This window comes from Opisthocomus hoazin, chromosome Z (assembly GCF_030867145.1).
Source record: "Opisthocomus hoazin isolate bOpiHoa1 chromosome Z, bOpiHoa1.hap1, whole genome shotgun sequence".
Lineage (NCBI taxonomy): Eukaryota > Metazoa > Chordata > Aves > Opisthocomiformes > Opisthocomidae > Opisthocomus > Opisthocomus hoazin.
Genome location: NC_134454.1, coordinates 48,921,299 through 49,023,892, shown reverse-complemented (window position 1 = coordinate 49,023,892; position 102,594 = coordinate 48,921,299). Strand labels below are relative to the sequence as shown.

At 41.5% G+C, this 102,594-nt stretch overlaps 3 protein-coding genes across 4 annotated transcripts; 1 reads left to right on the top strand and 2 right to left on the bottom strand.

Annotated features, from left to right (window-relative positions):
* Positions 1 to 3,481: 3,481 nt before the first annotated feature.
* NAA35 (N-alpha-acetyltransferase 35, NatC auxiliary subunit) lies at positions 3,482 to 29,563 on the top strand. The gene is made up of 23 exons (XM_075410589.1): positions 3,482 to 3,566; positions 4,699 to 4,832; positions 5,913 to 5,946; positions 7,380 to 7,494; positions 8,603 to 8,677; positions 10,406 to 10,573; positions 11,419 to 11,485; positions 12,215 to 12,258; positions 12,880 to 12,930; positions 13,763 to 13,846; positions 15,653 to 15,767; positions 16,229 to 16,407; positions 17,509 to 17,568; positions 18,728 to 18,834; positions 19,067 to 19,133; positions 20,215 to 20,313; positions 21,628 to 21,806; positions 23,585 to 23,721; positions 25,043 to 25,110; positions 25,358 to 25,498; positions 27,235 to 27,357; positions 28,445 to 28,525; positions 29,150 to 29,563. Exons 2-23 carry the CDS (start codon positions 4,709 to 4,711, stop codon positions 29,207 to 29,209), a joined length of 2,178 nt encoding a protein of 725 aa, XP_075266704.1. The 5' UTR covers positions 3,482 to 3,566; positions 4,699 to 4,708; the 3' UTR covers positions 29,210 to 29,563.
* Positions 29,564 to 31,026: 1,463 nt separating this feature from the next.
* On the bottom strand, positions 31,027 to 82,235 carry GOLM1 (golgi membrane protein 1). 2 transcript variants are annotated; one of them, XM_075410651.1, is made up of 10 exons: positions 82,163 to 82,235; positions 60,036 to 60,210; positions 57,368 to 57,547; positions 49,129 to 49,183; positions 47,928 to 48,030; positions 41,657 to 41,795; positions 37,686 to 37,815; positions 36,129 to 36,416; positions 33,975 to 34,088; positions 31,027 to 33,637 (listed from the first exon to the last, which is right to left on the bottom strand). In XM_075410651.1, the coding sequence occupies exons 2-10, from the start codon at positions 60,162 to 60,164 to the stop codon at positions 33,573 to 33,575; spliced, it is 1,203 nt and encodes a 400-aa protein (XP_075266766.1). In that variant the 5' UTR covers positions 60,165 to 60,210; positions 82,163 to 82,235; the 3' UTR covers positions 31,027 to 33,572. The 2 variants fall into 2 exon arrangements, with proteins under 2 accessions (XP_075266766.1, XP_075266765.1); XM_075410650.1 differs by lacking the exon at positions 82,163 to 82,235 and adding an exon at positions 66,713 to 66,851.
* Positions 82,236 to 92,545: 10,310 nt separating this feature from the next.
* Positions 92,546 to 98,961, bottom strand: ISCA1 (iron-sulfur cluster assembly 1). The gene is made up of 4 exons (XM_075411360.1): positions 98,812 to 98,961; positions 97,773 to 97,826; positions 95,946 to 96,051; positions 92,546 to 92,982 (listed from the first exon to the last, which is right to left on the bottom strand). Exons 1-4 carry the CDS (start codon positions 98,890 to 98,892, stop codon positions 92,834 to 92,836), a joined length of 390 nt encoding a protein of 129 aa, XP_075267475.1. The 5' UTR covers positions 98,893 to 98,961; the 3' UTR covers positions 92,546 to 92,833.
* Positions 98,962 to 102,594: the final 3,633 nt, after the last annotated feature.

Sequence of the window (102,594 nt, the reverse complement as noted above, 5' to 3'; positions counted from 1 at the left end):
ACAGTAATACTGCCTTGTGGAGCAGAATTAGTTCCACACAAAATTAAGTCTCTGAGTTTAGTATTTGTAGGGAACTCAGTCATAGTAATATACTTCTTAACAGGACAATCCAAGTACTTAGGAAAAAAGTAACAAAGATATGTCAATCTACACACAATGTGGAAAGGCAAGGGCATCAGAAGCATTCAGCATAAGCTAAAAAGGCAGCTTATACGTTTACACAAATCACACTGCATTCATTTAGTATTTCTGACAAGGCAATATAAGCAATGAATCAAGCAACAGATTGCTGACATTTATACAGAGACACAAAGTTTCAGACAAAGACAGCTCCCCACTCCCAACTGCATGTTTGTAGTCTGTTAAATCAACGTTTACTACTATGTAAGCAATACAGTATGACCTCCAGGATCAGAGCATACAGCTAAAATAATCACAAATAATTTTATAAGGTAATGGTTGTCCGCTCTGGGAGCAAAAAAAGCGAGGACAGTAAAAAAAAACTCTTCAAAATACTTCAGTGGGTAGCAATGTGTAAGCATTATTAGACACTATCCTCTTCCTTTTTGACCGTCACCTGGCTACTCATTGTTCCCTATTAGATCTTCAGCTGTACTAGTTAAATCTGCCTTGCCTGTTTCTATACTCCTATGCACTGAACGCACCCAGTCAGTTCCAGATAGTGAACACAGCTACCAGCTCTCCTTAACTCTGAAAAACAACCACTCCCTCATTTGAAAGCCAACTCTTGTCTCTACACACACACTGCAGAATTTGTTTTCAGCTCTTTATCGCTAGATATGTCATTCCTCCCTAGCCATTAGAACACGTGGTACTTTTCCAACACAGCCTCTGTTCTTTTTCACCTTTGAGAAGATCTTTTGTGTTCTGTTACGTGTGTATTTCAATGCATACAAAAGCATTTCAGTTCAACTTCACATCTCCAGTTCATTCAGCTACTCTTGCTTTTGTAATACTACAAATGAAATAATCTATCAATATTATTTGCACAGAGTAATTCAGAACATATAGATTTGTACCCTGGTGGATATTTTCATCTTAAGCGTTCTGGGGATTGAGGGTGGGAAGGAGTGGCTGTTGTCTTTCGGGGCAGAAAGGGGACAAATTTCTGAAGTGATGCACCATGTTTCAAAGGCTTATACCAAGTAAGCCACTTTTTCCCATATGCCTACTGACAATCACATTTAATTTATATACGCAGGATATTAACACAAAAAAAAAACCAAAACCAAGAGTGAACCTCATGTATTTCAGTCAAACAAGAACCTCCATACTCACAATTAAAAAAAACCCACAAAGTATTTATGCGTATTATTTCATTAGTGCACTGAAGGCAGCATGTTGCTACTACTTATCCTGACTACTGTCATAGGTATTTTTAGTTATATCAGTGCACCAGATCTTGACAGCTTATATTAGGGCAAAGCTGTCAGCCAAGTACTATGAAGCTGCAAACAGGGGCAGTTTTTCAGGTTGTTTTGTTTTGTTTTTAAACAGGCCCTTAGTGTGGAACAGCCTGTGTTCCAGGCTGTTCATTCCTTCATTAAAGAACAGTAAGAATTAAAATAAACTTTGGCCCAGCTGAAGGTCACCTTCTTTCTATTTATGAAAATATTTGCATACTTTCACATATCTCCGTTTTCCTTTTTTCTCCCTTCACCGATTAATTCCATTAACAAGGGCATCCAAAGCAAATGGTAAGTTCCTGAAAAATCAGCTATACTTTAAGCAAGGAAAAAGGTAAAGAGTAATCTTCAAAAATTACTATGAGATACCTACTTGGCAGAAAGCTAACTGAAAGTAACTTGCAGCAGGTGACCCTTCTTCCCAAGATGGACTTAAGACACTTCTTGAGGGAGAGGAGGGTTCTCTGTTTTTCAGGAAAAGACAAACACATGATGTAAGTTTGTACAGACAGGTCAATATGTAACTCTACAGACTTAAGATTCTTGATCCTTAGAGCAAACAAAGGACACTTATCTCTCAAAACATGCTAAATAAATAGAAGCAGATTTGAGAATAGCAGCCAGAGCATGATGAGAATACATTATAAACAGACAAAACTTACTGGTAAATTATGTTTTTCCATTTAATTGTCCTTTATACACACAGTATTTCGATGACTGCAGATGCCTTTTTGCTTAAGCCGATCAAAATCCCTCTTACAGAATACTTTTTTTTTCTCAAGTAGATGACGTTTGCTCATTTCTCGAGTATTCTTTAAAAATTCAAAATGCTTTAGTATGAGCTTCTACAGTGTAAAAATAGACACTCTGTGTTACAAGCTCATACAAAATACATCAGTACCTTCAAAATTGATGTAACATCATTTTGGAAAGACAAAAATAGCAGGCAGGCAGCTGACTACACCCTAAACTGGTACATGGTTAGCTGAAGTTTTCTTAAACAAAGCAGTGTACTTAAGTCAAGTATATGATGACATGGTCTTACTGTATTACAGAAACAAAGGTACTCCATAATTAACGCTGAAGCAAGTTTCTCATGATTCTTACATTTAATCTACTCCCATTTCACCAAGAAGGAAGCACACATGTTCTGGACATAAGCACCAATTATCTGGATGTTGGTTTTCTTTTCTGTTCAACACTGAGGCCTACCTTGTGGATCTTACATGTATGTGCTTGACAAAGAGGGATTAAACACCAACGCATTTTAAATAGTAGTAACTTTTGTGATCTACCCCCCCCCCCCCCCCCCCCAATAATTGTGTGTGTGACCTAAAAATAAGTAAAAAGTGGTTTTATTTCTCTGGATGTTCCCATGCGACTATCCCATGTACCAGAAGTTAGAGCAGTCGGTCACATCGCTGTGCCAATCCACTTTATTGTATCAGATCAGGTGAAAGTGCTTTGATGCTCTCGAAACAATTCAGCTCAAGCGTGCTTTCAACTCGGCAGTTCAAATTCGGCGAACTGCCAGAGGGAGCCGCACAGCTGCACCAGGCCGCCCACCCAGCCCACCGCCCCCAACACCCAGCAGCCACCGCCGCAACCTTCACCAGGCTCCGGTTCGCACCAGGGGCCAGGCAGCGGACGACGCCGGAGACCGGACTGAGCTTCGGCACCGCAAACGGCGGCGGAGCGGAGTGGGGCGCAGTGGGCCGCCGGCACCGCTCAGGGCAGACCCGGAGGCGGCGGCTCTCTGTCGGCCTCGCTAAGCGGCAGGGGCCGGCCCGCCCACAGCGCCAGGCCCTCCACGGGCCGCCAGGCCTCAGCCTCCTCCTCACGCTTCCTCCTCCCAGGCGGACGCGGGCCCCTGATCTGCGGGGAGGGTCACACCACCCCCGCCCCGCCGCTCCGCCACAACGCGCGCCCGCCCTCCTCGCGCCGCTCCCCGCCTCTCGCCCCGCCCGCCGCCGCGCACCGTTAGCAGTGGCAGGCGCCTGCGCGGAGGGGCGCGGAAGGGCCCTGTGCCTCGTAGTGCGCCTGCGCGGGGACCCCGGCGCTGGGTTAGTGGGCGGGCGGCGGCGGCCCGGGAAGGCTCGGCGGGCAGGAGGAGCGGGCCGGCGGCCCGGGGTGCGGCGGGTGAGGCCTCCTGCCCCGCGCGGGGGAGGGTGCGGGGAGAGGGGGTGTCCTGGGCGGCCGCGGCGCCGGTCCGTGCCCTGCGGCGAGGCGGAGGAGCCGCCAGGCCTCTGTCAGCGGGCGGCCGCTCGCCTTGCCCGCCGCCCGGAGGGGAGCTCGCCGTTAGCGTCCGAAACTCGAGGGCGATTTCCGTGTGTTTCGGTCAGCTTCGCTACGTATTCCCTCACGGCAGTGCCCGCGGCCTCTGGGGAGCTGGTGGCGTGCAGGCGGGGGGCGAAGTGGCTCCGGGGCTGCATTTCAGCGTCCGTTTATCCCCGCCTGCCCTGACTGTCTTCTGTCAGGGGGGCCTTTGGTTGAGCTGCCGAGGGCTCTCCGGGCTCGTAGGCGTCCGTGGGAAGATCTCCGTCTGGGCGAGGGGAGGCTGCAGCCTGGTGGAGGCCTCGGAGGCGGGCCGGCGGGCGAAAGGCGGAGTTCTCCGGGGCTGTGCCACTCGCTTTGCGAAAGCACAGAAACGGTGCGAAGCAGCTACCCGGTGAAGCTTAAAAATTGCATTCCGGTGTGAGGTTGCCTAACGTTGCCGCGGCAACCTTGGTAAGTTGCTTTCTGCTGAAGAAGTCCGAGGAAATACGCCCGTTTTCGCGAGTTCGTTTGGACACGCTTTGTACAGGTGACAGACTGGTGTGTGGTCAGTTTTACAGTTCCCTCTCCTTTCACAGAGCAGCAGGAGACGTGTGTATTTCTAATAGAGTAAAACAACAGAAATGAAAAATTGTGATACCCACAATCTGCCTGTTGTAAGGGAGGATTGCTTGACGACGTTTCCCATTCTGTTTCTGGTTTGACAGTGCGCACTTTATGATGTCTCTGTACTGCTAAAGTTGTGGTGTCCTTAGTTTTTGAAGTTTTGTAGCCTGCAAGCTAGCTGTAGAGAAATGGTGAATGAGAAAACACTTTTTTAAAAGAATTTTTGTTAATAAGTTCTTTGGGCTGATTAATAGTAGCTGTTTAAATGAAATTGGGTTAGTTGGTCGCCCTTTCTCACCTGATGCTTGCAAAGGGAAAAAAAAAAAGACTCCCATGAAGCACTTTCTCCAATTTGTGCATAATACGTAGTGTCTCTGATATGGATTTAAAGGTGCAGTATCATGGTTGTGAAAGCTTCAGTAGAAGATGATGATTCGGGATGGGAACTCGGTATGCCTGACAAGATGGAGAAGAGTAATACAAGCTGGATAGATATAACCCAGGATTTTGAAGAAGCTTGCAGAGGTGAGTTGTACTGCTTATGTTTTGAGAAGACTTGGAATCTCTCAGAGAACTAAGCGTATTTCTTTGAGGTGTTTAACGCAGTAGTTTGACTTGGGTTCAAGCTCCAGATGAATGGACTACATTTATTCTGTGTTTGCCTGTGTTTAACTGTGAGGTTGGAAATACCAGAAGAACCTCACCTTGCTTCCTCTTCCAAATTATATAAGTATCTTTTTTAAGTCCTGTTTTTTCATCTTGTACATTTTTACACCTGATTTTTTTCTTTGCAAAGATTTCTTCCTGTCTCTTCTGCCAAATGGAAACCTCATTCATCCATGCAGAATCAACAGTCCATTTTTTCCTATATGTTTTCGGATCTATAGGGTCCAATGATTTATTCAGTTAATTGGTCAGTGCCTAATTTTTCATCTTTGAAGGAAGGCTGAGCTGCTGAGGAGATGCGATGCATCCCACTCACAATGAAGCACTTCCATTTAAACAGTGCCTTTATTGTTATTAGGTATGAGTGCTAGTTTACTGTGACAACTTTATTTTTTCAACTGATTTTATTATGACATTAGGGGGGAAAAAAAAACACCACCCTGCAACTTGGCACACACAATATTACATAATGATAAACACAATTTCCTTAGACCATCAAATAATTCCTGTGTATTAGTGATATGCTGTTTGTGTATCCATCAAATACATCTAAATGCAGCATTAAAAGTAACGAGGAAAAGCAAGCCTTTCAGTAAAATCCCCTGGAAAAAATAAGACACCTGCATAAAGGAGCACAGAAAACTGCTGTCCTGTGTTCCAGGCCATTCACATGTTACTATTTGGTTATTCTGAACCCCCCTCAACTGCTGGAATAACAGAGAGGAATAAGGAAGGGCTCGGAACAATTGGGGTTGTTTAGCCTTTCGGTCTTGAAAGTGCTTTGTAAGTAAAAGCAATTGAAGGTGGAGTAGAAATGTCTAGTCTGCTTCCCACACCTTGTTCTCTCTTAGCTTGAGACAGTTTGGCGAGTGACAAGACTATCCTGGAAAAGTTGTGCTAGAAGGATGATTGTAATTATCCTGTTCTGTTCCTTTGTAGAACTGAAGTTAGGAGAACTGCTTCATGACAAGCTGTAAGTATGCCTGTAGGATAATTCTGGTTTTAGATAGGATTAGTGCAACTTTGTTATTGTTCACTAATAAGTCATGTGGCATCAACTAAACTTTTTTCAAACTTTGAGTAAAATAGCTGAAGTATTTAGAATATCATTAGTCCTTGGCAGTATGTATATCATGCGCTTGTATGAATGCTGAACACTTCTCATGGTGCCAGTATAACATTTTCAGTTAATCAAAGTAGTTTAGAAGTTTATGGAGCATGTTATGATCAGTGGTGGTGACACTTCTGAACCTACTGAACTATTTTATTTGGACATGCTTTTATAAAAAAATTCCAAAAAGACCTTAAGCTTTTAAATTTGGTTGCCTCAAATGTCACTAAGAAGTTTAGGGTAAACTATCAATGTGCTTTAATGTAACTCTTAAATGACATGCTGAAACGGAAACAGAGAGCTCTACAGATTAAGAAAAATATATTTAAAAAAAGAAGCATGTGCTAAAGTTTTGCTGTGTTCTTTAAAGGGTGATGTAAGATAAAAGTATTTTAAATATAAAAGTAAATTGTTCAGCCACACGAGTCTGTTCACTTACATAAAGAAAAAAGTGCTTATCAAGACTTGTAGCTCAGAAAACAGAAGCATGCTGTACAATGCAAACCTGCTTAAAAATGTGTACAAGGATGTCATGGAGTAGTTACTCAGTGCAGTCAAAGCACATTTTTGGGGTATAATTTTATACGTTTCAGAGCAAATGTGCTTTTCAGAATTAGAATGTGCCAGACGGAATAACCTTTTTTATATAATAAAGGCTTCTGCAGTAGTTCTGATGAATATCATACGTACCAATGGTGAGATGCTGTAGTCCTGCTTCTGTAGGCCAGTCTTCATTTGGTGTGGTTCTGATGCAAGTTTTTATGCCCTGACTACAACTGACCCATTGTCACATTTTTTTTAAGATCACTTTTCTTAATATGCCCATTTTAAACAAAGTCGGTATACATTATTGTCAGTCTGTGCCGTGTGTGTTGTCATTAGTTTGTGGGGGACATATCTTACTTGGGTTTTGGGATGTAGCATAATAAAGAACAGCTTGTTCAGTTAATATCGGTTTGTTATGTTTTGTGATCTCTAAAAAGATGTTACGTCATTATGCGGTGTATAGAAACAGACGTGTGTAGATTTAATAGTGGGATATTTGGCTCAGGACTGTTCTTCACCGTGAAAAAAAGGCTGATATTTTCTTGTAGGCATTACTTGTGAGATTCTCAAATTCCTGAAAACCCATGATCTCTGAAGATCAGTAGCAGTGTTCACATACGTTACCTTATTGTCTGTAGTCAGAATACAGTGTAGGCGGTTTATCATCGTACGTTCTTTTACATTGGTTTGTGAAGACTATTTTGTATAAAATAATTACATTCAGAACATTTTTTTATTGGTGTTCTTAGTTTTGGTCTTTTCGAAGCCATGTCTGCCATTGAAATGATGGATCCCAAGATGGATGCTGGTATGATTGGAAACCAAGTTAATAGAAAGGTTCTTAACTTTGAGCAAGCTATTAAGGTTTGTGTGACTTAACTGTTTTTGCCTGTGCTGCCTCTAAAAGTATGATACAGTTTTATTAAATTGCAGTTAAGCACAATTCAACATAATTAATGTTTTCAATCTTTACTTAAAATTGATTTTTTGTTTTTTGTTTTGGATAGTTAAGAAATAGCTTGTGATTTTTACCTTTTTTGTTACCTACACTATCACAATTATGCTAACCCTTCCAGTGAAAAGTACTGTGAAATGATTGGTTATTGATAGCTCAAATAAGTAAATTTCAGAAACGGTTTTGCGAGTCGCCCTGTGCTTCTCCGACACATGTCTTTTATACGAAGATGTGTTGGTTAGTCCCTCTTTAAGGTGAATGGAAACCAACTCCCTTACAAAAGCTGTAAATGATCACTTTATGAGACTGCCAGTTCGTTAGCATTGAACAGAAGCTGGCTAATTTGACAGTAATGATTAACTTTTGATGCATGGTCGAGATAAATTAAGGGAGGGTGGTTGAAAGTCTTTCTGTTATTTTGGAAAAAATGATGCGTTCACAGAGGAAAAAAATATTTTTTTCCATGGATCTTGTTTTGAATGGAGTCAGAGAACTCTGTGTAAAATATTGTCCATCTAAATTATGTAGAATGTATGCAGAATTGCATACGTTGGACACATGAAATGAGGAAAGTAGGGTTGCTGTCTTCTTGGTCTGGACCTTGGAGGCACAAAAACTCGGGAAGTATTTGCAGTGTACAAAGCAGTCTTCAAAGACTGTGTCTTGCATATTGTTCCTTGTTTTATCTTTATTATGATTATACATATTGTTTTGTTGTTTAGGTGTTGACACTTAACTAGTTTTAAACTTTTATTGGCTACTCATAAATCAGAAATTTTACTTTAGCTTTCTCTTTGAATAGCTGTATGTTTGGTCAGTGTTCAACACAATGATGGGAAAGCAAAGCTTTTCAGAATTTGAGACACATTATGAAGATGATCAGTAAAGCTAGTGGTATGCAAATATTCTGATATCGTAACCAAATTGTAATCTCCTTTTTGGCTGTACAGATAAGAAGTTGTATTTTGTCTATAGGCTTCCATAGTCTTTATTTTTTTTCTTTCTTTGTTTTCTAAGGATGGCACCATTAAAATAAAGGATCTCACTTCACCGGAGCTCATAGGAATAATGGATACATGTTTTTGTTGTTTGGTAAGCATTTCTCTGCTCTTAATGTTAGATGGTTTTTCTTTCAAAATATAATCCTTTAATCCAGTTTAAACAAAAGAAACATCAGTAGGACTCAACAAAAAAGATTCACGAAGCAGAAAATACATACTTAGTGTTTTAATTTTCATTTAGATATTTGCATTGGCTATTGTGAGAGTGTCGTGGATTTGCCCCCAGCTGGCAACTAGGACCACGTAGCTGCTTGCTCACTTTCTTCCCCCTCAGTGGAATGGGTAGAAGAATCAGAAAATAAGGAAACTCATGGGTTGAGATAAGGACAGTTTAATAGAACACCGACAGAAGAGAAGATAGTAATAATGATAATGATAGAATGTACCGAATGAGTGATGCACAATGCCATTGCTCACCACCCGGTGATGAATGTCCAGCCTGTCCCCAAGCAGCGGTCGCTGCCCCCTGGCCAGCTCCCCCAGCTCATGTACTGAGCACGACGTCACGGTATGGAATATCCCTTTGGCCAGTCCGGGTCCACTGTCACTGCTGTGCCCAGTCCCAGCCTCGCATGTACCTCCCCACTGGCAAAACATGGGAAGCTGAAATGGCCTTGACTGTAATCATTGCTTAGCAACAACCAACAACAGCAGTGTGTTATCAACATTATTCTCATACGAAATCCAAAACAGCACTATAGCTGCTAACAGGAGGAAGATTAACTCTATCCCAGCCAAAACCAGGACAAAAAGGCATAATGTTGATTTTTGGAGGGAAGAGAAGTGGTAGCATTTTGAATAATGTAAAAAGGTTTTATAATTTGGTTTTAAATACATGGTATCTGACTGCCTGCTGTATGTTGATGTTTGACTGTGTTGGAAAGTGAGCGTGCAGTAACCTACAGCACTCTGTTGCTCATTTCTGTGCAGCTAGTATTGACTGAGTTTATGGGAGTGTTTTGAAGAAAATACCTAAATCCATTTAGAAAGGAAAAATAAGTGAATTATCAGTTATTTGTTAGTTGTGATTTTTTTCTGTGTATATGTCTTAGTTTCCCCAGTAAACGGTACAAATTATTTTTGGTTACTCTTTAAAATTACATCAGTAGCATTGCTTTGGTGTTTCCAAAAAGATGTGTAAAGGTCACTGTATATTTGATGTGGTGTAGCATAAGTAATCTCCCCCGCCCACAACCTGGCTTTGTTTTTTGAAAAGGGATAGGGGTCATACTAAAAATCGCATCCTACAGTCTTTTATGCTATTTCAAGATATAAATCTTTATTTAAATTACTGTAGCTTTCCCAGTAGCTTAAAGCAGCATGAAAGTAGTAGAGAGAAGGAATCGTGAAAAGAAGCTGTAAGCTGTAGAAGAGAGCATACAGAATATTGCTGGGTTGTTTCATAGCCACGTGTATTTTTCATTCAGTATTTGTGTAGAGAAAGCTCATAGATCTGATGGTTTCTTAACTTGATGTCATGTTTAAGCCACAGAGATCAGAGCTGGACTTTCTGGAAGAGGTTTATCCAGCACCAGAATCTGGTAATGTTACAGGGTTTAGTAACTTAGTGCCTGTCACCGTCAGCAGACGGACAAAGGGTGAAGGCTGAGAGACCTTCTCTTGCCCTTTTTTGCTAGGTGGAAGGTTGCCATGATAGGGACTTCTTTAATGACTCACTGAAGCACAGTAAGATGGAAAAAGAGCAGGAATGTAAAAATGAGGTCTCGGCTGTCCTGAGTAAACATTTAATTTTCCCTAGATAACATGGTTAGAGGGACATTCCTTGGCACAGACGGTATTCACTTGCCTGTATATTCATAATCCAGACTTCATAGAAGATCCTGCTATGAAGGCTTTTGCTCTAGGGATCCTAAAAATCTGTGATATTGCCAGAGAAAAGGTGAACAAAGCAGCTGTTTTTGAGGAGGTAAGTGGTTTGGTGTCTCCTGTGGTTAGATATGTAACATTATATGCAAGTTTCTTAATGCAAATGAAATAGTATATTAGATAACTTTATTACTGTTTGACTGAAGGATGCTGTAGGAGCAGCAGCTCATCCTTCTAAAAGTATTAGACTTGATGTCTTTAAAATGTCGTTTTCTTCAATGAAGGTGTTGCATGCTGTTTTCTGTATTTTGCCTGAGTATTGGAGTCACATAAATATTTTACTCAAGAAGCAGTGCAAGTCTTGTGGCTTACCATTTTAAATAAGATACACTTGTGGTTTTCCTCCTGTTTAATTTTTTATTTTTCCACATTAGATAACCATGATTGTCTTTTGTCTGAAATGTACATCTAGCAATGGGATCAGAGTCTGGTTTTCTGTGCTCAGAGCAATTTTTGTTTACCCTGAGCTTAGACAAGTCACTTCTTACTGACTATGCCTAAAATTGATTAAATAGTATTTTACATCCATAGTTCTTGTAACATTCTGATAGGGTGGCACTTGGTGAAAATATGGAGTGGTTTTAAGGATTTATGCAGAAAATAATTACCCCAAGCTGGATTTGGGCTGGAAAGTCACCTAAACCATCAGTGTATTCAGTTGTGCAGAATAAAACCGGACTTTTATACTTGGTGTATTTAAACAAAAACACCCCAAAACAAAACAAAATATTCAACAAAATAAATGTAAAAATCCCAACGAAACACAACAGGAGAACAACCCCCAAACCAAAAAAAAACCCTGACAACCCCAAACCCTGAGTTGAAAATGTAACTGCTACTGTTTATATTTCACTACATATTGCTTGTTTGGTTTTTATTTTTTAGGAAGATTTTCAGTCAATGACTTACGGATTTAAAATGGCCAATAGTGTGACAGATCTTAGAGTTACAGGTACAGTTTGTGCTTTCTGTGTATCTGTTCATCAGCCACTTTCTTTTTTTTTTTTGAGCATGTTGGTTACTTTCAACCAAACCTAACGAATTGGTAGGCATTTCAGATGTTAAGGTTTTCTTGTAAGTCATGTGAAAATTTGTGGCTTGGTAAATAGAGAGATCAAATTATTTTTCTTTGAAGAAAAGCTTCAGCTGTTTATTTGTTAAATTCCTGAGAAACAGAAGTGGTGGTTTTAGATATGCCAGCCAAGTGGCTGTGCATGAGCTCATCCAGGACTGAGATAGATAGAAACCATTGGAAAGTGCCCTGCTTGATCTGTGCATCTCTGCCTCACAATTTGTTGTGATGTAAGCAGATTGCTTATGAGGAAAAAGAGCAATCTAATGTTCTAAAGCTATGAATACTTATGTTATTAGGTATTATGTATAATATGTATGTTAGCCTTTTGGTACACTATTTTTGACACATACTTGAGCTTTGCAGGGATGTATTTTTAGAAAATTTGCGAACACTTTAACTTTGGATCAGTCAGTCTGTACTCTGGTGTATCTGTTGTTGCAAGACATCCCCACCATCCCTCACAAGAATATTTTTTGTCTAGTCTTTGGCTAATGGATACGTAAAGCACTTCAGAACTTGATTTCCACTCAAAACTTTTTTCCCCTGAGTGGTGTGGGTGTACTTAGGAATGTTTCTTGGCCCTTAATTGTACTGTGACTTTTCCAGGTATGCTGAAAGATGTAGAAGATGACATGCAAAGACGAGTGAAGGTATTGTTCTCGTGTTTGTCGTGTCAATTATGTTTGCTTTGGCAATTATACTTCAAGTGTACTTAACATAGGTTTAGGGGAGGGAGTTAGATTGTGAAATATGCGGCAGCTTTGTGTCATTAAATGATGGAATTTTTTTTATGAACTGCCTTAGTGGTTTGTGTAACATGCTGGTAGTTTGCCTTGTAGCTAAAGATGTTGAAGTCTTCAGACTTTTCTAAACTCTTTAATAGTTGCTTCACTAGTAATAGGTGGAATCATGATGTGGAAGACAACATTGGGCTGGGACACTGGAAGTATGTATTTAACTTCAGGCTTTTATGCATGTATACTATGTGATGTTAAAAGAAGTCGCTTAATCTTCATTTACCACAGTTTACAATATGAAATGTCCATACAATTTCCTTGCGGGTTTGCAGAGTGGACAGAGATAGATCTCATTACTGTAGGAAAATCTTGGATCATTCGGGTACCTAGGTTATATATTAAGAGGTTTTGAACTTGAGAACTGATATTCAGGGTCATTTATTAGAGGGATGTTCTGGAGAGGGTAAAGGGATTTTATCAGTGTCTTCTCTTTGCAATTTTTAATAAATTATTTGAAATTTCTGTACCTTGTAGAGCACTCGAAGTCGACAAGGAGAAGAGAGAGATCCAGAAGTTGAACTTGAAGTAATGAATTGCTTCCTCTTTTTTTCTGGATTTCATTGATTTACTTCATTACTTTACATCATTACTTTAATTAGTAGTTAATAGCTTATGAGAAATGAGTGTCACCAGTGTTGCTACTACTGTCATATCTGAGCTGCTCTAAACATGTCCCTGAGCAAATTCCATGCTAGCAAGAAGGCTTTTATGCTTTGAAAGGGTAGAGTTCTGGATCAGTCTCAACAGCAGAATAGTGATGCTGCTGCAATTCTGCCATTTAGCCACCTACCTCTCAAGAAAAAGCCATTATCAAAGTAGGTGGTGTTATCTATCCTGTATTTTTTTTCCTTCAGTTCCTTCCCAGCAGCTGTTACTGCTGCTGGCACCCTCACTGTCAAGGGAGAAAATAGGAAGAGAAGGTGAAAGCAGTGTAGCTCCTTCTGGAGAAGGTGGTAATTGATGCAGTTGGTTTAGAAAGGTGTGGGTTTCCTTTTCTGGTAACGTTATTTTCTTCAGAAGTTTTAGCATAGATTTTCAGGAAAAAGGAGAGAAAATTGTTTGAATATTTCGTGGTTGTTCACTTAAGCTAAGATCTGAATGGTATTTGCATAGGAAATAGTTATACAGCCAGTGGTTGTACTTTACCCAAAGTATCTTCATCTTTTTTGTGTTAGTGCTTTCCTGACAGCAGTACAGATTTCTTCTATAAATTCTGTGACTTTTCTTCAAAATCATACTAGATACCATATTTTTAAAACTAGAAAGCATACTTCAATAAATCTATAGAAGTTTTTCTTAGTAAGTTTCAGGATTTAATGTGTATTGCTTAGTAATTTGCAGTATATTTTTATTACAGCATCAACAGTGTTTAGCTGTGTTCAGCAGAGTCAAGTTTACCCGAGTACTGCTGACTGTTCTAATAGCATTTACCAAAAAAGAGGTACGTTCATTTGGTGTTTCTGTGTTCGCATTGTGATCCTGTGACATGCTCATTTTTCATTCTGTAAGGTCAAGCAATTAGTCTGTAGATTCTGTAGATTTGAATTGATGTTGCCACAGGTAGAGCGTTGGATAAGGCCTTACAGTGGCAACTATTAGGTTTTTGTTAATTGTTAAAGGAAACGCAGGGAAGGCTAGTGGCTGACATTATTATGGCCTTGCAGAGAGACAGAATATTCATTCTAGAACACTGAAAGAAAATATTTATGGGTTTTGGATTACTCTTTTCACACACGAGCAAACCTTTTTTTTCTTGAGTTCAGTGCCCTTCTGTGGAGTTACTAGACATTGGACAGTGTTTTGTCCATCTCTAGAGAATTGTTAGCTTTTCCTTCCATGTGATACTGAATTTGTATCTGGACTTCTTTGGTCTGAGAAGAGGAATATGACAGCTTTCCATGTGGTTTGCCTGCTTTTTTGAATATTCAAAAATATTCCTAATTCTTGAGGGGCGGAAGGAACTGCATGTTTTAGGGCAAAGGGATAGAATCACATGTCACATAAGACAAAGCTTTTTGTTTTAATAGCTTTTTCTTTTACAAGGATAAATACCTGTCTGTTGCTTATTGTTATTTCTATTTTGATAAATAAAAAAGTTTCTTGGTGAAGTGGCATGGAGTCTTTCCCACATACTTTGCTGTTGGAGCAGCTGGATATTGTACAGTTTAAAAGACCTTGATTATATTGAAGGTCGGGTGCAAGTATCATTCATAGACATCAGTGAGGAGGAAAAAGTGATTGAGTGGTTGAGAACAATTGCATTCTGAGTATAACCATTACTTATATCAGAAATCAAGCTGTGACATAGAAGTGATCTATACTGATGTACAACCAAATTCTGTCTGTGTTAACTGTTGTGAGTTAATGTTCTGTGTAAAATCAGATTATTATTATGTCGCTAAAGTCTGATTACTTAAAAGGTAAGTATTTTACATAATGGACTACTTTGAATTAGGTCTGCGTAGCAGTTTGTTCTTTTAGTAGATTTCTGGATGCCGTAATACGTGGGCGTGTATTACACAGAGCTACAGATCTCGTGCAGCTTCTATTAGATGTGGGGATTTTAGATACTTTTTTTCTGAAAGAATTCAGGTTTCAATTTGACTTGACATTCCAAATATTTGAAGTTCCATCAGGGACTGTTAGTCTGGTATTTTTAAAACAAGATTTTAGATTTTACAGAGAGCTATTTTAAATGGTACCCGATGTGCTAACTGATTTGGATTCGTAGGATATCAGAAAATTCAGCATGTCAGCAGATCACGAATCAAGATTTCTAATGGACATCTGCTGTCTTGTTCTATAGTGATTTCATTTCAGTTGGTATGTTGTGTTTTGTCCATATTCTCAAGAATTCTGCGTTTCCTGATGACAGGAGATTTTTCTTCCTCTTTGCAGTTTGGAGTTCTGCGTCATTTGGCAGAAGAGTTTTGTGGGGGTTTTTGCCCTCCCTCCCACCAGTCCTCCAAAATCAAACACAGAGAACTTGCGTGTAGTGTATACTAGATGTGCAGTTGTAATTATTATTAAAGCTTATCTAATACAGAAAAAAATACAGTATTAGATGATGTATGGATATGTAAAATATAAAGAACACTTTATTGCACAAAAATCTGTTGGGTATTTTTTTTCAGAACTAGTTGTGCACAAACATTAGAATTCTAACATTCTTTTTTCTGAGACTAGCATTAATTCTGTAGTAAAAATACATTGGTTCATAATGTGAATAACTGTTCCTATCTTTCAGACGAGTGCAGTTGCAGAAGCTCAGAAACTGATGACTCAGGCAGCTGACTTGCTTTCTGCCATCCACAATTCATTGCATCATGGTATCCAGGCACAGAATGATACTACTAAAGGAGGCATGTATCAAATTTTACCATTTTTTCCTTTCTTAAATACGCTGTCTTGATAAACTTTAATATCTATGTGCACATTATACAAGCTGTTACAGATTTGCCTTGCTTGATCTTAATTTTATTTCACGAAATGTTTTTCCTGTCACTTCAAAGCCAGAGATAATGTGAACTTTTGATGAAGTGCATTGCACTTTGAATCAGTGTATATGCCATTTTAAAATAGGGAACACCACCTCACTGTCTGTACAGGTATATGCTGAGGTGTTGGGGGTTGGGTTTTTTTAAGAGTAATCATTGTCTCAGTTGGGTAGTTAGTGTCTCTGGAAGTTAACTGTCAGTTAAAAAGTTCATTTTGGCTAATTGTATAATTTGTATTATACCTTCAAGTTTGAAGTGAGTTCTGAGAACACAGCTTATGTGCAGCTTTTCTCTCTCTCTTTCTCTCTCCCCTCCTCCTTCGTTAGATCATCCTATTATGATGGGCTTTGAGCCCCTTGTTAATCAGAGATTGCTGCCACCAACTTTCCCACGATACGCAAAAATAATTAAAAGGGAAGAAATGGTCAATTATTTTACCAAACTAATAGACCGAATAAAAACTGTATGTGAAGTGGTCAACTTAACTAATTTGCACTGTATACTGGTAAGCATGAATATTTCTTACTTATAGCCAAAAATAAGATCCTGAAATGTAACTTGCAAAAAATCATTTCATACATGCTGTTGCTCACTGGAGAAAAAACTGAGCCATATGTATAAATCTTTTGGTGTTTCTCATTGTTGTGTACAGTTTCAGAATTTGCTGGTTTTCCTGATAATTAATATTTTTCTTGTTTTGACAAAGACCTTTTCTCCTCTCAATCCTCTCGATTTTTCCCATAATCTGTTAAATAATTATGCTTGCTAGTGGTGAAGCCCAAGCATGTTGATTTCCTTGTAACTCTTTCTTTGGTTGAAGAGCTGCATCTGCAGTAGCAGAACATCATTCCTTGCTATATTCCTGATTTTTTCAGATTCAGTAAGCAGTATTCTGCACATGTGCCTATAACACAAGAGGGCACTTAACAAATGTTTGTTTAAGCGTGCAATTCCCTGAGTAGTTATAAAGTTAAGCACCTGGTTATGTTGTTTTCTGAATAAGTGATGTTATTCTCAGTTATGGCCTATATTTATTAGAAGACACTTTAAATACTTGAAATACTTTTCACCATACACGAGTTCACTGACTGAGAAAAGAGCCATAGTTACATCAGTTCAAAGAGCAAGCAAAAGTCTTTTGTCTTTCTATTTCCGCTTAAAGCAATTAAAGCAGTGTTTGCATGAAGGATCTGGTACCAGTTAAACATTGCAGTTGTGTTATGTACCAGTTATGTTGTAATCTTAACAGTTTCACAGTATCTTTTTTTCTACACTGTCATCCTTCTGATTGTTGCATCTGAAAAAGAAAATTCAGAAGCCTTTTGTTCTGTTGAATAACAAGTTATTGCAAAAAAAAATAGATTTTAGCTTCATAATATGTTCTGTTTCGTTCACATTATTCATGCTTACTTTCTTACAAGTTGTGTAAGCTATGCTGTGTGTATGTATGTGTGTTTCTGTATACAAAATGTAGGTGCATTTACACAGTTGTGTATATATATGTATATAAAAATGCAAATGCTTGTGTGCATATAAAAAGTGTGTGTATAAAAAAATAGGCATATTAACCTGAATTGTCTTTTTTTTTTTTCTAAATGTAAATTAGGATTTTTTCTGTGAGTTTAGTGAGCAATCGCCATGTGTTCTTTCAAGATCCCTGTTACAGGCAAGTCCTAATCTATGTCTTTGAATAAAATATGCATTCATTATAAATATGCATTCATCTTCTTGTTTCAAGTATTGAAATTATTTGAATATCACTTAATATATAAGCGATAAAAAATTTCTGGAGATATTTAAGTATTAGGTATATGGAGGCTTATGTTCTGATGTATTTTTTTTAAACATTTTTAAATACTGTTGTTTAGATCATGTTAGTACATGGTAATTAAAATGAAAGCATTAACATTTTTTCTCTGCCATAAAGCTGGGCCTGTACACACATTTTTATGCTGTTCTCCGTATGCTGTCTCAGTTTGGGGCTGGCGTTTGGTGTTATCCTCCCTATTTGGACTGAATTTTTGTCTATATACTGCCTCTACTGCTAAACTGATGGTTAAGCAGAGCAGGCTACTACTTTTCTTTTCACTGCTTCACTTTCCTTGAGAGTGTGTTATATATTCCTTAACTCAGAGTAAAATATACCTACTTACAGGAAGTTTTGATCTGAGTAGGGTGTCCCTGCATATCAGAACTTCTTTACTGATCCCAGTTAAAACATGTATAAAGCCAATGGAATAGAACTATTGACAAGTAAAATGTTTTCATAGCATCTGTGTTCTGACTTTCTGCTACATGTGTTTGTGCAATCCCTGTGGATACCTGACAGCAGAGCTTTTTCTCCAGCTGCTGAAGAACCATGTAAGAAATGGACACAGCACTTGTGGAGGAAAGTGGAATGAGCATCAGACATGACCAATGAAAGCAGTAGTATGTATAGGGGTAGAAGAAAGTCTGCATTAGTCTGAAGGTTTACGTTTATCTGCCTCTGGGGAGACCGCATAACCTATTTTATGTTAATGATCAGAAACATCTGTCCGATTAATCGTCTGTAAAATCCAAGAAATAAAATAATTTTGAATGCATTGTCTCATGCAAGTAATAGAGCTGTAATTTGTGTCAGGGAATACCACAGAGGTGACAGATCTCAGAATGCCTCTATTTCTGAGTTGGTAACCTTGTGCCTAGCTGAACCATTTTAATTCTTAAAGCAATCTTACGAGTTTCTGATACAATACAGCTAGTGTAAGAGCTTTCAATAAGTACTTTCTAAAGCATTACTTTTAACTTAAAACGTCTTTCTGAAAACACATTTTCACTTTCAGACTACTTTTCTGGTAGATAACAAGAAAGTGTTTGGCACTCATCTCATGCAAGACATGGTAAAAGATGCTTTAAGGTCTTTTGTCAGTCCTCCAGTGCTTTCTCCAAAGTAAGTGAATCTTGAGTTTACTTGCGTGTGTTTAGATGTGTGATAAAAAAATATTTCTGCTTACAAAAGCAAGGACAGACATATAAAGAACTTACACATTTTGTACTTGTTAGTGCTTATGTATGAAGGAGTCAGTTGCTGTTGCTGCATTTGTGTTTCTTTTTTAATTTCGTGCTACATAGACTGGTGACATTTATAAACATATGTATGTATGTGGGTATTTCCCTTTTAGGTGTTGTCTTTATAACAATCACCAGGCGAAGGACTACATTGATTCCTTTGTGACACACTGCGTTCGGGTAAGCATTCATTCCAATTATAGCATGTTTGTGCATGTATGAGCACTTCCAAGATTTGCTTACGTTTGAAAATGAGACCAGTTTTTTTCTAGACACCTGACATGATGGCCAACTTCTGCAATTTTGCCTTCTTAAAATGGTAACACTTTTTAACAAGCCAGTATAATTATTGCTGTTTGTTTCCTGTGTTATGCTTCTAGATTTTTGACTGACATTTCACTTCATTAGCAATCTACACCTACTGCCTATTTACAGGGTAGTTTCATGTCACAAAACAAATGCATAGCACTAGTTAAAAAAAATATTTTTCCGTTCTCTCCAGTTTAAAAATTTAAAAAATCCTTGTAAAAGATTCAGTTATTGAATGAAGTGCAGTGAAAATCTAAGAAAATCATAGAATCATTTAGGTTGGAAAAGACCTTTAAGATCATCGAGTTCGACCACAAACTTCACACTGCCAAGTCCACCACTAAACCATGTCCCTAAGCGCTACATCTACATATCTTTTAAATACGTCCAGCGATGGTGACTCCGGGGAACCTGTTCCAGTGCTTGACAACTCTTTCAGTGAAGAGATATTTCCTGATACCCAGTCTAAACCTCCCCTGGTGCAACTTGAGGCCATTGCCTCTTGTCCTATCACTTGTTACGTGGGAGAAGAGACCAACACCACCTTGCTACGACTGCCTTTCAGGTGGCTGTAGAGAGCAATAAGGTCTCCCCTCAGCCTTCTTTTCTCCAGAATAATCAGCGCCAGTTCCCTCAGCCGCTCCTCATAGGACTTGTTCTCTAGGCCCCTCACCAGCCTCATTGCCCTTCTCTGGACGTGCTCCAGCACCTCAATGTCCTTCTTGTAGTGAGGGGCCCAAAACTGAACACAGTACTCCAGGTGCTGTACTTGTGTACAGAGAAGTGGGCTCTTGCATCACTGCAGAGAGCTTGCCTGCCTGCTAGCTTGTGCTGTGTAGGGAGCCTTAAGGAACCCAGTTCCTAAGACAGATGCCTAAATAGGCATCATGGTACCCCTCCTGTGGTTTCAATGTTGTGTTGAAAATTTAAAACTATACTTTGTTTTTTTCAGCCGTTCTGTAGTCTGATTCAAATCCATGGACACAACAGAGCTCGTCAGAGAGATAAATTGGGTCACATTCTTGAGGAATTTGCCACCCTCCAGGATGAGGTAATGTCCTAGGCAGCAGACCAGCAAACCTTTCTTTCCAGGTAGATTTCTACCGGACTGGAGCATGTGGTATTATATTGTAGATGAATGAAGCAACTCCTCTGTTTGTCCTAAGATTTTTAGGACAAGGATTCCTAAAATGCAGCCCAGGAAGTCTGTAGGATGTATCCAAAGACTTTGTTACATCTGTGGAACAAAGAGTTACTACGTTGTTTAAGATTGACTTTGTCCAAGAAGTAGATTTTAGGGAAACCTGCTGTGATGTCTAATTTAATGGTAATTCCACTGCTTGTAGTCTCTATCCTGCTTGTAACTGTCAGTCTGCAAGATGTAACCAGGAAGAGAGGGATAATCCGTGTTTACAAGACACGTTTGAAAATTCAGTCTTATAGCTATGTAAGATGCAAAATTTTATAACAGTTTGTAAAATATATGTAAATTAAATAATAACTCTTAAAAACATGTGCTTCTACTGATTTTGAATATTTCTTGAGAATGGGGAGTGAAAGATGAGGGGAAAGATGTATTTTTACTTGCTGGAAATGTATTTCTTCATCAGTGAGGCATGGAATAATAAAATACTTTCCAAGATGTGCATGCTAAGGAGAACAGTCAAGTAACTCGGAGTTGAGGGGGAGATTTTGTGCGCTGGAGCTTCTCTCAAGGTGGTTTGATTGAGTTTGTTGCAGTACTGCAGCTGAGACACAGTTTTTTCACTTTGTAATAGATTATATGGATTGATTTGTTTAGAACTACTGATAATGCTCCATCTGAAGGAGACTTCCTCTATTCCATACAATTCCTTTTTAACACTGAATTGGTCTTAGCAATATATTAGTTTCTCTGGTGGGCCACAGTGTGTTTTTTCTATGTGAAGCTTGTAAATTTACTTTCTCAATGAAACTATTTTTAAAAAAAAAAGAAAGTAATTATTGACAGTATAGCAAAATTAGTAACAGCTTGTAATGGGTTCTGAGTTTCAGCACTCACATGACTGCAAGCAATCTATATATAAATACATTTTAAAATTTTAAGTTTAAAAAAACCTGATGTTATTGCTGTATTAGTGTACAGAATATTTTTTTTCCCTGTGGAGCAGAATTCACTTGTGTGAGTAACTTTGCGGTTTTGTGACAGTTCTAGGCTACAGAGGTGGCAATATCTGTAGAACATGTTTCTGTCTCAATCTGCAGCATGGCTTTACTGACACAATTTGTGTTCAGGTTTTGTTAAGATTTTATTTCTGGCAGAACTTGAATGCTGTTTCACTCGAATGTTCTTCCCTGTCTGTTACTTTGCTCTCTTTTTCAACAGGCAGAGAAAGTAGATGCAGCACTTCATAGTATGTTACTGAAGCAGGAACCGCAGAGGCAACATTTGGCTTGCTTGGGCACCTGGGTCCTATATCACAACCTTCGTATTATGATACAGTATCTTCTGAGTGGCTTTGAGTTGGAACTTTACAGTATGCATGAATATTACTACATATATTGGTAAGAGGATGCTTTATTGATAGCTGTTGGAGGAGGGATGCTCCCACAGAGCTACAATTGCCAATATTTAAAGCAGAGACCGCAACTGTGATTTTTTTAATCTCAAGCTTGCTCAACACAGGATTTAGTACCTATTCATAAAATTACATGTGGAAAAGAAAAATCTGTTGGTCTCTCTTCTAGACTTACTAATACCAGTGTATTTTTTTTTCCTGAAATAGTAATTTGCTCTCTCTTTAGCTTTTTAAAACAGTGTCTTCTAAGACAGTTAATGCAAAATATGCCTGTTTTGGCATACGAGAATGCAGGAGGAAAGAAATTTCCTGTATTCTTTCTGTCGTTGTAGTACCAAGTTCAATAGTCTTGTTGATTAGTAGTATTTTTAGAGATACCCAGAGTTTTAAGTTGTGACTGTAACCTGAAAGTTGACTGGGTAAAAATAATGTCTTATTCTGTGAGCCTATTTGAAGACACATCAGCCTTTAGTGAAAATTATTGGACTATATGGAGTCGAAAATACTTTTTATTTTTCCACTTCCATTCACATTAATTATTTTTAGTAGTTGATGGCTTACTCCAAAAGGGAAATGATTTTAGATGGTTTATTTTTGATTCAGCATTAAAAGTTTGGTGTTGAACCTTCCTATGTTGAAGTGTTTCTGTACTTCGATGTTTTGTTGTTTTGTTTTGTTTTTTTCCGTGAAATTACCAATAAACTCTTGCTAGGTAAGCTGTAAGCCTGCTTTCTGAGATTAGACGGTTCTGATGACTTGAACTTCAGTGTGTCTCATTATGTTTCCATGCTGTTTCATTAGTGGATTAAGCATTAAGTGAGAAAAATAATACCCCATATAGTTGTCAGAAGATGGAAATATTCTTTAAGTAGTACCTCAATAAGTAATACCAAGTTTTCTGTAAGACGGTATTTTTTTACCTGCATGTATTTCCCCCCACCATTTTAATAAAATCACTCTTCATTGGAACAGTCACGTCAACTGCTTTATCACCTTACTGTAAGTAAAGAACATAAAAGAGAGGAAATATCTAAGGGGAGATGTGCAAATGAAGCTTAAAAGGGTTTCTCAGTAATTTTTATTCTGAAGTATGACTTCTTATGAAGCACTTTTTCTTCTTCATATGCTCCAGTTCTGTAATTTCTATTGTCTTTTTTTTTTATCCCTATTCCTTTTGATTTGAAGTCAGTCTAGAGATTTATTGGTCCTGCTTCTGCTTACTAAGAAAGTGTTCTTAAAGAATTCTTAAAGATTTTTCTTAAATCTTAAAGAATTGCATGCAGATCTCATGTTCCTGGGGGCTTGGCCCTTTTATTTAATAATTCTGGCTTTTTAATGCTTGTTTCTCAGAACCGTAATTCCTAACAAAAATAGAAAAGGTATTAACATAATATCTTTTTAAAAAATGCTTCATTTGCTGGGTGAAGGAAGAGTTGTAGAAAAGTTTGTTCTTGTATGGATTTTGAAATAACAAGAACCTTAGACTTCATTTAGTAAACATGTAAGAAACTTGCATACCTTCAGCTGTCTGTGGTTGAATCTGTACAGAATCTTGTTTAAAAAAAAAAACAAACAAAAAATCACAAAGCAGAACAAAGACTAATCTGTTGATTTCAGCCATGTGAAACAGAGTTTTAACTGCCCTAAAAGTTGTCTTTACTATTAGTTCCTTGAGTAAATGACTTGGTATTCAGTGAGGACGTGTACATTATGAATATATTTTGCACTGTAGTATGTAACAGCTGCATACTGTTTTTACTGTAGGTACTTATCAGAATTCCTCTACGCCTGGTTGATGTCAACACTGAGCCGCGCTGACAGCTCTCAAATGGCAGAGGAGAGAATAATGGAGGAACAACAAAAAGGCCGTAGCAGTAAGAAAACAAAGAAGAAGAAAAAAGGTATCTCGGTATAGAGTATAACTCAGACTTTTTTTCCCCCTGTATGCAGCCATGTAGAATTAAAATTCAGAATTTATGGAGTCAGCACTGATGTGGGTAGGAAAACATTCTGGAGTTCATGAAGGCTGAATGTAAAACTTTAACTAAAAAAAGTCAGTCACTGTGTAAGGACTTCCAATTTATTTATTTACTTACTTTTAAATAGGCCTTTCAGAAAAACCCAAACTCACAGTTTCACAACTTGTGTTATGTTTTGGATCCTGTGAGAGGTAATTAACAGATCCAGAGCCCATTACCTTGAAAAATACTACGTTTCTACAGTCTGTAATTCCTGAAGAATTATGTTTTTTGTGTCTGTATCTAGATTCAAAGACTAAACTTTCTCTTTGTGTTCAGAAGGTGTTCAAGCATGTTTCTTTTTACAATGGTGTTGTTTCAATCGAGTGGTAGTACTGTTGTGCAAAAGCCCCATTAGAAACTCATGCTTTTTCTGGTGTATATGCGTGAGAGAAAATGAGAAATTTGCCTTCCTGTATCATAGTGGTCTGGCTCTGTGGTCAGAGCTGTAAGCCTGCTATTAAAAAAGCATCCAAAACCAGGGTCTAAATAGCATTTAACACAGATTTGCCATGCTTAAGTAGCTACTAAGATTGTGGTATGTTGGAGTTTAACATTGCAAGTAACACCATGCAGAAGCTCTCTTTTGTTCTTCACTGTTCCTTCTTTTCTGTGCACTTATCCTTGTCGTCTTTTCAAGGGAACAATTAGATATGAACAGCTCAAGCTCATATCAACTAAATTCCCTTGTCTGTAGACATTCAGAAAATTACTATTATGTTGTATAGTTTTTAAGAAGGTGCCAAGTGTGGGGCAGTTTGGCACTAGCTAAACTGAAAGGTACGGGGGAGCTTAAAGGAATATTATCAAGATAAAAATCTTTCTTATTAGGATAAAAATGCTTTAACCTTCCCATGAACTAAGCCAACAGGCCTCTCAGCTACTAGCTTTAAAATCTAGACTGTTGTGTAGTGTTGTGTAGTGACATGCTGATTCTGTTGACTGACTGGACCAGTTTATTTCATTGAAGGCAGAATGGTGTTCATGTGATTGTGAAGTATATCTTGGGATATTTTGTGTAAACAGGAGCCAGATGAGCAGAAATGCATGTCTGTGATTTTTATGCTTTAGTTTTCTTTGACTATTTTAAAATATAATTGAGAATTATGTCACTCTCTGAAAATCTGAAAGAACTGTTTTGATCTGAAATTAAACTCTGTACTTACATTGAATAAAAAACCCTATATTTTTGTGAAATTTGCAGTTCGCCCTCTCAGTAGAGAGATCACCATGAGTCAAGCATACCAAAATATGTGTGCTGGGATGTACAAGGTAATTTACTTGTGCTTGCTGAACGGTGGCTTCAGTTTTTTTGTGGTAGGAATCAATCATACATGGGGTGGCCTTCTTTGCTTTTAGTGGGACTGGAAATTAAGTTCAAGTTTATAATGTGATGTGGTAAATTCTCTACTATTTTTGTATCCTTCCAGTTACAGCTAAGTTGTAACTTTCATCTTGCTTACAGCAGAACATAACATAAAGCTAACACTTTTCACTATATTTATTGTTTCCTTTTTAGACAATGATCGCATTTGACATGGATGGCAAAGTAAGGAAACCTAAGTTTGAACTGGACAGTGAGCAAGTTCGATACGAGCACAGGTTTGCTCCATTCAACAGTGTTATCACACCACCCCCAGTGCACTACTTGCAGTTTAAAGTGAGTAATCTTTAAACATGGTGCCACTCATGCTTATATAAAAGTCATTTGCTCAGCTGCTTTAGACATTGTCGTTGCAAAAAGAGCCTTTAAGATCTCAAAGTTCGTGCTGAAGCGTAAGTCAAAATGGCAAGGAGTTCTAGCTTTAGTTGTGTGCACGGAAAATATGTTGCTCTGAATCCTTACTAAAGTTAGACGTTTAAAAATTCATCTGATGTAGTGGTTTGAGATGCTTGTGTTGGTTTGCGTGCAGACAAAGTCTCTTGAAAGTCTATTGACAGACTTTTTGGCTGTGGTTTATATAGCAGCATGTTTTTATTACTTCAGCAAGCAAACAGGAAAATAAAAGTAATTTTGAGTGTTAAATCACGGAAGTATTGGTTGGAAGGAACCAGTGGAGGCTTGTCTTGTCCAGTCTCCTCCTTGAAGTAGCATTATAGATCACATCGGCACTGTCTTTGTCTAGCCAAGTCTGAAAAAAATCACAAGATGAAGATTTTCCAACCTCTTTGGTTAAGGTGATCCAGTTACTTTTCTGGTCCATTTCGTCTTTGGGTAACCTGAGGGCTACACTATTGACCTTTTTTCCTAATGTCTGGTCTGAATTACCCAAGCCAGAATTTGTGGCCTCTCCCCCCTCATTGTATTGTTTGCCATTAAGAAGGAGCATTTGTCTTCTGATGACTTTATAACTGTCTTTCAGATAGTTGTAGGCTGCTATTAAGATTAGCAATTAGCATTTTTCTAGTCTTAACTGAAAAAGTCCAGGTCCATTGACCTCTCCTTGTGGGTCACCTGCTCTAGGCCCCCAGCCAGCTCCACATCTCGGCATCTTTCTTGAACTGTGTCCAACACTGGATGCAGTATTTCAGATGTTACAGTGCAAGTACTGAGTATAGGTTGACAGCCTTCCCTGATTTGCTTGCCCTACTCCTGATTGTACAGACCTATGTAAGGCTTGTCCAGTTTGTCATAAGAGCGCCTTGTTGGCTTGTGTTCAACTTGATGCTCACCATAACGCTGCTACTCACCCAGCTGGTTATTAGCTGATTTGTGGGGTTCTTCTGCCTCGGGTGCAGAAATTTGTATATTTCTTGTTGAATAGATTTCTGATGGCCAGACTTTTAAGTTTCTAAAGGTCTGCCTGGACTGAAACTGTACTATTTTGTATGCCAGTCACTCTCCCTAATTTAGTGTTATGAACGGCTGTAGTGGAAATTAAGATTATCACGGCTTCCTCCTTGTCACTGAAGTTTTTTCATCCCTAATTAAAAAAAAAACCAAAAAAACCCCACACAACTTTGGAAGTATTAAAGTTACATAAAAGAAAGTTTTGAACAATTTCAGTATCTCACTTGCTGTGAACTTGATTTGAGTAAACAATGGAATACAATTTTTTTTTTTCTATTTTTTCCCTGTAACTTCACACCTTGCTGCATGGCACTGTTAAAGCAAATGAATGACAAGTTATTCAGAAGAGGGATTGTTTTATAAAGAGTATGACAAGTTCATTGCATTTTGTGGCACTATGAAGTAATCATTAGGCACCACACTGCTGCTTGGTATTTGCCATTTTAAACAAATGTTTTCAACTTCACTATTTATTCTTAAAATATGATTTAGTTGACAGCTTTTTTTTCTTGAATATAGTAATTTGTTTTCATTTAAGGTGATAAAAATACAATTTGTTGGCAACTGATTTTAATATATATTTATATATTTCTGTAACACGCTAGGAAATGTCTGATTTAAACAAGTACAGCCCACCTCCTCAGTCATCAGATCTCTACATGGCAGCTAGCAAACACTTCCAGCAAGCTAAAATGATTCTTGAGAATATTCCTAATCCAGACTATGAGGTAAGACTGAATTACTGGAAAAAGGAGTATTTGCTCACAATAGAAAAAGTTGGATCTGCATGAGATCCAAAGCACCCTTTGTCAGAACGCTGAGCAAAGCTGAGTGCTTTGATGAAGGAACAGACAGAGGAGGGTGGTGGCGTCTTACACAGTGGTCTGTTTCAGTACATTAGATAGCGTAATCAGGGTTGTGCTCGCTGTTCCAAAACCCCTCCCTGCCGAGTATCTTCAGTGCTGGACAGCAACTTGGTTTGTTCTTGCATGTTGCCTTCTGGCCCTGTTCTAAAAGCCTATCAGTTTTAACAAGAAGGTGACACATGCCTGCCTCACTGTACCTGGAGCCTGGTAATTCACATGTACCCGTAAGAGCTGGGAAAAATAGGTTTGAATGTCGTGAGGCTGAAAAGAGGATTGAATCTTGCACTTGTTTCCTGGAGCAGTTTTCTAGGCACCAGGCTGTAAACACGGGTAGCAATTTCTGCCTCTTTGTCTATAGCCTGAAAACTGAAGTGTCTGTGATGGTATTTTGGAGCAAGGGGGATGCTTACTCTGTCACATCTGAGCAGGTTAAGAACAGTTACGGGACTGGGTTCTCTTGAGAATTTAGGAATCCCTGCCTGTTCTCTGGATCCTGGTGGTACTCACACATAAGCTGTCTGATTGAGGCCAACAGGGTAGTCAGAGGTATTTTGGATGTGCCCAGAGCACTTCCATGCAAAAAGCCACCAGTTTGACACTCGAGTTTCCTCTTCTCATGGCATTCGGATCGTGGTGTTGGCAGCTGATGCCTAGAGTCTGTCTAAACCTTTATTTGCGTGAGTGCCTCAGGACTTGCCATAGTTTAACAATTTTTGAACATAAGCATGGAGGGCAGTGGTTTCTGTGATCTGTTGAATAAAATAAATGCCACCTTTATTAAATTTCATTAATCCAGCTGTTATACTTCAAAGCAAATCCCAAACACCCAGATTTCTGTTAAACTGAGGACTGCTGTATTGTTAGAGTATGGAACATTTGAGTATTATCTTTGAAATAATTTTGAGGTCATGTGGTCTCACGTGAAAACTTCTTGCTGTTTTGTTTTTAGGTCAATTGGATTCTAAAAGTTGCTAAACCAAATATTGTGGTCATGAAGCTGCTGGCAGGAGGCCACAAAAAAGACTCTAAGGTAAGAAAACGCCAGTTGAATTGAATGTGAAATGTACTACCACAGATCTCTTCAAGCTGAATGAGCAGATTCAGGCCATAGTTACTCTACGGTTAAAAGAACTGGGAAAGTAACTGAATCCATTTTTACCCTTAGAAATAATGTGTTGTAGTTATTTAAGTATGGAAAACCCTCATTTCTAAATGGTTTGGAAGAAGAACTGGGACGTGCCTGTGGGAAGACATGTACAGATACGGGTATTCATCAAGAGCAGAAAGAAGCCATTGGCAGCAGCATCTCAGCAGCTTGTGTGAACAGTCGGGAGAGTGCTGGCTGCCAGGATGAGCGGGTGCCGTGGGGGCTGGAGGGGAGGAGAGGGCCTTCAGACATCTGCCCATAGCTGGGCATGAAGGAGTGAAGGAGCACACTGCAGAGGCACACCAGCACTCCACAGCTTTGTGCCCATCACTGCTGGAGAAGGACTGGCATATCCAGGACTGGGTTGGAGTATTTAAAGAGCTAGGATTTTTTTTTTTTCAGTCTCTTGATGTTTAGAAGTTTTTCTTTTATCTGCAGGGTGTCCCTCATTTTGAGTATTAAATTTAGTAGTACTGTTGTGTAATATTTTAAATATTTCCTTTCCAGATTCCTCCAGAATTTGACTTCTCCCCTCATAAGTATTTTCCAGTTGTGAAGCTTGTTTGAAAGACAAGAGATCATTGTTAGGGTACCTGAAGCATCATCTGTGGATCAGATACCAGCTGTAGGATGTAATATCTAGTGCTGCACCCAGACTGGGTGGGATCTCCAATATAAAAGTACTGTTACGTGGAATATCTATAGTCTGCCTTCTTTATGTGATCTGAATGACAACTGCTGTTTTAAGGTGGTTTGTATAAAGTTTCATGGGTGAAGCTGATTTTAATGAACTGTATTGTTGACCTTAACTGATTTTATTACAAATTTGATCGTCAGTCATTTTTATGAATGAGCTCTGACAGAAAATGGGGGTTTAGGGATTTAATAACAATTGGGACTGAATAAAAATCATGCAGTAGAGCCTCATGTCTGATAGGCACAGCTGAGCTACTCAATTTCTGCTTTGAACAAAGCCACTTGGAGAGATTGTGAGTTTCCATTTTTTTTGCCTATATTGCATCAAATTTGCTCACTCTGAAAGTAGAAACACTGGGTTCTTCTCTTGCCATGTTCTGCAAGCTAAAACAGTCTTTATAGCAATTTAGAGTAGATGATAATTAGTCATTTAGCTCCTACAGCACTGAATTCAGCCATTTTTGTTTTAGTGCAGTTGTCTGTCTCGAATGTAGAAGTCCTTGAACACAGTAAGAAATGGAGTTATTTCTAGTTGCAGTTTGTTCGTTTGTCTTTACTCTTCATGGTACTGGAGAAGCTGCATAGCTAATACTATAATAGTCACTAGCAACACAGGACGACAATACACCAGCAGTGTATTTTCAATACTCTGCAACTTCATTTCCTGTTGCAAAGGACAGACTACTGATTTGTTCCACTGCTCAGTCAGCTCTTGCATGACCGTCATGCTCTTGTTTTGACTGCAGTCTGCTGCTGGATCCTACTGCCTTCTGTAATGGTTGATACAGGTAGAAATACCAAACAGGAGGTGCCCCAAACCTACCTTTTCTTTCCCGAAACAGTTCTTCCTCGTGTGCTTTCACGTGTGAAATAATAGAGATAAGCTGTTTTGTTGAGCAACCTTCTGCTCCGGGGTGGGGGGGGGGGGGGGGGGGAAGTTTTAAAAGCTGACTTGCTCTTTGATAAACATCGCCAAATCTTAGCTGGGCCGTAAAAGCAGATCCTCTGGGTTTGACTTTGTTGAACAGGACAATTTTTCATTTAGGTGCAAATGGCTTCCTCCACAGTGGTGAGCTTGTAACTGTCTTGACCATGCAAGACACTTGTTTTGTGTTTCTTCTAACATACAGTTGTACTGTGCACTAACACCACTTCAGCTCCATCAGCTAAGCAGCAGCACTGCTGAGCTAGAGCTGGGAAACAACGAAGAAACTCTGAAGAGGAACACCCACTTGTCTGCCAGCAATTTGCAGCTTCTTGAAATACAGGGGAGTAGTGCCCTGACGACATGCTTTTCCTGATTTCTCTGCCAAGGAGGCTGCATACAATTTTACATGTTTGCTTATCGTTGTGATTAATATACTTGAATGCTTCTGTAGTGTTGCCAAAAGAATGAAATCCTGGAAAATCTACTTGTACAGATGGCAGACTTGTTCTAGTGCAGGGCACTTAAGAATTCATCTGGCTTTTGTTGCCTTCTTGTAAACAGTAACAAAAATCTTGCCTGTCTTAAAAATCTCAAACTGTGACGGCAGCCCAAGGACAACATTTGCTATTACTCCAAGGGAAGCAGAAAGTAAAAGAGAAACCAAGTTCCACTTCATTTATAGAACTAAGAAAATAAGAATGATCATCTTTCCCATTTTCATTAACATTTGAAGTGGATGAACTGTACAGAATAAGGTGAATACACAGTAGAGATTATTTTTATTTTAAAATGCTTATCTAAAATGGATCAAGCTTTGTGTTTTTAAAAAAAAGACAAATGTTAATTTAACCCCAAGATGATTACAGCAAAGAAGCTTTCCCTGCTTCATGCAACTAAAAATTTTAGTGATAGACAACACTGTAAACCACAGTTCCAAATCAATCTCGTTTTGTTCAATTAAATGTCCTTTAATTTTAAAATTCTATATAGTAGACATACAAGCCCCTTATCTACTAGAGATCTACCACCCAGTTACATTCCTGTAGCACTTGAACCCATCAAGACTGTACTCTTTTGCTTCTGAATATTGCTCTTATGCAGGTTTTCAGACCCCCTGCTGCTGTCAGAGGTATAAGAAGTGTATGTTGTACAAAGGTGGTATTGTTTATGGAGAGGACAACGTCTAGCTGGCTAGCAAGAAGCATAGCCAGGTTTGGGTACTGTACAGAAATACAGCCAAAACCATGCTCTGGCAATATATTAATTACCTTAAGGGTTTTGTTTGTTTGGGATTTTACCAGTTTCAAGTTAAAGTGATTCATTCAACTTGAGTTCGAGTGTTTCACTTTAGACTTTATACTGTTACAATGTATGTTCTTTAACAATCACTATTAAATTCCTGATTAACGTCATCTCAGCTGTATAACTGTTTACAGATTAAGTACTAAGAATATGCCCCTTTCACTCCAAATGTGTAAACGTTTTGATGTTAAAACATGCCATTATTTGCAAAAATAACTTGATAGCCCAAGTTTCCCAACACCTGTCAGTTAGAAGAGATGCTCATACCTCCATTTCTCTCCTTACAAGCATTTGTTTTCTCTGCTGTGTTGACTGTAGTAGCCCAGACCAGTTAAGAAAAAAACAGAGTAACCAGGAGCTCAGTAAGGGAAGTGAATGCTTTTCTCCGAAGAATTCAAGTTACACCTGCAAGCCTGTCAGTGAACTGTTCATGTATCTAGGCTTAACAGGCACCATTTGACGTGAGCTCTGCCTTTTCCTCAATGACAACTACTACTCTCTCCATACACAGAAGAACCAACCTTCTGCTTGCACACTTAGACACCTCAAGACACAGGAGTTGCAAACTAGTACACTGAGGAATGACACACCACAAAAGTAGTTACAAAAATGAAGTGCATTAAGAGAAAGCCAAGACAAACTTGTATTTCCTTAAATGGTATTGCTGGTTGGGAAGTTAAGTCATATCTGTCTCCTCCCATGCTGTCTCAAGGAAGGTTGGTTCATACTCAGAGATTGCTCTGAACAGAGGTGTCATTCCTGAGAACAGACACAAATGCGATCTCTCAAATAGCTGTCGACACACAGTGCAGGTTCGACTGCAGTTATGGGAGCATTAGTGGTAGCAGAAGGTACTTCTAGGTTATTGCAAGTAAACTAGTTTCTAGTTTCCATTCAACAAGTTACAGAAGAGACAAAGACTACAGAACATTACCAACGTGATACATTGTTCGTAACAGGGCTTCACCACAACTACAGCTTCACCTGTGGGAGATGTTGCCGTGTCTGGTAAATGCATAGTCTGGTGTACCTCTTCGGAAGTCCAGTAGAGAAGATCAGTCACTCCGAACCACCGAGATGATTGCTGTTCTGCAAGGCAGGCATTCACCTTTCTATTTGTTCGCAGAAGACAGTGGCCGGGTAGAGTACAGGGCAGCTGCAGCACCATCTCAGATGGCTTCTGTCATACAAAGTTGAGGAGTCCATTTGAATTTTTACACTCTGAACTTGTGTTAGTGGCAACTGAACCATACCGTAGTACTGATCTTCTGAACAGGAGTCCAGCAAAGCGTTCAGAAAAATCTTCCTGCTAATCTCTTAATGAGAAGACACTCTTCTCAGATCCTTTTTTTTTCACCTAAAAGCTAAGAACACAACCAGGACAGTGTTTCAGCCTGGTTACGCACAGTGTAAGCTAGCGATTTCATTTAGGAGGCCCAGGAAAATATACTATATTGCATAATACCTCAGGACTACGATCATGCTTTCTGCGTCATACCTACATTGCAGTAAAAAGGTGCCAGAACAGGCAGAAGGGTAGACTGCAGCATGGGCCAGGCCGTTTTTCATCCTGCCCGTGCTTTGTCAAGGTAAGTTAGCTCCTCTTGAGCTCCTCTTAAAACTAGGCTGGGGATTTCTCTACTGCATTGCTCAGGGGAGAGAGCCGTCCTGGGCAGAGGACTCTCATCCACCACTAGTCCACACAATCCATTACTGTAGGATGACTGTACTAGTTGGCCGACTTCGAAGTTACTATGCTTATTGCTAGCTGGTTTCAATTTTATAATCAGTAGGAAGGAAAAAGTCATTGTAGAGGTCAAGCTGCTTTAAAACCAGCCCCCAGAGATTTAATATTTCTTTTCTCACTCACAAGAAAATACTACTTCATTTGGGCCCCTACTGAAGCCTTGAGAAGATAATCAAAACATTCTCAGGCCATTTTGCTCTCATCATTGCTGCACTTATATGAAGAGGTGACTAAGTTGCATCATGAACCTCCTTTGTTCACAACCTCTGTTGTTCTTCACCTTGCTCAGGTAAGTGGTTCTTCATATCTTCGGGGTTTTGAACTAATTAGGAAAAAAGAGGTACAGAAATCTCTTTAAGAGGCAGAAGTGATAGTGCTTCATCTAGTAATCAATCTAGAACACAGCAGGAGAAATTCTGAAAGGACTGTTAATGACTATGAAGTATGGTAAAGCTACAGATACTGCCCCTCCCCACCACAGGTTAAACAGTAGCTTCAGTGCTGATACACAGAAAATAGGTCACACCATCAACATGAAGGAAAGCTCAAAGAACAAACAAATCAGCTGGCTGTATCTGCTACAGGATACCATTCAAAATAACGTCTTAAAATTTTCAGCATGTGGTACTCAGGTTAAAACTTTTCTTTCTCTTTTTTACCATTGTCAATGCCTGCAAGTGCTGCTTGCTTGTCGGTTTCTGATTCAGCTTCATTCTCCTCTAAATTGTAATCAACATCCTTATCCTGGTTCAGTGCTTCATGTTCCTGTTTGTCTGGAAAAACATTAAAAAATTTTTTTTTTTTCCTATACCATAAGGTCATCTGCACAAGAAACATGTACTGGTAAGAGTCTTCCACCGAATCCGACCTTCGTTTTCTGATGAACGAATTGCTGTTTAGAGTAGGTTTTCATATTATTTTTCCTCTTGAACTGTTAAAACTTCAGAGCAGCTTTTGCTGTAAATCTTGTCTAAAGAATTAGATAAAAGAATCCTTTCAGATTTGGAAAGCGTAGTAAAATTCAGTCAGCAGTCAGATGGACAGAAAGGAAAAATGTTAATTTCAGAATACATTAAAGGACAGCCTAAGGAAGAGTAAAACCTGAAGCCCACGCTGAAAACATGGCTGTGGCATTGCTTTTAAATGTATTGCTACCACTGCTAAAATGTATCTCAGCTTCTCCCATTCTTGGTTTAGTTTGTCCACCAAGCAGAAAGCTGTGAATATAGCATAAGAAATGCCTGGTATTTTATGATGTGCTAACTTGACACAAAAACAGTTTTCTAGAAGGGATTTTCTTCACCCAGTCATTAATTCATCTCAAGCAACTTTTACTGACGATCTTAAGATTTCTTTATAGGGAGAGCTCAGAGGTAAATGGAAACATTATTTCTGATTGCCAAGCTACTACCCTTATTTTTCAGTAAACCAGCCAGAAAAATAAAAACCGTAACAACATAGAGGTATAAGCATACCCTAGTTAAGAGATATTGGAGTCTGGCTCAGAATGTTCTCAAGCCAAGCCCTTTAATTAGTAACTGGCTTAGAAACAGTCTCGAAAATTTTTAGGCTTATGTTGTCCATGTTCAGACCACCACATCAAATAGATTTTTACAGCTACAGACCTAAAGGTCTCAAACTTTCAAAAGAAGCTTTTATTGAAAGAGAGAGGATGCTCAGAGAATGTAGAAGGAATCTTCTACCTTATGTTCCTTTGGCTACAAGAAGCCTACGCAGTAAGGCACGGTGTTTTTGTTGAACAGTCAAGCCTGAAGAACATCCTGCTGGTCTTTCTAGTTCACAGAAACTGTGACCTTTCAAATGCTCCATGGCAGGGTTTTTCCTTGCGCTAATTGTTAGATGATTTTTTTACCTAATCTCTCTGCTATTTATTTCCATTAAAATGGACGCAGTTTAGGTAACTTACGTGTTCACATCTCTCTGGGGGACAGCCTGCTCTGGCCAGCATCTTATTGGAGCAGTGGGTAAAATCCTACCTTTGCAGTGCAACTGAGATTATTTATCCCTGCCATGCTACCAACAGTGTTAACATCATTACTCACGATTCTATGAATGCCTTTACTAGAAAAGCATGAACAGCATTTTTTGTGGACATCAATTCCTGCTCTGACTGCCTTAAGGCTTCCTCTTGATTACTCTGTCTGGGTGACTGGGTCCACCCAAGATGAAGTTGCTCAGGACAGAGAGAGGGAAGTCTAGATTCTGGTCAGGTTTACGCACGACATCAATACTCTGCTGTGGAGACACGTGGTTCAGGGTCACGTGCGGTAGATGCCAGAAACTGGCACCATTGCAACATAACAATAACAAACAATAACAGTAACTCACAATAACAAACTTTCGATACCTGAAGTCTCAGGTTGAGTTTCATTCATGCTAGCTTGTTATCTGTAAAACATAAACACGTAGTATCTCTCTACTCACGAGTGCTTTGGATGGTTAACGTCTCATCCTTTTCAAACACATCACATTCTTATAAAGCCTCAATACCATAAAGTTTTGGGGCTAGTTTCCCCAAAATCCTTGTACGGCCAACGGAGAGAGAGACAGGAAGGCTGCTATGGTGATGCAGAAGAACCCAGCCTGGTAGCTCCACAATGCACAAGCAGAAGCCTCCATCTTTACGCATGGACTGTAGAAGACTGCTGGGGACTGACTAACCTTTTATACCTCACACTAACCTTTATGGAACCTTATGCTAAGTCCAGCCACCTGCCACCACTGTTGCAGAAATCATGCCCTACTCCACGCTTTCATGTCTTTACTGTTCTTACACACGACATGTTACCAACCAGCCTTTCTAGGGGGCAAGTCATCCTGCTTAGCGTCGTAATTTAGGAGCTGCTCCCTCTCAATTTCCTCACTGGCAGCCTGCTCTGCTGCCGGCTGTAACGCATCTTGCCCAGCTATATGTTTTTCATCTTCAGGTGCATTCGGCTCCTTCTCTGACTCTGGCAGCACTTCCTCATGACCCACAGCAGCCTCGAGTGAATCCTGTGGGTTTTTCAGTTGAGTAGAAAGCTGCTCCTCTTCTGCCTTCGGATCCTGTTTACTCATGTCAGCTAGGCCGTTTATTCTTTCTGTAAACAATAACAATTATTCTGAGTAAAAAACCTAGTGCCTTTCAGTCACGGCACAAGTTAAAATCCTTTAATAAATGCTGTTTTATGTTTCTCATTCAATTCTTAGTTTTCCTCTAAAATAATATTTTCCAACCACATCAGCTCCTAAGAGAAACACAAGGAAGACAACCCATATTTCTCCTGTTGGGAACAGCTAAAAGATGACATTATTCACTGTCAACAGATTCACGCTTCTACCTACTTAAAATTTTGGTATGTGCAGTGAATAAATTGGGCAGGTGAAACAGAGCAGTTTAAATAAATATTGCAGTGTGCTATATAAGCATCAGGTTTTGTGTGTTACGTTTCATTACTAACAATAGAACTGACTCGGTTTTCAAGAGTAGCTCAAGACAAAAGAGTCGCGTGAGCAGAACTGCAAGTACATCCAGGCTGTTCTTATTTTTAAATATGAAGAGGAAGTGCAGGAGGGCTATTACTTTTAGCCAACACTACCATGTTTTTTTTCCTGTGTATCTGTATTTTTCACTAAAAAAATTGTGATAAAATTTGCCTGAATAAACTATATTGTCTACTATGTTGTCTTCAATTGCTAGCTCTCTAAAATGAGAGCTGCATACTCCCAAGATTGTAATTTAAGATAGCATGTAAGAAGAATTCAATAGGAAATTGAATTTCTATCACACGCAGTATTACGTGAGACTGACGCACAAGGATACAACCATTCGAATGAATAGTTTCTGAGAGTTTAGTGTCAAAACCAACCATTAGTTTAACTAATCGGATCCCCTGCATGTCACTTCCCTTACCTGCATTTTGCTCAGTGACAACACCTGGGAAACATGGATGTGAGTTCATTTAAAGCCTAACTTGCAGCTGTTCCATATGGGGAGGGGTGAGGTAGCAGGCTAGATGTATCAAACTTACTAAAAAAGCAAATTTTAAATATACTTGTAAATCATTGCTTCCAAAAGCAGGGTATTTTCTCCACATTAAATGAGGAAATGACTCCAAAATTGTAAATATTTGTATTTTCCTTCATGTGCAGTATGTCAATTACAACAAAACTGAACCAGTAGAAGTGTTACTAATAAAAATGCTTGAACGGATATTATACCTCTCCACTTCTGGAAAATTGATTAAAGTTCAGTCTACCAGTGTAATTTTTTTCATCTTGATCTTGTGCACAAAAATGTTTTCTAAATGTTCAGTTAAATTACACACGTTCTTAACCAGCTCCTAGTAAGACACTGATTTCCATCTCACCTTCAGCCTGCAGTGGGTCTACCTTTTTTACTGTAGGTACTGCTTTAGGTATATCTTCATTGGGTTTCTGCTGTTCCAAGTCAGCCTGCTTGACCTCAGTTTGCTTCAAGGCTGGCAGTTGACTATTGATCTATAAAGTGAATGTATACAGTTAAGCACTGGTCTATACGATGACTGGATTTGGAAAGGGAAGTGAAGTTAGGTAAGAATTCAGCAGGGGGGAAAAAATTCTAACATACTCAGAAATATTTGGATTGAAATTTTTATTGGTGATTGAAGTGCCACACAATCTTGAATGTGCAGTGATGTTTCTACCTAACAGCACAACACACTGGGAGAATTTCACACACCTTCATTAATCTAATTGCAGCTAACCGTGAGGTTACTGTTCTTGTTTAGAAGAACAACTTGCTATTCTCTGAGGGTCACAGAAGTGTAACACCACACATTCTCCACTGCTACCCTGCTACTGTGTTCAAGGTCAGCAGAGTGAAAAAAACAGATAGCATTAGCTACTGTTAGTAATCTACAGGGACCAGTAAACTGAGTTTGGGCATAATAAGTCTTCAACTGAGCGAGCCTGTACTAAACTGGTCTAAAACTATATTGAATGCAGGATTAGGAGAAGAAAACATAAATCAACCAACTAGACAACAGTATCCCTTTAACGTGATGAAGCTTCCTTAAGAATGTATTAAATACTGGTACCAGACTGCTTGCAGCATCTGACCTGCTTAAAGATTAATGGCTAAGGTGTACACCACCTTGAAGATCTTCCTATTCAGCAATTAAAATTCTGTGTACGACTTTCACTCATATTAGCATTTAACTGGCTGAGAGCTATGTCAATTCAGTTCACACAAACACTGGACATGAAATGTGCCCGAAGACCGTGCTACGCTATACCAGCTTCGGCACAAAAACCCCAGACTTATGAAACTCTTTGTTCTATGGGGATTTTTTGTTGGGTTTTTGTTTTGTTCAGAAAAATTAGAAGATGCAGAGAAAGAACAAGCATACAGGCATTTAGAGACATAAGCCTTTTTACACCTGCTACTATACAAATGAATAAGAAACGTTATGGTACGGAAAGTCATACAGTCAACAGGAAGTTTTCTGTTACAATTGTTAATAAGACTGTCTAAGCAGGTCAGTAAAACACTACGTTGTCAAGTTTTCACTCAGTCATCTGGAAAAGTGTCTGCAGAAAGAAGTGGTCAGATAACCACAAAGCCAAATTCATAGAGGATTTGTAGGATATGATTATTTTGCTGTTTCGAAAATGTTGAAGCTCAAATCCAGGCAGAACAAAGACCTTGCTGGGTCAACACCATGAAGCCAAACATCAACAACAAATAATCTAGCATTAACTCTCCTGAAGGCTTGAAAAGCAAGTACTACTACAGAATATTTGATTATTGCAGTAAGGGTATTGAGAAGAACTCTATCTTTCTCCAGTCGTCCAAACAAAAATGCTGTATTTAAAGATGCTTCTGTTTTATATAAAATAATTCAGCCTCTTGAGGTTATTCTCTACAGTAGACATCATCAGAAATTGAACACAAGACCATTTTTTACTTTATGATGGGCATGAATTCTTCTGTAAAAATACTGAGTCTGCATGTAATAGAAAGAAATTACCTCTTAACTAAACATTCAAAAGCCCTTAAAGTTCTAGCTCAGTAATTTTTAATGATGGTGTCAAATAAATTAAAAGGGTACATGCTGAAATTTTTTTACATGGAAGTGGTTGGATAAAAAGGTAATAATTGGAACCTGTTGTAGATTCCTCAGCTGAGAAGTATACATTGTTCCATAAAATACAGAGCTGTAAGAAAAGCTGTATATTTATTAACTAACCAATGCCCCATTTTGTTTCTCTGTTTTATTTTAACTTTGACCTTTCCATTACCTAAGCATGTACATCTTACAAACAGGAATTACTCCAGCTAAAAACACTGGCTAAAAAGGTACACAGACTTCCTCTGGATCACCTTGCACTAATGATAAATAACTCAGCTTTTGTACAAGCAAAAACTTGCAATCCTTGGGCAAACAAACAACTGAGAAGGTGGCAGCTTGACATAAGAAACACATCCACCAGGGGAACACAAGCAGACAAATATTTAGGCTGTAGCCATACTCGTGGTTATCTCATCTGGCATCATCCCATCTATAAATTAAAAAGAGAACAGATAACCTGCCCTGTCTAACCTACTGCCTACTTTAAGTAAAGGCTGCCTCCAGCTATGCGCCTTGTTCCGGGAGACTGAAACTGTCCTGCAGAGGGTCTTCAGCAAACTCCTCAGGTTCCTTCTGGGATGATTTCCCTTCCAAACTGGAAATGGAACCCCCCCCCCCAGACAAACAAACAAACAAAAAGCATCTGGTACAAGTAACGTAAATGAAAATCTGCTGCAAAGCAACACTAGAAATTAAGTTGACCGACTCTCTGGTATGATCTTCCCCACATCAACTTTCTAAATAGTATTTTACATCTTGACATTAAACAAGGTACATTAGTTTGACAAACACGTCACCTCCAAATGACAGGCTTTTTATTTAGTTATTACTATATATTTACTATTCCTATTACTCCTTTTCATTTACATATTTGACACTGTTGATAAAAAATACTGACAAACGAGCTTTCACCTTTTTTTAAAAAAAGGGATAACTGGCTAGCATCTCCTTCCTCTAACGCTTCATTCATCTTGCAGCTCTTACACAATCCAGGCTCCCAGGGTAACAGGTCACACACAAACTTAAGCAGTTCTCTCTTCCACCATTTTGCATACAGGACTGGACACAGACTGGAACCATTACCTCAGCACCTAGGGGTCTCTGGGCAGATGTTTCAGCCATTTTCTCCCACCCATTTCCACCTATTTGCAAAACCCAGCTTCAATCATCATTGCTTTACCCCTTCCACTTCTAAAGCCATCAAATTGCTTCTCCTCATAGCCTTTTCCTAGCAAAAGAGGAAAGGGTGCATACCACCAAACCCCCACTGCCTCTACAATGCAAGCTGGCTGCCCAGCTGTGTGGCAAAGGCCCCCTTGCAATCACATGCGTAAAACATAACTTCTGTAACTGGTGCTCCTAGTCCGGAAGAAAGGACTGCTTCGGTACACAGAAATACATTAGTTGCCTTCTGGCCCAGGAGTTTCACTGTACCTTTCCAGGGTCATCTGTATCAAGCTTAACCAAGCAAGTCCTATCCCTGACCAAACCCTGCTTTGCTGAAGAAGCACCAATAATTCACATGCCAAGACAACAGGATGATCTGAAATTTCATCTTCTCAGGATTTCTTCCCGCCCTCTGTACTCCAGGAAGACAGTCAGCTGGCACGCAGCCAGCCCACACAGCAAGCCTGCCCTATCCTAATGAGCCTTCTCATGTCACGTACAGCAATGCCATTTACGGTTCTTTGACTCGGAATATCCAAAACCAAACAGCTCAGACATTTATCTTCCCTTCATTCCCACTGTAAAAGACTGAAATTAGGATTTCTGTGAGAATTCATAGCTGGTGGACCTCTAAGACCCTTGGACTACAATATCATATTCAAGGCTTGCCGCTACCCTGAAGTGATTCACAGTTTATCCTCAACACACATCTTCAACACACAAAGCAACTAAGTCCTTTAAGAAAGTAAAAAGGAGTTGTGAACCCAAGCTCAGCAGTGTAAATATTCTTCAACAGGCTCCACACCACTGCCAGCACCACCTCTCACATTCTGCCTGTCTCCATGATTGCCTGACACAGTGATTTGGAGCCTCCTGCAGGACCTCAGCCTCTTCTGTCCTTGGAATCATTCAATTTCCCACAGATCAAAAACATTCAACAACTGTGAAGGAACGCAGTGCAAAATGCAATGACATTGGCTAATGTAAGTTGGAGACAGCAGAAAGGTGGAAAACCCCGCAAGAATTACAAAAAGATTTTTAGGAAATTACACAAACCATACCTCACTATTTTTTTTTGAATCTTCTGAGAAGTCTTTGTTTTCTTTAATTTGTGGTACAGCACTACCCCTTTTCGTAAGCTCACCTATCCTTTCTTCACATTGTTCTTTTAATTCTTTCATCTGGTTGATGCACTGTGACCTGGAGAAAACATGAACAAGGAAGCAGCTGTTAATTTCCATCCACACTCTTCTAAAATGTTCTTTTGTAAAATTATTTATTCCTTGCTTTATTTTTTTATTTTAATATTTTCTTAGTTCTATTCCCTGTGCTTACACGTGAGAAGTCAGCAGGAAAAAGTGGGGTGTTAACCTAAATCCTAAGGACAAACTCATGGTGCAGGCAGTCCAAGTTCTACTGGAAGAAATTACTTTAAACTGCTTTTGTTAGACCAGCTCAACAAGCTACATTAATTTTCTTGTCTTCTGCTAAGCAGTTAATTTCAGTTAAGTCAAAATAAATTTTGATCCCTGAAGCATTTCTAGTATGGTAACAGAAATGCGCACTTCGATTTTAGCTAGGGAGAGGAAACGGCAAGGTACTCGTTGACATAAAAACCAGGTGCAAGCTACTGCCAGCAAACTGAACACCCTTTCTCAGTATTTCACCAAACTGCAGTGCTGCAAGATGTAACAAAACATATGTTACAGGAATGGAGTCCATCAGCTATTGGAAGTTCCAGAAGGAGTATTTCCTAAAGATGCAAGTGTTGTACATCTTTTGTAGACTTTTAATAGTTACACAGTGCCATTAGTGCCTTTACTTTCATGACACCAGGAGTCTTCCATTTGCAGTTCTGTAGCCTGCCTTTCCCACACAGCTCCATAACCTCTAGGTAAGAGAGGTTCTTCCTGAAGCTGCCAGGGCAGTGTTTTCCCCTTTCGTGGCTTTGCTGAGGATGCTGTGCAAATCGCAGGAGTGCTGTCAGGCTGGGTTTCTCATGGAAAGTGACTGCTGCCACCAGGGCAAGAACACCCTTTCTACCCCACTCACTTCATAACCTGCTTTGTAACTTTGGGTTGTCATCAGAGGAAAAACAAGACCTAGCGAATAGCAAGGCAGATAAGCATTACCCTGTAACACACATGCAGAAGGCTTAGAAACCAGTCACCACACAAACCCCATTATGCTTTGGTCCCACCGTGAACAGGAACAAGCAGTAGTGGGTGTGAGTGGATCCTGATCAGAAGCATGCCACGCTAGGGGAAAAAGTGGTGAAAAGTCATCGCTGTTGTCAGGACCCACTGCACTGGAGAGCAGGCCCCTGAAAGAGGCTTGGCTGGGGACTGCACTGCTTCTCTGCCCTGCTGGCCCCAGCAGCAATGGAGTTTCTTGGGGTTTTTTAACCCCTTTTTCCTTTCTCTCTCTCCTTTGTTTTTTCCACTCTAAGGTAACTTTGAATTCAACGTATGCCATCAGCTACAGACCCTACAAACACATCTTTCTGCATGCAAAACCTCTCCCAGCATCCTTTGTACCACACCACAGCCAACACACTGCACGTTTTACTTCCGCCTCACTGAGGCAGAAGGGGGATGAATTTCTGAGCCTGGCTCTGGCAGAGTGCTAACACCCCCAGTGTAACAGCAGCTGGTTCAGACAGGCATGTTCCAGATTCTCAAGCTACAAATAAGCTATGACCTAATCCGGAGGAATTCTCCGGGCACATGCCCTCTATGACAACAAGCCACTTGTTTTTATTGCACTTTCACTCTTCTCCATCCCCACTTTTTAAAAGCAAAAAGTCTGATCTGTAGCTCACATCCAGAAAGAAAAAGGAGCGGTACAGGGATATGCTATGAACTGGCAAATTAATTACTTTTATGAAATGACAAATTAAGTCCCTTTATTACCGTTTCTGCTTGACTAGGCATCAGTCTAAGGTCTGATTTTGCTAATGTATGGAAAAGTCATCAAAATAAGCAGTGAACATCAGAGACAATAAAACAACATAGATTTGAGTTATGCACACATTCACTAATTTTCAGGAAATAAAAGGAAATCAGAATTGCCTGCACCTCAGTTTGCAAGCTTGAGAAAGATGCAGTATAGAGACAGAGAAACCTTTCACAAATGCTCTTTCATCTCACACTGCATATGAAAATAAAGTTCATTTCACATCTGTGACAAAGCCTCACCATTTTTACTTTATCAACCATGAAGGAATTCCCTTCTTGTACAGGGGATTTCTGGAGATTTGAGTACCCATGTGTACAACAACTGCTGAAGCACAACAGCAGCCCTGGTTTCTCCACTCCATCTCATCAACATGACATACTTCAAAAGCGCAAAACCGGTGCTCTTAAATTCAGTCTCTGTGGAGTGTTTTCTCTCTCATGAAGTTAAACAAGAGTTAGTTTCTGTGATAAAAAGCCTGCCTGGATACACAAAGAGGAGCCCAAGTAATATCCTCCCCAGCTGCTCCCAGGCCCATCACAGCAGCCATCAGCCCACCCACGGCCACCTCCGTGAGTCCAAAGCCGCACAAGGGCAGCGGTGAGACTAAATTACGGTCTCAGAAGAAGGGACACCCTGTCCAGACCACCCCACAGCCCCATGGCTGTCTCAGGTCAGCTTCAACCGCCATGTCCAGGCGTGGAACCCATGAAGATTAGTGAACAGGACCAAAGAGTTCCCTTCCCAGGGTGGGGAATACATTATGGGATGCATGGGTAGAACACACCAGGATTGCATAAGACTCATGACGGGACCCAAGGCAGGGAAAGGGATGGATCTCTGTTAGAATAAGCATGAGAAAAGAGAGAGATGAGAGGATAACCAGTCAGTCATGAAAACACGTTGCTGGTCAGCGCGCTCGTCCAGCCTTGTCCTGCACCTGATCAGCACAGTCTGTCCCATTTCTTATTAAATCCCTTTTTAACTTTTTCCCGGGGGAGGGACTCTCTGCTCAGCGTGTGCATGTGTGTGTGCAGGGGTGAGAGCAGCAGCTGGGGTCAGGCCGGGGCAGGAGGCGCAGGGACGGGTGCCAACCAGTATGTACGTGCACAAGCACGTTCTGCACTAGCAGACCTTCCCCCTCGGGGCGCGGGACGAGGCTACCGGAAGTGTTTGTGCGAGTGCTTCACGTGTCCGTGCTAACCCGCATACCTGGCCCCCACAGGCACAGTCTGCATGCCCGGGAGCGTGCACGCACAGCCTCTCCCCTCCCGGGCTGACGGATTTGCTGCTCCCACCGCGAGAAACACAGCACTCCTATCCCCCAGGAGCAGGTACCATCAGCGCCTTTCATCCCTGCCAGGAAAGATCACTTGGGCACTCACACTCTTGCACGTGTCACTCATGAACTAATTACCAGACTTTTTACGGGTAGCTGCTTCTTTGGAAATTCTACCATGTAACAAACAAAGCTCCTAGGAATCAAAACGCATGAATACAAAAATTTCTTCAAAAGATCGTTCCAGAGGCTTCCGTTTCTCTCTGATTGCTGCAGGAGAGAAGGGTCAGTGCTGCCGGCCAGTCTTTGATGAAGAAGCACCACCGCAAGCAGACGGCGCTGGGCACAGTGTGCACCAAGGTAAGTCAGCTGTGGAGGAGCGTGTACTCCTCCTGCACGCAGTACCAGTGAGCTCACGCAACTGCTGCTGACTCCTGTATGGAAAACACCAAGCTTGCTCAAAAGACAAAAAAAAAAAGCTAAGATAAAATTTCAAGACCTGGGCATGAGAAAAAACAATTACTTTTGTGCCTTCTAAGTTAACAAACTTTTGTTCTTATGCATTGCACATGCACAACTGATTTGATCACTGTCTTCTACAGTGTAACATCCAACTGTTTAAAAAGAGTGATTTACAATGTGTGCAGTTAAAAGAAGGCATTTGACTTCTGTCATCTTTTTACAACATTTTCCTTTACACAATAATACTCTCTCTTCATTGTTCCACTGGGCAAATCATACTTGATTCATAACATGCGAAACCTTCATCCATACAACCCCAAGTCAAAGCAAGAAACACCGGTGTAGCACAGAAGCAGGTCTAACGCCCCCTCCTGCCAAGGGTTAATAAATGCAGAGAGGCAACATGTTGGTTTACTCCTAATGCTGAGGGGAGGAAGGAAGACAGATTAAAAGTAACACTTTGAATCTATCTAATAATACTTGTTTTTCTAGGCCCATAATCACGTTGGGAAAAGGTTATTTGTAAGCATTTAAAATGACACTATTAAGCAAGCATTTAGTAACACCACAGGGGACTGTATGTAACCAAGTACAGTCAGATGTACACTTCTACAACTACCAGAATCCAAGGCCAAGTTAGTAATTAACTTACTACAACAGTGAAATATTAAAGTTACAACACCCCCCTTAAAGGTACATAACAAGCAATATTTTAAAAATGTGTTTACGTATGTTCCTGCTAGAATTGTGTGAACACTACAGTTGGCCCAAGCTATTCATCGTTCCATGAAAATTTGAGTGGAAAGTTTGTTTTCCTCACTTGCATAGCTACCAAAAAAAAAAAAAAAAAAAAAATCCAGAAATAGAAAATGGACACTGAAGCATCACCCAGCAAAGCTAGTGAAGGAAGCATAGCTCCTTGACAGAGATGACTGCTTTTATGGAATCTGATGGAGAGACTGCAGGAAATAGCATACCTGCCCCAGGACCAGCCAGAGGCAGATGACCTAGCCGAGTCCCTGTTCGGCTGGCATGTGGATGAATTACTATGTCTGTCTCTACAGCTACCCTCACACAAGAAAACCCATCTCCACCACTGTAACTTGTTTAGCTCTTCACCTTGACCCAGTGTTGACCCTGGAGCTGTACCCTCCGGATTCAACCTTCTCTTAAACGGAGGGATTCTTTACAGTACACTCCCATGAGCAGGCATGCTGTGTCTATGATTTCCTCAATGGAGCTATACTGGAAAACATTTCATCAGGCATGGGCAATAAACGCGAGTTTTCAGAAACAAGACTCGCTACATTTGCCTTGTATCACTTCCCTGCACACATGCATCAAACCAATGCTCCAACAATGTACTTCTCGGGTGGAGTATGACAACACCTCATGTAGAGCAGGACAACCTTACAAGGAAGACGCTGGCAAACTGACACTCTAACTAGCAAAGCAGTATCAACAGAGGTCCAGGAGTCCCAGCTCTGTCATTTAACTAACAGTAAAGAGCAGGTGCTTTACAACTGTGGTAACCAACAAACTTAGAGGTAAAAAGTACCTTAACAGAGACGTTAAGCATAACATGGCTCAATAAAAGGCTGAAACAAACTTAGGTCTCCAGCTTCCTTCTACTTTCCTGCTAGAAGTCCTAAATTACTAGAACTCCACTAATACAATCCATCTGGGTCATCATTATTAAATGAGTAATAATGTCTTAAAAAAAAAAAAAAAGAGTACACAACCAACTGATAATCACCAAGTATGCCAACAGCACTAATACTAATCCTTAATTCTTAAGCAGAGGAAAAGAAAAGAACAAAGGTATTTCAAGTCTGGCCTGTAGAATTCAAGTTCTTTGATTGCCATGTTGAGCTTTTAATCATAATTCCTACAAAATCTGGCTACACAGTGACTGCCAGAAAAATACCTATCACTAGACCAATTATATTCTTGATGGAAAATCATTACAAGAACAGACAAACAGCAAATTCTGTTGGTTTTCTGTGTCTACGCATCAGACCAAAGATACAGTAAGAGGTGAAGATAGGTAGAGGGAACGCCACTGAACAGAAAGAACCCAGGAGAAATTCCCAGAAACACCAGAAACGTGTATTTAGTGTAAAGATACTGATAAGCACTTGTGTTCAGTTATCCATGCCTTGTAATTCAGTGGGAAATCTCAACAAAAACCACGACTAGGTATGAACTGTAACGCAAAACAGATGGCTCTGACCAGAACAGTACCAGAAACTTTCTGAGACCTCTGGCAGCTCAATGAGGTATAGCTCTTCATCGGGCATTCCTGTATTTCAGTTCTTAACTTCAGAGTTTCACCTCTTTATGTTTCAGTTTTCCTCCCAACTCTTAAATGAGAATACTGCTACCTTTGTCCTCCTGCAATGGAAGGAACAACAAGAACTGTGGAGAAGTCTGTGTATACTAAGGTGCCGAGCAGTGCAAGGTCTATGCTCTTCTCCAAGATCAACTGTGAGCAATTTCAGAAGATGTGTTAGGTGTTACTTTCTCTTTAGAACTGTACATTTACTAATGGCACTACAGCTATCACAATAATAGTCTGGGTTATAACCAAGTCACCTACAGGTCTGGAAGCCATAGTTCAGAAAGAGCATACTTACAGGTCATATGAGAACTTCCTCTGAAGGTTAGTCTGGTTCTTCTGAAACCAGTAAACATCCATCTGTAGCTTTCCATATTCTGTCTGCAACTCTTTCAAGTGTTCTGACCAAAACAGGATGACAATATATCTTAAAATACACACACACATATATATTTAGATATATTACAAGAGAAGTATCAAACAACAGACTGATAGTAAGCACGCTATTTCCATCCAGCTGTCATGCTCACTACGTTTTGTATACAAATGCATAGATAATTGTTGAATTTATTCATCAAAGATGCACAGGATTGGGAAAGAACAGCCTTTCAGCCTAACATACGAACAAAACCATGTAACATAGATTTTTGACCTCCTTTTCTTCGTAAAGAATACTCTAACTTGTTTGCAAACCCTTGCTCTGCTAGATTTCAGCCCAAGAAATCTTTAGGTCTATGAAATACCAATCCGAACTTTGTATGAAATGGCATTCATGTTTATTAGCCATCTAAAGACAAGCTTACAATGCTTCCCTGAATAATATGCAATTTAAAGTTATGTTTCTCAAAAACACAAGGCATCTAGGATTTAGAGTTGTTTTCTTTTTTTAACGTTAGAAGTGTCATTATCATGCTTTAACACTACGAATAGTTCCTAACAGAAAGCTCTGTGTGAGGGCACCAGAATAAGGCACCACAATATATTTACCTGTTCATAGAACTTCTGATCCATTCCCCAGACTTCCCGAGGAATAAATTGCTAACAATTTTGAAGTACAAACATGAATAGAAATTAATTAGACCAAGTTTTCTTATTTAATATAGGCATTTGCGAATTCCCCTGGTGCTAAAATGCATGACCCAAATACCTCAGGGTCCTCCCATGCAAGAATACGCTGCAGAAGGTAGAATGAAGAATAGATACATTAACAATACACAGAGAAGCTAGTTTTACTCTATATTATTTTGTACCTTAAGGGTCAGGACCCCTGTACATCAAGCACTACCCAGACAAATCCTTCTACCATTGAGGCAGATCAGTCTGACACTTCACTGAACTGCAACTATGCAGACACAGGATCTAAGTCACCACAGCTCCTGCACCATCCCCATGACTTGAGAAAGGCAGCATTCTCAGAACACATCAGAAAAATGCAAGTCTTAAAAACACGCGGCTTAAAAGTCAATATGAGAGAGATGCAGAGGGGTATTACAACATACCTCGTAGACTGTGGATCTGTCGTTCATTTCCTGTGATGTTATTCATCAGCACTGCCTGGAAGGAGAAAAACAGAAAACCATGTTTTAATTAGAAAGGGCCTGTGTTACCATTAATACTATAAACAACACCAACCAAAGCACTTATAACAACACTTTTTCTTTGCAAAGTCCTGGGTTACAGCCAAACACAAAAACTTTTAGCTGCTTTAGAGATATACTATTACAAACAAAAAATACTTGTTTTAACACAGATCTCCCAGTAAACGCCAGAGAGCGGGGAGATATCCCCTGCACTTACATAAAAAGAGGAGGAATTGAAAGAGTTCACAACTAAAATTGCTTTCTGGTTTATTCTGGTTTAATCTCACGACTGTAGTCACAGTCAGATTTACTGCATTTACCCCTTGAAGGAGGAATATAGCATAGCACAGCTCATTATCAACTACCCTGTCACCAGGGAATCAATACACCTGGCATTCAGGCATGCCATGATGAGCTATGAAAGCATTTGTCACAGAGCATAAAAGAACTTGGTGAAAGCAACATGATGCCCTTGAACTGTATCACTTTTCTAACTATCCCCTCCCTCACTTTGATATGAAATTGCTGGAGTGACTATCTTCCATTCCCTCACTTTGCGTGCTCTCTCATTCTGAAGAGGCAGTCAACACAGGAACATGTTTTGTCTGTTATTTCATCAGTCCCCCTCTACCAACACATATATACACACTCCACAAAACACTTGAATATTGACAGAACTAAGACAAGTCTAAATGAAATTAACTCCTCCAAGCCAGATGTCAGGATAACTCACATTCGTAATTAACATTTAGAAAGTCTGGTGCAGAAGAGTCTTCCTAAGACTACAGAAACACAAGATTTGCTGACCCTTGAGAAATGATCCAGTCCAGTCTTAGAAGCATATTTCTTATGTTTCAACTGCCAATTTATCCTTCTTCCAGGAAACCCCAGTGTTCTGCAGGGGTCTCAGATCAGGATACGTGAAGTCCCCAGTTTCCTGAAGTTTCTGCTCAAGTACTGATGTGTTATGTATATCCACACCACTTCAATGCAAAGAAATACCTGCATCCATTCTGCCTGCCCGAGTCACCCTGAAACACTGACAACGCTGCCAGTGCGTTTTTGTGAAGACCGCAGTAAAGAGTTCCAGCTGATTAGGAGAAGCGAGGCATTCAATCAATCTGAGTGGGATAGCACATAGCAGAGGGGTGGATTTGTCTTTTGTTGACCCTTTAAACAGTTCCAGTTCAAAGAGGCAGTCATTCATGCGTTGACGAAGAGGCAGCAGTCTTCAACCCAATAAAAGAAGTATTCCTACACCTCTCTGTACATACAGTCAGTCTATGAACACCACTGTGAAACCTCAACAGCAAACACCTTCCTCCTTTGTTAAAAAGGAAAAAAAAACAACAACAAAATGAGTAACAACATATACTCAGGATCGTTCAGTACCTCTCCATCTCCTTTCTCATTGAACTGGTGGAAAAAAAAGGCTCTGGATTTGTCTTCACTTGTTTATTCGGGAAAGGAAGTTAATGTTTTGATGGAAATGCCAAGTTTTGCTAATGCATGAGCAATGTAATCAGGCTGTTCCATGATTATCACCTTCAGAGTTTCCAACACTGGCCACTACCAGAAACTGTCAATGGACTAGAAAAATCGGTATGACATGGCAACTTTATGTTCCCATTTTGCTGTGGTTTTTTTTTCTTAAAACGAAACTCCCAAATACCAGGACCACTTACTGGACAGTAAACAGACAAGTGTTAAATGTTTTGTACACAAGGACAATAATAACTGTGATCAGCTGAAGTGGATAAAATGATCTGCCATGTGAAAAAGGTTCCTTCAATCACTACAGCGGAAAAAAATAAACAAACCAACAATGAGTGCCTTGGTCTTTCTGGATTGCATATAAAACTTCCTTTTGGCAATGCCACACCAGCCTCTCTGGATTTGTGGGTAAGAGTCCAGGGAAACAAACAAAAAAGAAAAAAATCAAGAAAATCTAGTTAGCTGGTTAACTTGAGCAGGAAACGCCGCTTAATAATTTACAGGGCATTGCCCTAACTGCCAGTTTCCTATCTGACTGCTTCAGTAACCTCAGGCTTTCCATTCCTCCTTCTGTCATCCAAGTATTAACTAATCATCACCTCACAGCTGTGAATTAGGCAGACATTAATTTTCTTTGGGGGTTTTATGCAGGTCAAGAAAGCAAACTGTTGGGAAGCACTGAGCAAATACATGCCAAAACTCAGTACTAGGAACAAATTCACATTTTAAATCCCATTCAGACCACAAAACAATACCTAGGATCCCTAGGAGAGAGAATCCAGCTTTTGGAAACTCACTATACCACCATATCAAAATCTGATCTCCTGTGACAGATTAACTCTGTAACACAGAACCAGCTTGTTCTACCTGCAAACACATCTTGCACAGAAGTCGTTCTGACTATCAGAGGAAACGTCAAGTCTCCCGACTGGGGTCAATGCTGTGGATAGCAGGTCTTCAGAAACCAAAAATCAAAAGCCACACTGCCACCACCAGTGATGGAAAAATCTGGCTGCAGCTGGACAGCAATCTTTTTAATGACAGCTGCAAGAGATATATTTATTTTTTCTGTTCACCACAGAACATGTTTATGTTAAGTCATATTCTACTTAAGAAATACAAAAGTTAAAGTTAATAGTTTAAAAAACCCAAAACATAATTCAGAAATACCCATGAGGAAGCTTTGAGATACATTATTTCAAAGCATGTGTTTTGGGCACATACTATGAACTATGTATATGCATTTGATCCAATTAATGCCTTACACAGTAGTCTCCATAAACATATTCCTTGGAGGCATTACTATATTAACTTCTTTAGCATTTGCTATTGTCATAAATCAAGCCAACCCAAGCACACTGAACTGACAAATGTGCTTTCTAACAGTGACTGTATGTGGTGCACATAAAAGCATAACGAGATATTGCAACAGGAAAAAAAGAATAAAATGGCAAAGATGTTGCTGAGGGTAAACATTGGCTTCAGAACTAAAACGTAAGAAAAAAGGGGCTTTGCGTTCACAAATACAGCTCTCACAAGCAGAACAAGATGAGCCACAGCACCAGTAAATCAGCTGCTAAGAAAAAAAAAACAACTGGGAACAAAGCAAGCTGGGAGGGTAAGATTTATACATGGAGAAACCAGCAGAAACAAGTATTTATAATTAACCAGGGAGAAGGGCACCTATTTCATGATTAACTCAAACTGATCTAAGCCCTCATCACAAAGAAAAGGAGCAGTTCTGCCTTGCATGCTCCTACTGCTTGCCACCACCACGCTGGTGGACCTTTTGATTATCCGCTGTTCATTTCTTCATTGTATCTGCGAATTCCCACCCTCCTCCTCTATTTTTGCAAACCAACCTCCCCATACACACACTCTCCTGGTAACATGCATCATCAATTGTTTTCTCTCTCTGTACTCTTCTTCACCACTTTGAAATAATCTTCAGGAGTAAAGAAACCATTTCTGCTAGCCACAAAAAGGCTTTTTATTCTAGCACATGAGATCAATGGCTAACCACATATCAATAAGGGGAGAAAAAAATTCATAACTAAGATCCTAAGAAAATATTTCTCTTTTAGGTTGGTCTGTGTGCTGCACACTCATGTGTGCTTCAGTGAAGGACCACCAGTTGAAGCAAGTGTAGAACAAACTTCAAGCCCAAAATGGAGAAGACATTGTTCGTTTAAACCTACTTCTCACTGAACTGAAATCCACTCCGAAACTACAGACTTTTGCCCATCCTCCATAAAGGGAAAAAAGCCCCAACCAATCCGGGAGGGAACCAAACCAAACCCAAACCCAAAATAACAGCACTACTCCCAAGAGTGATCCTGGTAAAGATCAGGGACTCCATCTCGTTTCACATCCTCTGCTGAAAGCTACCTAGACTCTCCTTTTTTTGTGATGAAGAACTCATGCACCAGGACATGGTGCAGTTCAACCCTCAAAACCACAGAAAACACCAAAAATTGTAAAGTTAACAATTTCTTACACTCTCAGCAGAAGAGAGAGGATGTTGACACACATGAATAACAAATTACTTTTACAGGTGCAGAGCAACAGCAAGTGGATTGGAGAAAATAAGGCCTGCGTAGCTACATGACTTTCATGACACTGTTGTAGTTAATTAAAACCCAAACAGTAGGCAGTGTAAACAACCAGAATCCTGTGATGTGAGAATCTCAATATAAAACCTGTGCAGGTACATATAATGTACTGTTTTCTTTTTTGTCCATTCATTTTACTACAAAGAGGTAGAAAAGTTCCAGTAGTTAAGCTACACATATTCTAAATATCCACTCTTAGGGCACCTACAGTTCAGCTAGCCCCAGACCACTTTTTTTCCTCCACCATTTAAAAATATATTTTAAACGGAGGTAGTCTTCTAGACCTCTACCAGTTATGAGTAAGCAGACCGATTTCTCTTGCTAATACTACAGCAAGTAGAACAGAGTATGAAGCAGTGCTTGCTTTTCCTTAAAACCTTTTTAAAACTAGAAGATTAAACACTGTTTGGCTTAAAAAACAAAACCGAAAGACACGTGGGCATCTTTTCCTTTTCACAGCAGGCTTTCTTCTCTCTCCCCGCCACGCCCACTGCCATTCCACGCCCACTGCCATTCCTTTTGAGCAGAGCCAACTCTCCGCATACTGATAGGTATTTTGTCTCAGAAGACTGTGCTGGGAATTGAAATTTTCCTAGAGGGAGGGTATCCAAGAGCAGCTGCAGGCAGTGATAAAATACACTGAGCAACAGGATGGTGACGTGCTTCATATATAAGGTACAAAGCTCGGCCCCTCTCCTCAGTAAAACAAGATGCGGGCTGCAGAAGAATTGCACAAATCCAAAGAAAACGACAAACCGCAAAAGCATGTTCTAGCAGTTGAAAATAAGAGAGATTACACGCAGTGTTCCCCTGTCATACTCTTCAAAAAGACTATCGTAGCTGTGTACATCCCAGAAGCTACAAGGCCTGAATAACAACCACACAGAATACTGTTCTTCAGCAAACTGCTTACGGATTAGAAACAGCCCTTTTTTCACTTCTGATTCCTTATCTGTTGTTACTAAGAGTTTGTGTAAGCTCTCAATTTCTTCAGTCTGCTTCTGTGTATATTTCCAGAAGCCATTTGCTAAAGCTACATTAATCCTTAAAAATTCAAGCAGATTTTTTAAAAGCAGACTGGTGATCAAACTGTTTTACACACACTCAGACCTAAGAGAATAATTGCAACAGCAATTTCCCATGATTCCACTGCCTCAGTGAATGGCGAGCCCACAGTGTATTTCAGGCTCTACCTCCTACCTTCTCCACCCTGGTCCTTTAAGCTGCACAGAGACAGTTCCACTAGAAACGAAGGCAGACTTAACTCCAAGCGGTTACCACAATGCCACTGACAATGACCTTGACAAGTATCTTCCTGGTGTACTCGTCTGGTATGAAACTAAACCAGTGTCATAATTCTTCTGTATTTTATCAGCAGAGTAGTAAGACATAGTGAGCAGATACGAACAGCAATTAAGATGGGTCTCAAATGCTACTTGAGAGTTGCTTTTGATAAGGAGACCATATCATGAAGGTTTGCTCCTGTACAGATTTCTTCTACAGAAGAACCATTATTTCTCCCAGAAAAAGAAGGGGTTTTGAGACAGACCATCTACTCCCACACATCAGATAAAAGCATTTTCACTCTTCTTTAAGAACAGCAATAAGAACAAAACAAAATCCTGTTTATCACTCAAAGATCTGTCTAGTTAGATAGCTTGTATTACTTGTGAAGCAAGTCGAGAGACTCGAGGTTTGGATTTGCAGTCACCCTTCCTAGACTAGGTAAATACTTGATGCTAATCCCCAGGGGGTAACTAAAGTTCAGTTCAAGGACGAAGTTTCCTACAACCAGAAAGGGTGAATTCATTACTTGCTTCCCAGGAATCCCGGATTCCACTGGAACCCAAGGAGCTGAAGAACAAGGGTAAGTCTATGCCTCTATGTGTATACAAATATGTGTGTATGCACATGTGAATATACAACATACACTTATACATGGATATACATTTACATGCACAAAAAGCACACAGACACAGTCTTTTCTTGCATTCCGCATCCCATTGTTAAATAACTTCTGATCCTGGACATCTTCTTCAGACCAAGGTCCTCAGTGAGGAGAACTAAGCTTTCCCTCTCTTCCCTGTCACCCTACCAGGGGCATTCCTAAATTAGAAAGGATGAATCCATGCTAACTTGGCTGACAGCATCTTTGAACAAATACACAGGTTCCCAGTAAAACAACTCTCTCTGCTCTTCAATCACAGAGCTGGAAGATAAACAACACATGTGCAGCATATTTGCTCATGTGCCGCAACAAGAGCAAATTTGCATTTGCCACGAAGTGGTGGACAGGCACACACATGCTCGTCCTACCACTTCAGGCTCCTGAGACATGCTCTTCCGCAATCACAAAAAGCAGAAGACAGGAAACAAGTCCATTGCACCACTTTTATTGCTTCCTACAGAATCAGATCTAATAAGCTGGGCTTATTTAGCCTGAAGAAGAGAAGGCTGCGAGGGGACCTTATAAATGCTTATAAATAGCTTAAGGGTGGGTGTCAGGAGGATGGGGCCAAACTCTTTTCAGTGGTGCCCAGCGACAGGACAAGGGGCAATGGGCACAAACTGAAGCACAGGAAGTTCCTTCTGAACATGAGGAAGAACTTCTTCCCTCTGAGGGTTACGGAGCACTGGAACAGGCTGCCCAGGGAGGTTGTGGAGTCTCATTCTCTGGAGATATTCAAGACCCACCTGGACAAGGTCCTGTGCAGCCTGCTGTAGGTGACCCTGCTTCGGCAGGGGGTTGGACTAGATGACCCACAGAGGTCCCTTCCAACCCCTACCATTCTGTGATTCTGTGACTGCTTATTCACTCTCATGCTGTCTGACGATCTTGGGTTTTAATAAACACATACATTCAAAAAAAAATAGGCAAACTATACCTCACCTTTTTTCAAGCATACGCAAAGGCTGAATTCAAAGAGAAGAGAAAAATTATCAAAGATACATGTTTGAATCAAAAGAGGTAAATAGAATTGGTTTTTTATTTCTTTGAAGACTTCGGATAAAAATGATTTGAAAATAAATTAAAAATACATGCCACTGATATGCATATTAATGAAACAATTCCACCTTCCATTTTCATTAAATTTTTCTTCCTCTAAGTGCTTCAAAGATTATTCTGGTGATATTTCGTTCATGCACCGCAGGCTTTGAGGGGTGAAATGTCACCTAATGGTGAACCTTCCACCTGAAGAGTACCTTTTACCATCATCAGTCACATCTGTTCAGTCTGCTGAAAATACTAGTCCTGGAAAGCTGATCTCTAAACTCCAGTCAAGAGACGCTACAGGAGAAGCAATAAACACAGAAAGAATACTCTCAGCTAAATACTTCTGGCAACAGTCAGAAGGGTGGTATTCATGGCTAACAGCCATATCCAAGGCGGTGTCAGCAACATGAGGAAAATACACAATAAAACAGCCCACGAGATACTACACACCAGTAATCGTACACACTGCTATTTAAGTAGGTATGTTCACATTCTTCACAAAGAACTTCCATCCCTCTGGCAATGCCGCACTGTCGGGTGCACTGCCAGAAAAGGCTAGTCTAACCTTCTAATGTCTCCCAGTGCTGCTGGGTTTTGGAGGCAGAAGGGCAAGGTGCCACGAAGTCTGTAACGCATTTAGAAACAAACGTCAACCATTTATGCCTACAAATATATACATTTGGGAACACAAATGTATCTGTTGGTGCAGCTTCTTCTTTTTCCAAAAGTTTTAAAATACTAGTATACTATATTCATATATTATATAGGAAAGAAAGCCAGAGGGCAACCCAAGGCTGGTAACAATGACTTGTAGAGGTAGCAGAGGTTTTATTCAGAAGTGTAGTTACACGCAGCTTCTAATATTTCACATATTATACAACAAATTCTATAATGTGCATTCTAAATATTATACAATGCTACATAAACTAAATGGTTTGCCACACCAACACTGACTGTAAGCACACCAGCTGGAACATCTGAGCAACCTCATTCTTTCGCAGGGAGTGCCTTGGTAAACCACAGTCTCTCCGCAAACTGTGGCTAGAAAAGGTCCTACCTTCTCTTCCTGATGTACTCTGTTGGCACTTTGCATCTGAAAGCTGTGCAAGGACTGGATTTTGTCGATCTGCTGTCGCTGCTTCTCTAGCTCCCCTTGGAATTCATTCTTTTTGAGCTCCACGGCGCCCCTCTCCGCAGCCGCCCTGCGGACTTTGCCTTCCAGATCCATGACCCGACTCTGAGGAACAGCAAATTAGCGAAAGGAAATATAAATGGTTCCCCCTTGCTGGACTCTTCTCCAATACACTCACAGAATACCAAATTTCGCAGAACTAATAATGCTAATGTCATCAAGTGTTTTGTCGGCTGGGGATACCTACCACACACACAGACACACACACACACACCAGTTTTACACAAATTAAGAGCACAGCATATTCTGTAGAGACTATCAAATTTTCAGTAAAAGCTAAGAGAAATGCAAAGCTGTCTCAGTACTTGAGCCAAAACACACACACAAAAACCCATTAAAAAAAAAGAGCAGTCTACAATCTTTCTGAAGTACAAGGTCAAATAATTTTTTTAATTTAATCCAGACAATTCTGACATCACTGCACTTCCCAGTGTTGATCCTGAACTAACTCAGGGAAAACTCATTTCTCAAACCAACACATTTTCCTGCAAGACCTGGAAAAGAGTAGACAGAGGACAACATCGCAAAACTTTCGCATAAAAAACTGATATATGGTTGTTACACAAAGACACATATGAGAAAAACTCATTTATAAGCAGAAAATCATCGCTCTTCTTGACTCCCAGAACAGTGACAATCAGAGGAAAATTCAACACCACCACATACAAACACAGAGACATGAGGTAAGAAATCAAGCCTGACAGCTATCACAGCTTCCCGCTCTCCCCTCTATTTTTTTTACAGTTCCAGTTTAGTTTTGCAAGACATTGTTTCTAAAAATTTTAGGTTAAAAATCACTCCTCGGCAACATGGAAGAGTACAAAGACACGTGGAGGGGGCAGTAGGGAAATATCAACAGAATTTAACCAGGTGGAAAGATCTGGGGATTCCAGGTGGATTAAAAAATAGATTTAATAAAACCCTTGCATCTTCCAAGACTCCAAGAAAATGGACCAAATCTTCTTACACCACAGTACGCTGCATACTGCTACCCACCTACTCTGAGGAGACAAAGGGGGGTGAAGGGGGAAAGGCTGGAAGAGCAAAGAAAGCACTTCTTCCATTTCAGTCGTAACTGCTGCAAAGTATTGCCAACAAACAAATGGGTTGACAGCGCTTTAGAAGTTATGCTTTTATTTCATTCAGAGGGCACGACTACGCAGAAGCGAAACGACTTTCAAGCCAACTTGGGGAGAAACGTACAAGATGCTACAGTAAATCAGTAACAGTAAAGAGGACCTTATGTCTCTAGGTTATTGAGATCAAGAATAAGCTAGTATGGAAGCTTACTTTCCTCGCTATCAGCTGCGTCACAGCTGTGCAGCAAAGCTTCAGGAGAACAGACACAGTTACCACCTGCAGGTAGCCACCATCCTGAGGCCACTGACTAAAGGGAAAACAAGGAATGACCAGAGTCCCAGAAGACAGGGCATCATACCCTCCACCAAGGGAAAGCTAAGACATGCCCTTGACCGCATGGCCAGAAACACATGTCCTGTTTTAACAGTGCCCGCTCTGAGGTGAAACAGCAGTTCAGTTCCTACAGCTGTCAACTCAGTACTAAAACTTGGCTCAATTACAAAGAAGATACAAATTCAATGGAAAAAATTTGGGAGGAGCTCTCATCTGCCATGTTTAATCACCAGGCTGTCAGTTTTTAGGTTTGCTTGCTAAAAACAAAAAAAAACAAAAAAAACAAAACAAAACAAACAAAAAAAAAAAACAACAAAAAAAAACAAAAAAAGGAAAAAAAAAGAAAAAAAGAAAAAAAGAAAAAAAAGAAAAAAAAAGAAAAAAAAAGAAAAAAACAAAGAAAAAAAAGAAAAAAAAAAGAAAAAAAAAAGAAAAAAAAAGAAAAGCATCCAGCACACATTGTCACAAACCAGAAGCTTTATTCACATACTCCTCAATTTTAGAATGCACACTCCAAGAATGGATTAATGGATTAAAACCCAAGCTCAACAGTGACAGAAAATACCATCAGAAAAATAGCAGACAAGGTTAATTATGCCACGTGAGCTGACTGCCGTCTTTAGGAAAGGTTTCCAAGAAACACAAATTTGGATTTTTAGACACTGTTTCTGAAGAAGCTGGAGTTCCTTGTACTTGCTGGGAAAGCACGCATACATCCTTATGGGTCGTGTATGATAAAAAAATCCAGCAAGATGAGCAAACTGCAGAAGCCCATTCAGCGTAAAAATGGAGTGCTAGTCTCAATGTACACTTAGGAAGAAAAACAAAGAGGATGGCATTTGCCACATCTGTAAACTGAAAAAGCACAAGCTAGCTGAACACTCTGTGTGAGCAGAAGTAACAAGTACCATACAAGTAGGTCTGCAAGTTTTGGGTCCCCTCACCTACAAACAGGCATTCCTCTCATTCCCCCCATCTCCCACTACTGATAAGCAACAACTGTGTTATTTGTGAAAATTCTTACAACAAGCTGAAGCTCCTGGCCCACCACATTGAGGGGAAGCATCCTTCTTGTTGTGGACATTTATTAAACACATACACAGGGCAGAAGGAAAGTTACCTGCAGATCCACGCTGCGAGAACTTGCAATCCAGTAATTGAAACCCAAAACAATGATGCATGCCATGAGCGCAGCCACGAGGAGAGGTGGAGACTTCATCCCTCGACAGTTGTTTCCTAGCCCTACCATTTCAAGGAAAAAAAACAAATCCAAAGAACCACAACAGCATGGAAACCTGCAAATTAAAACAGACATGTTATATTGCACACTCCACTACAGCTATCTTACATACACAATGAAAATTTTATTGCAATAACACAACAGCTCTCAGCTGAAGGGACTACACCCAGCAAGGAAGGTGTATTGTCTAGGTATTTCCATCTGAAGGATGAAGCAAAGTAATCTTGTACTATTAGCTTGTACATAAAGCTTCACATGGACTTGAGGTGGACGTCTTCAATACTGGAAACACTGGAACGGGTTGCCCAGAGAGGTAGTGGAGGCCCCATCCCTGGAAACATTCAAGACCAGGTTGGACAGTGCTCTGAGCAACCTGATCTAGTTAGCGGTGTCCCTGCTCGCTGCAGGGGGGTTGGACTAGATGACCTCTAGGGTCATTTCTGACCGAAAACTTTCTATGATTCTATGAATATTCCTAACAACATAATGAAAATCTGCAATAAACAGAACAACCAGCCATCCTTTTATCATATACTGCACCCAAAAAGCTAATTAGACAACACTGGTCTACAGATAGAGAACAGAGAGTTAATTAACATTAACTAAATGTTAATTCATTTAGTCAGAAAATAAACTTAGTCTAGCTGTTTCAGGAGCAATTTGCACTTTGCTTCCCAAACTTGGGTATTTTCAACTTATTCCCTCTCATAATACTATTTTCACTTCTTGGTACCCAGCTTGCAAATAAATAAATTGATCATATTGAATCAAATTAAGGATAAACTAAAAAATAAATATAAATTAGCAGACACTCTGTTGATTTCAATAGTAAGTTCTATTAAGTGATGTTTTGTTTGAGCCTCAGCTGCTTTTTCTCCTCCTAACGGAAAATAAATAACCTTGCTTTAATGAATAAGCAGTACCAAGGGTACTACTGGTTGCTATTTACACTTGGGTTGTTTCTGTGGAACAGCCCACCTTAACAGTAAAGCAGGAGCAAAGGGCAGTCGCAATTCTGTTTGAACTAGGCCATATTTATCCTATGGGGTGATAAAATCTGGTCTTAATGAGTGCAATAGCACCCAAACCAATGAACGCCCAAATGGCACTGGGAATCTTGGACACAGCTTGTAACAGATGGGTCTCGTGTAAATTGAGATCAACTTTTGTTCTTTTTGCACTCCCGCAGACAAAAGCCAGCAAAAATGAGCACAGAAGATCAAACAGACAGCAAACACGGACGCACTGCAAGACACTAACTAAATCTGAAATTAGTACATTTACTATTAACATATTGTATAGTCTTTCAAGGTGCATGCTCTTAAATAAACCAACTTCTTCCCTACGGATGCAATTCACAGGTTGTGATGTATTTAATAAATAGTAAATGGTAGAAACTCTCAAAGGGTTTACATGTGGACATACACTGTAATCACAGCAGAAGGTGGTGATGCCAGCAGTTAGCAGGTACCAGAAATGCTGATTCTATTGTACGTCTGGTCCTTAAGTCCTTCAACAACTCACCTATACCTAAGCGTGCACACATACTCTCTCCAAAATCCCCTCTTTGCATTCAATTGAAGATATAACCCATCATCCTCTTTTCTCAACAGGGAGTGCACAATCCTGCCAGACTGGTGAAGGTTTCAAATCTATCTGTTCATCTGAAAAATTTGTGAATTTGTTTACATTTGGGGACAGGGTACGTACGGCACCTAAGAACAAAACATGGCTTCCTGAAAATGCTGCCTCATCACGTACACATAAAACAAACCCAAACTCAAAACAAAGCCAAAAATAGTGCACAGCTGCACAGGTCTAACACCCAAGGCCTGCATTTCTTGCCTTAAGGAAACCTCAGCTACGGAGCAAACCAACATATGCACCACAGCTCCCGTGGACACCCACAGGGCCACTTACAGCTGAGGCAAGGCCAACAGCAAAAGCAAATGCATGGCGAGAAACCATGCATTTTTGCTGTAAAGCAAAAAAAAAATCAAGATGCAGTAGACCAAAACACACACATACAGACATGCACAAATTTCCAATACATAGCTAAGGCTTAAGGCTTGCAGAAACACGTACGTCTCACACAGACCATTCTCCTGTTGTGCCACACCAACAGCAGTGCCTGAGAAGTACAGAACCACCCCGCCTTACACAGATTCCTTGAAAACCAAGAAACACAGACTTCCAGAGTGGCAAAAATGAGAGGTGGAAAATGAGGATGATCAGCACCACCACATCAGCTAAGAACAAGACAATTCATTTATTTTTCCTTACTGGAATAAAACACCTCATTTCAAAACATGTACAAGGGAATCTGTCATGTCATTAATAACCTGTTCTTCACTGTATTAGTCGATATACCTGAAAACATGGAAAAAATTACTGAACATAGCACTGCAAGATGTAGTACATCATTCCAGGTGTTACTTGAACAAAATAACTAGTATTTTCCTCTTAGCAGTCAGAAATAAGAGAAAGTAGTCCATGTTATCAGCAGTAACAATTGCACAGGAATTTAACTACTGGATAATATATGGGACTAGCTGTTTAGCTCGAAATTTTCAGAGGTAAAGCAACTATCTTGTTCAAAGGAAGAATGACAGTTCACCGTGCAGCTTAAAGCACAGGTGCAAAACCACGTTAGAATGCCAATACACCCACTGAATACTCAAATCCAGCAGCCTCAGTGACTCTTCTGCTGTTTTCAGTAACTAAAAACAAGCAGGCAAGAAAGCATTGATTTCACCAAAGCATGTTGACTTCAATACACTCTTCTCTCTAGAAAATCCAATGCTCTTTGCCCTTGACTAATTTATGCTAATTGGGAATATATTTTTGTACTCAACAGAATGAAAGGCAGAAGGAAGAGGAAAGAGATGAAAAGCACAGAAGGATCTTCCATCCCAATAATACAGTACCAAAATATTACCTGATATTGGTATTGCAATATTCATATTCCCTCTCTCCTCAGTTTAAAAATAAAACCAGCTTATATCATGGATACAGACACATATGCATTTTGGGAGAGAGATAAGAAAATCAGCTGAGAAAGTACATTTACATGCAAATGTATTCGTAGATGCTGTTTTCCAGGAAACATCTGGTTTGGCACAGTTACTTGAGCTGAAAATAAAATAAGTTTCTGATTTTATGGTTAAGAAAGTGATTTTACTGAACATGAAGGAATCCATCTTTCATTAATGTTTACTACAGATGTGAAAATGAGATGCTTTACCATGTGCACAACGCTCTGCATTCGGTAAGAGTGTAAGTTTCCTGACTCCTGGACAGCACATTTCATACTTCTGCTTTGCCAACCTAGCAGCGTTTTATCGAGAGGCAGATGTTTCAGACTGCGAGATATTCAAGCAAATTAACATACAGAATGTTTATATTTCACGTATTAACATACGACCAGTCTGAGCAATTCCTCCTTTTACTGTACTCAGCTGAAGTAGGATAGGTGGTATCTAGCTACCTTCCACGACAGACAACGAACAAACAACTGCGCCGGCTCAATCTCAAGACCAACACATTAGAGGCAAAGATGGAGCAGAACAATTTGTGCATCTCAGAGCCCCAGAAGGAAAGCCAAGTCTTCTCTGCTCCCAAGGTCCAGCTCTGTGTATTTGCATGAGACCTGCCGAGCGAGGACAAGCAGAACAGATGAAGAATTCAATAAAAGCAGCGTGGGGAAAGCAAAAGGGGTCCCTTACTTCCCGGTGGGCTGCCTACCGACCGTCTTCTCCACCACCCAGCCACACCATGGTACAAGGCTAGCGAAAGCCAAAGCAGCACGTGAAGACCACATGCAGCTGCAGCAGCTACTGCGAAGTGAAGGCACATCGTACTTGGAGGTCTGTGCCTCCACGTAAGGACAGAGCCCTAGGAAAACCCCTTTCTTTGGAAAGGTAGGGCCATAACCAGAGACAAAAAAGGAGGAAAAAAAATGACAAGGACCTGAGGGCTACACGGAGACCCATTCCGGCCATACCAGCCAACAGGCGACCGCTCTGCCCAGGCCAAAGAAACCTCCTCCCACTAAGGGACTCCTGCAGATAGACAATGGTGCTACCCCACCTTTTGCAGCTTCCTCCCCAGTTTCTCAGTGAGATTCTGAAATATATTATCTGTTTTTTCAGTTAATTGCCATGAAATTCCTATGTCTGACTGCTTGAGTAAAAATACACTGGCTTAACCAAGCAAGCCAATCAAAACCACTTCCACTGACAACAGTTAGTTATACCCAGACATGACTAAATCAGACTAAAAGGTATGAGAAACTGGGTTTTATTAAAAGAAAAAAAAAAAAGTAAAACTTTAAAAAAAGTAATTCTTAAAAACTTGAATCAGGTAGCAAACAATTCTGCATCCACTCTTCCAAAAAAAGATGATGGTTTGGGAGCAGGTGGAAATGGAGAGGTGACAAAAATTAGTCAAACCCTTTCATTTTCAGGCTTACATATGGTTAATGTACAGTAGTGATCATCCTTAAAAGATAAATCCAATTGTTGCTTCTCACTCATGGCTGGATGTTAATCACAGGTACCGCAATTCTCAGTTGCATGGCGAGAACCAGTCACAGCCAGGAGCAACCTTTATGCTGTATGAAGTATAACACACTGTCACAAAAGATGGCACACAGATTTCTTATCATCTTCTGCAGCAACACTGTTTGGAGGTGGTTTTTTTCAAGTTAGCAAGTCAAAAGAGGCCAAATAAACATTTTTCCAGTGGAGATTTAAAGTTTATACAATGAACTCAAGCCTGCTGACCACAAACTTCCTAAATACCTTTCACAGAAACCCACAAACTGCAAGCTGAAAGAAAAACAAAACAAAACAAAACAAAACAACCCTCCTGAAACATTCACCAACAGCCACTTTTCAAACTTCTGTATTTCAGATTAACAGCTCAGTTTAAAGCAGCAACCACCCCCCCACCCCACCCCCCCAAAAAGAAAAATCAAACACAGATGCTGCAAGATGTCACTATTTGCCCATATTATCAAGTTACACTTTTCACAGTAACAGGAGGGGGAGAAGCATTTACGGCACAACACTTTCAGCAACTGCACTCTCACTCTTCTCAGGAAGAACCATCATTTTATATTCAGTTCAGATCTCAGCTCTTCCTTTTCTAATGCATTTTAACCTACAAGTAACAGATCAGAAGAGTATGAAAATACTGAAAAAGCATTATCTGTTCGGGGGTAGGGTGACTGCTACTATTCCGCCACTCATCTTCAAATCAGGACATATCTCTTCTTTCAAATGACTACAAGAAGCTAACAACCACTTACCCACAATGTCCTCTCCTTAACCTGATTAAAGAGAAGTCCCAAATAGGCATGTAGCTAAAAAGATGCCAGAAGTTTAAGGCAGGTACGCAGTCTGATGAGGAAAGTTAGGTAACCAAAGGCAACTTGACAAAATCTTCCAAAACACTCCCACAAAGTTTCCAGACATGCTGTCTAGGTGTGCTTGTAGACAACACTGCTACCGCCTGAAAACACTGCGTGTGAAAACAAAATTAAACAAGGGCTTGGAACCAGATGATCTTTAAGGTCCCTTCCAACCCTCACCATTCTATGATTCTATGAACTTATACACCAGAATGATCCCAACAGTTAGTCAGGCTGTTCATTTCTTCTTAGGAAAATATTTTGCCCTCGGTATCTTTCCCATACAACATGAACCATCTTCTCAGCATCACTATTAATAGGACACACACTCGATCTTAAAAATAAAGCACTAGGAAACCGAGTACAGTAAGTACTGTAGGTATGTGCATGTACTTTAGGTATGTGGTGAGAAAACCACAGAACTGCTACCATCCCCCCACCCCTGTAACACTACACGTATGGGTTCCCTGTGAAACACGCAAACCTCTCCCTAGAAAGGAAAAAAAAAACCCGACAACGCAAACAATTCTTTAAGAGTAAAGTGCTGTTAAGATTTAAGCTGAAAGGCCATTTAAAAAGCTGTGACCTAAGGTTAATTAAAAACCTGCCCAGCTACTCCCAGCTTCAAGCTGGCACTGGGAATCCAACACAGCGACGCAAGCCAAACCCCCGGGGTGCGGGAAACCAACCCTGCGCTCCTGGCGTCCCCAACAGCTCCTGAGGAGCTGCGGGAACCCCTTTGCCAAGGAGAAGCGCGAAGGCCTCCGCAGGCACGAGCCGGCGCACAGCCACGGCCGCCCGGCGGGGCCAGCAGACAGCAGACCCCCGGAGCTCTGCCCGCGGGGAGCGAGAGCTGGGAGCCGGCTGCAGCGGGGCTGGTGCGGGAGGAGGAGCAGGATGGACCGGGGTGCGAACCGTTCCAGGCTGCAGCCCCGGCTGGAAGGGAGCTGGAAGCAGCGGCCGCCCTCCCCTCCCCCGCACCCGGCGCCCGACGCGCCGCTCGCCGCCCCCTGGAGCCAGCCAGGCGGCGGCAGGCCGCGGCCCGGGCTCCCTCACGCCGCGCCGCCCGGCCCGGCCCGCCTTAGCCGCCCCGGCAGGCCCGGCCGCATCAGCCCCCAGCCCGGCGGGCAGCCGCGCCGCTCACCTCGCCTCGCCTCTCCGCCTGGCCTCGCCTCTCCTCTCCTCCGCTCGCCCTGCCCTGCCCTGGCCTGCCGCGCCGTGTCGCTGGCGGCGCCCGCGCCCAGCAGGAAGGCGAGGCCGGTGCCGCCGTGCCCGCAGCCCCAGCGCGGCGGCGGCAGGAGGAGGCGCAGGCGGCAGGGGAGGGAGCGAGGGCAGGGCCGGGCAGGAAGCGCAGGGCGCGGAGGAAGGGCGCCAGGCGTCCCCGCCTCAGGCAGCCCGGGGCCGGGGTACCCCCGCAGCCCGAGAGGGGAGCTCCCGTCCCACCCGCGACCCACACGCCGGCCCGCGGTACCCTCCGGCCGGCCTCTCCCGCCGCAGCGGCTGAGGCCGAGCCCCTGACCGGCGCCGTGAGCTGAGGGGCAGGTTTCCAGTCCTCACCGCCGGCACTCCAGGTTCTGGAGAGCGACGCGTGGGAAGGATGAAACCTGGGGTGTCCGAGGTCGGGGACGGGTGGAACAAACCTCGGGACGGCTGTCTGAACGTGCCGCAGCCAGGAGGGTGAAGCGGCTGTTTTCTTTGTTTGGAAATGTCGAAAAAAGAAGCCGGGCGTCGAGTTTCTTCCACGGCTGCGCCGCCTGGATCTGCGTGCAACCTCCGTGCCTTTGGCTTTTGCAAGTGGAAGGTAAACGGAGCGAAAGCGGAGCGTGAAAACCGCTGCAACAGCAGTTGCAGGCTGTGAGAAATGCAAAAGAGTTTATTAATCTTTGGTAAAAGTTACTACTTCGAGATCCGTTTGCTTAATGACCTGGTAGATGTAACAAAAAATTTGAAATTTCTGACCGGACGAAGAGCACAAGCTCGACAAAAACGATCTTCCACCCACCAGAAGACAATGCCTCATAGGAACCTCTCTTCCAGTCCCGAAGACCACTTAAAAATTTATCAGTGTAAGACCAGCATTTTAGCTTTTTCATGGGATAGAACTTTTTTTTTAATAATACATACAATGGCCTTGTCCAGATAAGAAACAATTTTTTCTTCTAAGTTCAAAGTACAAAAAATTCAAAAAAAGAATTTTTTCTTGCAAGTTCTCTAGTTATGAAGATACATGGTTTCCCAAGTGGGAGCTTTTTCCTCTTCTTTTTTAAGGAAAACTAGATCCTTGTTTAGCAGCCCAGCACAGCCAAAGTCTAGAGTCATGATTTGACCAAAACCAGGGTTTCAAATGTTTAGGGAACTGAGCTGTCCCTTGACATTTGTAAAAACACGACGAGACTCAGAGAACAGCTCATTTGCCTTTCTCAGTAAGGCAAGATGTTAAACACCGATAAAAGTATGCATTAGGCATAACTGTGCAAGCAGAAAAAAATGAGGACTGTCTGCAGCTGGGAGCACTGATTGACTGATTTTGCCCTGCTTGCTGACAGGCAACTAAAAATTCTGGAGACATGACCCCATTATTTTCCCTGTCTCATGAGGTTGTCTTGAAGAGAGGCAGTTCTGCCCAGGAGACTTGGGGCGGGGGGGGAGGGAAAAGGTAATTTAGATACACAAACAACTGACAAGTCTCAAAACCTTGTTGCCTACGAAGCCTATCGTCAGCAGGGAGAGCGTGAAGGTTTGATGAAGTCCAGCACTGTCCGCACTGCGGATCCAATGAAAAGAAATTAACTTATTTGAGATAAAAAAAGCAACACTGTATACAGTTTGCAAATAGTGATTTAAGAACATGTGAACACATTGACAGTGACAGAACTAGTTCAAAATGTTTATCAGCAGTCATCAGTGTTTCAGAAAATGTCAGTGACTGATACTGGCAGAGAGGAAGTCATGAAGAGCTCAGATGCTGCAGAGCTATGATTCTTAGGCAAAAAAAAAAAAAAACAGAACTCTAATCTTCATAGCCATCATTTCTATCCCTCTTAATTAGTACTTTAAATTACAACTATAACCAATCTTGCACAAAAATTAGAAGAACATGCAACATTAATAAAAATGTATCTATGTTTAAAAATTCAGTAGTCATGTATTTTAACAGAGAACTAACAAAAATACAAGTTTTGTCTTGAAACATGAACATGGTAAAGCAAAGAATTCTTGAAAGAACACCACTCATTTTGGTTTAGAAGAACAAAATGGGTGGCACATACGGCACAGAGCACCCAGACCACACAGCATGGTTTCTTGTTTCCTTCCATTGAGAAGGAAGGCAGATTTGTATTTGAAAGCATTACATACTAGGACTGAGTGTTAGTGACTTACTGCTGCCAAAATACTGTGTCTGAAAAGCATGGTCTAGAAGTGAAGCAATTTGCAGAATGCTGCTGGATGTGGATCAGCTGCATAATTTTTATCTGTTCCAGAGGTATTTGTGAAAATCAAAACTACTCTTTAAACTGAAGTAAGAAAAGGAGATATGCTTTGAGAAAGAGGGGTTTAAAGCACCAAAATCTGTATGATAATGGTTATTTAACATTAGATTAACTGGAAACACAGCAGTAGATATGTGATCATTGACTTATATATAGCTGGCATAGCACTGAAACCAGGACACATTCACAAGCAAAAATTGAAAGTCAGCAAATTGGTCAAGGGTAAAGGAACAAGTGTTGTTTTATCTGTGTCAGAAACATTAAAAGTGATGGTTGTGCACATTTTTTTAACATTGAGAGTGGTCCCATGAAAGATAACAGTATTCGGCAGATGCCTTTATTATAGGGGTTTTGTCATGTTGCTAGGACTCTGCACAGAAACTTCCTTATAAGCAGTAGGTTTTGATACATGTTAGAGTGTCCCTAAAAAGCAGACACCTGAGGTACCAAGTACTTTGCAGTTGATGCTGTGGAAACAGTACATCTGTTTTTTTCTTGAATTCCTGGGCAAATAAATTGGGAGAGTTAATCCATGTGAAAGATTGTTCTGAAGTGTGGGCATACTGTGTTTCAAGGGGGTGACTGACATATAATTGCTTGACATGTGGAATCTACAGTTTTCAGATGTTACCAGCCCAGTGTTATTGTCTGTGCTTTATGTGGTGTTTCTGATACCTCCATGAACGAACAAAATTAATCCTAAGACCCCTTAATACATCTTTCTATTTTCTGTTTTAGAAACTATCTTCTAATTTTGCATTGTGCTTTTTTTCATTAACTGAAGTTCAAAGATGCTAATTATTTATCTTTCTAACATATGGGGAAAGCGTTATAGCATTTTTAAGTGCCACGTTGGGACTATTAAGGAGAAATAGGTCAAGCCCTGCTGAATAAGCCCTGCTTGATTAGTTAGTTGATTAAGACTTAGTACCTCAGTGGTTTGGACATAGAGTACATCTCAAACACAAAAAGTGTTTTCTTTTCCATGAAATCATGCAATCTTTTGTGTTACCAGAATTCTTGAGTGCCTGTAAAATGGATTGTAACTGTAATCGTAAGATCTGTTGATCACACAACTAGCTGATCTCTTCTTTGATCTGCATTGTTTAAATGCATGTGTGAGAGATGTGGATGTAGCATTTACTTCTAATCCCATAGTTTTCTGCCTGCTTATGAGGAAGCATATTTTTTAAGTCACTCTGCCTTGCAGTCAGACGAGAAAAATAGACAATTTAATATTCCTTGCAAAAAATAGCAGTTTAATAATCTTGATCCTGAGGAGTTCACTCACAAATTGTTGGGGTTTTTTCCTGACCTTCTCTGTGGTTGTTTGTGCATACATACAAATGCACAGGTAATACATAACTGCTGTAACCAAATTTCTCCATTGTTGTGGTGTATCCCCAGCTGGCAACTAAGCACCACACAGCTGCTTGCTCACTTCTCCACTCACCCGCTGTGGGATGGGGAAAAGAATGAGAAAAAAAGTGAAAACTTTTGGGTTGAGATAAAGGCAGTTTAATAGGAAAGCAAAGGAAGAAATAGTGATAATGATAATAATAATATATATAAAACAAGTGATGCACAAATGCAATTGCTCACCACCCAATGAACAACACCCAGCCTGTCCCCAAGCAGCGATCACTGCCCTGCAGCGAACACCCTCAGCTCATATACCAAGCGTGACATCATATGGTATGGAATAGCCCTTTGGCTAGTTTGGGTCGGCTGTCCCAGCTGTGTCCCCTCCCTACTACTGTATGACGTCATGCTCAGCATATAAAGCAGGGAGAAGAAGGAGGAAGGGGGGAATGTTCAGAGTGATGGTGTTTGTCTTACCAAGTAACCATTAAGCGTGATGGATCCCTGCTTTCCCAGAGATGGCTGAACAGCTGCCTGCCGATGGGAAGCAGGGACTGAATTCCTTGTTTTGCTTTGCTTGTGTGCTCGGCTTTTGCTTTACTTATTTAACTGTCTTTATCTCAACCCACGAGTTTTCTCAATTTTACCCTTCTGATTCTGTCCCCCATCCCACCGGGACCGGGGCCGGAGAGTGAGCGAGCAGCTGTGTAGGGCTCAGCTGCTGGCTGGAGTTAAACCATGACAACATCCCTTTCATCGGTTACTCTGCAGCCCCAGGCAAGTCGTTTAAGATCTTAGGCTGATGAGTATCTGTCTTGTAGCCATGATGTAGAGCTGGTGTAGAGTGAGTTTTGGCAATCACTTTTCATGTTATTACATGGGCTGGATGAGTGGTCGGTGAGGTGGATTGAGAACTGGCTGAATGGCAGAACTCAGAGGGTTGTCATCAGCAGCGCTGAGTCTAGTTGGAGGCTGGTAACAAGTGGTGTCCCTCAGGGGTCAGTACTGGGCCCAGCCTTGTTTAACTTCTTCATCAACGACCTGGATGAAGAGTTAGAATGTACCAACAGCAAGTTTGCTGATGGCACCAAACTGGGAGGAGTGGTAGATACACCAGAAGGCTGTGCTGCCATTCAGCGAGACCTGGACAGGCTGGAAAGTTGGGCAGAGAGGAACCTGATGAGGTTCAACAAAGGCAAGTGCAGGGTCCTGCACCTGGAGAGGAACAACCCCATGCATCAGTACAGGCTTGGGGCGGACCTGCTGGAGAGCATCTCTGCGGAGAGGGACCTGGGTGTCCTGGTGGACGACAGGTTAACCATGAGCCAGCAGTGTGCCCTGGCTGCCAAGAACGCCAATGGAATCCTGGGGTGCATTAGGAGGAGTGTGGCCAGCAGGACGAGGGAGGTTCTCCTTCCCCTCTACCCTGCCCTAGTGAGGCCCCATCTGGAGGACTGTGTCCAGTTCTGGGCTCCCCAGTTCAAGAAAGATGAAGAGCTACTGGAGAGAGTCCAGTGGAGGGCTACAAGGATGGTGAGGGGACTGGACCATCTCCCCTACGAGGAGAGGCTGAGGGAGCTGGGCTGTTCAGCCTGAAGAAGAGAAGGCTGTGAGGGGACCTAATACGTACTTACAAATATCTGAAGGGTGGGTGTTAGGACGATGGGGCGAAACTCTTTTCAGTGGTGCCCAGTGGTGACAGGACAAGGGGCAGTGGGCACAAACTGAAGCACAGGAAGTTCCGTCTGAACATGAGGAAGAACTTCTTCCCTCTGAGGGTGACGGAGCACTGGAACAGGCTGCCCAGGGAGGTTGTGGAGTCTTCTTCTCTGGAGATATTCAAGACCCACCTGGACAAGGTCCTGTGCAGCCTGCTGTAGGTGACCCTGCTTCGGCAGGAGGGTTGGACTAGATGACCCACAGAGGTCCCTTCCAACCCCTACCATTCTGTGATTCTGTGATACATATATTACTAGTACCCCTGGATGTTTTTAAAGTGAAAACAAAAATCAAATGCTTACATACCATGTTAACTATTTCCCTTACTACCATGTGGCTCATGTGTACCCTGCCTTTTAAAACTCCTTGAACTGGTAGTATTTCAGATGGTATTTCATGTCCTTATTGGAACAAAAGGATTGACAGGGGTATGTTTTTTATGGATGCTTTCACAGCGTTAGTAGTTGAATCTTCTATTTTTTCTTCTTGTTATGAAAACACAATACATACATATAACAAGAATAGCTGTGAGAGCTTATGAGAAAAGACAGTCTTACAGTGATTTCTAGATGCTGAAGACCTCTGAGTGTAACACCAACTTCTATCCTAGACAGAGGTAGATTTAGGGCATTATTTTTAACTCACCTTTTTGGTCATGTAGTGTAGCATTATAACAATAGACTTGTTCTGACTGTGCAGGTTGAATATGTGTTGCACACAGACCTCCTTTTACCCTTCTCTCCATCCCTCCACCCCCTCAATTAAAACAAGAAAAGAGAAAAGATTAAGTTACAGAGGAAGCAAATGTAAGAGCAATTTTTTTGAAGTAGATCTTCATCATTAGAACCTACACTTATGGTGAAATTTTACTGAAACTCTAGTATTAGCTGGGCTCACCTGTCCTTCAGTAAAATGCTGTGCCTCCCAAAGCCAAAAAAAGTGTAGTCACGCACTTGTTAAAGGCCAAGATTTTATCTTGTGTCTTTTCTAGTTAGAACTTTTCAGCATCGATGGGAAAAAGACCCTAAAAGACCAAGCACATAAACTAGCGCTTCACTGTGTTAAAGGTGCTGATCACACATTTTTTTAACACTGGCAGACTTGTTGCTGTGCTCTTCACTTCTTCCTCTCCAAAGCGAACTGAGAAAGAGGGATTTTAAATCAACAAAACCAACTATGTGCATATATGTCTTACCTAAAAGTTTACTACCATCTAATAGTAACTGAAAGAGATCTAGCTTCTTCAGACTTCCCTGTCAGTCCCAAATCCCAGTCTCTTTTCTGTTTGATCCTTGAGGATGTTTTTGGGTTTTGTGTGTTTTTTAGCTTTCCTAACACATGACAGAGAAGGAGCAACTCTCAAATCTTTGCAGAGAAGTGGTTTACCTTGAACCGTTTTTTGTTTCCTAATGTGTTTTTTCTGCTAAATGGTAAGCTAAAACAACCCAACTCTCATTATTAGCCTTTCACTGAAAAAAATAAACCAGAAAAATTCAGAACATCATTCTGCTTCCTCAAAGCTACTGAAAACTTTTTGGTAGAATGAGGGTGTCAAAACCAGTTATCAGATCATCTTCTGGACACCCCTAGCTGAAGTGATATGAGAAGATCACTATTAGCTGGTAGAGCCACAAAAATTCAAACTACTGAAGAAAGACGTTAGCCATGTATTGGTGCAAGTAAGGTCAACTGCTTTTCTATACCATCACTCCTAAAGATCCCAAGCAACAGGAGACTAATTCCTCATAACATCCAATGAAGTTAAAGGTTTAACACGTTCCCTTTTATCTATATACCATTAATTTAAATTGCCAGACGTATCTCCCTACTCTTGACAAGTCTTATCCATGCAATGTCATGTATTGTAGAGTTTGAGGATTCTGCCTCTGAAGGTATGATTCTCTTGAACATCTGATCTAAACTGAAGAAACAAAGTTTTGTGCTCTAATTTTTCAAAAGGTTTATAAAATTACCAAAAAGAATTAGCATGAAGGCACAACAGGGTCTCATTTTTTTTAATTTCATGAAGTCAGGGCTATACACCAAAACCAGCGAGGGCTGGGATGCTGAAGGCAGCTGCTGGGAGATGGATGATCTCCCCTGCCTCCTGCCTCTTCCTCTCAAGGGAGGGCATCTTAAATCCATGTTATGTGCTTCATAGGTGCTGAGCATATAACAGGATATTAAAGGCAACATTTGCAACACATTTTTCTATAGCAGGCCAAAAGTAATATGAATTATAGTGCTGTTTTCTGCACAGGAAGTATGCATATATTTTTTGTAAATGCATACTGACTTACATGAATGTTCAGGGTCTGATCTTTTATCAAAAAAGCTTATGGGCTCTCTAGTGTCATTCTGCGGTCTGCATTTTACAGGGTGTGCACCTCGGTAATGTCATTTGGCCTTGAAAATATATATCCAATGGATTTTCAGCTAAAATGGGCGCAGGCTAAAGCATTGAATAAAAACTAACCCTTTCACAAACCAATGAATCTACATAAGCTTTGAAATTCACTTATGAAGTGAGAATTTTCTAGTAAACACACTGCAATTGTGTAAACACAACACAATTGCTAATTAGAAATAGGAGAAGTTATGTGCTTATATAGGAATTAGTATTAGGTTGCATTTTCTACTTCCATTTTAAAAGACATCCTTCTGAGATCTTTGTCTGGATTGCAACTCATCCGTGTGTTTGCAGAGATAGAAACCTTCTATTTATGTAATCACTTTGTCATGTTAAAAGCAAAACAAGGCGTTCACAAACAGAACAAGCAATAAACAGGAAGCAGGGAATAGTTAATTTGTCACTACAACGATTGTCAGAACAGTCAGCTGAAGTCTGACTGCAGTCTTGCATTACCAAAGCACAGGCATGTTATCACAGATTAATTAGAATGGGTGTTCTTTGCGTTTCCCAGTTTATGCATGCTCGCTGTGACGAACCCTGGATGCTGGCCCTGGGCATAGCTTCTGTAAATGATGCTGTCATCATTCTGGCTTCTTCAGCTGTGCAGAGTTTGCCTCAGAGTATCAGCTCTCTTGCTTAATTGCACAGCCTCATTTAGAGAAAATGCCCAATATGCTCTGATATGAGAACATACAGCTTCATGGGAAATTCAGGCTAACTGTAAGAATTACAGGTAGGCAGGCTGTCTTGCTACAACAAAATCAACATCTACTTATCATCTGAAAAGGCAGTATAAAGCCGCCTTAGCAAAGAACATGTTAGCTTGGAGAGCTGCCTATCTCTGTCCAGGATCCATACTAGATTATCTGTCAGCTTCACTGTGTGACATTTTTCTGTTCACCTTACTTCTATGTCTTTGTTATTTTGACAGCTCTCTTGTCTGCTCTGGGAAATGGGTTTTCATTCATAGGATGTCTGTGAAGGTTGCTTCGGAAGGTTCATTGATTAAGGTTACTTTTCAGTATTCATTGTTGCCATTTTCTTGGGGAAAAGCGGTACCTGCAAGCAATGACTGTATTCTCCCTTGGTGGTTCACCTTGGATGCCTATGTAGCCAGAATTAAGTCACTCTTTTCTCTTCCAAAACAGTGTATGAAACACTGAGTCCCTTATTTTTGACCATTTTAGCTTCCATATGTGTAAGCCAGCAAGTGGAATGCAACACATTCTTTTCTATGGATGTTGTACTGATGGACAGATTTCTGTGATACAAATTGCATATGCAGTAAAGGATGCCAGATTTGAAAGCATTTGCTGCAACCTTGTGCATATGTATACAGTCACATGCACAGGTCACAGGCTGAGCCTGTCTTTCCTAGAACATGGGTGGCCGTTTGAAATTCAGAAAGTGCAGGTTCTAGCCTGACCCCTTCCGTGCACAATTAAAATACAAGCCAATCTTCTCTTTACCTCAGAAAGTCAGAACAATAACGCTTTTTCCACCTAATGAGGGCACTGAGAGGTTTAATTTATTTGGGACAGTGTATGACTGGTCCAATACAAATCCATATAACAGGGTAAAGGTTACAGACGCTCTCTCCAGATCTTGAATGTCCACTCAGCAAACAATGGTCTCAGTCCATATTTTCTAGAAAAATTTTCGGTGACACAAAGCTGCAGTTCTGCAGGGAAGGGCAGTGGTAACTAACATGGTAACTAAATACAGTTTTGGCTACCTCGCCTCATTTCAGCTTATAGGAAGCTAGAACATATAAGGATCATTTTATCACATATTTGTGCCAGGGTTCACACTAGGTAGCAAGATATGGTTATGTACGATAGACTGTGTAATTACCTGTGAGCTGCAGTATTCAGCTCTGATGGTGCATCTTGGTATGGGAGTCTGGTCTTTATAAAGCACAGGCTGATTTCCACCTCTTTACAGGAATTCTGCACTGCCTTGTACACAATACATGTTCTGTGTGTGCAGGTATAGGGCAAAAGGGTAAGCAATGATGGAAGTCATGTGGAAAGTGCTAGAAGTACTTTGGAAATACAAATGGGAAACTGAGGATTATCCAGCAGGGCAGTCTGTCTATAAATACAGGAGTAGTAGCAAGGCAAAGGAAAAAGTATTTTCTGTTGAATTTACAGAGGTTCAAAGTACAAGTTTCATACAGTGATATTTGTTTATGTGAAGGAGATGCTGTGTTTTCTGGGACTGGTGCCTATGAGGCGCAGGTGCCTGTGTGTGAACCAGATTTGCCATCTCATGGGTCTCAAGAGGGAGCTAATAGAGAATGACAGCTTTACCAGGGATTTAGCACCAAGGCAAGGAAAAGCATTTCCACTGGGGCTGCTAGCTAATTGTCCACACTTGGACTGAGACTGCTGCCAACATTAACACACTGGCTACATGAGCCAAATCTCCTTTTGCCATCAGCAGTTCAAAGGTGGTATGTACAGGATGCCACTGAAATTGAGCAAATTATCTTTCTACACTTCTAACACAGCAGCACGAATAAGAATGTGTCACTTTTGGAATGTGCCACATCAACAGCATTTCCAGATTTTGCACTTTAAAAATATGGGTAGTACAGCGAAGTCCAGATTCGCAAAGTTCAGATTAGGCATAGCCTCTGTGACAGCCTGTTGCTTCTGCAGACCTGCAAGAATTCGGTACTGCACAATGGGCACTTAAAAAAAAAAAATCCATTAATTTTATATCACTGGTACTTGACGGGACAGAAATAATGAGCAAATAAAAATACAATGTATGGAGATAGCCACCAGATGGTAGCAACCACATAGTAGGGGTATCTGTTGAATTTTCTTGATTATACTGGATTTCTTGGAACTGTGAAAGCTCATGCATGTGTTTATATATGTAAGCTCAACAGGCTGATCTGTAAAAATACTCCATAAATTCTGAACAATTAAGTTGAAAAAGTGAATAGTGTGCAGTGGAAGAACCTTTTTCAGGATATTCATCCACTACTCTGTGCTAATACCATCCTCTCACCAAAGCAATAGTGACACCCTGGCCTCTAGACTGTTCTAGGCAAACAGAAATATCTGCCCTGTCCCATAGAAAAATAAATACACAACTCCTGATCAAATACTGTAATTTGTTCTGTTTCTGCTGACCCTGGTTTACATAGCTGCAAGGACTACATCAGGCTTTTGTAGTCACAGTCTCCCCAGACATCAGAACAATGTAACACTTAGGAAACAACGCTTTCCAAAACTGAGTGTATGTATAGAGTGCATCAGGCTTCTGGGAGCTTCCTCCACCCTTTGTTTCTGGGTGAAGTACAAAAGGTTACATTGGCAGGGATTATCACCATCAGATGACAAAAACCCCAACCCAGTAAGTCTTAACCAGCACTTGAATCCTATGCTGTCAGCACCACAAGAATTACGTTATTTTTTTTCTGGAGCTTCCCGTCTTAAGAGCTGAGATATTGACAGGAAAGAAGATGATAGATTTTGAAGAGTTCCACAGTGTCTCTGCCAGCTCTGCACAAAGGATGGCAATGCCACTGTTCTTGCCAAGTGACCTATGCCTCCAAAAGATCGACATTTGCATCAGAACTATGAGATATAATTTTGAATCCTTTGCTTGTAAGGTATGTAAAATGAACATTTACTCCTTTCTCTACATAGGAGTAAATTGCTGTAAATTGCTTCTGCTGCTACTGTAGTGGCAGCCAGTAGAGCTGTTGTGGAAATATATGTCCTCCATGACAAGATCCCATCAGAGCCTGCACATTAAAAAATGTTCTGTCTGGACTGTTTTGTTGTTTTCTGAACAATGACCGTAACAGTGGAATTTGGAAAGATACGGACTTTATTATAGATAATCTGTTGCTCCTGCTTTGACCACATTCTTTGTCATGACAGCACATACGGCATATCTGCATCTGTCATCTGCTCTTCACCAGTGGCTACAGTTCCCACTGAGAAGAGGTATTATGTAGCATTATGTTCCATCATTCCCCTAGAAGACTGGATTATGGCATGGAGACTACTGAGACAAACAGAAGCGGTGGTGGAAAGCCTGATGCTACCAGTGCTAATCCTGTCATTGAATTTGCATAGGAAACAGCCAGCAAAAGACTGTTTGGAGCAGCAGTGATGAGTGTATCACGCATGGCACAGAGATGTGATCCTGCTGCTATATCTGGGAAGAGGAAGCTGCTCAAAGGTTGAAACACAACTATGTGTATGGGCTTTGTTACCTTTTGAGTACCTTTTGTCTGCTTGTGGTGTGCTCAGGCTAGCTCCTGAAGTCAATTCATACTCCTTTGTGCAACCATGGACTGCCTTAAGTCCAACAATAAACTGCATGTAAGCACCTTTCACGAGCTAGAGCACAGAAAACCACAGCTGGCCCAAAATAGTCCAGGAGCTCATCAGATCTGCATGTCATCCACTGCCCTACACTGCAGAGCTCTTTGTGGCTGCCTCTTTTAGAAGTGCAGTCAGAGCTGGCCCTGGTCCAGCATCCATGTGCCTTTATAGACTTGAAGGCTCTAAAAATAATGCATTTGAAATAATAAAGCAAGAATGTGACAGCCCACAGGGGCTTAGCTCAGACTGTCTTTCTTGGTGCCTGAGGAGCAGTATGTGGGGACTGGTTGCACTGGTCGTTTCTCTTCCTGGACTGTATGAAAGTGATTTTTAAGGGTCTGGGGTCAGCTGCAAGTACAAGCAATTGCAGACTGGAGAACCATTTCCCAGGCTATTGCTGCCAACAGACCTGTGCCTGCCGCAGTATGTTCCTGGACGTAGGGAAAGTACAAACATGTCCTCATTTTCTTTGCAATGGCTGCTCAGCAGTGGTCGAAGTCTACAGACCTATTCTTGGGCGTGATCTGTGTGCCACTCACCCTGCTAATATTACTCTTCCCTCGCACAAAGAAGCACCTTCAAAGTCTTCCCTCATAACTAAACAATGAAGGAACCAAAAATCTGAAAAACCCCAAACATTGAAGAAAACAGGAGTTTCCTAGCTAGATCTGTAATGCTTTCCTCTGTCTGCTTTCCAAGTGATTGCCTTTTCAGGTGGGAAGGAGGATCCAGGTTGTCTTTAGGTGTGTCCATTCAAATTTAATCATCCCCCTTCCGTATACAGAGAGCAACCCTGTGAAGCAATTGGAAGAAGAGCCTAGCAGCTGTTCTTTGGTGAATCTCAGTGTGTCTGCGGTGATTTGTGCCACATCTCCAACTCTTTGACGTGCTTCAGGCTCTGGCATTTTTTAAACCTGCAGCCTCTTCCTCTATTCTCTGCAGTCACTCAAGAAGCCACAGATAGGGCCCTGCACCTGCGTTACACAGAATTTACAACTGTTGTGACTATCATGCATAAGTAGCCCTGTTCATGGTACTCTGGCAATGCACAGGGACTTCTGCAATCAAGAGAAACATAATTTATATCTGCTTTGAGGCAGTGCATAATTTACAAGGCATAGTAAAAAAGGATAAAGACTACAGCTCTTTAATATAATTTCCAGCTGCTATACTTTGTCTGTGTGGCCTTGGGAGAGCAGATTCTATGTTGAAGTTTCTGTGCATGTGTTTGTTCCTTACAGTGGCTCCAACACTTGTTAGCTGTTGAGGTTAGTAGTTGTCCAGTGTGCGTATGTGCACTATACGTATAACAACAGAAGTGTTGAGCCACAACATCATACAAAATGAGTACACTAACAAGCTAAAATTAGACAGGAATGTTTACTTGTACACTGGGAAAAGAACACAAAAATAATACTACCTTGTAAAAGTTTTTGAAACTTTCTCTTGCACTGCCCTGTTCTTGCTCGCAGCTCAAGTCACCAAGTGCCTGTTTCTGAGAGCTTGGGGACAGCCAGTGAAATCCCCACTGAGATTTCTAAGTGGGTGCATGAGTGCAGGAGAACACTGTCGCTGTGAAGCATTACTTAGAAAACAAACAACCACACAAACTAACAAACAGAATCACACAAACTAACAAACAGTGGAAATGTTACATGTTAGAACACTGCTGTATATTGCAACATTTTAGATATTATAGCAAATCTGTACAAGGCTAATAGATACTCCAATGCATAACAGAGGAAAACTGCTGCTGCACCCTAGCACCACTGCATGTTACTCTTAAGACATAAAACAAGTTTTTTTATAAAGTTCTGGTGGGGATGGACAACTTCTTTCCAGTGTAAGAAATGTCCCTGGTTCTTTGTGTTTTACATATAATTCACAAAAGAGCCTGGTGTTCTCTTCCCTCTATGGCAGAATCGTGTGGTGAAGCTCTGCTTCAGATGTGAGCAGGAACACCCCACTGTGACACAGCCACTCCTAAACAGGCAAGCTGTTACAGTATTGATCATGGAGCAATGAAAACTGGTGTTGCCACAGTGACAGAGCAGAGAAAAAGGCAGTCTTAAAAGGACAGAAAAAAACTAAAGAAAGCTTAAGTAGAGTGACTTGGGTGGAAAGAGGGAAGATAGGGGAGAGGTTTAAGATTAGCTTTAGAGATGTGACTTCTAATCATCTTGCTGCATAGCAGAATTCAAAGACCCACGTTAGACAGGTCAGCTTCCCCTGCGGAGTGCAGGCAGAGTGCAATGAGCCAGCTCTGACACCCTGCGTGGAATAAAGCACCTCAGAATTAAACATCCAACTTCACAACCATCACTGAAAGCTATCACATCTTTTAATAAAGGTAACTACAGATGAGGGGTAATAGCTCCAATTACTCCTCAAAAGGCATAGCAGAGTGAAAGCTTGGAGAAATCGACTATTTTTCACAGCTTTAGGTTACTCAGTTTCAGCAACGGTTTTAGAATAATTTGTATTAAATTCTTCACTGTAAAAACTACTACATCAATAAAAACGATACAAAACACAGGTTAGAGTGCCTTTCCCCTTCTTAATTGCCTTCCCTCCATGGGCTTCTGCAAAGACTCCTAAAGCAATTTTACTTCTTTTAACTTGTCTGTGAATTTTAAGCATCATAAATAAAGACAGCATAAGCTGCCCTCCTGGACATTATGCAATCTTTGTTTTATACTAGGAAATCTGTCTTTCCTGCAAATTACAGATAGGGAATGATTGTGATAGCGCTACAGCTGAAACACAAGCACTAGTCTCCTTTTGTTTTATAGGCACTTGTTCTAAGATCTGCACAAGCTGTAGTTTGTGTTACATGTTCTACTCCAGCAGCATGAATTCATCTAAGTAGAGGTAAGATTAACATCTTGAGTGTGTTTCTGCATGTGGAAGGAATCAGAGCTATAGAGTCTGTTTTATCATTCTGTAGATCACTTTGCGAGGGAAGGACACTCTCCAGCATGACACTGCCATCAGGCTGTGATGCAAGACTCTCCAGGAGCTAAAGCACAGTCTTGCCTTTGGGCAGCATTAAAACACCTCCTTTTTTTTTTTTTAAGGAATAATTTCTATATCAAATTTATATTATTGTCCTTCAGCTAGAACCATTTTGGACACTGTTTTTCAGAGACAGTGCTTTCTCTGAGCAGTACATGCCTGGGGAATCAAGCTATGTGTCCTTTCAAACTAAAATTCTAAAGCAGGGACAGCTATTATCAGAAAATAGCCAGGATACTCACTGAACAGTTATCTTTCTTCCGTCAGAAGAAATCCATTTCACGCTTTATGGTCCTAATCCAAAGTTCACTGAAGTCTGGGGGTTTTCATTAACTTTGATGGGTTTCAGATCAGATCTTTTAAAAAAAAACAACCACAAAGTAGTACTTTACCACCTAGCTGCCAGCCCCTGGGTGGGGATACAATTAAAGCTGAGCGAAGTAGAACCTGACTGAGATTTTCACTCAGCTCCTTCCCACATGCTTTATGTGTCTGAGAAGAGTATTTACAGCTTTAGACTAAATCTGAAATTTTTGCATAGCTCTCACCCAGTGGGATTTCTGAGATCATGACTGGTGGTGGGTAGCTAAGGCAGCTTTGGCACTCTTCCCTAAGGTATCTTCATAAACACCATCTGGACTGTGCCCATGCTTGGTATCTCATCCTTGAACAAATGACTGTTTGCATCTTCTGTGTTTAACAGTCATGTGTGCCTCCAGGGAATCACTTATTTGCGTGGTGAAGGCAGAAAAAGAGCACAGTTACCAGGCAGCTACCAGCAATGGAGTCCTCTGAGTAGCTTGAAGAGAATGATTGTGGCTGTTCTGGGCATTGGGAAGAAGGGAGTCTTTTTGGCAAGGCAGCACCGCTGGACGAACTGATTAGCAATGACAAGCAGGCAAGCCAAACACGTTGCTAATGCTTGGAGACAGGGTTGCGGGTGTGGCAGAGAGATCTCAGGTTCTCATCCCTCAGTTGTAATCAGGACTGAGGGAATCCTGTCTTGAAACAGGAGAGTCTGATGAGTCAAAAGAGAATGGAAGAGGAGGGAGGAATACCGTCGGGAAATTTATGCCTGAAACAACACGAACTGAAAAAGGGGCTGTTCCCTGGGCATTTGGAAGCAAAGGCTGCTTCATGACTGACAAGAGTAGACTCTGAGAGAAAAGGCAATTGAAAAAAACCCAAGGCATTCTTTGGAAAAACGGTAGAAGACAGTGGAGAAATAAAGAGAGAGAGATGGATATGCAAAAATACGGAGAGAGAAATGAAAGGGTGGGAGAGGAGGAAGGAGACACTTGAGTGCCGTAGTCTGGGCAGAGCACAACCTGGTTAGGTAAATGGACTGACGAACCCAGAACATGCCTACTGTCGGGATCACATCTGACCCAGCGACATCTCAGCCAAGCTTTCTGGACTGGGAATTACACTGAGCAGAAAAAGACACACTATTTGCTATATAAACAGCCACTTACCGTGTTGCTGCAGAGACAAAGAAATACATGTACTTTGTTTGTCTGAAGGCTTGTGATTCGCTCCAGCTGCTCCAGGTCTGAGGAACAGTAAAACATTTGGGAAAAAGAGTAATTTTGTTCTGCTGTGTTTGTACAGCATGAGAAGGTCATGCTCTAAGCTCAATTTCAAGCTGCTAGCACTAGTCTGAAGAATAATTAAAAATAATGATAACTGGTTTATTGCCTACAGCATTTACAGTTTTAATTGCTTTCAGTGCTCAACTGCAGTCATTCCCTTTTAAATTCATGATGCAGAACAGGATATGCAGGATAAGAAGAGAAAATTACTGAATCCTTAAAAATCAAAGGGAGGAAGTAGTGTGCTTTCTGAGTTGTTCTCTCTAGTGTTTTGAAAGGTCTGTAATTTGCTTCTCAAAAAATTTTGGAATGGCTCTTTTCCCCTTCATAGCACCTTCATACAATTTCTACTGAAGTCTCTTCAGACTGTGGAAGGCCACATATGGTATTTCTGCCACTGGCAAAAAAGTATGTATTATGTTAACACGTTCATAATACAACTTTTTCTCTAAAATTATTGCCAGTACACTGTAACATGGCAGAACACTGACCTCTGATTACTAAAACTGATGTTCTGGACCCAGCTCTTGCAGCGAGGTACCCACACTGATAAACACCTACATCATTTTTTGTTGTTGTTGTTTTCTAGAAGAAAAACCCAGGCCTAGTCCTGCTTCCACTGAGATGAGCAGAGATTTTTACTGATTGCAAAGTGAAGAGGAAAAATGATTCACATGTCATTATCACTGTTTGGCACTCATATTGCCAGTCTCAGTCACTACACCACAAAATGACAAGACATTAACAGTTAAAAAAAGCACGTTCTCACAGATGTCAGTTGCTGGCAAATCAGAGAAGACAGATTTATGCTGACGGTGCCCATGTTGCATCTGCTATTTGAAGTGAAAAACAGATCTTTTTAATCTTGTTTCATCCTGTCCCCATGTTAAATCTTCCTTGGTCATCTCAGCATGGATTTTGTCGCGGTTGGCCTCTCAGTAACACCTTGGCAGAGAACCAGTTGAACCTAGCTGCTATAACAGTTGCCAGCTTCTTGAGGGCCGTAAGGAAGTGGATGCTATGTCAGTCTTCACGTACAGAGTCATCTACCCAAAAGTATTGTAACAGTGGAAAAAGTAGTCTGCACCAAATTGTTCATTGGAGATTTGAGATTACAGCTGAGAAACCAGAAGTTGTAAACATTGCTTTAATTTTTCCCAAGTTGTGCATGAAGGCCACTCAGAGCCATTAACTGGTGTTTTTCTCAGACATGCATGTGCACACATACACAAACCCACACAAACACACACACAGAGTAATACAGGAAAAGTTGATACAGAGCCCCCAGATACGTTGAAGTCATGAAGATGGGGAGAAGGGGAGAAATCGGGGAAGTGTTGCTTTGGCACAGATTCTCTGCCCTGTTGTTCAGGTGGCACCAAAGATGCTCTGGTGTGGCACCCTCCTCTCACAGAACAGTCACAGTGCATGCAAGTCCTTAGCTGTAGCAGGTCAGTTACAAAGCCTGTTAATACACTTCAGAGCAGATGTAGAGTTAAAAAAACAAGGTGTTATTCATTTGAGAATCCAGTGCTTTGCTCAAATGGGGAGAAAATTGTTTGCATGAATCCAGCTGCCACCGAAATCCAAGTCAAGTTGCCCACTGAATTTAATGTCAAGAGCAACTATCAAGCTTGTAGGAATTAATTGCCCCTGTCTACAAGGGCCAAATGTAACATGTCGTGGATTTGAGAGAGTTCCCAAATGTCTGTCACGATTTTGTGTGTGTTTTTGATATTTCTTGCAGGCTTTTGTGGAAAAATAAATGTTTGGTGTAAATAAATGTAGCACATTGTTTGCCTACTTTTGTTCTGACAAACATCTTTTTCAATGTGCAATATTCATGCTTCTATTGTTTGGGAATTATTTCAGGTTGTAATATCTGAGTTCTTATATTCAGGAACTGTCTCTTGAAATTCAGGCTGAATTATTTTCCTTCTTTTAATATTCATTCTGTTTTTCCTGGCTAATTCCAATTGTCCTGCTCTGAGACATTGATAAATAATTATCAGTACAGACTGCGCACCATCAGAAGTGTGTAATGGAGAAATGGAGGAAGTCTCGAATGTCGGCTGAAGCCTTCTCTCTTCACTGAAATGTTGTATCTGTCTTGCATACTGTCTCCCCACTGACACATTTGTCTTGGATCAAATAAACTGGCATAGGAAGGCAGTTTTTGATCAAAACCACATAAGGGAGTATAAGTTTTTGCAGTGGGTCATGAACATCAGCTATTTTGTGCCCTCAGGCAACAGATATTTTTGACCTTGATTTAGACAGCTGTTTGACATATTCAGATACGAAATTGTCTCGTATTCTCATTACTGTTCTTGGTGATTCAGCATTTTCCTTTGCAACATCTCTTTGTGAACAACTGCTACTAACAGACTCATTAGAAAGAAAGCTGTGCTTGTTATGTGCTGCAGCATCCCAGTTGCCAGATCTTACTGCTGACTGTATAGTATAGAAGAAAGAGATGTGTGCTTGCTCCAAAAGTGGTGGGTACTTTTGCTGCTCGTTTTTAATATTTGTAAGGGATTACAACAATTCTGATATTTGAAAAGAATGTAGGAAATTTTTCACATTAATGATGCGGGACTGTAAAAATACATTCTATGGATGACTAAGAAATTTTCTTTTAACAATATTATTATAATTATTATCTTTCCCATTTTGATCCATTGTGCCTTCAATGTGCTGGAAAAAGAAAAGCAATTTTAATTAGTAATTAAAAGGCATGAAAATGGTAGAGAAACAGGCTTAAAAGGAGAGAAGATGAACAGAAGAAATACAAATGCCTGAGAGGGAGTCAATCCGTCATTCCCCAGTGTCCGAAGAGCTGACCATGATCCAGAGCAGGGCAACGAGGCTGGTGAGGGGTCTGGAGAACAAGACTCATGAGGAGCAGCTGAGGGAGCTGGGGCTGTTAAGCCTGGAGGAGAGGAGGCTGAGGGGAGACCTTATTGCTCTCTACAGCTACCTGAAAGGAGGTTGTAGTGAGGCAGGGGTTGGTCTCTTCTCCCAGGTAACTAGCGAGGGGACGAGAGGCAATGGCCTTGGCTGCCCCGTGCCTCGTTTTCTCCACTTGGCTCCCTGGCAGGAGGTAGTAGGGAGGCTCGGTCCTTTGCTTGCACCCAGAGGGAGGGGAAACGCCATGCTGCGGGAGTGCAGCCCCTAGCTCTGGTTTGGTGCATGTAGCTGGAGGGGAAGGCTGGTGTCAGACATGGCGTGACTCCGGAGGCCTCTGGGCCCCGAAGAGGAGCCTCAGCGCATGGCAGCTCAGGTTGGCATGAGGACAGATAAAATACTTCATCATTTCACAGAAACTTTTTTTATTTATTTGGCTAAATATTTCGCTAAATATTTTACCTCAGGTGAAAAATTCCTAGTTTTCTGCCTGTTTTCCTCTCCTCTCACCTCCTGCCCAAGAGGTCACATCCTTGAGTTAAAAGTACCGTGGTCTGTGGCGGACCTGCTGTAACCGGCAGGTGACTACGAGGGAGGCTGCTGGAGCAGGTGGGACCAGCGGCGTCAAGCAGAGCAGAAGCGAAGCCGCAGCCTCCGCAGGGCTCCCAGGCATCCCCTGTGCAAAACTTGGTCCTGGCGGTTTCCCATCAGAGAGCTTGTTTTCCAGGAAATATTTCTCCAATTCATAATAAACCAAGGCTTCCATTTTTAGAACTGCATGCATGCAAAACCTTTCTTATTGCAACATATGGGCCTAATTATAATGCAGGGCTGCTCCAACCAGCTTAAGTACAGCCCTGGCAGCACAAATTTCGGTAAGGCACAGGACGGCAAGTAGATGTAACATGAATGGTTTTCTTTGAAAGCATCCAAACCTGGAGTTCAAAACCACTTTTCTGAGTCTATTTATATCGCTTCACAGTTCTGCAGTGGGCCATGTCCATCAAATGGGAATGGCAAAAATCCATGTTATGTATTTAACAAACTTTACATTTAAAGCTTGCAAGAGCATTTTAAAGTTCTAAATTATTTGTAGAAAACAGAGGTTCTTAATGAAAAGAATACTGTGGGAGGCTTCTTGCAGTATCCTTGCAGCAGGTGTTTCAGGCTTCCTAAGACCCTGCCTCTTCTCCTTGCCTTTTGTCCCTAACTGAATACTTATTTGCATTTAAGCTTCTTATGTGACACAAACACAAGCAAGGAAATAATATAATTAAGAGCAAAGCAATCTAATTTAAACACAGTTTTGCCACACTCCACGCAACTATTTAGCGTTTAATCAGACGGACTACTGAGCTTAGGAATGAAAGGTGTATGTGAATGACTTACTGTGAACAAATTGAAGACTAAACCACGTGGCTGAAAAAGGAAGTGTCTGGCTGAAAATCCTCTGTATGAATTAAATTCTGCTACTCAGGCTATTTCAGATTTTCAGAGGCTGTATCATTTTGTCAGCTAGTAAGAGGAATTTATTCCTGCTGTCTGGACTCAGCTTCAGTAAGGTACATAAGTGATTTTTCATTAAAATCACATGCAATAAACCCACCATGCAATCAGTAAAAACCCCAGATAACTAAGGTGTAGGCGATGAGAGTGTTTCTGTTGTGAAGGGAGACTATACTGCTTTTTGAGATTCTTTGCCCCGCTGGACTGTACCCTCCCAGCAAGGAACTTCCGTTACCCTAGAGGTTAAAGCTAATTGTCAGAAGCAAAGCTGCAATAATTTCATAGAATCATAGAATGGTTTGGGTTGGACGGGACCTTTAAATCTCACCTAGTCCAACTCCCCTGCAAGGAGCAGGGACATCTACCGCTAGACCAGGTTGCTCAGCGCTAGACACGGCATTAGTGAGGCACAGTAGCGTACTACTAGCAAGGGGAGGAATGGTGAAAAAAATGGTACTTCAATAGCCAGGGCTGGTCAGAAAGCTACGCTCTGCTCCTCTTCACATTGGGAGCTCTGAAGTGACTTGGCACTTCACGTTTCTGCAGTCACCCACCGTCCTTCGGGAACAGGTGAAAAGCCCAGAACAGAATACACGAAGGACAGATGGCACAGGTGAACGATGGTTTTCACTGGTATAAGCAAAAGAACTCCGGTATTCGGGAAACGCAGTAGGAAACTTAGAACATGGGTACTGGGAAAGGGGCGATTTGCCATTTGGAATGTGTGGGCCAGAGACTCGCTGCCGCCCAGCGCTAGTGGGTGTCTGCTCCCGCGATCCAGCATTTCAGGACGATTCTAGGAAGGGGAGCCGGAGCGAGGACCCTGCCCACAGGCAGGCAGGGAGGGCCAGGGACTCCCAAGCAAGCAGTGCGCATGGGCCAGCAAATGGCCCGCTGAGGGGCTGTGAGGGGTGGGCGCGGACACCTTGCTCGTGTTCGGAGGTTCATCTTCCCTTGGTATACCTCCCTTTAAGAAAAATGCCAGGTATTGCAAACGAAAATTGCTATTCGAATGCTGCTCAAACCCAGATGTGTCTGGAACTGTGCCAAGTCCTTGCATTTTTGCTCACCATGCTGATGCAGCGTCTCATACATGTTACAAGTGCCAGTGAAGAACAAAGCAGGCCAAACTGCTCGCTGTCTAACAGATCACTTTATAGACAAAAAGCTGTACTGTAATTTTTCAAGTACTATTTTGAGGGCTCTTTTGGGACGAACCCAGAGATGCACACTCTGTCACATTAGACAGCTATGGAATTCTTCTGTCAGAAAAGACTGCAAAATTTTAGCATCATAAAAAACTTATCTAATAAATGGCCTGGGAGCCAGTGTAAGCACAGTAGTGGTACAGTTGGAGAATTTTTATACTAGTGAAGATGCTGATTTAAATAAATGGGGAGAATAATAATTACAATTAAAAAAAACAAACAATGGAAGCAACTTATGGCAGATATGATTTAACTCAAAAATTAAAAAAACCTCTGTTTCCTTGACATTAAATTTCACAGTCCCATTACCTGCATCTAATTTTTATTTCAGAGTTCAAATTCTTTTCATCGCATCACCTGTTGTCAGGAGGACTTGCATATTGAACTGTGTGATGTTTTCCTAAACAAATTATTGTTCATGAGCCATCCAATGAGGGCTATAAAAAGGGGTGGATTGGGAATACTGACTTGCTGGTGCAAGCCGTTTTTTCACAAGTTCTGTGAGAACCCCAGCAGAAAGGTAACTGTTGGGTTTCCAGGCTCCTGATGGTATGAAGCCTTTGGTTGTCTCTCTCCAGCATCACGAACACGCAGCAGTATCAACAATCTTTAGCATTTTTCTAAAATTTATTACTTCACCTCCTATCATTCATAATCTTCACATAACAGGACAAAGAAACGTAGCTTTAGAGGTGGAAAGACTGCATCCAAGAGAAAACCTGAAAGATGTCACAAACATAGGACACTATGGCGTATCAGTGCCCTTACACGGCGCTGAAGTGGAATGGCCAGGAATGCCCACTGACTCTCACCCTCAAACTGCCTAGCCAATTAAAAACCTTTTATGACAACAGTTACTTTGATCAAAATCATTATCCTGCATTAAAGCGTACCATGATGACTTTTTGGCATGTCGAAGCCTTCAAAATTAGCCTCCTGCCTGTTAGAATCCTTACCCCGAGAACAGTGTGTCACAAAGTTTAACAGAAGCCTATGCATTAACATCCCACCCTTCCGGTATGCGTAAACAGCTTTCTGTACATAGTTCTTTTTTTTTTTTTTTTTTTTTTTTGCCATATGTTCCTATGTTATTCTAATGCTGTTAATATTTGGAAATTGTTAATATTTCTGAGAAATATTAACGCAGGTAACAGTAATATTGTATCTGCTTTGTAGTCCCAGCATACAAACTTATTCTGCCCCCTCACTGCTTGTTTATTATTGTAAACAGAATTATTCAAGATAGGAATATTTCACATTTACCAACAGGAAATATTTATTGTTGTAACTGAGAACTCTACATACAGTAATGCACAAAATTATAATGAACCAATCAACAAAACTATGTTCCTACGCAACTGTAAATAGCACGTTAACAGAATTTCAACACATTGTGCGTTAGGTGCCTTAGGAAAGTGACAATTTAGAGGATTACTTCAAGTGAGTACAAAAGTGCAAGCTTTCATTCAAGGCATATACACAAAACACATGAAAAGGATTGCTTTAAGTGCCACAGGTCTAAAAAACCCCAAACCAACATCCCTCTCTCCACAAAAAAAACCCCACACCAAAAAAGTTCAATGAGTAAGTACTAGCACTCTCAGCAACCAACAGTGTTACCACATTCAGCCTTATCCTCTAGCAAGAAGCAGTGAAGCCCAACCTGGAAACACACTTAGCTTCGAGTTTTAGACATATTAATGCAGCTACATCACATTAACTGAATGTTTTTATGTTTGGCAAGCCTGAAATACTTACGGCACTATAAATGCACCTAGCCAGTGGATTGCCAGTAATACCTGAATTACTATATAAAGTAGCTGTGTACAACAGTTGAGCGTTGAAGGAAATAGTGTTTTTACATCCAAAGGTGACACAGTATACAACCAAAATTCAAGTATTTAATATTAAGCTGTAGGTGTGGAAATTCTGACCTGCTGTTCCTGTGCACTACATAAAACAGACCAAAAATTATTTTATTTTTTCATTTTCATCCTTCTCTTTACACCTTTTCCCAAATGGCTTGGGCAAAAGGTGCAGAGGGAGGAATGAAAACGTAGCTGTAGTCCTATGCCTTCAGCATGTTACTATTCCAAAGTTGTTAACAGGCACTCGGATACAACTGTCCAGACGAACGTGACCTCTGGATTTTCAACGCGCAGCCTTGACGCTCTCACTTCTCTCTCATCGCAACACCTCCTTGTCCTTGACTGCGAGACCCCAGTCCCTGTTGTCCCCCACTTTGTTTGCACCCTTTTCACCAGCTGTTCTGACCAGTTGCCCAGGCAGACATGTTATCTTCCCTCCTGCACAAGCGAGCAGCTTAGCTGCACAAAGTCATCTTTGGACCCTCAGGGAAACATGGAGATAGCAGGGTGGAACAGGTCTTGTCTCGTACAAGCTTTTGGGAAGGCCTGGAGAGACAGCCACACTTCTCCTGAGCACCACAAGTACTGAAGACTTTATAAGCTTGAAAAACACTGGCTTACAAAAACAAAATTCTGATTAGGAGAAAGTTTAAACTCCAAAGGCGAAAAAACCCCAGCCTCCTATAAACATATTTTAATTACAGCCTAATTAAAAACAATTATGAAATACTAGATTTTTTTAAATTATACACGCTTTTTCTCCTGTTGCCAAGCTAACCATAAAACAGGAGTTAAACAGAAGTTACCATAAGCTTTGGTGAAAAACCCTAGTACCTACAGAGGCAAAAAACAGAGTTCAAGCTGTAACAAAATTCGTAAAGACATGACTACAAAAAAAAAAAAAGTAATGAAAAGTGTAAGATCTCTCTCAAAAAAAGTGTTCATAGTTTTTGATGCACAGACAACACATTCTGTGAACAAGGGGAATCAGAATCTAGAGGCAGATTTACCAATTTTGCAATTTAAGTCAAGAAAGATAAGTGACAGAAATGTGAGAAACAAGGTCTGTGTGTATCCTGCTCTAGCACTCCAGTGCTGGAATGTATTTCACATTCTTGAAAATTACTTTGCAAGTACAGGAGAGGCTGTGCCTTCAAAAAGGAAAGGAACAGAATTAACATCGGGTTAGCCCATTTTGAGGTATTTCTACAAGCAGTGTTCTGGTGGCCTACCACTATATTAACACATTAACTTTTTGGACTTCCCTGGGTTTCTGGGAAAGTAAACCACACATAAAAAGATGAAAGCATCAGAAAACTACAAAAACAAAGCAAGCATCTACATAATCATAGTGAACTCAGAAGCTGAGGGCTGTATGCCTGTGTATATAAATCTTTATAAACAAACACATAAATGGTTGGGGTTTTTTTGTTGGGTTTCCTCCCCTCCCCAAAACCAAAGCAGAACACATACGCAATATATCCTTTCAAATGGGTTTTGGGTGGGGAAGTGTGAGTAGACTGGACAAAGAAAATGACAAAGGGAAAGAACAGTGAAATTTTATTTCCTTGGCATGTGAAAGTACAGAGATGTTACTACAGCACTTACTGTTCTTACCTTTTGGATTCCAACTCATCACAAATTATAGCACAACTACATCAGTGGTGGAATTTAATATACAATTTACATTCTCAACACGATTTAGGTTTATTTTTCTTAATGGTATCCACACTTTATGCAGCCTATGAACCTGAAGGAAATGCATTTGCTTCCGAAAGCCATAATAGTAAGTGTTTTGGGGTGTTCAAAGTCACAGTAGTACTCCTGAGATTTCAGATGTTAAAGCTTTCTCCACAGCCACATGTTCCTTTGATGTTTGGATTATTGAAGACAAATTCACTGGACAGTTTGTCTTCTACATAGTCCATTTCAGTTCCTAGCAGCGTCAGCTGTGCCTTCTTCTCAATAAACACTCTAACCCCTTGAAGACAACAAAAGAAAAAAAAAATATTACATACAGCAAAATCATCACTCACTTTAAAACTTTCTTTTGCCCAGTGATAAAAAAATGGAAGCTAAATATGACGACTACCAATACAACTCGGTTTTCCTGCCATAACATGGGACACTTCCATTGTTGTTTTTACTCTACCTATAAAACTCTAGCAACAGTCTAACACTGTTATTTGTCTGTACACATGAATGCATGTATTTTTGGGGGCGGGACTTAAAAACATGATAACCAGGGAAATAAGTTATAGAACTTCTGAACAAATCCCAGCTTCAATACTTAATTCCCATGCATTACAGCCACTAACCCATTTCCTACCATTCTTAAAGTCTGTGCATTCAGCAAGATGCCCCAAAACTTTGAAAAACCAAATGTTCTTGTCTCAAAATGATTATTTTTTGCTCTGCCAAAACTATGAGGTTTACATTAACTATTAGCAACACTGAATCCTAAAATAAGGTAAAGGTGTGAACTTTCAAAGATATCACAACGATTAAAGATTAAGAATTAGAAGTCCACTTCAGGAACTAGAAAGAATTCTCTTTTCTAAAGTACAAAAAGTATCTACCTCTCTGTAAAGTTACTGAACTTTAGAACTGCAAAATCTGACAAAAAGGTGCAAGTGGACTGCTTTAGCTGTCCACAGACTATGAAATAATAAAAATAATAACGTACAATTGTATCAAGTAAACAGCAATAAGAACTCATTAAGTCGTATGAGAGATCGCTGGAAAGCTGTTTCATCATAGCAGGCACTGAGACAAAACATATTACTAATACAACTCAAGTCTGTGGGCAACTGAATTGAATCTACACATTCTTCAGGTCAATTTGGACAGTAACTGACACTGAAGGCTAAACTTCATTAAAGAGTTCATGGACCTGATCCCTGAAGCAGTCACTTAGTACCTAAAGTCAGAAAATTTGCAGTGGGATCCAAAGCCACCAGCTCACTGAGCGCAGAGCTACATACAAGTCAGGGCCTTCACTGGACATCTGTCTAGAAGCAACCAAAACAGAACAGAAAGCACACAGGCACACCTGAAACGCTGTCCAGCTTTGGAAATTAAGGTCTCTGACCTGACTGAGGGAAACTGCTTTTATCTTCCTTAAGATCCAAACCAACAAATGCCTTCTGAAAAATGTGTTTTCATCCCCGTAAACCTAGAGCAGCTCTGAGTCAAGCAGAAGTAGTAACTCCAGAAGCCAGCCTAACTTGAAATCAATAGGCACCTGCACAATTAGGTGGCAGTCCCTATCTCACATACTCTGGTTCAATTTAATCATTTACTTAAGTTACAACTAATTCTCCGTTTAAGAGAATAAAATTTGAGTTGGTCACAGGCACTCTGAAGACAGTTGGAAGACGGGCTCTGCCTAGCAGCACAGCTTCTGTAAGAAAATACTTGTGATATCACAGAATGTTGGGGGTTGGAAGGGACCTCTGTGGGTCATCTAGTCCAACCCCCCTGCCGAAGCAGGGTCACATACAGTAGGTTGCACAGGACCTTGTCCAGGCGGGTCTTGAATATCTCCAGAGAAGGAGACTCCACAACCTCCCTGGGCAGCCTGTTCCAGTGCTCCGTCACCCTCAGAGGGAAGAAGTTCTTCCTCATGTTCAGACGGAACTTCCTGTGCTTCAGTTTGTGCCCACTGCCCCTTGTCCTGTCACCACTGGGCACCACTGAAAAGAGTTTCGCCCCATCCTCCTAACACCCACCCTTCACATATTTATAAGCATTTATTAGGTCCCCTCGCAGCCTTCTCTTCTTCAGGCTGAACAAGCCCAGCTCCCTCAGCCTCTCCTCGCAGGACAGATGCTCCAGTCCCCTGACCATCCTCGTAGCCCTCCACTGGACTCTCTCCAGTAGCTCCTCATCTTTCTTGAAGTGAGGAGCCCAGAACTGGACAGAGTCCTCCAGATGGGGCCTCACTAGGGCAGAGTAGAGGGGGAGGAGAACCTCCCTCGTCCTGCTGGCCACTGTTCTTTATGCACCCCAGGATGCCATTGGCGTTCTTGGCAGCCAGGGCACACTGCTGGCTCATGGTTAACCTGTCGTCCACCAGGACACCCAGGTCCTCCTCTGCAGAGCTGCTGTCCAGCAGGTCCGCCCCAAGCCTGTACTGGTGCATGGGGTTGTTCCTCCCCAGGTGCAGGACCCTGCACTTGCTATTGTTGAACTTCATCAGGTTCCTCTCTGCCCAACTTTCCAGTCTTTCCAGGTCTCGCCGGATGGCAGCACAGCCTTCCGGTGTATCCACCACTCCTCCCAGTTTTGTACTGTCAGCATTGCTCACTGGGGTTAAAGCACGACAGCAACTTTAGCAATAGAGCTGTCATGGGATGCTCAGTGAAATTATCAGGCAGAAAGCTTAAATACCAGCATATGAAAACAATTTTAAAAATACTTTCAAATTAAAACCATAGACTCTGTTGTTACGAAGCAATGTGAAGGTCAAAAGCACAAAGAGGTTACAAATTACGAATCCATGAAGAATAAGAATAGTTAGAGAAGATAATGGGGAAAATCCCCTGCAAATAAAATCTTTGCTTCGCCAAACCTCGGTTTACGTATCCTGATAAATTATTCCTTTATATGTGCACTGTTCTGTATTATTCTCCAAGTAACTGATATTAGCTGCCTCTGAAGACATGATCTACGGACTAGACTAGTCTGGTGGAGCAGTCTCTGATGCAGAGACTGCAAAGCTGCAGATTTTAACTAACTGGTCTTCAAAACAAAAACCAAGGTGACAAGTCCTGTAACAGAACAGTAGGACCCCTTGCTGTAACTCATTACTTCAACTAAGTGCTGACTCCTATCTTGGCAAACCTTGTCACAGGTTGTTCTTCCCTCCCCCTCCCCTTCACCCCCCCCCTCCCCTCCACCCCCCCCTCCCCCGAAGTTTGCTCTGCTGCATCAGAAACTCACCATCTTGAACTACTTCTTCATCGGAGTCTCCTTTCGATTTTGTATATTCTAATGTGTAAGAAAGTCCATTGCATCCCCTTGTACGAACACCTACTTTCACGCCTACCTAAAAAAGAGAAAACAAACACCACGTTCATTACTATTTTAAAACCTATTCTGGAACACCAAGACAAAAAATATACAGAACAACAAAATGCTGACATTTATTATTCTCCACTGCCTCAAAGCAGGAGTGAATTAGCTTAATGGATTATGAGGTAACATTTTTTCCCTTTTACAAAGTTGACTGCCAAGGTAAAAGCAAACATCAGATGTTTACTATCGTGCATCAAGCCCTAAAGTACATTAAAAGTTCTGAGATAATAAAGTGTTGGTATTCCTGTAGGTGCCTGGTCTCATTAAGGCAGCCAAATTTCAAAGGTAGGTATTTTTTGTGACTTCAAATTAAAGTCAACTCAGATGCTAATTCAGGCACTATGTTAAGATTACTGACAGTAATGTAATTATGAAGCTGTGAGGCCAAGACAAGGGCAGTTACTAGATTTTCACAGAGCTCTTGTAATGACACCATCAGAAAACTTACTTCAAACCAAAGTTTTGAAAAACATACTTTGATTTCTTCATTACTTCTATCACCAGTCTCACTTAAAAAGCAGTCCCTCCTTAAATCAAGTATGTTTACTTGCTTCCTGTCTTAATCGACCTTAAAAGCCAACCTAGTCAATGTTTGTAACGTTCACAGTATCCAACAAGTCTGACAAAAAGACCATCTGTGTAAGTAAACACTGAGAAAAGGTTTTAAAGAAACAGAAAACTATTTGTGCACAGCAATCTTTCAAAAGGATCTGTACCACCTTCCACACACCAGACCTTCATAACTAAAGAGGAAAATGGTATTGTCTATCTCTGTAATCAATGTTACAATAAAAACGTATCAAAACATACCACTTGTCATCAAGCGGGATCTCAGACAAATAGTGCTTGATCTTTTCAGACTAAATACCTTTCTCTAGAGGAACTGCTACAAATAATGAGCTGGAAAACACAAACACCATTTACAGCAAGGGGATGACTGACCAGCTAAGCTGGAGGCTTAGGACTTCCTTAGGAGGGTTTAAAACATGAGAACAAAGAGTATAGTTAGTGGCAGACATGCAGGAAGCAAAGAAACAATGGGCCTTGTGTGAAAGTTGAAAGAGAAATATTGTTCTTGAAATAATACCTACTGCAAAGAAGAAAATGTAATGCTTGTTTTTATAATGGTTAGAAAGCAAGACACTGGGTGTTTTTCCCCTAGAAGAAAAGATGACAAGCTCAATCAGTTCTTTGCAGAAATGCTCATTGCATAAAAAAACCCATGGTCTGGCAAGTTTCCTAAGAACTGGATGTTTTCCGAAGGGTATGAATCTAACTTTATTACTATATTCTTCACAACGACAATTCCTACAAGAACTTAACAACATGTCAACATCAACAGCTGAAGATCTATTTCGCTACCAGAAGTCACTCCTACGACACGCTAAAAGCCTTCATTAAAATACAGCTGAAATATGTTCTGAAGCTTGATTTTTTTCAACTTTATCCATCTCAAAAGTAAGTGTACAGTGAAATGTCCTTACAGTCAGGTACTTCCTGCATTTGATTTCTAAAGAAACGAAGCTTCACACATAAATAAGCTTATCCATTCCCCTCCAAAAAAAGATGCCGGCACCTCTAATAAACACCTCAGTGTTTATTTGAAACTTCCACATTAGCAGAAATGCTTTGCGACCATGAGCTGTGCTAATACCTTAGCATGGTCAACAGGCTGGCCCTCTTTATACTTACATGCTCAGGTTTATCTTTAAGAAGCTGTTTTATCTTCTGAACAGCTGATGGGGTCTGAAAAACAAAACCATAAACATCAGTTTGAAATGTTTTTTTTGTTTGTTTGCCCATTTGCAGTGAGTGCTTGCAGATATTGAAGTATGCAGTGTACATAGTTGTACTATAAAAAAAAAATTGTATTCCAGCCCTGCGCACTCAAGTTTTCTTGGTTTACAGCCATCTCCTATCTGTGAAGTCCACCTTCTGCACCGGCCGCGCCTGTCAGCACTGTGTAAGACTTGAAACGGGTGCCTGGCCTGAAGATACGCGCTCTGCCACAGCATGGACGATCGCGGAATCTAATCCACGCAGAGCGCGGTACCTCCTCGCCCCCCTCCTCACCCACACTGCCAGGAAACAGCTCAAGAACCGCAGTCCTTAAGATCAAGAGCGTTTGGGGTTCCCCCCCCCAAATCACTACTGCAATCCAATCAAGTAGTTCTGCTATCGTGAAGCTCTGGCCACATCCGCGTTACAGACAAAAACCAGAGACGCGCAGAGTGCTGGCGCCTGCGTGTCCCTTCCCGCTGACCTGGGGGGGAACTGTGACCCCATGGCGGGCGAACTCGCTGCTGGCGCAGATCGAGCTGCCGCAGCAACGCGAGCATAAAAACTTCCATTGCGTGCTCACGGGTCCCCGAGACACCGAGGAGAGGAAAAGCGTTAGCTTTTTAGCACAAAAATAAAAATAAATAATATTTAAAAAATAATAATTTATAAAATAAACACCCAAGCCAACCCACAAGCGCGCTGACGCAGGAAGCCTCTTCCAGCCCCTAGGGCAACCTCAGCCCGCCGCCGGACCGGCACCGACGAAGAATTTTTAAACAAGCGCCTTCCTCCTTCGGGCGGCAGCGCGGAAAGCCCCCCCCGGCAAACTCGGGGGACGAGAGCAGGCCTCCGCGGCCCGGCCCGAGGCCCGTCCCCGGGCTAACGGCGCCCGGCCCGGGCCCGGGGCGGGCCCGGGGCAGGCCCGGCCCGCGCGCGGCGCGGCACTGACCAGGGTGAGGGCGGCGCGCGTGGCCTGGATCTTCCGCTTGCTGACGGCGCGCACCGTGGCCCTCACCACGGACGAGGCCATCGCCGCCCCCCGCCGCCGCCCTCGCCCGCTGCCATCGGCACCGTGACGTCACGTTATGACGCCACGGCGCACGCCGCGCTGCCGGCGCGCGCTGCCATTGGGCGGCGGCCCGTGATCGGCAGGCAGCGGCGGGTCCGCTCCGGGGGGGGCGGGGCCCGGGGCTGGGGCCCCAGCCCCGGGCGGGCTGCGGGCGGCGGGCTGCGGTAAGCGGCGGGCCTGGCCGGGGCGGCCGCGGCAGGAGAGGCGCGGAGCTGCCCTGGAAGCGGCCGGCGGGGCTGCGCTGGCGGCCTGGCCGGAAAGCCCGGGCGCCTGGCACAGTCGGGCTGCGCCCGTTACCTCCAATCGAGTGACGGTGGGGCCAGAGGGAAAACAAGTGCCCGGGCGTCATTTCCTCGGGCCGCGCCCGTGAACACGCTGGGCCGTGCTTTGGGCCTGTGTTTATCTGCGTTCACACAATACGAGGGCGAGCGGCCTGTGAACTGCGTCGTTTCCGTTTGGGCAGACGCCCCCAGGAAAACGACCCCCTGCCCTCGAGAGGAGGAGAGGGTCTGCGGGAGGCCTGGCAGGCTGATCACAGCAGTCCGTTTTGAAAATCAGAGGGAAAACGTTACGTATTGGTGGGTGTCTAAACGGGATCTGGACTCGCACAGGCTAAAGCATGTGCCAAGGCAGCAGGGGAGAGCACCGTGTGAAGGCCCTGAAGGAATGGTTTGGGGCCTTCCCTGAACTGCAATCCATTCAAACTGACAACGGTTCACACTTCACAGCTAAAACGGTTTGAGAACCGGCCGCCCAGGCAGGAATTTCATGGGTGTTCCACACCCTGTACTACCCGCAGGCAAAAGGGATCGTGGAGAGAACAAACTGTTCACTAAAGCGATTTCTGAAACCGCACAAACCGGGATGGGCCGAGCGGGTGGGGGATGCAGTGACCAGCGTCAATGGCCACTGGGGAACAAGTGGGTGCCCGAACATTACAATGTTTTGCCCCCAAGCTCTGAGGCATGGCCCTGGTCGCTCTGGCAGCCCCTTCCAGTTCCCCGGGCAACCTGTCCTGGTTGAACTCCACACCATGGCAGCAGTACCATTAGTACTGGACACCCTGGTGAACAAATACACTTGGAAAGCGAGAGATGCTTGTGGGAAGGTCCATAAAATTCACACTAAGTGGATTATTCCTTCCTTTTGACCCGAGAAGTGAGTCTGTTTCATATTTTCCCGGAAGGAGCAAGCGACCTGGATACACCCTCCAGGAGAAAGTGAAACAGACACATATTACAACTTAATTAGAATGCGCATGTTATTTCTGATCACACGGGTTCGGGGATGTATCTATGAAAGTGATGGAAGACCAATTCCCTCACCTCCCACTGATCCCTATGATCCCTTTAAGGACAATGAGTTTGTGTTGTTAGCCAAGGCTGTAAACTGAACCTTTAACCTGAGTCACTGCTGGGTCTGCGGTGGACCTCTGGAGTTATCGAGCTGGCCATGGACATCCACACCCCTCACTCCAGCCCAGATTGTGAACAATTACAGTGAGACCACGAATGACACGTGGGGCGATAGCGGAACGTGGCCAATTCAATTTCCGGCTGTTGGGCAATATTGTTTAAAGCGTGTCGAGGAGGAAGGGATCAACATTGGGGAGAGCAAGTGCAAATGGACACTCACCCGTAAGTTAGCTGATAAAGATAGAGGTGTCCACATATGGATGTGGCTTGACGAAGTCGGGTGCAGTCGGGGATTTAAAGGATACTGGTCAAACAAAATTGAAACATTCTTCCTCCAGTGGTCCAGTTATTACCCCTGTAGTCAAACCTGTGAGTGGAAGAACAATTCTGGTGCCTGGTATTGCACCAGACAAATTAATGACAGCGCAGATGAGTTTTTTAGCCCTTTTGATGACAAGGACACAACTTATTTTCAGTTTCCAAAGGGGGCAGCTGGACCATTCGCTTATGGCACTAGGGCCAAAAGGAGTCACTGTTGGATCTGCAGACACACTGCCTATAAACGTTTACCAGCAGAATGGTCAGGGACTTGTTACATAGGGATTATCCAGCCCTTGTTTCTCCTCCTTCTGGAGGTGGGCAGACCTCGTTTGGGGATAAGACTATATGATGATCTGGGGGATAGAAGGGTTGCCCATAAGATGCGATGTATTGAGGTTAACTTGGGTGGAACACAAAAACGGGGGAGCGATGAGTGACCTCCTGAGTGAATAATTCAGCATTACGGACCCACCACCTGGAACCCCAATGAACCAGTACCAGGAGCAAGGGAACCAATTTACAATTTAAATCAGATAATTGGATTGCAAGCGGCTCTAGAAATCATCACTAATAAAACCGCCGATGCCACAGACCTTTTAACTCAGCAGTCTCAACAGATGCGCACGGCAATCCTTCAACATCGCATGGTCCTGGATTACCTGTTAGCGGAAGGCAGCGGGGGGAAATAAATATTTCTAACTGTTGCGTGGAGATAGACGACGTGGGCGAAGTGGTCCTTCAACTGACCAAAGATATTAGGAAAGTAGCCCATGTCCCCCTCTAAACATGGAACGGCTGGACTGGTGATTTGTGGTCCTGGTTACCAGCAACACCATGGATAAAACAATTGCTAGCATTCCTGTTATGCATGGTTGCTGCTTTAATGTTTTTACCATGTATTATCCCGTTTTGTTCAGTTAATCTGACATGTGGTATCCAATACGCAATTCATACCCATCACATCACCTGATGGTGTAAGACGGAGCCATGTCATTCACCAACCAGAACTGACCAAGGTACCCATCATTTAGACCTTTCAAAACTCTCAAATCGTGAAAGGGAAGAATTGCATACCTATACCCATGTCACACCCACCCTGATGTTGTATGTTTGTTATCGTGAAAGACTACCTCATACTTACCTGTTTCCTCAAACTTATTCTGTAAAATAAGACATTGTTAAGCTTAGCAGTGTTAAGAGAAACTGTTTGCACTGTGCAATGTTTCGATTTGTCTGCAATTGAGTATTTCCTGTGCCATATCTGTGTCTGCCATCTCGTCACCACGTTGTTATGGGTACCCAGCCCTGGGCCTGAAGAGCCTGGTAGCGAGCATGCGGATGTTTTTTGGTACAGAATTATGCCAGTAGTCTTTAATGAGGCACAGCACTTCTACCTGGAATGTAAAGATAGCAAGTGTATAAAAAAAGCTGTGTTTTCTTCAGCTACACAAAACGCACCTCGGTGAAACCCCTGCTTAGGGGCAGGGGGCTCAGCGGCACCATGAGACCGCAGCTGAAGCCAGTCTGGGGTGTGGCTGGAGCAGGGCCAGCTTGTGTGCGAACACAACGGATGTCTCCTCCGTCATCCACAATCCGTCACACCGGTGTGACGAGCTTCGCCTTCCTGCGCTTCCCACCACAGCCCTGCAGCCAGCTGCCTGCCCAGCGAATCTTGGTCTGGCAGGCTGAGCACCGGCTGGAAAAACAGCCTCTTTCTAAGGCGATTTTCAGCTTCAGCACATTGCCAGAAGAAGATAAAAGCAAAAGTCAGTCTTAAAATCTAAATAGTTTCAGAGAATAACAAGAAATACTGTTGATAACTTTATAAGTATAGAAAAAAAGATACTTTCTTTGCTAGCAAGGTCCTATTCTAAGTAGCTATTTCAGGTCCCCAAAAGTTATCAGCAGAGATCATTTTTGATGCAGC

What these genes read in the sequence shown, in the direction of transcription:
- GOLM1 (XM_075410651.1), bottom strand. Translation starts at nt 60,164, where the DNA reads ATGGTAGGGCTAGGAAACAACTGTCGAGGGATGAAGTCTCCACCTCTC. An exon ending in AGGAAGTTCTCATATGACCT is followed by an intron (nt 41,796 to 47,927) that starts GTAAGTATGCTC and finishes TGTTTTCTCCAG; the next exon opens with GTCACAGTGCATCAACCAGA. An exon ending in ATTCAAAAAAAAATAGTGAG is followed by an intron (nt 37,816 to 41,656) that starts GTATGGTTTGTG and finishes TTCACTTTATAG; the next exon opens with ATCAATAGTCAACTGCCAGC.
- NAA35 (XM_075410589.1), top strand. Translation starts at nt 4,709, where the DNA reads ATGGTTGTGAAAGCTTCAGTAGAAGATGATGATTCGGGATGGGAACTC. An exon ending in TTTTGAAGAAGCTTGCAGAG is followed by an intron (nt 4,833 to 5,912) that starts GTGAGTTGTACT and finishes GTTCCTTTGTAG; the next exon opens with AACTGAAGTTAGGAGAACTG. An exon ending in TTGTGACACACTGCGTTCGG is followed by an intron (nt 19,134 to 20,214) that starts GTAAGCATTCAT and finishes TGTTTTTTTCAG; the next exon opens with CCGTTCTGTAGTCTGATTCA.
- ISCA1 (XM_075411360.1), bottom strand. Translation starts at nt 98,892, where the DNA reads ATGGCCTCGTCCGTGGTGAGGGCCACGGTGCGCGCCGTCAGCAAGCGG. An exon ending in CGCGCGCCGCCCTCACCCTG is followed by an intron (nt 97,827 to 98,811) that starts GTCAGTGCCGCG and finishes TTTGTTTTTCAG; the next exon opens with ACCCCATCAGCTGTTCAGAA. An exon ending in TGAAGAAGTAGTTCAAGATG is followed by an intron (nt 92,983 to 95,945) that starts GTGAGTTTCTGA and finishes GTTGTCTTCAAG; the next exon opens with GGGTTAGAGTGTTTATTGAG.